The sequence below is a fragment of the Clinocottus analis genome, unplaced genomic scaffold, assembly GCF_023055335.1.
Source record: "Clinocottus analis isolate CAN_PGR_092001 unplaced genomic scaffold, fCliAna1.0.p SCAF_16, whole genome shotgun sequence".
Classification (NCBI taxonomy): domain Eukaryota; kingdom Metazoa; phylum Chordata; class Actinopteri; order Perciformes; family Cottidae; genus Clinocottus; species Clinocottus analis.
The window spans coordinates 3,091,307-3,231,086 of record NW_027175887.1 but is presented as its reverse complement, the minus strand read 5'-3'; the positions used below and the strand labels follow the sequence as shown (position 1 = coordinate 3,231,086).

Sequence of the window (139,780 nt, the reverse complement as noted above, 5' to 3'; positions counted from 1 at the left end):
AGTGTAACGACAGCTTGCTGCTGGTGAACAATGCAAAGAGAAAAGAAGTCGACGCCAAAATATAAAGTCGGACTCAGCCACCACAAGTGAATTCACTTATCACAAGGATCCATTGGAACAAGTGGATTTAGCTGCTTAATGGTTTTAAGTGCTGGTGGGAGGAGGCCTTGTCTTTCTGCAGTACTGGAAACACTCTCTCTGGCCGTCCATTTCTATTAGTCTGAATCTTGATCATGGCTCATGTGCACAATGAGGCTCTCATTGATGTATGGTTCATGCACGAGGGTGATCCATCACTAATTCACTCTAATAAAGATATACCAGCATGCTCGCTGTTCGAGCCAGCACCATGATATCACAGGGGGGGTGCAACAACAAAAAAATAATCTTTGCAACATGAGCTCCCCCCAAAAGCCACAGCATCGTTCCCACACTGCGTTTATGTCATCTTTAATGTGTCTTCACAAGCATGTGTTTTGCGGGTGTGCGCAGCAGTGGAGCTGTGCTCCATTGAATGTACAGTATATACTTTTTGCTCCACATGTGAGTGAGGCGGCTGTGATTAGAGGGTGGCACTGCAGAGTCCCCCCCCCCAGGGGCCGGTGCGCCCTGTTATTTCCCCCATCGTCCGCCCGTGGCCTCCTGATAGGGAGGGTGGGTCTGTGACCTCCCTCCCACGCACGACCGCGGGAGAGGGAGGCGCCCGTTTTCACACAGCCCCTCTTAAGTGTCCGCAAGGGGAGTGTCTCAGTTTGCAGGGACCCCCCCCCCCCCCCACACACCCACACCCTGAGGCCTCCGCAGCCCACAGCCAAACTCCACATTTGCCAGAGAGCAGAGTGTATCGAGGCTGAATCCTCCGCTCTCTCCTGCTTATCATCAAAAGTGACGAACCAGTGACACAGAGGCAGGGTCGAAGCGAACTTTTAGGGCTTTTTAGGGCTTTTAGGGCTTTTCCTTTAACTTTCCTGCGGCTGACAAATTAAAGACTGAAAGAGAAGCCAAGTGGTCACACAAGCAACATGTCTTTTGGAGCTTTCCTTGGCATCCCTTTTTCCTCTTACTATTCCTCTTGCCCTCTTTTCTTCTCTTTTTTTGGCTGTTTTTTCCCCGCCGTCTCTCCTTCTCTGTTTCCCAGCATTAAACAAACAGCCCCGGGCGTGTAGCTGGCTTGGGAAGCACTGTGAAGTGAAGGGAAAATAACAATTCAATTGGGATGCGCACAGTGGCCTGTGTTGATGCTAAAATGTTGAGGTTTGGATTCATTAAGCTTTAAAAGTGAGTTAAAACAACAATACTGGACACACAATGACTGACAACCAGCGCTGTGGTCCTGTTGTCTGTACTTGGCGGTCTGATGCTCCCGGCAGAACAAAAGGTTCAGTTTCTGAGTCTTTTGCTCGGCGGGGAACTAGAAACCATGGAGTCAGGACTGGCAGTGGACCAGAAAGGGTTTAGGCAGAACAAAACAACGCACATGGCAGAGCTGACAATGCTGATCAGGACATTTCTGCCTGTGCTTTACATGATGATTTAGGACAGAATTCAAGATACAGCATATCTACTGCATTTGCCTGTCAGTGTTCATGATTCACATGTGTTGTGTATCAGATAGTTTTCATATCAATCAAAGAACAAATCCCATGCGCTGTCTGACGACAGACACCACAACAAAAAAAGATTAGTATCATATGGGTGATAAAACTATTTGGGATTCAAAACAGGCTCAGCGAAGCAGTGTTTCTCTCCATGGGAGCCAAGCTGCACTTTAAACCTCAGACCAGGGTCGCAGGGTTTCTATTTAGTTCAGATTCAGATTCCTGCAGCCACAGGACATTTCCATAGCAAATGTAGGAAGAGTTTTACCTTCAGGCATGAGAGAAAAGGCATCACCACAGAATACACTATAAGTCTGAGCCTGCATATACAGCCAGATGGATGTCACAGTTAAAGAATATTCGGGCTTAGTAAATATGTTTGGCCATTTAAGGACCATTAAAGCTGCCCTAATTCACATTTTAAATTAGCAATAGATGAAAAGCAAACATAGCTAACAAACACAGCTACCGAACATAGCTAGCGAACATAGCTAGCAAACATAGCTAACAAACACAGCTACCGAACATAGCTAGTGAACATAGCTAGTGAACATAGCTAACAAACATAGCTAGCGGACATAGCTAGCAAACATAGCTAGCGGACATAGCTAGCGAACATAGCTAACAAACATAGCTAGCGGACATAGCTAGTGAACATAGCTAGCGAACATAGCTAACAAACATAGCTAGCGGACATAGCTAGCGGACATAGCTAACAAACATAGCTAGCGGACATTAGCTAGCAAACATAGCTAGCAAGCATAGCTAGCAAGCATAGCTACCGAACATAGCTAGCGAACATAGCTAGCAAACATAGCTAGCAAACATAGCTAGCGAACATAGCTAACAAACATAGCTAGTGGATATAGCCAGCAAACATAGCTAGCGAACATAGCTAACAACTAAGCACTATATGTGCACTATGTAGTGCAAATATAGCGCTTAGTTGGTCAAGTTAAAGAGTTGGTTGAGGCCAAAACAAAGCTAAAAGAAGAGTGAATATTGGACTTTCATTTATTCGAGTGCACTGGAAGAGTAAAGTAAACGGCAGCTCCTTTTCCAGTTTATTAATAACACATGCAGAGTGTTATTTCTTTAAAAAGAAACAGTCGACTACTCTTGAAATGAATGACAGCACCAGTCATGAGTCCATGTGGTTTGTTTCATTGCATAGTTTAGTCGAGAAGAGGGTTTGTGATGCTTTCCACTTACTTCTAAAAAGAAATGTAAATACGGATTTATGGAAACAATTTGCCACTTTACCCCACTTGAAAAAAACAAAACAAGTCGGCTCTGGTTACATCAAACTTTCATTCAAACGTACAGACTAACATTCCTGCCACGGCGGTTCCCAGACTCCCGCTGCTCGACGGACCAGTAAAACATCATAGACACTAAAATACTCTCCAGAAACTCCACTAAAAGCCCTTTTTTGAAACAGTCCTCCCACTTGGCTGTCCGGATAGGGACACTAAACACGCCGGGTTAGTGAGGATGACACACAGCATAATTCTTTATGTCAGATTTGGAAGAGATAGTCTGTATCGAGCTCGCATTTGAACATTTGTGGGACAGCTCATGTAGACACATAGACTGTGCTAGTTCATATGGCCTGTTGTTCAGTTTCTCACACACACACACACACACACACACACACACACAGCAGTTGCCCATGCGATCAAATAGAAAGAAACAAAAGAAACAAAAAAACAGAAAGACTTATAGAGAACGCGCCGGGCGTCAGGCTTGCCACCTCCGAACTAACCACAGAGACAAAATGCCACGCTGTTCGCCTTCTGACTCTGAGAAGTGTGGTTGAAAGTCAATATGTGACAGAAGCTGAAACAGTAATCTGGGTCAGACCCACACTCACTCACACCCTCTGCAAGCTTGCTCAAGATACAAAGAAGCTTCCAGCCATTTCTTTCTTCTTCCTTTCTAATGTTGTCGTCATCGTTTTATCGTTTAAAGGAAGAAACGTGAGGCCAATTAACGGAGACGGGAATCCAAACACAGAAAGAGGCGCTGTGTTACATCACGGCAGATGTTATAGGACTTGTGACACAAGACAGAGGTAGTGATAGTAAGGAGACAGAGGGCACCCGTCACCCGTCCCTGAGGAGAAACATGGCTTGTTTGCCGTTGCCTGAGTTATCTTATCAGGAATCATGAGCTCTGGTTAGCATCTCCAGCAAGAAAAGCAGAAAGCAGGTTTACAGCTTGTCGGCGCGACCCTGAAGCCCTGGTGCTCACACCTGCCAGCTCCAATGTCATCTCAATATCTAGATATTTAGTCCCCTAGAGTTAGAGACCTCTGTAGCCAGGGGATAAAGGTACATCTTCCTGTGTGCCATTTATTAAACACATTGTGGTTGTTGTGCAGCGGGGATTGTTGTATATCCCATAAAAAATGTCAAATTGAGTCTCAAAATTGAAACAGAACACCTTTAATTCATCTCGGCATACGACTTCCTTCATTTGCGTGCGTATTGTATTTCCAAAGCCTCTCAGGATTGAGGAAAACCAGTTCTCGTAATCTACATAGAGGGCGTGTAATCTTTGGCAGCCATCATTATATGAAATCCACCCACGGTGTTTTTGGTGTTTTCTCACGAAATCAGCGGTTTAATCTGTGGTAGAAATGCCAGCTGTTTGACAACAAATAAGCCCGTCACTTTCCAGCTAAAGTTGCCTGTGTGACACCGCTGTCAGCTGACGCGACACCACACACACACACGCACACAAACACACACACATTCACACATACACAGCTCACCACAGGCCTCAGCGGAGTTTGCGAGGCACCATGTCAACCGGTACGGCAGAAACAAAAGCATAGCCCCCCTTCCCTCTCTCACACACACACACACACGCACACACACGCACACACACACATACAAACTGTGTGGGGCTGCAGGCTCCTCAGCCGAAGCAATAAAAGCTTGGTAGTAAAGTAACATGTGCTGCGTTGGGGGGAAACGTTTCCTAGCATGTGCACGGGGTAATCAAGAGGTTAATTTCTAGATATAATAATAAAAGATTGGTGAGTGATGGTGCTACTTTTCTTTTGGCGTGCACATGCATGAGTGGTCAATAAGAGCAGCGATGAGAGAGTCCTCAGGGCTCAGACCCAGAGGTGAATAAGGACACTTTTTAGTTTCTCATCATAAAGAGCAGCCAGAAAGACCGGCGGGGCAATAAGAAGACGGACAGAAAGGCCGAGTGAAAGTAAACAGTGAGTTAAAGACAGAAAGGAGGCTGTTGTTCCATCTCCACGGCGCTGGAGAGTGTTTTCCTGCAGACCTGGCCGTGTGCCTGTCCAAACACCCCCGTCTGTGGCGTTCACTGACCCCTCAGCCCTTCCGTTAACCTCACCGACGTCACACGCGGCTCACAGCTGCATCCCAACGCTGAGAGGAAGAAAGAAAAAAAAAAGACAGGGAGATAAAAAAGACACTCGCGAGGATCTTGAGGTCCACTCGTTACGAGGCTGAGAAATGAGTTTCGCCTTCAGAGGGCGAAACCCCGTCGGCCCCACGGCCCTTTAGCTTCTTAGAGGGAGGCGAGGAACACGAGGGCTGGATCGAGTTCATATCTACAGCAGCTTTCCTCTGGGACAATGTGAGGATATGAAGGCTTGATGACAAGCTGTGATAAGGGACTGTGTGTGTGTGTGTGTGTGTGTGTGTGTGTGTGTGTGTGTGTGTGTGTGTGTGTGTGTGTGTGTGTGTGTGGTAATAGAACCAAGAGCAGATCTTTTCTTCACTCACGTTTTCAGCGTCTCCATCCTTTCTGTTTCATTTCTTCTGCTAATCAGAACATCTATTCAATGTTCAGCCGAGTGATTAGAGATGAAGATGTTCACCTGTGTCAATGAACAAAACTGTTTTTTCCTTTATTTATTGAAAAAAAATGTTGCCATCAGCCCACTGGACGCATGACGTTTGTTGAAAACTCAAGTAAACAGTGAAACCAAGAACAATGTGTCTTAAAACGCCTGAATCTAATACACACAGATACAAGTATATTTGAACTATGTTGCTCGTGTGTGTCGGGATTCCACCGATCGCGGCGGCGGGCACAGTGAACCCAGACTTCAAGGCGATCCGTCCAAATGTCGTTGAGGTATTTCAGTCGTTTCACTGCGATGTGTAAAGCTGGAGTCTGGTTGTCTAGGTTCAGCCTGTATGGCTGTCGGGAGTCGAGCCGGCGAGCGGCGTGACAGAAATAGTGAAGGACTCCCAGCTGAAAGGTGAAGGAACAAAACGTTTCTGGCACTTAAAATATCGTCTTCCCTCCGGGGCGGTGACGAGGGTCAAGCTGTTTTAAAAGAGTTTCAAAGGGGGACTCGTTGGAGCTGGACCAAGACCAGGACCAATCAAAAGCCCTTCAGGCGTAACTGTTCGTGAGCTGCTGGACCACAGTGAGCGCTCACTGGCTTTGTGGCTCCTTCATGAATGACAGAATAATTCAGACGTATTGGACATCCCGCTCTGCCACAACCTCAAACAGATAACCCCAAGCATGGCGAGGGGGCCGTGGTTTACGGTAACTACCTGCCCTGTTTCCTGTTCGAATCAAAGGAAACCAAAGGTGGTCGGCGGGGGCCATGTGCTTCCTGAACTGCCTTTAAATGACGAGCAAACACACATCCTCCTGCTGGCATTGTATCTGCTCCCGGGGCCCGCATCAAGGCCTCGGACTGTCCCCCAAACAATGGGCTCAGGAATCCCTCTCCCCGCTCGACAAGACAGCGGGCCGTAATGCAGATAGCCGTATCTCTGCGTCTAGACACACAAGGCCCGTCGGTGTGCTATCACTCGGGGAGACAATGCAGCGTTAATTGCTATTCGAGTGACTCTGGGGCAAAAGAACAGCCGGCGAGCAGGGACGGGAATTTTAACATTGTTTAAGTGGGATTAGAACTGTGATTGCTGGTGTTTGCTCACCACTGTGTCGGAGACCTCCAAAAGCAGTTATCTTTGTGGAAGGTGAAACATTAACGTCTTCTAATGAGAGAGAGAGAGAACAGAAAGTAACAAACTAATCTGGTTTGTGTCATGAGGGGGATTTTTTGGGGGGGATGGGGATCAAATGTATCAGCGCTAAAAAATCTAGCAGGTCAAGAGACACCCACGCCATTCCAGCTCCCTCACAGGCAGAACGAAAGCAGTAAATAATGACTTCCTGTGAAAATAACAGCGCTATACCGCTTCCTTCCATTTTCCTTTTGCATCTTTCATCTTGATTTTGGGAGAATCCCAAGTGGACGAGGTTTCGACAGAATTCCCAAACCGCGCCGCGTTTTGGGGTCGTAATTAGCTGAAGGAGAAGTTAGAGGAGGAGGAGGAAGAGGAGGAGGAGGAGGAGGAGGAGGTGTGGTGGGTGGGGGAGGTCAACGCGGGGCCCTTTGTGAGGAGCGGCTATTTCTGGGTGGTGTTGTGCAGGGCGGGGGGGGGGGGGGGGGGTAATTCTACGGTTCGCTGCGTTACTGTAATCTTTCTCAGATTGAGAACCCCGCGAGGTTAACCAGCCTTCACCGTCTGCTGCCGCCGACACAAACCAGTCCGCAGAGCGGCGAAGAGAAAGTCTGACCTTTAGGTATACGTTTACATCACACAGTTAAATCAGTGCCTTCCTATAATAAGCAGTAACGTGCGGGGGGAAGAAAGAGAACTGAAATGATGGTGGCGGTCGACAGACAAATTGAGCGTGGAGCGAACCAGCGGGAGGGTCCATGTGTGCAGGAATAGACCGAGCAGGACTCCGCCTTTGCTCTCACGGCCACGTAGTAAGTCTTTTACGCGTAAACAATCAGGTATCCTTTAATCCCCCGCATGCTATATATAGTTAGCATTGTTTTTGTTGTCTCGATGCGGGCGGCCCTTCAAAACAGCGCGACGACGGAGAACAGTGAAGTCATGGGAGGAAAAAAAACTACAGACACGCCCACCTCAGAGCGAAGGGATGCTATTAACGGGTCTGTTCCTTCAGGAGAAAGGCACGCAGGGCCGGGAAAACTCCAACACCGGATTCCTTCCACACAAAGAAAACAGTGAGGATGGTGACAAGAGGGTTTTTTTTTTTTTAGCTTTTTCATTTCTCCAGTACGTATGCATCGTTAGGAAATGCAGGGAAAGTTGGCAGAGAGGGAGACGTTGTGCAAAAGAAAAGGGAAAGGTCGAGCACTGTGCACTGCTGGTTGCTTGGTAAGTTTATGGAATGTGTTGTTACGCGATGAGGGAAAAATGAAAAGGTTGACATGTCTCCCATTTTCTGAGCCTGGCTGGACTGCAGGGTGACGACCTGCAGCGGTGCCTTCAGGGACAAAGGCATGTTGTGTTAGAGAAGACCGAAGACGGAGTGTTCCTGCCCACAATGACTGAGACGTTTTGGGATCTTTACATTTCACAGATTAGAGATGAATTAAAGATGTAAAAAGCTCACAAATCAACGCATTATATCTTGTTCTGGAGTAACTGTTTCAGGCCAATAAATAGTCTGGTACCTAAACCCCATGATGCATTCAGGGGTCCAAAAGACCCGTAAAGTTGCTGAATAACAAATAAAGCCTCTCTTGGTTTCCTCACGCTTTCTCAATGTAAATTGAAAGGATCAAAATATTTTGCAAAAGGTTTGTGACTTAAAGAAAGAAATGGTTCCCAAGTATCACAGCTGTTCCTTTTGGAAGGATTGCGTATGAGCAACGTTGAATTATTTTAAAAAGCACGCTTTCAGAGTTGCTGGAAGGTGGATTTTGTTACCTTTGGACAGATTTGGCCATTTGTTTTTGTGCTAAGCTAAATTAGCCGGCTTCTAGCTCAATATTTACTGCACAGAAGTTAAAGTGGTAACTCTTCTTATCAAACTTTCTCAACAGAAAGGGAATGAAAACGTTTCAAACATTTAACATATAATACTGTTTTGTGGTTGACTTTCTAATATTTGAGTCCTTCATTGTTCCTTCATTTCTTGCTTCATTTCCTGTTTCTTTATAACTTGTGACCTATTCTCCGTCTAAACAGTGTCTTGTTTATGATCTTCTACTTTTCAGTTCTGCTGTTTTCTTTGTTTCTTCTCTCATTTTGTTGTAATCTAACTAAAGAGCTAAGCTGAAGAATCTCTGATCAACTCCCTCTCTCTCTCTCTGTGTGTGTTTCATCTGTCATGCACATTCATAACATGACATTATATAAATATACATTATGTTCTTATTTGGGTAAGTTAATTGCAACTTAAAAGCCACTCATGTAGATTTCTCGAGGAACAACGTTGAGGATCGAATCCTTGTTTTCAAGAGTAAAAACATTCATTGTCTGCAGGAAATGGTTCTCGTGGGAAAAATCTCCAGCATGATGGGCAGAGAGGAAATCCATCAAATTGGTAAAATAACAGGAAACTTTGACTTGATAAAGCTGAGTGTTTGCGACCCCCTATATACAATGTGTACATGTTGCTTACATTCTGGAGGTACAACCTGCTGATACTGGCTTATCTGACACGCCATACGAAGGTGGTTGTTTTTTACTTTGAAACAAGTTCTCTCGGCTCATACTTTCCCCACATCTCTTAAATCATATGACATCATTAGTACTTCCCCACTTATTAACCTCAGAATGTAAGCTGCGTGTCTTTCTCCGGTGTCCTCAGCTTAAGGGCATTCACACGTTTTCACGAGTGCAGGGCGAGAACACGGGTGCCGGCTAAAGTGTGATGTGAATGTGTTTTGTGGTGTGCAAACACCTGCTCCACCCAGAAACACTCAGAAGGGCTCAAGTCGAAGTCTTATCATTATTGAGCCATGTGGCCTCATCAAACGTGCAGACAGCACTAATCAGCATGGTTTCTTCCATGCAGTAAATCTGCATGTGTGTTATTTTAAAGGGCATTTGAGGAACACAATCTACCGCAATGTCATCGACTTGCTTCCTTTTTGTTTCAAGGCCTGCTATTAGCTTTAAAGTCTGTGAAGCTAACGCACGCAACGAAGCCCGACACAGGACTCTGTTCATCTGTGTCTACGCGTGAGTGATTCTGCTGACTCGTGGCTTTCAAACCCGCTCGTTTTTTCTCCGTGGCCCAGCGTGCGTCGCGTATAGGTTGTGCTACACATGCACCGGGACCTCTACTTAAAAGTCCAGGAGCCCTCCACTGAGTAATCTGCAGCTGAGGAGGAAACCGGATGACGAAGATCTGCTGCCGGCCGGCCGCGGCACAGCAGCAGCTGCACGGAGCAAATATCTCACCCTGCATCCAAATCCTCTCCCTTTCTTTCCCCTTTTTTTACTAGCACAAAGACTAGTCGAAAGGCTGAAAAAAACAAAAATCCTCTCTTTGTTTTGCGTCAGAGGCCTGGTCGGCATTGCTCTCTGCCTTTTTTCCCAGGTGTGTCTGCCAGTAGACATTTCAGCCCCATGTTTGTCACTGAGCTTTTGTCTGTGCTCACCGCGCCGGCAGTGACACCCGTTTGTGACTCAGTAGCAATTAATACTAGTCTGTCTGGGACAACAAAGTAGCAGCATGCAATTGTGTGTGTGTGTGTGTGTGTGTGTGTGTGTGTGTGTGTGTGTGTGTGTGTGTGGGTGTGTGTGTGTTTGAGTCAGACGCTTTGGTTTTCTTACTTTTTCTCCCCCCCTTCCGCTTCACTTGTGCAGCCGACCAATCGCTGCACAAGTGAGGGAGAAGATGATGAAGAGAGGAATGTGTTAACAATTAGTCTTAGACCGTAGGGACGTGTGAACACATTTTGTGTTTTGTATTTCCCAGGTAAAGTTTAAAGTTACATGTGCAAAATGGATGTGTAACACCGGAAAGACTCCCTTTTTTTTGGCAAAGTCTTTCCATTTACAGAAATACATACCGAAGGGTAAAGAAGTGTGAAACCAAAAAGAACAGAACAGGGCATACCCTCCGACTCTGGCCGCTGCAGTTTCCTGAGGAAATGCCCGTCACAGCGAGCAAATGTCCCAAAATGTTTGGCTCACTGCTTCCCTGCTTCCCTCACGGCGACCCCGAGCAGAGCAGCTGATGACTTTCTGCAGCCGCAGAGGAAGTGTGAGTCCGTCTCCAGCCGAGGCATTTAACTGCTCCTACTGGTGGAGCAAAACTGCATCCTTTCTAAAACTATGTCACATATTAATGTCACTTTATCTTCAGTGGTAGAAAAAAAAGGACACAAACAAGAGGTGCCTGGAATATAAGCGAAAGGTATCTCACCGTCAGATTCTCAATCCCATTTAAATTTGTTGCACTTTGCCGTTAAATATTTTATTAAGATGATCTGAAAAATAATAAATGAGACCGAGTTCATCATAATCATTTACAGACATGATCAGTAAACGGTGGAGGCTTGGCGAGGCCGAACACGTTTTAATCCCAGCGGACGAAACAAAGCGTGTTTTAACACCATACACTGAGTTAGAAGAAGACGTAGTCAACATGACATCACCTCTGGATTTGGAGACTTTTTGAAGCCTTAAGTTCGGCCTTTTGCCATCTTGTTTTTTTTTGCAACAGGAAGTGACACAAACGAGTGCAACCGAATGCTGAAAATTACATTTTTTAGGTAAAAAAAAATCACAATGAACCATCAAAATCTGAAAACACTTTCTTTTTTTATACTGCTTGTTTTTTAAAGCCTTAATTGGTTTGGCTGCATATCTGTGATCTGCTAACTACCCATGAGCCAGATCGCTGCTTGAGATCTTCGAGCAAGACCCTTCTAACGGTTACAAAATACCGACTTGTCAACAAAGTTGATCGGGCTTTTGTTGTCCGAGCCTCTAATCTGTGAACTCCCTGCCTGAGGAGCTTAGGGACCTCAAGCCCAGTATCTCCCTTTAGGACTCTTTATCTTGTGGCTTGTCCTTCACTGTTGTAACTTTTTTAATTAGCTTTACATGCTTATCTTTTTTTTAAATTATTTATTGTAAAGCCCTCTGTAACTTTGTTTTTGAAGGGTTCTCTCTAAATTAAGTTAATATCCACGAGAAAAGCAGTGACGCGCCCCTTAAACACCTATCAAACCCTCCACAACACACCTACAGTATCAGCGACAGATCGAATGACTCAGCGAGCGGCTCGTTTCCTACCACAGATACCGACTAAGATGACAGTAAGTGCTTCAACTATAAGACAGTGCTGGACGGAGAGGAAGCGCTCACGTAGCCTCAGGAGCATCACTGACCTGCGAGGACGTCAGAGACCAGACGTCCTCGCCTGGACAGAGCGGGTCGATTCCTCCAGGAGAAGCTACATGTGCCGCCCAGACGCTCGCTGTTTGCCAACCACAATACTTAAATCCTAACAACACACACATGGCAGCGGGGGCTCTGGCTGACTGAGCCGGCTGGAGGCCGGATCATCTCATTAAAGCCGCGGGTATCCTAAAAGATCCCAAAACAGATCCAACCCCCCATCCTTCCCGCTCCGCTCAATCATCTCCCTCATGGGCTTTCCAACCAAACCTTGTATTTAAACACAAAATAAATAAATAAGTACCCCAACTCCATCTGATCTTCGAACCTCATTCAACGACGATGAAGTGGAGCATCTGCTTCTCACTGGTGAGAGAGCGGCGTGTAAACACGTGACTCCCGGCGAGGACAGCGGCGGAGGGCCCGGGGAGATAATTGGATTGAATTGATACAAGACGAGGACACCGGAGCCGTTTCCAGCGGATCAGACTATAGAGGACGGGGAATCTCAAAGGATAATCATGATGATAACAGCAACCATGTGTTCAAATAAATGACCTTCTCCAGCATTCGCTTCAGACACGACTCATCATAACAAACAATGGGACAGGATGAGATGTTTCCCAAGAGTATCACCAAAAATATAAATCAAAAGAAAGTATCTGACTGCTTGGAGCTGCGACTCTTCTCTGTCAAAGTGTCCCGCGATGAGGTGGGTTTCGGTGAGTTTCGGTGAGTTTCGGCGAGGTGTGTGTAGCTGCAAGCGTTCTTATGTGAGTCTACAGTTACTCGGCCCTCAGGGGCCCCAACGCAGGGCTGGAAATAATATACTCCTTGTACCGTGGTTAGGATTTTACAGTGGAATACCTCACATAACTTCCCAGCCAACAGCAACACAGCCTGTGCTCTGGACAGCGGGGTGCTGGGGTCCCCCTGGCCGCCATGTGCCGGTGGGGGGCCCCCACCCACGCCCCCTGCGTCATAATTATACGGCCAGAGTCACACAACATGCGGCCGTTCACAGCAACTGGGGTCCCGCAGCTGTTACCTACCTGCTGCTGGAAACGATACATCATCTGATGGCGACAGGCCAACAGTCTTCATGCCCTGACTACATTCTTCAATTTAAAAAAAGACTTTATGAAACTACTTGTGACCTCTCGGTGCTGACCTTTGAAAGAGCCCGAGAGTCCAGCATGGAGGCTCCGATCTCGCTACCTGAGAGTTAGCGGGCTCGTTCGGCCAGACAGCGTTTGACCTCTGCAATACATCTTTATTAAATTAAATGATTTGGAGTCCTAAGGAAAAAATGCTAGTAGGAAGTAAACAGCCCAACACACAGAATCTAACACGAGAGAGGCTAACCTGAGAGAAGCTAACCCGAGAGAGGCTAACCTGAGAGAAGCTAACCCGAGAGAGGCTAACCTGAGAGTGGCTAACCTGAGAGAGGCTAACCTGAGAGAGGCTAACTTGAGAGTGGCTAACCTGAGAGTGGCTAACCTGAGAGAGGCTTACTTGAGAGAGGCTAACCTGAGAGAGGCTAACCCGAGAGACGCTAACCTGAGAGAGGCTAACCTGAGAGAGGCTAACCCGAGAGAGGCTAACTAGAGAGAGGCTAACCCAAGAGAGGCTAACCCAAGAGACGCTAACTTGAGAGTGGCTAGCCCGAGAGAGGCTAACCCGAGAGACGCTAACCCGAGAGAGGATACTTGAGAGAGGCTAACCTGAGAGACTCTAACCTCAGAGAGGCTAGCCTGAGAGACGCTAACTTGAGAGAGGCTAACCTGAGAGAGGCTAACTTGAGAGAGTTAGCTCGTCCACAGCAGTTCATCAACTAATCCTGCAAGCTAAAGTGTGCTGCAGCATCAGTCCTAAACCCAGAAATGAGTCAGCACAGCATTCGGTTCCCTCATCTCGAAGTCAATGTGTTTTTTTTTTATGGGTCTTTGGTTAGATGCCTGAAATAAGAGTCTGTGATTGACACAAGCTTCGAATATTTTTGTTTTGTTTTGTTTTACGACAAGAAATACGTCAGTAAATACCTGTTTTGTGCATTTTGAGGGTTTTACACGCTTAAAAAAGGCGTTAGCTAACAAGTGGCTAAACAAGACAACAAAACAACCGGCCCCCCTTCACATTAACGTGCTGTCGATTAACAAACACAAAAAGTGTCATGAACATTTGTTTGCCACAGATCTTATTTCCCGTAAAGATCCCAAATCCAGCTGGCTGGTTGTGGAGGGAGCCAGCCCGATGCTAAATTCATGGTTGGACCACAAAAACACTTTGTCACTCTGTCAAAAAGTTTCAAAACGCAGATTAATTTTGTTGTGACACTTTCTAGTGTTACGTGAGGATATAAAGATTTTCTGTTCTGTTGTTTTTTTTGTCAACAAAGCGCATGAAAAATTAGGACAATAATTAGTTTTAATAGTTCCCAAGTCTATTGCTCTCAGCGTTAAGCCCACTTGTTCCTGCTCTTGTAATACGGTTCACGAATTGTTTAATTAAAAAAAAATAGACTCAGTAATTTCCGATAACATCAGGGTGCTGTCGTTTTTTTGCTGTTACACCTAACTCCCACACGCCAGTGTGAGACGGATTTGCAGCCTGCTAACGAGTTCAATAGGTGTGTTTGGCTACGCTTATACAGTATGTGTGATCCTATGAGCATTCACACTTTATGATGATGTGTGTGTAGGTGTGTGTGTGTGTGAGTGTGTATACATGCCAGGCTAAGCTGGGTTTAATAGGTTCCAGAGTTTGGCCGTGTGTGTCAGCCAATAAAAACACAAGAAACCTACTAAATGTGAAGCAATTCACTTCCTGTAATGGGTTTATCAGCGCTATGGGTGCCAAAGGGCTGTGTGCCCAAAGCAGGTTATTGTGTTGCCTTCGTACACATTTCTTAGCCCAGCCACAAGAAATGACATAAAGAAAAGGGAGAGTCGGTACAACAAAACACTCAGAGTTAAAAGCGATCCAAAACCCTGCAACCGCAGAGAAAGAGGCCCAAGTGCAACCCAGTAATTATAAAGCCATCCTTATCTTCTCCTTATTCCAGTGATTGGACCGACTGAAAACACTTCAGATGCTTCAAAGTGAAGCATCGAAGCCCAGAGACATTTGAAATCCATCCAAGCCTCCACCACCACCACCACCACCACCACCACCCTTACTCCCACCCCGAGCCCCTTCTCTTTCTCTTCTTTTTTCTTTTATGACGGACAGACATGAAACCAGAGCGCGACTAACAATACTTTTGGTTTCAGCTAAGTACAGGATGAGTGAAACACAGCCAGCCGGGCCTCTGTGATGGTCCGGGTGAGCCAAACAGCCACACGGGCTCACACCACACTCTCAGAGCGCGCTCGTAATGAAGGGTTTCTGCTCGGCTCTCTTTTGGAACCGCTGCGAAAACAATGTACAGATTATATTTACTTCGCAAAATGAGCCTCAAATATAAGCGGAGAGACATGAACAACGTCAGACTCAATGGTGTCTGTATGAATCAATACCAGTGCTGTTTTTTTTATCACGTCACATTACAAAACGTCTTCTTAGGAGGTCTTTCCAACTTTCGGGAAAGTCATAATAACAATTTTCCACATGTGCTTCATTCCACCAAAGTATTATCAAGTAGCGATACAAGTGTTCATCTGTCTGCACTGTAATAGAAAATGTGTGTCCAGATGGTTTATTATATTCCCATCATATATAATAAATCACTTCCACGACAGCATTAGGCAAACGGCACTAAGTAAACAGTCATACTGCACCAAGAATAACCTATTAAAGAGGTCAAATGCAGTGCGCATCATCTGTTTATTTATAAGCTAGCGCTCAGAGTAATCCCGAAAATACACCATAAATAGACACGGGAAATGATTTCACCATGGTATCGGGAGAATACAGCGTAATTCAATCTCGAAAATAAATAAACGAATTAATAAATCATGTAAAATCATCTCATGCAGAGAAGCTCTGGTGGTGTGAGCCAGGAACAGCCTCGCTATCGCTACACCTGTCAAGCTGTGTGTTTACACACTGAGATTGACAGATTTAGCTCTTAAAATACTAAGTCATTTTTCAAACGGTGGGTCTTTGATTTCAGACAAACGCAGACTTCTTTTCTTTCTCAGTGGCGACGTTGAATTAACTCTTAAACGACAACTGTCACCGTCTGGTTTGATCAACTGTAGCTGAGCTAACACTGGCTCCCTGAGCTGGTTTAAACAAGAATGATGAAAATGTGTTTTTTGTTCTCTCTCACACACACACACACACACACTGTGGTTTCTTAACACACTTAAACCTCACAGTTTCTGCTTCAATGTCCCAAAAGAAAAGGCTTGGAGTTTGACGATGAACGCATGTTTTTGGCAGATGTAACGCTATCTTGTGTTTTGTTGCCGAGGGTTGCTGGAGTGTCAACTTACACACATTTAAAAATGTGCACAGTAGATGCTAAACCGCGAGCTAGCAGACGGTAACGTCCACGTCTGAAACATGAAATCAATGCTGAAGTGCCTTGAAGTTGCATTCTTTTAAATAGCCAGCAGGGGGCGACTCCTCTGGCTGTAAATAGAAGTCTGGTTGTATAGAAGTCTATGAGACATTGAGTCCACTTTTCTCTTGATTTATTCCCTCAGTAAACATGTTATACATGAGATTATGGTCTCAATCTCTGTTTCAAGTCTTCTTCAATGCAGCATGCTGTTCATTTTGTAAATTATGGTCATTCAGAGTCAAACTGACCATAAATCAGAGTATGCTTCAAGGCGGGGCTACTTTGTGATTGACAGGTCGCTAACACAGCGTTGTCTGATGAAGGTATGTCCGTGTTTTCGGCTCTCAATTTTAATCCGTTCATACTGTGTTTCCAGTTTATCAAAGGTAGCTTCTTCTTCGTCTTCGCATTTCTGTAGCTCCTCCCTCTCATGTCACTTAACAGATGACGGACAAAATGTGTAACTCAAGCGTGTAAACCTCTGGGTGACGTCAAGGTGACTACGCAGTCTTCTTATATACAGTCAATGGACTGGAGTCATGAAAAGGACTTTTGAAAAGAACGTTTTTTTAAATATGAATTGTTTTTATCTGGACAGACCTAACGTGCCCATGTACGGTTGCTAAGCTATGATAAGCTATGTTTTTGTGAGCACTCAATTCTTTCTAAGGCTTTATTTTATCTACACATGCAACATCTTGTGTGGAGTAGTTTTGATGCTACAACAGACTGAACAAGGCCTAACCTGTAGCATGGGTTCAAAGAGAGAAAACATCATTTTAAAGGGACACACGGCGAAAAGATTGCAATTCTCCGAGAGTGTGCCTGACTGTCGTCTCCCAAATATGGCCGTGATATTCACCTTATCAGCCGTCTTGCATTTTGCTGCATTTGTCGGAGAAAAGACTTCCTGATAGGAAGTCGGCCTCTCGAGTTCGGCCTGTAAAATTTACAGCCTTATTTTTATTGGAGGTGAAATGCTTATGCAGTCGTCCAGTGAATAGGAATGTGTGTGAGGCGGCTGGCCCGTGTGTGTGCAGCTACTGCACTGAGACAATGGAGTCTTGTAACGGGGTATTTTTAACCACCACGCTAAGTGCCCTAAAATCACTTTTTACCTCATTCTCTATGGCAGTGACGCAGACTCCATTTATAATCCTTCTGTCTGCCTGATATCTGTGACATTTGCTGAATACATATTAGATTGTCTATTGTATGACTAATCTGCCCCTACCTGTTTGCTGCCCGGCTTCCTTTATATGCTAACACCCTGGTGAAAGTCATTCATTACTGCATCCGTGGGAAATAAACCACACGAGGAGCGTCATACCTCCCATGTTTGATCTTTACTAACTTGTATCCTGAGGGCACCTGAAACCCAAACAACGACTAAAGATCAGTCCCAGAAAGAGATGTGGAGCCCCCCCCCGCCCTCTCCTGAACATCGTCATCACACAAAAGGATTCAGTAAATGACGTCACTGGATGACCACGCTCCTTCTGTGTGGAGGTGGAGCGAGCTCTTCCGAGAATCTGGCCCCCCGACGGAGAGCGAGGGGCTGGTGGGTTGTTGGCGTGTCCGCTAGTGAAGCAGTTTGAATAAATCTCACAGAGGCCGGTTGCTAATTCTCATGACTCACCCCCACCGCGCGGCCCGTCACACATCCCGCCCACACTCCCCTTCCTCTCTCCCCTCTCTTCTTCTTCCCCCTCCTTTTTGTGGGAAAGTTTTTTCTTCTTCTTCCATTCTATCCTCCAAGATGAACTCATCCCAAACCGCTGCTATGAACAAAACAAGCTTTCATAAAAACTGCCCAATTCACATCTCGCCTCCCCCTCAACAAAATACATACGTATGAAAGCGCGGGCTATAGTCTGTCCCTGACCACCGCATGCAGCCAATGAATTGTAAATGAGCGTCTCTGTGGATGATGTTGTCACTGTGGAAACCACTCAAATGTCAACCTTTGAGGACCGAGCAGACGCTTCCAGATTGGCCGTCATACATGTTTGACGCTCCCCAGTCTGGTTCTGTACCCGGCATAGGATGGTGATGACGTGACCCTTTCATGGAAGTCAAGGCATGAAAATCACCACAACTGCAGTTTTAACTCCCACAGAGGTATTAGGAAATAATGCCTCTTTATCAAGGGTGACCCGGTGCCTTTTCGGGGTTTATCAGTGAATGTAGGACGAGGAGAGGGTGAAGGGTGGAGGGTTAAATGTTAGAAATGTGGGAATGTGGAGACAGAGTGAACAAAACGTCTGAGAAGCAGAGCCCAATCACGAAGAGAGACAAAGCCTCCATGGTTAGAGGACTGTAAATGGAACGTAATTGTCATCACTGATCTGCTAAAACATTGCTTTAGTTTTATTATATATATATATATGCAAACTTTAAAACGAATAGTGTGACGTTTGGATAAATAAATACTCTATTTGTTTTCTTGCAGAGGTGAGGAGCTGGATACCACACACACATCACTGTACACTAAATACGCTGCTACAGCGCGGAGAGGATGAGCTGAACTTAGTTTAGCATAAAGACCGGAAACAGCTAGCTTAGCTTAGTTTAGCATAAAGACCGGAAACAGGAGGAAACAGCTAGCTTAGCTTAGTTTAGTATAAAGTCCGGAAACAGCTAGCTTAGCTTAGTTTAGCATAAAGACCGGAAACAGGAGGAAACAGCTAGCTTAGCTTAGTTTAGCATAAAGACCGGAAACAGGAGGAAACAGCTAGCTTAGCTCTGATTAAAGGAAAACAAAATATGTCAACTATCATCTGCTGCTGGCTGGAGCTTGGTGCAGATATAATAGGGGTATCAATTTACTCCTTAAAATGTTCCTTTAGCGCACAGATGGTATTGATCTTCTCACATTTCCCACGTTGTTGAGCTAGAAAAAGCTCCCGAGGGCCTTACAAAGAATCACCAAGAACAAAAAACAAATACAAAAACGAGTGAATGGTTTCTCACTAAATGTGACTAAAGCAATTAAAATCACATGTGAGAACCACTGGCTTTTGGTCTAATTAGATAGAGCCTGAGCCATCTTCCTTTAATAACAATTACAAACTTTCCTTTCTTTGCAGGCCAATAAAGCTCAGCGGTCAACCTCAAACGCAGCTCAGCAAAATGATCGGGATTCAATTTCAGTGACGCCATCGTGGAATTGTCATAAACAGCTGTAAGCTGTAAGAGACAAAGTTACAAAAAAGCAAAGTGAGGAAACGACACGGAGTCCAACGCGAGGGCTCGCCAGCTCGAGAGTGAGAACTGGTGAGAGGATTGCAAAGGAAATGAGGATGTTTGTCTTTGCATATAGACACAACTGACCTCCACTCATGCTCAGGCTTAAGTCTAATCAAAATGGCCCCGAATAGCATCTTCCTGTGTTTATTTGGGGCAGAAAGAAAATCCCCACTTACGAGCTAATATTAACTAGGTAACAACAACAGGATTTTTTCCACCTCCGGACTCTTATGAAAAATACACTTAGAGGTAGATTAAAATATATATATATATTTGTTTAAAAGGGGAATAAATGAGTGCATTTTACTGTGAAAAGGCTTTCTACAAAAGGCCGCCTGGCTTCGACACAAACAAAAAACTTCAAATGTGTTTTCCTTGTAAAAACACAACCCCTGGATCAGAGCTAAACACAACAGACCCACTACACACAGTATGTGAAAGTCACTTTTTAGCCAAAGAAAAAGAAAAAAGATTTGCATGCGTTTGCATGGGAGAGAAAACACAACAACATGAGAAGCAGCCGCTCGCTCCGGTATGAACTCCTACGGTTTGCGGGCGCAATCGGATCTGAACTGGAAAACTCTGACTGAGAGGCTCTGCGGCGCTGGAAAAGAGCGGGACAGCAAACACAACAGGCCGAGCAGCTGGAGACCGGAGACCACGGCGTGGGAGGGTTGGGCACAGTAAGCACGGGTGGAGGAGGCCCCGATGGAGGGAATGCATGGAAGCAAAGGGGAAAAGAAACATGTCCAACATTAACGTGTGTTCTTCCCATTTCCCCTCATTAGGAGCTCCGAGTGAGCTCGCTGCCCGGCACAGCTGCACATGAAACAGCGTGGCGGAAAAGCGACAAAAGGCCAACTATTCCTGGGACGTCCCATAAAAGTCCAGCAGCAACAGCACTGGACACTCTATTAGAGCCCCTGTGTTTTTTAAACACATGGGACTCTGGTGTAGCACATTTTTCTGATCACATCAGATGTCTCTCTGTCTCTTTAACACACAAACAGAAATCCTGACCTGAATGCAACCTTCGCAGACATCAAACATTTGCTCAGTGAGGAATGACCACACCTTTACGCGACTGCTAATTTCTGCTCAACACCTCGTCCTCAATGTTCCTCCTTCAGGACTTTCCTGGCACATGAACAGGTCAGAGTCTCCTGAGCAGCCGGCGAATGAAAAGCCGAGTGAAAGCAAACCACGGCGCAGACTATATTCAAAAGTCTGAAAGGCATTACCAAGTGATTGAGGTGAGTGAATTAGCGAGGCGTGAAGTCCTTGCATTGTCCTGGTGGAATAACGTTAAGCAGAGAGGCTGTGTGTTCTTGAAGCTGTAAACGAGAGGTGAGAATCTCATTTTGAGGTGTGATTTTGCATAACAACTCAGAGCCGTGTGTGTTTTCTGTGTGAATTGAACCCAAAAGGGCTCTTGTGACGTTTGTTTGTGTCCTCTCCCCCCGCAGCATAGGAAGCAGGGATACACATGACTCACCGGTCCTGTCCCAAGAGGGGAGAACAGTCCGTCACCCCGGGGAGCACATTTACTGACACAGCTCATCAGTCACTGACGGCGAGGGGCCGGACGCTGCAGCAGCGGCGCTGAGTCTAACGCGGGGCTATCATGACAAAAGCAGGAGTGACTGGACTTCCTTTCTGCTTGAGCATGAACGTCACAGGGAGGAGAGAAAAAGCCAGTGCAGGACAGAGCATACTGAATACAGGAACGCTCTCCTCCTCCCACCGGGCAGTGGGACGGCTGGATGGGTCCCAAGCGCTCACCCCGAATGTGGCTTGTGGCCCGAGGGGCAGGAGGAGCCCCTCCCCTCTTCCCCGCTGTGAGCAGACAGAAAAGACAGAGCAGAGAGTCCTGCTGTCTTGTCTTTGTGTGCTAACTAACCAGAGGGGGAGCCTGTCGCGGTGTCACTGCAGGCGAGGGGGGGGGGGGGTAACTGTCCGAGGCCGAGATAGAGGAGCAGTTATCACTCCTGGGTGGGATTTTATTAGGGTGGGGGAGGCGGGACAAGACGAGTCTGGGAGCAGCGGCACTTGTCCATGTCGGCACCTAAAAAGGGGCGACAGCCTCAGACCGGCAGGTGTGGTGGAGGGAAGCTAAAATAAGAACAATTCAGTTCAAGAAAACACAACTGGTTCAGAAAGACCACCAGGGAAGAGCAAGAGCGCAATAAAACCACGCGGCCACATCTAGTAAAATGCCCCGTTAATTACTACCTGCAGCGGAAATGAGTAAGTTGTTAATTATGTGTGTGTGTGTGTGTGATTTTGGCCGCACGTCACAGCTCCGCCCCTGTGTGTCAATTCCTACCAGTGACCTCATCTGTGTTTTTTCTCAAGGATATCCCTCTCCTCTCTAGGCACAATGAGGCAGCTTCCTGTTTAGAGACAGGCAGTCCGGCCCTCGCTCTCCCCGCCTGACATCATTTCCTCCTCGATTCTGATGGCATGCCATCAGCCAAATGTGTATTTGTATTAGTTGTTGTTGTTGTTGTTGCTGCTGCTGCTGATTACCTGGAAACTTGTACACATTGCTTTCCCTTTAGGTGGAAGCTTGGGTCGCAAAGGCCGTGATCTGAAGCCGGCCGGTGAAGAAACCGAGGCTCTGGAGATAAGAGCTCGGCTGTGATGTGATCTCTCCTCCAGCTGTGTTTGTAATGATGGAGCCAGCGAGGAGATAGAACGGTGTTCAACACTTTACCTTTTGTTGAGCGCTCCTCACACCGCCAATCACGAGAGAAGGAAGTCAGATCATGACACTAAAGAGCTTTGAGTAGTGAAAGCTAGTTTAAAAGCCCACACACACACACACACACACACACACACACACACTCTCTCGATGGTGTCACTGTGCTCTATTTCAATGTGTGTGTGAGCATGACATTGTTTACAGCACTACTATAGAAACTAATCGTGCTGTATGAAACTGATGAGCTTCTCTTCAGTGACGAGGAGACATCTTGAGTCCAGCTGTGTGTCACTTTTTCTTTTTTTTTTTGGGAAAAATATTTGATTCTTGATTTGACCACGAGGGAGGAGGAGTTCCTTTGAGTTTTTGCACACAAATTATTCTTCCAAAGCAGTATGTTTATCTCTCAAAACGTGTCCGGAGTGGGGAAAAGATCTATACATGTTGTTTTATAAACAAAATATAAATAAATGTGAGCTGAAAGATAATAACAGATGACGCCTCTCTGAGTTGGTTCTGCTCTGAAATCTGGTTTCTGGCCCGCAAAGCGGATCCAGCTGCACCTGCCTCGCCTCCACGGACAAATGAACCTGTGGTTTTTAGTTTAGCGTTTAATTCTGGGTGTGATGTTTCTCATACATGGGCTGTGTGTGTGTGTGTGTGTGTGTGTGTGTGTGTGTGTGTGTGTGAGAGAGAGAGAGAAAGAGAGAGAGAGAGAGAGAGAGATATTCCCACGTTATCTGACAAACCTGAAGAGCAACATGTAGTTACACTGCACGAGCATATTCATTAAACACACACTAGCACAAAGACAAGAGGAACGAGACTCCTTGAACAGCACCTGAGGGCAAACTGCATGATAAAGGAGTAAAAATTACACTTTTTTTTGTCCTCCATCAACACAAACACACAATCTATCATCGACCTCTAATTCCTCCTGAGGGCAAATCAGTTTAAAAAATAATAATAAAGCAACCTCAAGGGGTCAGGAGGAGGAGGGAGGAACGAGGGCAACAACATCGTGGACCAACCCACTGCGTGTTGAGTCCTGCCTGCTCCGCTCCTCTCTTCGCACTCACATGTCGCTGTGGCGGAGCGATCCTCTTCTTCCTCCTCCTCCTCCTCCTCCTCTGGTCCGCCTGTGGGATCACTGCTGCTGCTGAGGAGTTCACTGGATATTGGCACGTTCGTTTTCAGGTGCGTGGGAAAGTTTCTTAAAAGTTACGTTTTCATCCATGTTGGTTCGTTGTGATGCGTAAAGGGTCGTTGGACGCGTCCGCGCCGCGCGGGGATGTGACTGTGCGGACTTTTCTGTGCGCGATGGTCATTTGTAGCTCGTGTAAAATGTTGTATAACTATACAAAGCATAGTGTAGAAGTACTTCAAGTTTGTATAGTTTGTACTGGATAGTATACATATATAGAAAGACAAATTGTGTTTAATTGTATGCAAACCAATCAAAACGGGACTAATGTGTAAAGAAATTATTCAGCAGTAAACTAAATCTAATTGTCTAATTGCAAGTAAAATGTGCAGATTTGGAGACTAAAGTGCGTATTTACGCATTTGGGCACAGAGTTGCGAATTTGTCTCTATTTGTTTGTACCACACTTTTATTACTGGGTTTATATTTATAAATCTGTCGCTAAGGCTTAATTAAAATGAGTAAATCAAACTTTGCGTTGAACTTTGAAAGTGTTTCCTTATTTTACTCCCGTGTCGCCCTGAAGCCATCACTGCTCTTATCACTGGTTCCGGGCTCACGCAGCATGTATTGTGCATGTTGGAGATGGTTTTGCACATGAAGCCATTACTCCACTTCCTCTCGGTGATTATAGTGTTTATTTGTTTGTCATCAGGACTAACGCTCTCCTCCTCTTGTGTCTCGTGCAGGCTGCTCTCAGCGCCCCCTAGCGCGCAGCCCGGGCATTGACAAGAAAGAGAAGAAGGAAAAAAGAAGGAAAAAAGAAGAAAAAAAGAAGGGATTTTTGGAGGAAATTTCTGAAACCACAGGAAATCCTACATTTTCCTCTCGCGTGCAACAGCTTCTGACTTTTTAAAGCGTTTCAAATAACCAAAGGAAGAATGGCCGACCAGAGGACGTCAAGGCACCTTGGATCTAATCTTAAAATATAGACATATATTTTTAGACAAAAAGAAGAAATATAAAGCTTTTACCTCTGGAACTACCCCCCCCCCCACCCACCCTTCCCACCACCACAACAAAATGACCACCGAGTCTTTCCATGCGGCCTACGCCGTTGTGGCCCCGTCCGCCGTCCCCATGACGCCCTCCACATGGACGCTGCTGCGCATGTTCCGCGCGTACCAGAGCAACGCCGTCATCCTGGAGCACTACAACTTCACAGGCAAGCTGCAGGAGAACAAGTACAAGGAGGGCCTCAAACCCGAGGCCATCGCCTTCCTGCTGGTCTGCCTGCTCATCGTGGCCGAAAACGCCGTGGTGCTGCTGGCCATCTGGAAGAACAAGAAGTTCCACCTGCCCATGTACTACCTGCTGGGCAACCTGACGCTCTCCGACCTGCTGGCCGGCTTCACCTACATGGTGAACATCATCACGTCCGGCGCCAACACCATGAGCATGACCCCGGTGCTGTGGTTCCTGCGGGAGGGCGGCGTCTTCATCATGCTGGCCGCCTCCGTCATCAGCCTGCTGGCCATCGCCATCGAGCGCCACGTCACCATGGTGAGGATGAAGCCGTACCAGGGGGACAAGCAGGGCCGGATGTTCGCCCTGATCGGGGCCAGCTGGGTGCTGTCCGTGATCCTGGGCGTGCTGCCCGTGCTGGGCTGGAACTGCATGGGGCGCCTGGACCAGTGCTCCACGGTGCTGCCGCTCTACGCCAAGAGCTACATCCTCTTCTGCATCAGCGTCTTCAGCGCCATCCTCATGTCCATCGTGGTGCTGTACGTGCGCATCTTCCGCATCGTCAAGTGCAACACCCAGCGGCTGGCCTCGGTGCCGCAGCGCAAGGGCTTGTACCGCAAGTCCCAGAAGTACATGGCCCTGCTGAAGACGGTCACCATCGTGCTGGGGGTCTTCATCGCGTGCTGGCTGCCGCTCTTCATCCTCCTGCTGCTGGACTTCTGCTGCCCGGCCAAAAGCTGCGGGGTGCTCTTCAAGGCGGACTACTTCCTGGGCATCGCCATGTTCAACTCGCTGCTCAACCCCATCATCTACACGCTGACGAGCAAGGACATGAGGAGGGCCATCCTCCGGCTGCTCTGCCGGCGCTGCCTCCTGACCAAGGACGGCCAGGTGAAGAAGATCGGGATGCCCTTCCTGGAGTGCAGCACCAGCAAGGCCGACGCCGCCTCTCACCGGCTGGAGGGGCTGGAGACCACGGTGTCCTCCGGCAACTGCACGCCCTCGACCATCAAAGCCATCTACCCCCGGATGTCCAAAACATGACGCAGCCGACCGCTCCAGAGGACGCAGTCGGACTAACACCCTCCTCCGGGGTTGCACTCTGCCAGCGTTTTGGTATTAGGCTGCAGAAGCTCCATGTGATTGAGGTCCAAGTTTTTGGGAGAAAGACTAACTTTTTAAGTTTATCTATAATCACGAGAAGGCGCCTTAATAGCAGGTGGCAATTTGTTGTGGAAAAACTAGCATTACTTTTATCTTTTAACACAACAAGGTCAATATTATTGATCAGAGGCTCTTCTTTTTGGAAAAAACATTTCATGTGTGAGTGTGTCTGTGTGTGTGTGTGTGTGTGTGCAGAGGTTTCACATAAATACGAGTAAATTACGCCGCACATCTGACAGACTGCGGGGCCAAAGCCACGGCGGGAGGAAGTCGACCCGTATCTCCTCTTCCTGCGTCAGCAACGTGTAATGATACGTTGCTGCAAGCGACGCCCCAAAATTGGCTGCCAAACCCATGTAATGGCTGCCATGTGAGTTTTGGTCGCCCCCCACCCCCTTCCCTCCCATCGGGCCCCAGATCAGAGGCTTGGCGGCCCCGCTGTAGCGACACACGATGAAGGACTAGAAGGCCATGAAGCCCTCTCGGTTGCACAGACTAGAATATCAGCGATCCGCCATGACGTGCGGACAGAACTATGGTTTTTCTTTCTTGACGGTGAAAACGTTCACCATGAAACGATGATGAGTGCGTTTTTCTTCGCGATGAGCTCATCTTGTGCCACACAGCAGCTAGCGGTCGACGTCCCGACGACAGAGCAGCGTGGGCTGCAAAGTGCTGCCCGGGGAACTTCACTGTGGTCACGAGGCGTTAAAAGTGACTTTGCAAACTAATATTGTACATTTAGTGTAAAGAGAGGAAGAAATGTGTATTTACTGATTTGTTTTGTATACTTTGTAAATATATATATATATATGGCCTTCTCTGAGCTTATCAGAGCTGCATTTTGTGTAAAAAGCTCACTTAAGTTATGTCACCCTTTTTAATACGTGCACTGAATAAAAAGTATGTGAATGAAGTTTATATTGAGCCGTGTGTGTGTGTGTTCTTCACCGCTTCACGGGTTCATGTGTGAGGACGTCAGCTCACTCGCGCCCTTCCCGTTTCTCACTGCGGAAATAAACTTGAGAGTGTGTGTGTGTGTGTGTGTGTGTGTGTGTGTATATATATATATATATATATATATATATATATATATATATATATACACACACGTATGCTACAATCACTGTTATGGTTATCAATACAAACGATCAACTACATGAAAAACATAAATATCAGACATTTAATTAGATTAACTTCATCTAGTCCACAGTCAGACCAAAGAATAAAGGTTTTCTGTGTGATATCATCTCATGTAAGTTTAATACCGACACCATATGAACTATTAAGAGATCGGTTTCATTTTCTAAAAAATTTTTTATTTTTTATTTAGTACTCTTTTGCTCCAAAAAAGCACATTTAAGTTTATTAAAGTGAGTGCACAATGTGAGCAGAAGGGCCCTGCAGTAAACCATAATCTTGTGTGGATTAAAAAGTGAAAGGTTTGTTGACACAGTCTTAACTTTACCTTCCTACTTCACAGCTGAGTTGATGTTTGGTGCTAAAGGCACACAAGCCACTACTGAGTAAGGTCTCAAGACTGAAACTAGTAAAATGAAAGCTGCGTGCTGCTTTAGGATGTGGAATATTAACATGAAAAAAATGAGTCTCGACTCAGCAGAACCCCTCCCTGCATGCCAACCACGTGTTAACCACTTGTTAAGATGTGCGACGTGTGCGGCTGAGGTTGAGATGATGCTGCAGGAGCAGCTTGTCGGCGCCCCGTTTACCGTAAGGAAACCACACGTCGGTGCGTGGGTCCTCCGAGTTACGGGCCTCCTTTTCAAAGAAGGAGGCGGTTTCAGTTCTCGGTGCAGACTGCGTCGCGCGGTGTTTCACCTAAGTGGGCGCTCTCGGTGGTGCCTGGGAAAAAGTTGAGATATCAGCATCTGCTCTCACGGTGTATTAATCATGCCACTTTATTTTGACAACGCACAACTTGAGATCACCAGAGAATAAAACCAGTCGAGGCCCAGTGGTCTGAACTATATTAAACTGGTCTGACTATTCCACAGCATCAGTTTTTATTAGCATGATTATTTTGCTCAGTTTTCTTCTTGTAACCAAATTATGCACCTAAAACTCCTTTAACATTTTTTAAAAACTGCATTAAAAAAAAGGATTTTGTCTCTACAAAACCATGTCGGCGCTTACAAAAGACAACAATGTAGTTCAGCAGCGACATCTAGTGGCCGACACCCATCTCTGCCTCGTCCAACGCTACAAAAACACCCTGACGAGTCCACACCACAAAAAAAAAAACACATTTAGAGAATAACTACTAAAGATATATTTAATTAAATCAGTATATGTGTTGAATGATAGAAAACAAAGAAATTTACAGACAAACAAAATGACAACATAACATGACGAAAAAGGGCCAATCCTCGCGCTACCACTCGGTGCTGACGAAGCCCCACAGCTGGTCGCTTACGTCGCTCCGAGATCGCGTGGAGGTGTCGGTGTTGATGGGGGTCGCCAGGTCGGCACCGTAGTGCACTGCAAGAGAGGAAAACAGACTGATGCCCTGGAGACATCCTAGAGATACGGCCCAAAGAAAACGACGACAGAGACAAAAACCTACCTCCTTTCAAGATGTTGGGCGGCGTGTCATATTCCCACTTGATCTTGGTTATGAGGTGGTACAACTGAGCCACAAATCTGTTGAGGGAAAAGTCAAAGTCAGAAAATACATCAAACTACTCGCTACTCCCAAATCTAACTGCTGTCACACAAAAGCAACGCAGGAAAGTGAAAAGATGCAGGTCCAGTTTTTCCCATTTTAGGGATCTATTCATAGGAATGAGATATAAAAGTCTGAATTATGTTTCATTAGAGTACAATCACCTGAAACTAAGAATGTATGTGTTTTCGTTAGCTTAGAATTAACACTTTCACAGAGTCGTCCATGTTTCTACAGCACCCTGAGCGGACAAACACGAGCTCGAGCTCGAGAGAGACTTTCATTACTCAATATCTGAGACTCACATTGCTGAAGGGATGACCTCGGTGGTGTCTTCCTCCACCTCGGTCTGAAGAGTCTCAAGCTCGTGCTCGGTGTTTCTCAGACTCTCCAACTCTCTGTGCAGAAATCTGGACGAGGATTAAGGAAGATAACAAAGAGAGAGAAGAAATAAAAAATGGCAAATAAAGCAAGACGGGATTCATTGTGACACTGAAGAGATTTGGACTCCTCTCGTTGCACTTTCCATGGCAAACACAGACATATTCAAAAGATACTGTAATTCAGAGTCAGCCATCTGGCTCTTGGCCGTGGCCTGCCTCAGCTGCTCCCCCAGGCTCTCCAGCTCCCTCTCCTGTTGCTTCTTCTCCTCCTCCATGTCCAGCAGCGTCTGGCCCGCCCTCTCCTCAATCTCAGCCACATCTGGGGGACGGAGGACAGAGATGGAGCGATAACAGAGGAGTAGAAGATAAGAAGGAACATCAGAGGGACTGGGTCCAAGTCTGACTTTTATTTATTTATTTATTTGGAAAGTTAAATAGACATCTTCAGAAATGCTCAATTGTTGCTGACATTATACCATCCAGGATAACACAGTCTCACATATACCATCAGTAACATATACTGGATGATTATTTTTCATTTGTCAATAACAATACATAAAGTACAGCACCTTGACAGCTGAAACTCAGTTCTCAAATGACTTGCCATTTAAAATCTGTGTCACAATCTTTTTAGTTTCTATGCGATGGTCAAAAAGAGCCTGATGTTCATCCTTCACCAGCCTCAGTTTCTCCAGCTGGCTGCTGTTGATGTAGCCCACCAACACTTTGCCCGTCTCCTCCAAGTACTGGAATTTATCCCCTTGAGCCATGACGACGACACCGGCAGCTAGAGAGCACACGAGGGATTCAACTTCATATTATTATAAACAAGCAAACCACATAAACATTAAAGTCCCTAGCTGTGGAGGAAATACTAGATAACATGTAACAGTCCACTCAAGCAGTAGGTACATTGTATAGATACTACTTTAATACTTAATGTCTGGTCGTTCGAACCGATTAAAAGCCAGTAATATTGTTGTATATTAACACCAAGTAAAACTTTTATTTTTTTAATCTTTAGCTGAAGAAAATGTACATATTTATACACACATACATCCAACTGCCGGCTGTCACGCTGCATGAAGCTCTCGCTGTGTTTGTTGACAGCTGTAGCTTAGCTAGCTAGCTAGCTAGCTAGCTAGTTCCACCTAAACAGCCAAACGTTAGCTCCGCAGCTAACTAGCTTAACTGTGATAAAATGCTGCGGACACACAACACAAGTTACACACAATGTAGTCAACTCCATAACTCACTGGAAGGCCCGGTGTTTGAGGAAAATATATTACCTCAGCCCGATAGAAACGTATCTTTCAGCTCTGTGGAGATTCAAATTCAGAGCCTGAGCGCGCCTCTTCTTCTTCTTCTTCTTCTTCGGTCAATGGCGGACGCTCGTAGCGCCGCCTGCTGCACAGGAAGGAGAAGACGCGCTGGAGCGGTTCTTGTAGCGACACAGGCGAGGTCACAGTTTTGCCACTTGTCCACTTTAAGTGGTAAAGCCACATTTCCACATTGTAAAGCAATATGAATAACGTATTTTGTAGCAGTAGGAGGCTAACATCACCAGTGCGAATATTTTTGTATTTTCATGGAAATAATCCGTAAAGGGGCATCACCTCTTGGCCTCAAACATGTCTTTTCTTGGAAGTGTAGCACCAATACTTTTTTGTAAAGCAGCTGGATTAAGATAAGAAAAACAATCGTTGTCGGGAAGCACTCAAATCTGTAATTGTAACCCTAACCCTCATGGATGGATCTTTGCATAGAAATTAATCAAATAGAGGCTCTAGCTACTTCTAGGCAATACATTTTATTCATGTAGTGTTCTAGTTTATTGCTTTCATACACCTGGTTCTATACATGTCACAGTTTACTCTTTAGCAGCGCCAGGCCGCAGCACAAGGGAACAGCTGTGAAAGGAGAAGACGGCTAAGGTGGATTTAATTTAGAAACACTTAATAGAATAAATTGTCATCTTAAGAGGCGAAACGACGCAAACTTTAACAGCGTGTTTATTACAATTTGTGAAATCTAAACACGAAAGCATCATACAAAATATATTATGGGCTTGATAGTCAACTTATTGTTTTGTAGCAACATAACAAGTTGAAAGTATAAACAACTCCAGATGCGATTGAACAAAAATTGGAACTACTTCAACAATATTATTTTCACATTTTTATAATGAGTTTAATTCTTGGGACCATATAAATCTACAGGTGGTACCATCGACAGTTAACTCTGGGATGACGGCTCACGCCTTGTTTTTCTGCTTCTCTTCCCTGTTTTTCTGTTTCTCCTCCTTCTCCCGCTCTTTTCGTTTCTGTCTGCCGAGCTGTCTGAAGAACAGTCTCTTGGGGTTCAGCCCGTAGGCCTTCAGTCTCTGTCTGCTGAACTCCTGGCCCCCGATCTTCACCCCCATGGTTCCTGACCCGAGGCGTCCTCCGGTGGGATTGGGCTTCTTCTTGGGCCATTTTGGCCTCTCAGTCCTGTTTTTCGCCACATTAGCTTTGTCTGCTGCCTGCACAGCGGTAACCACTGTCTGGGCCTCTTCCTCCAGTTCCACCTTTCTCTTGGGTATGAGGATGTCCTCCTCCTCTCCGAGGGCAAGTGTCTCTCCTGGAGAGTCCACGGTGGCGTCTTCGTCCTCTGCTGCTCCGTCCTGTTTCTCGTCGACCTTCAGATGATCACCTCGCTTCTGCCCCACCTTGGTTTTAGCCTCCATCTGCTCTTTAGCTTCCCTGTAGATTTAATTCAAACATAAAAATATTACATTTTGCTCCATTAAATAATCCATCGTGAGGGGTGCAGCGGATTGTGTTCTACTCACTCATACACAGAGCTCAAGATCTCTCTCTTCCTCTTCTCATTCTGAGCCTTGATTTGATAGTTCTTCAAATCACACATCTCCTCCTTGTCAGACCTGAGGAAAAATAAGGAAAAAATAAATAAAGTGTTGGAAAATGACCTGAGATAAATTCACAGAAGGTCCACTTTAACGTGAGCGAGTACCTGAACATGCAGGTCTTCTTCAGAGAGCACCACGTGTTCAGCTCTTTGTCGTTGGCGGTTAAAATCTGATGGAAGAACCACAGCACTTAATTAGTTCAAAACAACTCGTGCATTTCTGAAACACTTTTGTAAAACCACCATCAACATCTTAAGAGTTGGTCTGTGTCACAGGTTTCACGTCGCCGCTATGAGGTCTGCTCAGAGAGAAGATTAAGTCGAGGTCATTCCCTGGTCAGAGCGCTCCCCGAAGGGAAAGCAATACCAGATCAGTCACTCAAGGCTCATCACTGCAGCGTTGCCAACCAACATCCTGTCAGCTTACCTTACATCCATTGACCGTTCCCAAGAGCCCGCCCCCAGAAAAGCAATTGTCCAATCATAGCGGCTGAAACTAGGCACAGAAGGCCGGTAGAAGATCGGATTTCTCCACATTTGGAATTGGTGCATGAAGCTCTAAATAGTCCTGTATGCTAATAGAGCATACGCTAACGGAGCATACGCTAACGGAGCATACGCTAACGTCAGCAGCTCCTTCATGCTCGTCAGTGGGGAAGTTTACACTCTGGCAAATATTACCCAAAGGTAGAAATATTTGACAAACACATGCTCATCCTCTCGCAACATTCAAACTAGAACACGTACCGTTTGAGAACATGTCTATAAGCAGCTATTACAGGATGATGTTACAATGAAGCAAAAGTGTCTCTTACACAAATAATGCTACAACTAATTAGCAACCAGCACCTCTTTAAATCAGCTCATAGAATGAAACTGCAAAATGTGGCCAAGTGGAAATGAGAAGCTGCCTTTGTCCACAACCGTCTGTTTTGATCTGCCAGCGTCATCATTGTACCAGGAATGTGGTGCTGTGTGTGTGTGTGTCCTAAAAGCTTCACAGGCACAGCAACAGTAACAAAGGGAGGCGGGACTGAGCGAACGGTCAATCACTGGGAGTTTGAAGTGCGGGTGCGCTCACCTCGTCGGTGCTCAGGCCGAAGTCGTTGGCCAGGACCTGCCTGTAGCGGAACCGGCACGGGAGGTCGTCTATGATGTCCTCGTAGTCCAGCTTGTAGTACTCGTCCAAGTACTGCTCGAAGCTCTTCTCCTCTGAAACACAAAGCGCCTGCAGTTACAAACTGTGTGGTGGAGGACCAGGAGGGTGCGTTTCAGTAGCAGGAGGATCAGAGACACCTACGTGGGTCAAACACGGGCTTGCTTTTGGTGACGACTTCAGCGAAGTTAGACTTTTTTCTCTTTTTGCCCAATTGTGGCAAATCCTCTTTCTTCATCTTCTTCCTCTCCTTTTGCTTCTTCTTCTTCTTCGTCTTGGAGGCAGTCTGCTGGTTGGGGTCGTAGTCTGCATCCATCTGTTTCAACAGGATGACTTTTGGTTAAACAGTGTTTTACCAGAACAAAAAAAATAAAACGTCCGACAGCATCTCAGGATGAACGGATGCCGTCAGTAAAAGTGAGCGTGCTCACAATGAAGTTGTCGTCTTCACAGTGCGGCCCAGAGTCGCCATACTCTTCTTCGTCCTCATTGTGGTGCTCCTCTCGGTCCTCTCCCGTCCATGTGTCCCAGTTCCAGGGCTCTGATGGCCACACACACAAGTTACATCCTCCATGATGCATTAATGCAATGAACCCAACGTTGTTGCAACTATTCAAATCCCCTGACTCGACTACAGGACTCCTTTCAGAGCTCAAGAAGACACTTTGAATCTGAGAATGTTGACGTGTTAACACTACTGCAGGTTTTAACACCGGTGCATTAGCCAACATAAATACACAGACTTACCCTCAAGCTCGTCGTCATCAAACTGAGGCTTCTCTTCCTCTTCTCCACCGTAGTATTCATTACCGAAGAATTTCTGCAAACAAACACAAATAAATACAAATGTCGCAGATTAGTTTAAAATAGACTAGAAAAAGGACACACCGAGTGTGTTTTCTTGGTAAAAGATGGCAGTGTTAGTCATCTTTGGCTTGACCTCTAAATTCAGCGGAAGCTGAACTCACCGAGTCCAACTAGCCAAACACAGCACGCCCGGGTGAGTGTGCTCGTCCTGTGAAAGCAGAGCGTTGCATTAACTGCAACTGTGAGACCGCTGGTCTGGTGACAAGTGCAGCCACAACTGTGTTTCTCAACCGAGTGGAGAGACAAACCAGAGGGCTTCTTATTGGGAGAGCAGCACACACACACACACACACCTTCACACCCCTTACCGGGAGGCTCATTAGTTACTAATTAGTTTAACACAACACACCTGTGTGAGCTGGCGGCCCTCATTCAGACATTAATTGTCCAAAAACGTTCTTTTTTTACACCGAGAATAGCTGCAGCAGGATGGCACTCAATAGTGTTGGTTTAACGCAAACCAGTTGAGTCTCTGAAGGTTTAAATGAAGTGAAAATTTAAGCTCACTCTATCATTGAAGCATCTGCTGTTTTGTAACTACGTCTCTCTTTTAGTGTCACCAGAGTAACACCTTGTAGGATGAAGACTGACTAACGTGTGGCAGATAACACTCAGCTAACATTGAGGAAGATTCCCGTCGACGAGACTTGAATCCAACAAAGAGCAGCGGTTACATGCGAACGTTTGCAGAGAACGTGACAGCGGAAAAATAAACATACAAATAAAATCCATTCTTATGCTTTCACTCTTCTGTTTGAAGTTTAGAAAAGGCTAAAACAAAAGACACCACCCTGAAAACTCTTTAAGTACCGGTGGTATAGAAATACAAAACTGATGCGATTGCTGAGCAACGAGTGAACAATCACAGTTAGGGGTTTAGCTATTGGTCAACTGAGCGAGTTGCACAAAAACCAAGAAAAACTGACTGTCCTACAAACAACTGTGTCCATGTGTGTGTGTCTGTGTGTTTAGACACCCACCTGCATTAGCTGGTCGTGTTGCTGTGGATTAAAATCTCCCTCTAGGTCGGTCTGACTGAAGGCGAGCTGCTCGTTGCCCGTCAGCTCCTGGAGCCGCTTCAGCTTCTCCACGATCTCGTTTCGCTTCAAGTTCTTCAGCTGCTTCAGCTGCTCCCGCTTCTGCTCTTTCTCCTGAAATAGTACAGAGGTTGGTTTGTATTAGCTAATTAATAAGAGAGAGAGCGAGAAGGTTTGCACCAGAGGGATCAAAAGTTGTTTTTAACACGATTCACACCTTATCCTTCCTCTCTTTCACTTCATCCCTTTTGCGTTTCCTGCTGTCGTCTTTGGAGCGCACCGATGTGGCGATGCTGCGGGGGTAGGTCCGGATCTTCTGAGCGTCGGGCTCTTCGTAGCGGAAGTTGTAGCTTCTCTCAAAGTCCTCCTGCCGCGCCAAGAAAGTCTCCCCTTCCTCCTCGGAGTCCTCCACGTCATCCTGCAGCACCTCCTCGTACGTCGGGATCCTTAACATACCGGAACTTTGCGCATTAGGCTTCCTCCACTTCAAACTGAAGGATCAAAGCTGACATCCACGCAGACGGCCACATACCGTTCATCGTCGTCCTTGCGGTCCTCGTCCATGTAGCCCTTGTTGAGGACGTAGTCTCTCAGGAAGCGCTCCCTCTCGTCCAACTCTGGGTCGTTCCAGTAGTCCCTTAAGTATTTCTGTCCCAACACAAACCAGTCTTATTACTAAGAAAGACTTTGGTTTTATCCAAATTTAGCCGTTTTGCATTTTCTTTGCTATATTTCACACATAAACTCACCATGTCCTTTATCTCCTCCGGACCCTCAAGGTCAGTCTGGCCTTTCAGCCAGTCCACATAGTCGGACTCCTCTTTATCCTACAGACGGATACAGAGAAAGTTTTTATCCTGATTTGTGACGTTTTCATCTCAATTTCACGATGGAGGGAGCAACAGCTTCTGACCTTCTCCTCTTGTGTTTTGATCCTCCTGGTGAGAAACCCGGATCGTTCAGCTCCCTCGCTGGCCTCTTGCTCCTCGTCATCGCTGTCCTGGATGAACTTACGGAAGCTGAGGAGAGGATTTAGTGTCTGTTAATAGTCTGTTACAGAGTCACACCGCCAGACACCTTCAGATTGATGGAGTCGTACCCGTCTTTCAGCTCCCGCTGCTCTTGAATGTAACTCGGAGAGGCAGCTCTCTGTGATAGAAAAACAATGGTGATTAATAAAACACGTCACTAAGTATCTCCACATTCACAAAAGAACTGAACTGTACAGTGGCGGGGATCTACCTCTTCTCTCCTGGCGACATCCTCATCGTCGTCGCTGTCGTCCTCATCTTCAAATTTGCTGTGAAATAAGAACAGATATCAGAGATTGCTACAGTATGAGACTAAAAGATGAAATGCATTGGAAAATAGCAATAGCCGGCTTTATGTGATAAAGTAATGTGTGACACACGCAAAACATTACATATTTCATATCTAACAATAAGACTGTTGCAATATGTTGAACGTAAACACTGACAAGACAAATGAAAGTGGATTACAGAATGAAAATGTACTTAATACAAAAAAAGATGTTTTAAATTGACCTCAATGGGACCAAATCTTCCACCCTACTGACAGGCAGGGATTAATTTACTTTTACCCAGATTATTAGTTGTGACCAACACAAAACATCCCGGTTTCCAAACTACGTTTTCCAAAGTCAGTTTTAAAAAAGAAACTTTTCAATAAGCTCTTTGTTGTGCAGAAAGCAGTCAATGGTCAGCAGCTCTCACCCCTCCTTTTCCAGTATGACTTTACGCTCATAGTCCTTGAGATACATGGGCTTCACCGCTTTCTTTGAGGTTGAAGGCTTCTCATCACTTGTAGACGCAGCTGAAAGATTCAGATGTCTTATTACAATATCGTTTTCCCCACAGACCGTGAAGGCAACACCAAACGAGAGCAGCACCTCACACACTCACCTTCCGAGTAAAACTTTGCATCCGTCTGGTAGATCTTGGGGTCTTTCTTCTTCAGCAGAGACAATGTCCTGTAGAAGTCCTTCTCGACTTCAGGGTCCAGTTCCTTTGAGGACAAAAAACACAAGTCAGCCGGTCAACAGGTCCAACACGCTGCGAGCCGCCGCCATCTGTTGCTGGAGAGAGAAGAAGCAGCTCCGCTCACCACTTCACTGTCCTCGGAGCTGGACTCAGACGACTCGCTCTCGTCTCCGTATCGATCCTTCACTGTGGGAAACACACAAAAACACACACACACACACACACACATATATTAGCTACGTGACCCACTCACAAGACGGTATCGTAGAAAACAACTCTTAGCTAGCTGACGCCACACTTTCCCCACGCTGGGTGGTTAGCTACGCGGTTAGCCGCCGCTAGCTAGCAGCGACGCACTTACGTCTCTGTAACTCTTCTTTCTCACGATATCGATCATATTTGTGCGCGAACCTGGAGTTGACGTTCAACTCCGAATGGCCCGACATGTTTTTACTGAAGGAGTTAGCTCTATGCTACAGCTATAAGAACTACACGCTAGTAACGGGAAGTCATTCCAACCGCTGCACGCGCGTGTGGGACGTTGAGTCACGTGGTTTCCGGTGCACAGGCCGCAGTGACATGCCGTGTCCTGCAGGGGGCGCGCTGGTACTGATGTCCACGAGTCACTGGTCGAGCGTGTTTTTAACACTTTTAAGATAGTATTTTGAAAGCTGGAAAACGGAAGGAGTTCTCCAAAATATGTTTTTTGATTTTCTTATTTCATTGTGGAAATAACTTTATTTCTAACATGCATTATCATTATTCTGCTTTTTAAAAAAATACTTTTTATATTTGATTAAATATTGATATTAGAAACTGTAAAAAAAAAAAAAAAAAAAGCTATTTAAAATGTAACGTGAGACCAATCAATTCCCCTAAATGAAAGATTAGTATCTATAGTTATAATAGAAATCGGCATTGATAAAGTGATCTCCGAAAATACCTCTGCACCCTGCCCTCAACTACATGACTCATTCTCCAGTTTTCTTTCTTTTTTTTACCCTAAAATGTTTTGTTTGCTGTTTGTCTTTCTATTTATTTTGTTCCGTCTGTCTATGTAAAGCGTCTTTGGGTATTTAGAAAAGGGCTATATAAGATTGACGTATAATTATTATACACACTAACAAATTTTTTTTTACAAATACTTGCAAATTTGACAATTTAATGAAGTCAACAAAGAAATGTGACTCTTCGTTCAATTGGCAGTCAACATGCCGTATATAGGACCTCTGCTTGTCAAAGGGTAGAGAATATTACCGATTGATGAAGTGAGTCTGATTGTGTAACGTTTCTTCACCAGTTTACTGGAGAGGCTGTTGACACAGAGAAGTCCAGGATGAGCACGATCCAGAACAAACCTGACTCGACTGACGTGACTCAGATATGTGTTTTGTGTCGACATCAAAGTAGACCAAGGACATCACGAACGCCCCCTGAGACCGAATGCAGCTCGTACGTAATCACATTGGCAGACAAACATACTTTTGACCTGATTCGGGGACTGAATGTTGGCCATCCGCAGTCGACTCTGGTGTGTGGCATATGATGAAATGACAGTAAGGTACAAAAACATGTGTCGATACCACGTCCTTTGTGACGTCTCTGAACGCACGCCCAACACCGAAAACATATTATGGTCACTCCAAAAAGACAGCAACTGTAACCCATTTGTCGCCGACTATTATCAAAAAGTTGCAGATAAAGTAATTTAGTAACCGAAAAAGTTTTTTTTTTTAAGTTTTCAGTTACATTGCAGTTTGGCCCGAGAGATAAACACTCCAAACGTCACCTTTCACCTAATGTAGCAAATACAACCTATGCTCTGTAAAGGAGAACGAGATGGTGCTGATTTGTTCTCATCTTATTTTTATCTAAACCTTTTGTGTGTGACTGTTGTGTAACAGGGTGCAGTGCATCAAAGCTCAAGGATCAGTGTTAGGCCCCCTAATATTTAGCAGGTAAGTTGATGATCTTCCACAACAGTGTCACACATGGAAAATGTATGCAGATGACGCTGTTGCACACACACGTGCAGAAACGGATAAGCTAGCAGCTGTGAAGCCGGATGTTATTTCACGGTGACTTAGTTTGAGTATTGGACAAAAAAGACAAAATGTAAGATTTTTTCCCGTCAAGCACATTACCAGTCCTGTAGGTTTCATTGCATAATCATGGAGCCAAACATGAATTTGTGTATTAAATTTAAAATTTTAAAAAGAATGGCGAAACCATTAAAAGGCACGCTTGAGAAGAATTTGGGTAATTCAGATAAAAGACAATAAATCGATCAATCATTTTTGAAGGATTCTGTCAAATTTCCGCTGAAAATAAAAGCATACATTACATCCCAAACATGAAGACACTTGATAAAACTAGAGGATTTCATGGAGGGATATGATCAACTTCTTATCAGAGAGTAAAATCTAAGAATTTCTCCAAGAACAGTTGCGATCGATGAGGACCACAGCTGCAGTGACACCCTGTTACAACACCATGCAGCCTGAGCAAAGGTCCCTGAGGGTCCAGCTGATTGGTTTTGTTTGTCAGGTGAGCGGTAACGTCGTATCCTCACACGCTGGGAACTCACATGTCTTCAACATCAGGTGAAAGGCGTCGCTCTCTGAAATGAATAACACGTCATGAGAAGAAAACGCTCCATGATGTCAGCAGCACTTTTTATTCCATTTCATCTGTGAAAGGGAATGACCCAGCCAGAGTATGACCTTCGTGTTCATATTAATGATTGATGTCATTCAGATAAAACATTTCTTTGAAAATCAGATACTTTGTGCAGTCTGTGCCAACAGGAACAATCTGTCCCGCAGAAGTCTGGATAACTGCTTTGACACCGTGTTTCAAATCAGGGACGAATCAGGAAAGACTCCCGCTGAATGATGGTGCCGTGGACATAGCTGGATTAAAAATAATCTCCCCTCAGAGAGTGATCCGAGCGTCAGCGTGAACTGCTTGTTTTCTTATCTGCTTCTTTACCCACATGTCCACAGATGCATCTTGTACTTGACTTTTCAGCTCAGCCCTTCCTCTTCAGCCTTGAACCTTGCATGTGACATGCAGGTGGGCTCGACCACAGACCTGCAGCCACAAAGCCGTTTGTTATCCCTCTGCTCAGATAGCGGCTCTGGCTTACTTTGTGACTGCAAACTATGGATTTCAATGAGAAATAAAACATTGCTTTTTAAAGCTATACGGCCACAAGATGGTATGTGAACACATTATAAACTGTCCACAGACAAAATATACTACACTGTTGGCTTAGAAGAAGCACATATTTCTCAAATAATTTCCAGATATGTTGAAATTTCTCTGCGTAAAAAACTCTTGCAGTGTTGTAACTTTTCCTTGCTGTGGTCTCACTGTGTTCAAGGATTTCTAGGAAACTGCGGTTTCGGCTTTCACTGTGACAGCCTGACTTTCTAGGAAGGAGGTCTCCTTTTCTGTAGAACTACACAAACACATGTGCTCCCCCCTTAAAAAAAGAGTGGGTAAGAGGGGAAAAAAACACACAAACCCTCATTTCATATTTTCTGCCATGTCTACATACCAAAGTTGTTGAATAAACAGTGGAATATGCTGCCAAACACTATTCAAAATCTTTCATCTGCCACATACCGTAAGCAGCGTTTCAGCATGCACAAGCAGAGGAGGAGGGGGGGGGGGGCACTCTGTATGCTGTTATATTGTATAACGCAGTACTTCCCAACAAAGGTACTTGAACCCCAGAGGGTACTGCTGCAGGGGCCAGAGTGTGTGGAAAGCTGAGCCACGTCAACCAACAAAACATTTCCAATTTATTAAAAACAAATATATAGATACATCCACGTGTTGAGATAAACAACAATGTTAGCTAAAAGTAGTTGAATAGTCACAGTTGTGAGCTAAAAGTAAAATACTTTGGGGCCGTTATGGAATACACAGAATGTAAATACCCTGATACTGTCCGTACTGTCTACATCAATATATTATCCATCACACTGCACCTTAACGGCTTCTTTTGCACTCTGGACAGATGCAAACTGCATTTTGTTGTCACACAACTTGTTCTATGTGCAATGACAATAAAGTTCAATCTGAATCTGTTAGCTAGAAGTAATCAATAAAGTGTTGGAACATCCTGCTTGTTGACCGAAGCAACTGAAACAAACAGTTTCTCTTGGTGCGACTGCATGTTGCTGTTGAGGAGAAGAGGAAGCGTCGGGGGAAACTTCACAAGAAGAGTTTAGTAACTCACTCAACTGCTGTGACTGTTAACACATGACGCATTTTAAGTTTTATAAAAAGTGAGCCCAGACAGTAGTGATTCTAAAATAAATAGAAGCATTTATTTATATACAGAAAATGTTTAAAGTTTACAACATTGACATTACCAAAAAAAAACAACTGCAAAGGACAAATATTTACACTTATAAACATTATATTTACACATTTAATCTGCACTGCGAGTTGTTGATGGCAAAATTACATTATTTATATAGCAATAACATCTTTGCTAGGTGTAACCTCACCTGGATGTAACACTCACAAATCCCTCCACTGTAAACAGATGGTGAGTTCATATCAACAGAGTTCAATAGCACCAACATGTGAACATAATGTCATTAAAAAGGCACACATTTGTCAGCGATACAATAAAAGGGGCTCATAAAGCCGGCGCGAACTGTGTTTTTTAAACCGTGATCGGGCACGCGGCTTTCTTTTGTCAGGAATGCTGCAGGCGAGTTCAAGTGGCCCCGAGGGAGGATGTACACGCACACGCACACGCACACGCACACGCACCGCGGCACAGGGCGCTCGACATGGCCCCACTGTTTACACGTGGTTGCATGAAAGTCTTTCGGTCTTCGAGGAATGCACTGGTCTCCCACTCACCGGAGGAGCATAGGGGTGGAAATTGTTAAAAAAAAAATGCCCCCCCCCCCCCCCCCCTTTCCCCAGTGCTCATGATCACAAATCAAGAGAATGGAGCTGAAAAAAAGTGTTGGAATGAACTCCGCTATTGTTGTTTTGGGACCACGTGGCGGGATGTGAAATCTGAAGGCCATCACAGAGCGCAGTATATACATCGAGTCACTGACACAGTGGGCATTCTTTGTGGTTAACAAAAGCAACATTGTATTTAGGTCACTTGGGGTGATGTTTTTGCTCCGCTACAAAGGCAAAGACTGGTGTTCAAGTCAAAGTTATTGAGACTTTTAGAGGTCACACTGGTTAGACGGAGATTTCCCATTATTATTAGCCTATATTACCTTCTGTATGCCCAACTTTGGACTTCTTCCAGGCAGACATTTCAATGAAAAGATTGATTCCACACTCAGATTATGTTAGCATAGAGACTGGAAAGGGAGGGAAACGGCTAGCCTGGCTCTGTGCACAGCTAACAAATTCATCTACTGAAGGTTAATCACCGACTGGCTCAAGCGTCAGAATTTAAGTTTTAAAACTTTTCGGACAATACACTCATTTGCTTTCTTGTCGAGAGTTAGAGAAGATCGACACTACCCCCCATATCGGTTTGTTAAATCTGTTTATGAAGCCGACAGCTAGTTAGCCTAGCTTAGCACAAAAACAAGGGTAGCCAGGCTCTGTCCAAAAGTAATACAATCTGCCAACAAGCCTCGCTAAAGCTCCTTAACAAGTTACATCTCATTAATTTATTCTGTACAAAAAAAACACCTATTCAAAAAAAAAAAAAACTGTAAAAACTACACACTCACATGGCTAACCGTTTCCCGATGCTGAGCTCATTTAAGCTCACTGTCTGCTTGTGGCAGCTCTATATTGACCATACAGACATGAGTGGCCAACAAAGCCAACAAGCTTTGACAATGTTCGATCAAAAAAAAAAAACACAACATATTTACAAGACACATTAGAGGGAATAATAAGTTGCATTAAATGAGCTCAGTTAAACAGATGTTTGAAACACACAACATTATATGGCAGTGACGCAGCTGTACCGTCAGTCACACTTGGGATAACGGGTACTAAATAAAATGCGATTGAAGAATCCATCATCTGCTGATTTGGTATGATTTGGTGAGGAACGGCTATTAGAAAAAAAAAGTGCAACCTGAAAATAGTGTTTCACTCCGTTGTCTTTCCACTGCTGAGCGCCGTCTGTGAGGACATAGTGGTCCCGATCCTGGCTTTGACTTCCATAACTTTGTGAGGTACAAAAAAAATACAAAAAGGGCATCCAAGGTAGCTTATCGTTGAGGCTTTTCCTTTCACGCCGATATTTTTCAGTTTTCTGTGAAGACTGGATTGTCTGCCTCTTCATCCAAGCTCACAACTTGCCTCTGAAAGGACAACAAATAACAGAGGAGGTCAGACGTTAACACAATGCTGTAGCCTGTGTGTGCTGATTACAACAACATGAGCTAAATGCAAACAGTCTGAACTGTAGAGTGCGAGTCTGGACTCACTTTTGGGTAGGAGTAACCGTCAGGGCTCTGGCTCCTCCAAATGTGCACTTGGTCCTCGGTGGTTTTCTGATAGACGGGGTTTTCAAAGTGAATTGTGTTGATGTTCTTCCGCCTGTAGTTCCTCCACAGCAGCACGCTACCAACAGCCACCAGGCAAAGGATCACTACAGGAGGCCGACGGAGGGAGCGAGGTGAGACACACAATCATCCACGACGTTCGTACGCAACTGTGAGGCAGCAGCTGCCCAAAGCAACTCACCCAGAGGTAACGCAATATACAGCACCATCAGGTTGGAGGAGGCGGTGTTGGGTATGACTGCAGCAAACTCATGTCTGAAATCTGAGGGGAAGTAAAGACCAGAAGAGGAGTTAATGATACACGGAGCTCGCACTGTACACATTGTATGACGACAATGCACTCAAACAAAACTAAATCTATAAAAATGTAAAAACAAGTTTACACAATTTCACCTAAATTATTTAAAATATGTTAAAAATAAAACACAGCATTATGGTACTTGCCTGGAGAGGTGACTGGAGCCCCTGTTGTGGTCTGGGGTGTTTCGGGGTTCGCCGGCTGGGGGGACGGGGTCCTTGGTTCAGGTGTGGTGGTCCTTCCAGGAGGCTTGGTGCTGCGTGGCTCCGGTCTGGCCGCAGTGCTGGTGACTACGACGGGCTCTGTGGTGGTGCGGACCTGGGGCTTAGGAGTGGTGCGGACCTGGGGCTTAGGAGTGGTGCGGACCTGGGGCTTAGGAGTGGTGCTGGATGGCGCTCGTGGCTGAGGAGGGGGTACGGTATCTGGCACTTGAGGCTGCACGGGAGCTGCAGGTGTTGGCACAGCTGGCGAACAAAAACAGAGGCGTGAAAGTCAGAAGCAGGAGCGCTTGAACGCATACAATTTTTTAATTTAGATGGAGAGAAATATGGACTTTTCCTCTCAATATTTGTCGTTACATACCAGGCACACATGCCCTCATATCCCTGGCTAGCATCATGCCATCTGGACAGACACAGGTGTATTTAGGGGCATGTCGGCCCACTTGAGGGGCTGCTAGGCACAAGAACTCACAGCCGGATAACTGGCACCAATCCCGCCCTGCAATGGAAAAGATGACATTTGACTTTAATTGAAGCGCTTTACATGTTATGAAGCGCTTAAAGCGATAGTTAGACATTTGGAGATCAAGCCATTCAAACCATTCAACTATTCCTTTAAAGTCACTGACTTGATATCTGATATTTATTTCTACAGTCTTTTGTGACCATTATGGATTTGAAAACGCATACATCTTCACACTTGAACCCAATTGCGAATATCCAGTAATGATCTTTTACATGAACACATGTCTCAACAGCGTGTGGCAGCGGTGTCTCTCACCAGCGGGTTGTTTGAGGTTATGGTAGAGAATGATGTCATCTGGGGACGATAGGTGCTCTGCCACGAGTGTGATGTCATCACCCGTCAGCCGGTTTGCACTGAAGATGGCATTGTTACTGACGTCTGTCCAGAACACTCGCTCCTAGAAGAAACACAAAAATTCAAAAAAAGCTTGAGCATTTCAAGAGACGATGAGGACGGCGTGGCAGTGGTGAGGAACACTCGGCTCCGGGTGTGTGTCTGTGTGTGACCCTACCTCAAACACAGTGACGCTCAGCGGGTGAGACAGCTTGTGTTCGTCGATGATGAGGGTGCGTCGACCACCGCCCTGCGTGTCGATACTGGAGAGGGTGTGCAGCTTAGAGTCCACCCAGTAGAGCCGCTGGTTCAACAGGTCTGGAGGAGGAAGCAGGCAGGGAGAGAGGAGAGGGGGGGATCAACCGGTCAGACCACTGGCGTCCATGTGAAAAGGTAAAAACAACAACTTGCAACCAAAAAAAGTTTACCAAGTGTAATTCCATTAGGCCACTCAATGTTGTCAGTGACCAGAGCGGTGCGGTCTCCTCCGTTAAGACCCGCCTTCTCAATCCTAGCGGCATCCCCCCAGTCAGTCCAGTACATAAAACTGGGAGGACATAGAAATGTTGCAAATTAAACCAAGACACAGACCATGAACACATACATTTAGTCTGTACACCGGGTCAAGGTAGGAATTCGGCATGACTGTGCTTTTTCTCTGTGCTATTGGAGACTTACTTGTTGTAGGGGTCGAGCACAATCGCGCGAGGTTTAGATAAGTCTCGGTGGAAGAGAGTCTTGCGGCGGTCGATGTCGGCAGCCACCACGGAGATGGTGCTGCGAATGCTGTCGGTCCAGTACAGGTTTCCGTGGATCCAGTCGAAAGCGATGCCCTCGGGAGCCTCAATGTCGCTGCCGATCACCACGCGGTGATGAGCGGGGTCTTCGGCCGAGTCCTCCGACGCTCTGGAACGACAGCGAAGAGCTGGTGTCAAGCCGGGGGGGCGAGGACAAAGAAAAGCTCATTTCACTCTGGTGTCTTTCTCGCTCACCTGTAGATCTTCTTCTGGGAGAGGTCCGACCAGTAGAGCTCCTTGGCGGCCATGTTCATGTCGAGAGCCACAACGTTCTTCAGGCGGGGGATTACTCTGGTGTACTCACTTTTGTCCAAAGTCATCTTTCTGACCTCATGGCGGTTGGTGAAGTAAAGGTAGGCTATTGTACCTGTAAAATCACAGTGGGCAGGTGATCTATTCAGTAAGAATTACATGGGAATGTTTATTTAAATGTCTTAAACGACTATCAGCTGATAGCCAGCTAAATTGATGGTCTTCATGTACGTAAGGCTATTCACCATCTTGGAACATCTAAATGTTAGCAATTCATTGGTGTTTGCACTGGTGAGAAAACACTGAGGTCATATTCACCAATGGCCTTGCAGGCTTTGGTTGCTGGGTCGACTTGGTAACCCTCCTCGCACTGGCATTTGTAACTGCCGACCTGGTTGATGCAGATCTGGCTGCAGGTGTCCGGCTCGGCGCACTCGTCGATATCTGGATTCCAAGAAGAGGAGTGAGGGTAACATGATTATGAACCAACACATGCATGATAGTGTGACAGAACAGACTGAGGTTTCCCTTCTTATCTGGCAGCACAGACTGAGACATGGAAAAGGTTGCTTAAGAGAAACCGGATTGCAACATCCTTTTGTTAATCGAACCGAAGAGTCTCAAATGAGAGAGAGAAAGAACATAAACCATACGACAGGAGGACTATTTCCTATTAGTTTGGCAGGGCATTACCTTCACAGCGCTTTTGCTCAAAAAGGTGATACCCAGAGGGACACAGGCACTCATAGCCGATCTTCAGGTCATTGCAAATATGAGAGCAGCCACCATTTTTGTACAGACACTCGTTGGAGTCTGCAGGGGAGAAACAAGAGAAATAATCATTCTTTTCGGAGGCTGCAGACACCCCAATTAAATACATAAAAGTAGTCATTAACCAGACAGTTATGGAGGAGAGAGGCTTCTGTACTCACCACATTGCCGAAGAGGCTCATCCGACCAATCCCTGCAATCTCGCTGACTGTCACACACCTTCTCCATGCTTATGCATTCCCCACTGCGGCACTTGAACCTGCTCGGGCCCTCGCAGTGACTCGCTGTGGAACAAAAGATGCAGTTACACAGACGAGAGGTTTTGCATTCTGGCAGCCCGGATCAGAAGGGATGCGATCGGTACCGTTGACGCAGCCCGACTCGTCGCTCATGTCCCGGCAGTCGTACTGATGGTTGCACTGGTGGCTGCCGTGGATGCAAGTGCCGTCGCCGCATTCAAACTCATCGGGGCGGCAGGTGGAACGTACTGGGGAGCAAAAAGGTTGACATGTGAGCACGAGAGGCGACGACTCGGGGGGGGGGAAACAAAACAAGCGCAGCGGGCGAATCCACAAGGCTTACCGCAGTTGGCTTCGTCTGACTGATCGAGGCAGTCGGCCCCTCCGTCGCACTTCCAGCTGCTGTGGATGCACTCCCCGCTGCCGCAGCGAAACTCCAGAGATGAGCACTGATGGGCGGGAGCAGAGTTGGGCGCCTTCGTGCCGCAGTTCTGGGGCCACTCGTCCGAGCCGTCGAAGCAGTCGCTGTCGCCGTCGCAGGCCCACAGGCGGGGTACGCATACGCCGTTGTTGCACCGGAAGGCCGCGGCGCTGCAGGTGGCGGGCGGGCAGGAGGCCTCGTCGCTCCCGTCGTCGCAGTCCGCCTCGTCGTCGCACACGAAGGCGGACGACACGCACTGGCCGTTCCCGCAGCGGAACTCTGTGTCCGTGCACCGCTTCGGCACTGAGAGGGAAGACGCATGACAAGACGTGAGAAAATCCAGAGCAGGGAAGGAAGGGAGGAAGGAAGGGAGGAAGGAAGGGGATGTAAAAGGATGTGAGGGGAGCTGTGGCTTCTAGAGCGCAATAGAAGATAAATCACATGTAATTAAGGAAGCCGAACGACAGCCCGTGGTTAACTCGGCTTACCACAGCGCTCTTCATCAGCTCCATTCTCACAGTCAGCTTTTCCGTCACAGTGCCAGTTGCTCGGTATGCAGTTGTTCAGGCGATCCGCGCAGCTGAACTCTGTCGGCCGACACGTTTTGGCCACTGGAAGTGACAGACGCGGAAAAGGTTAACTGAGGATTACGCAATCGCCCCAATGAGGGACTGACGGGTACGTAAAGCATCACGCCGTACTCACTGCAGGTAGCGGGAAGCTCATCGGTGCCGTCTCCGCAGTCGTCTGTGCCGTCACACACCCATCTGACCGTGATGCATTTGCCGTTACCACACTGGAACTGCGTGGGCGCACATGTTGCCCACGCGTCTACAACAGACAGATGTAAACACACAGTTCAGCTAAAAGTGCATTTTACTTATCATCCATCAGGGGCCCGGACAGGAAAACTCCAAAGAGTCGACAGCTGTGCTAACAGCTCTGAAAATGTCCTTCTGCACCACTGTACTTAGCTAATTGCTAACGCTAGTTTGACAGCACGCACACAATGAAACGAGAACACGCTCTTAGTTCAGCTGAGGCCGATGGTACGGTCATTAGTTTAAGTTTTTGGCTCATTTCCAGTTGGCGAACTATGATTTGCGATACTCTTGTGAGATAGTCTCGGGTAGGTTTTGACCGTGAATGATTAGGGTAGCATAGGTCGTCCGGCACCGAGTCTCGTCTAGGGAGACCATCTCCAGACGATCAGGTATTTGGTCGTGAACCAAAGTATCGGGCACATTTAGCTTCGAGCCGCCGATGTTGTTACAATTCATTTTGATTTAGTGTGACTGTCAAATTCAATGGCAATGTTTTGAAATTTCTTGCCGCTGGAGGAAAAGTCAAAAGATCACCACAAAGGTCATCGCGAATACCTGAACTGAATTTCAAGGCAACCCATCCAAACGTTTTTCAGTGTGGGCCAAAGGGTCAAGGGCGCGGCTCTAAACATTTCAAAGAGGATACAACCTCAGCTCAGGCATCACAGGCACGCTGAAGAGGGTTGACAGTCGGCCTCATGAGTGATGCCGCTACTTGGGTTGCATTACAGTATACGAGAGAGGCCACGTCTTCACCAACGCCGAAGACGGTGATAAACCTGCTGCCAGAGGACAAGAGCGCTGGGAGGTCTATACTCTGGCATGACACACACACACACACAACCAAACACACGGTGCCTGTTGGTACTTGTTGAATGGTTAAACTGCAAGTCAAACCAGGACACTTTCTGTTTGTAAGCATGCATCCCTCAGCCTTTATCAGGACGCTGCTGATATGGCAAGTCCATGACACAACAGAGATCTCATCTTCTAGGCTGCTGGGAGGAGAACACCTCCTTTGGGGTGAGTTTCAACACTGAGGACACAGGGGCCCTCCCAACCCCCCATCTTTTATGGATTAGAATGAAGCCACTGAACCAGAAGGAGCAATTAGACTGTACATCGGAGAGACAGCACTTCACAGAAAAGGCTCTCGGGTCCATTCCAGCCCTCGGGCCCCCGGGGAGGGGAGGGGGCCTCAAACTCCCGTATGGCCAACTGTGTGGACCAGAAGCAGCCGCCATCATACAGTCAGAGGAATATCTGCCTCTTTGTTTGAATTCAAATTAAATATTTATGTGGAAGTATATACATTTTCATATGTTAGTGCCCTGTCAGACAAATCATAAATCATGAATGGCTGCCAGCATAGTAAATCATAACAGCTTCCTGGTGAAGTCAAACATCTGGTGCCTTGGGTCCTACATGCTTTATTTAAACAAGGAGAGGTTTTATTCTTCTCCTGCAGCTTGAGGGAATAGTTGTAGTATTACTTTTATGACCCCAAATGACCGCGGACAGTCGTAATATAGTGGTTGTGAAGTAAATCCACTACTGGCTGTTAAGCCATTCATGTCTTTATGGCTCCATGTAAACAGGCTTGCCATAAAGATAAATCATACGCCCCATGTAGACAAACCTGGTCACGTCACAGGAAGATCCTTGTGTGTAGAGTAGAAAACACTTGGGTTTAACTCTGAGCTCCTTTCCCCTGAACGGTGGAGCTTTTTACTTCATAGATCAGCTCCCATATCCCCAAAATGACACGTAACCCAAACCCAAGTTCAGGGTGGTTGTTTACTTAAAGTGCTCAGTGGAGATCTGTCCCAGAGAGACAACCTGGACCAAATGGCAGCGTTATTGATTGTGGACTTTATTTCCTCAAATAAAGTCCCTCTGTCAAAAAAAAAAAAAAGAATAAATAAGTACGGGAGGCCAGCCATTTCCCAACATGGGGACAGGACACGTTTCAGCACATGACTGGTGTGTTAATGCGCTGGGGTTAAAAACCAACCAGTTCAAACATGCTTCACCATTTTCCCAGAAAACACACACACACACGCACACACACGCGCACACACAGTGAACTGGTCTGACAGTGACTTCATGTCAGTGTGTGTGTTTGTGTTTGTGCGCAACCAAAAGTGGAGGAATGCTGGCTGAAGACAATGTTTGCATTTGAGGGCTTCTTATTCAAATTAACTCTGTGGCGTTTGAGGTGAAACACACGGAGGTGAGAGAGCCTCCTGCAGACACGCTGGACGTTGCATCATGTGGGAAGAATAATGCTGGTTTTAAAAAGGGAAACAAGTTCCCTGTTCCCATGATGCATTTGTTTTACAGTGATTACAATGCAAGTGGCGCCAATTCCCACATTGTGAATGAACAGCTTTCAAAACCGGCTTTTCAGAAACCCCGCTTGACATCTTCACACACACACACGCGCGCGCACACACACACACACACACACACACACACACACACACACACACACACACACACACACACACACACACACACACACACACACACACACACACACTTAGTATTCACACTGCTCGGACCTCATTGGCTGCGGACCCTGCTGCGAATTGAGCGCCACTGAATAAAAAAAGCACGAAAAAAATGTATTTTTTTTAAGTATCTCCATTCAAAAGCCGGAGTGAACCAAAAAAAAAGTCATTGTAACACATTGAAATAAGAGCCACGATGACTTATGGATAGATGATTTTAAATGATGGGAAACTATAGACAGCGGTAGTGAAACATTCATGTGAGAGAGATTTGACCTACATTCTGTGACTAATTGCGCCCCCCATCACCTTACATCCGGTGCTGTCACACGAGTGGCCAATTCAAACACACGCGGACTAAATAGCTTCTCCAGAACTTTATTTTAACCTTTATACATTTATAAAACATAAAGGAGGAGCGCAGATTACAAACATTGATATACGTGCATATACATACATTTTTTTTTAACATGCGTTTCAAGCGAATGCCAAGTCCCCCATCAAAAAATAATCCAGTTACAAATGCTCGTGTGTAAAACGTGAACTTACTTGTCTCCACAAGCGAGCGGAGGAGAAGCGCCAACAGCAGCGCGTGCCACGGCCGCCCCATGTTCTTCAGGCTCTCTGGAAGGCGCGTGCACGCTGGACGCCGCTGTCTGCTGGGGCTGATTGACACTCTGTCACCGGTGCGGCTGCTGTGGGGACGCCGGAGGAGCGGGAGGCTCTCGTAGTCTGCCTGTAATCTGTAATCTGTAATCTGTAATCTGAGACGCTCCCGCTGGAGGGTCAGCGTGAGGGATGCTCGGCTGCACTGTTCTGTTTGACAACAACTCCTTCAGACCCATTTCAATGTGGTCCAGCGGGGGGCGGGGCCGAGCGAGGGCCCCGGGAGCGGGGTGTTGGGGGGGGGGGGGGCGGGGAGGGGGGGCGGGGTCGGAGTGGTGTGATTTCTGAGGCAAACAGCCCCAACAATTGGGGGGCGGAGCCTGGGGAGATTTACTATAGCGAGCTTAACCCTTTCAGGGAGGCGCGCGCACATGGATGGAGACGTTACGTAAGTTTCATTCCCCGAAAGCGAGCTGGACCCCACCGCCATACGTACACGGGGGCGTGGCCAGCGATCCAGGAGACCTCAGGGGTCAATAAAGGTCAAGATCAGGGAAGGGAAGGTGAAGGGAAGGGGGGTAATCTGTGATTTTGAGAACAAAGTCAAACTATTATGAGAAGAAAATGAGAGTAAAGTCGAACATGGACTATAAATATAATAATATATAATAATATATCAGCTGTTAAATGGGGGATCTATAGATGAGTTACATTACTAAAGGGGGAGGTACTCTATCAGGAGCAATGACTGTTCAGCAATGAATGATTGTGTGAGTAAAGGAAGAGAAAAGAAATTATAGTCCTAATGATTACAAATAAATAATAAGAACAATTATGTGTGTTTTGTGAGTTAATTCCCATACCATAAGAGATTTGTTTCTCATAATATGATGACTCGTTTCTTAAAACACAATCACTTTTTTCTCCCAAACAAACATTTGACATTTTATCCCTGAAAAATATTCAGTTTTTCTAGAAATATAGTTAAAAAAAACAACAAGTAAATAAGATGTTCCCAATCCACCGGTTTGAAGTCCAAACGTTGTCCCCAGATGTGTCCTGGGACATGAGACTGGCAGCCTGTTCAATATCTAAATAATAGCAAACAAGCGGTGAACACAAAGCGGTGGCACGGTTCATACAGGGCTGCTGCGGGGAAAGGAAATAATTGACTTATTCGTATCTTTATTATTTTAATCTATTCAGAAATAAAAAGTGTTTGTGAAACTTTCCCATACAATACTAACAACAACCCATAAAGTCATTAGTGCCGCTTTTATCTCCATATCAATACTTCCGGAATTCAGGTTGGTGACCAAATATATATATATATATATATATATATATATATATATATATATATATATATATATATATATATATATATATATATATTTCTATGTATTAAAAAACATGTTATTTAAGGTTCAAAGTCTCAAACTCTGCCCGGGTCCATAAGATAGTTTATGATGAAATTTACATCAGCGGAGGAGATAAAGTACAAACAGCCTTGACCCGAGAACAGCGAGCGTCATATAGTTCAGGAATACGCCTCTAGTCATATATTTTGTAATAGGGAACAGAGAAATAATATCTTTTGGAGAAAACAACGGAAGAGGCGCTGGACAGTCAACACTGGTTTGAAACAACATCGACAAGAAAATGAAGCACTTTCGGGGGAAAACCGCGTCGCTCACAGTGTGTTGACCCTGTCACTGTCACAGGAAGGGTCACACATTCAGATCGACACGGACAGTTTTTATCGACCAAGTCTGGTTTATCATGCAGTGCTGTCTCAATGTGCACAGGAACTACTCAGGTTTCAAAGACACGTGCATGTATATGTGTTGCATCTTCTTCCACCTTGAGAGCTAAAGATTTACAGAGACTAACAATGAGCTACGAGGACCAGGGAGTCAAGACGCAGCAGCCAGACGGACGAAACAGAGACTAAAGTGATACGCAGATCCACATCAAGTACCAGAGATGCCTATAATGTTCTTAAAAGTGTGTTTGGAAGTATCCCGAGCTAAAATATTCCTTCTGCAGAAACCATTTATTGCCATGTATGTTTTCACATAGAAGGAATCAGTACTGACTGGTGTGAGCGGCATTTCAGCTTCAAAGGTGCTCCAAGGAAAAGCTGCGGCGTCATGAGAGATTAAGACAAAAAAAAAAGTTCGGCAACACCAACATGATTATATATTTGTCCTTCTGCTCCTCGGAGGGGTGTTTAAATGAGCCCATCTGACAGAGGTAAAGGGGACATGTCTCTTTGTTTTATGGCACAGGATCACGACAATGTATTGTATTCTGGTGTTTTCTGTGTAAAATGTCAACCTGCTGCAAGTTAAATGTCCATGTACTTGGTTATTTCCAGTGCATGCTACTTTATTCTTCAATGGAGGGAAACACTGTAACTTTAAACTGTTACCCCCCTCTAGCTCACTGTGCTGCACACTGGTCTGCAATTTAATAAGAAGTGACAAGGAATTTTTAGGCCTCTGCTAAAACTGTGTCCAACTTCCCAGACTAGATGTCAGTTGTTTGTTGTCCCAACACACACACACACATGCACACACACTCTCCTCTCTTTTAATCCCAGATTAAAAGAAGATCGAGGTAGAAACTGCCGATGCATCCCTTGATAGAGAAACAAGAGTGCGTGTGAGGTAAAGTTTCTCTCTCCCTCTTCTCTCACCCTCCTCACCTCGGCGTCTGTAAACAGTTTCTGGTTTTTCCAGTGTGCGGCTCTTCTCACTTCCACCGCTCCTCCTGACAAAATAAACAGTATGTTGGCTGCAACTGATTTTCTGTCTTTCCCTAAAGGCCAAATCAGGTTCTTCCAGCTGCAAGTTGAGCATGTTTTTTGGCTTCTGGTCCGGGAATAGCCGGGGTGGGAGGTAGAAACGAAACTCTCACTCGACGGACGCCACCTCCTTCTCCCCTCTCCGGTGGCGTCTGTCGAGTGAGAGTTTCGTTTCTACGGTAGAATCAAATCACAAAAAACTGAGTTTGGGGAGATGAAATTTGATATTTCAGACACAACTTTCTATGTGTTCAGCGCTCAATCATCCCCTGGAAATGCCACCTGCCAGCCGGGGGACACATTCCTGGTTGGCCCTGCCGTCTCTGTGGCCCGTGGGCGGGGAGGGAGCGGCCCGAGAGCTCTTTTCATCACCTTGTCCCTGGAAACGAAGATAAGACTGACACCGTGACGAAAGGGCATGGAACCATAAAAGGCCATAAGGGAAAGTTGTTCAAAAGCCTTCTGTCTTTGTTACCTTGAGTCATTTTTAAGAGCGACAAGTCAGGTTTATTTCAGATTCAGCAAAGATATCCTGCAACACGAAGTCTTTTAGGTGAGTAATACGAACCGATCTACAGAGAGGATATTATGATTCAATGAGTCTTGGCTTAATGACAGCCACAACTGTCTAAACACACATCCACATAGAAAAATGAGTCTGTTTAGGTCATGCTGGGACAACTGTTCCTCTAAAACCCAGCCAAGGCGGGGGAAGTCCCCCGCACAGCACAATCACAGCAGATATAAACCCTGGTGTTTGTTCAGGTGCTGAAGCAGACCTGCAGTCAGGACGGTGTTGGGACACTAAGTCGCCCCTGAGGATGCAGTTCTGCTGTACTTCTGCAATTGTCATGCAGAATATGTGTAAATATTTTTGGACTTGTGCTGTCCACCAAACTGGATATACAAATCAGTTGTTTGGAACCTCACTGGATCCACCAAAAAAGTAGAAACATCGTGAAAGAGATAAACGGTTGAAACAAATAGCTAGCTAGAATAAGCTAATGGCTAAACAGTTTGAATAATTAATTTTCAGTTATTTGGATCGCCCAATATCACAAATGCGCCTCAGAGGGTTTACAACCTGTACAGCATGCATCCTGTCCCTAGACTCGCACTGGAAAGGGAATCCCGACGACTAAAAAACCCTTTAACAAAATGCACAAAAAGTTTTATTCGGAGTAGTTATAATAGCAGAATAATTATAGAAAAATGATTCCTAGCAGCAGAAATAGATAGAACATTTATTTTAACAGTTAAAAGTCAGCCAAAAGAAGCTAATGGCTAAATGGTTGATACAGATAGCGTTAGCTAAAAGTAATGTTTAAGTCGCCACACTGGTTAGCTAAACGTGACAATATTGCATAAATGGTTGAAATAGTTCACTAAACTCGCATTAAAAGTTAACCCTGTTCAAATAGAGATGGATTAATGAAACATGTATCCCTCGACGAGTATGGAGGAAAACGTGACCAAACCAAAACTTATGACGACTCAGGTTTATGACGAGATTAACAAGAACCACTTTTATATAAAGTTACTCTTTTTAACCGTCTTTGGGAAATAGATGCACTTATTTAGTCTGTAATATGTCATCGTCACAGTGAAAGTATAAAACCTAGTTAAAGTTTTTATAAATAAATAATCATTGCAAAGGAACACATTTGGAGCACAGTGAGGATGTCGGGTTATTGACTTTAATGGAGCTGTGAGGGTGCATGTATAGTGTATATAGAGAAAGACAAGGTTGGTATTCATTAAAGCCCAAACTAAAATAAAATAAAACACCAGTAATAAACAGGACTTTACTGAAAACTATATACCAGAAACGTGAGTGAGAACATGCTGGTAAACCAGCCTCAGGGAGCAGGTGCATGTTCCCAGCAGGACATCTAGTGGACAGTGTGGTGAGCGCAGAGCATGGAACGGGGTCCGGGTGCATTTTCTTTGTTTTTTTAAACCAACAAAAGCAGAAAGCAGTTTATTTATGAGATGCCTTTATTGTACTTTTTGGAATCCAGTGACACCGACACGAGAAAATGGTCCTATCCCTTCCTCCCCCTTTACATACACAACCTGAGAGGGAGGGGCTGCAGGGTGGGATGCACCGTGATCCCGCTTGTAGTCTTAAATTAAACACAGAGATAATAGCGAAGACACACCCAGGTGCTTTTCCACAGACACGCACGACATGCATTCAAAAAGGGACTTCAGGGAACGCCGTGACTCCTGGTTCACATGTACGCTTTGTCTTAAAGGAAAAGACGACAAAATGAAAACCACTTAAAAAAACAAAAACAGTTAGCTGTCTTTATGGCCCACGATCAGTCTATAATTCAGGCTCTGTCAATTTTCCACTTACAGGAGAAAACAAAAAAGGCAAAGAGACACTACTATTCATACAGGGAAAATGGTTTAAATATGGAAGTGAATGGTTCATAGCTTTCATATTTTAGTCTTTTTTGTATTTTAATTGGTTTTTCAATTAATGGTATACTTTAATGAGAATACAATCGTCTCACTAAAAATCAGCTCATCTAGTAAAACTAAGCCTCTTCCACCGACTCCCTGCTGTATCTAAGTAAAATATATAAAGTCCAGTCAAGGGGCTCAGTGGGCCGTTGGTCCAATCGGGAGTGGTTCACTTCAGTCCTCCTCGCTGCCGCTGGCCGAACGCTCCTGAAACCAAGAAGGGACGTTTGTTATCTGGCAGAAGTACAGAAGTACACGGGAGCAAATGTTAAACTCGCATGTTCTGCTCAATAAAGTGTGAGAACATGTTTTAAAAAAAAAACTACTTCCCAAAGGCCAAATTAATGACTCAAAATAGCTTCTTTAGTCTGACAAAATAAGAAAGAGCAGCAGAAATTCCTGCCATTGAGGCTGTATGCGATACAAAATAGCTGTACTCAACACTGAGTACCAACTTACACAGAAGACTATATTTACAGCATTCAATGCAAAAGGGAGCATCTTTACACTATTATGCATCATCATTGTTACATTCACAGTGATGCCTCTCAGTGAGATGATGTTCTTGTGCTCGAGCGTCTCGCCTCACCTCTTCCTGTTCCTCCTCGCTGTCATCGTCGCTCACCACCGGTTTAGCCCGGGCCCCCCGGCCCCTCCGTCGCTGTCCTTTCCCGCCTCGATCCCCCTTTTCTTTCCGGCTCAGCTTGATCTTCACCTTCACTGAACGAGCTGCCGGGACGGAGAAGAGATCACAAACACGGTCAACCTTCAATGTGCCTCGGCCGCTAACGCGCTAACACGCTAACGCCGCAGGGTGGAACGCTTCCGTTTCCCGATGCTCACATTCAGACTCAGAGCCTTCGTCTAGGTCATCCTCCTCTTCTTCACTTTCCTCTCCTTCGCTCTCGTCCTCCTTCTCGATCTTCTGCCTCACGCTGGTGAAGACGGACTGCAGCACAATGGAGTCCTCGTATATCTGAAAGGTTTCAAGAAGAGAGATCATCAAGTACTTATCTTGACGTTTCTGCAGATGTTTAAATTACTCAAACCTGTGCAAAGCGCGGCTGAACTCACCAGAGAGCCCTCCAGGTTGAACGTCTGGGCATTTTGACACAGCAGCATCACGTCCTTCTCCAGGTCGTTCAGGCTGCGGTACTTGTGGCTCCTGATCCTCTCCTGCAGGCGGGAGGGCACAGAGGAAGGCGGCGGTCAGTCAGACCACACGGCGCAGAGGAACAACCGTAAACATCTTAAAGGGGTAGTCCGGATGTTTTGTCGGAGGTACAACTTTTGTTTTTGTGAAAAAAAGAGTCTGGTGGGTTTGAAGAGAGCGCAGACTGTTCCCGGTGAGGATGGGCTGCCTGACGGCGAGGTAAAGATTATAAAATAGCGACAGAAAGGCGTTTCTTTGGCTCGCCGCCCGTCTGTTCCTCTGCCCGTCATCTAGTGCAGGACGATGGAGAAGTACCTCACCCGACCCCACTTTGAAAACATCTGAACTAATTAGCCCTTTAACGTTCCAGAGCAGGTGGACCTTCATCCTCACCTTGATCTTCCTGAAGTCCACTGGCTTGCGGATGAGCTCGTAGTACTCGGGCAGCTCCTTGCGAGACGGCAGCTGGATGAAGACTTCGCTCAGCTGTCGCCCGTTACTACTGAGACACGGCAGCAGGTTTCGTGGTGAGCATCACAACTAATGCTGAATATAAAACTACCATTTAATAAATAAAAAGTAAGCTTCTTTTCTTCAGATTACATACATATATATATTAATTCTGACATTTCTTGGAGTAGCGTCACAGAGCTGATCTCTCCCACATTAGCTCGCATGCCTGAAGAGACACGCTGCTGTCCTCACCCGTCCTTATATTTGATGACGGCGTCGACGATCTTCTTCATCTTCTTCGTGAGGGACATGGGGTTGGGGGAGAGCTTCTCGGCAGGCGGGCGGCCGCGCTTCTTGGCCTTCTTCACGTCGTCGTCCTTGTCGCGGCCGCGGCCGCTGCTGGAGCTGGGTGTGGCCGGGCCGTCGTGGTCGCGGTCCCTCTTACGCTTCCTGGTCGTCTTTTTGTGGCGCACTTCCTCTTCGATGTCCTCGAGATTTCCCTCCTCTATGGCCTGCGGGGACGAGGAATCACAAGCAGCAAAAAAATTTAAAAAACGGGGTCAAAACTTCATAAACATTAATTCACTTTTGCCTTCGAAGGTGCAAAGTCGCCACAGTTCCTCAGAAGTCGAAGGCGAGGACGTCTCACCTTGAGCCACTGTTTCTCAGTCAGCGAGTCGCTGTAGTCCACCTCTTTACGCTGGCGAGATCCTCTGCCGAACATCTTCTCCTCCTCTTCTTCGCAAGTTAGCCTCTCGACTTCGGCGTCGTCTTTCAAAATCCAGCTGGGCATGTCGTTCTCCTCCATCAGACGGGGTTTCCTCTTCGGGTTGCGGGCCTCCTCGCGGCGTCTGTCTAGATCCATGCGCTGGAATTAAAACAAAACAAAATGCAGTAAAGAGGATTAGTGGACTTAGATTATTAAATCAAAACAGTATTTAAAAATGGACGAGGTGGTGAAATGTACCATGAACAGTTCAAACTCCTCTTCACTTCTGGCTATCATCTGATTGACAGTTTCATCATCGGGCACTTCGTCTTCCTCCTGCCGATAAAAAAAGACTCGTCAACAACGGCAGACTTCTGTGGCACCTCAGAGCCACTGATGACTCACTGAGAAAAGGAAATAATGCATACTACTTTTTAACATGTAAATAACAGGATATTTAACAGTTATCGTCAGTACTACATTTAAATATTCAAATTAAAAAGGGAAAAGAGCAGAAATACATAGACCGTATTGCTGCAAGTTCACAAATCCTGAGAAAAAAAGGAGGGACATAAAAAAAAAAAAACAGGAGGAAATGGGCGTAGCGCGCCACACGGGCAGGTGTGGCCGGAGTTGCAACAGGATCAGTCTTCCACCCACCCACTGGCTTCTGGACCGGCTTCCTTCTTGAGCCCCCACCTCGTCCTGCTCCTCGTGCTCCAGGATGGCCTGCAGGAAGGCGCGGCGCTCGCAGCCGGACGACTTCTGATCGAACATGCCGGCCTGGATGACCTTCTGATCCACGTTCAGCTTGTACTTGGCCGCCGCCAGGATCTTCTCCTCCACGCTGTTGACGGTGCAGAGGCGGAGCACGCGCACCTCGTTCTGCTGACCGATGCGGTGGGCTCGGTCCTGGGCTTGCAGGTCCTGTGTGCGCAGGTTGATTAGTTCAGGTGGAATTATAAAATACATCAAGAACCAGCGAACAAACAGGAAAACATATCAAAACCGTCGTTACTTTCACACACAGTATTAAATCAGAACGTATCAGACAAACGGCTTCCACTGTAGTGTTGTTGATTAAGTATAAATAAGATATATTGAATATACTAGATGTATTGTGGGCGTGTCCTACGGGGATGCAGTTCTGAGAAACGTGTTTCTGTATCAAGACTCGACGGCGCAAAGAAGTGAAGCGCCAAAACGAGCTCATGCGTGTCGAGTTATGCGAGGAATTACGGCACTAGCGTGCAAGGAATGACCTTCTGGTGAACCTGAAGGTCACATCCAAGTCAGTTAATAATTAATGAATAAAAAAAACACTTAACTAAATCAAACTAAATTCATAAATAGAAAAGAATCCAAAAAGAAGATTTGAAGTTTCAAGTGAGAGAAAGTAGTCAAAGAAAAATACGACAATATATTTAAATATCATGGCTTTGGCAAAAAAAAAAACAAGATAAATTTGCATCCGCGTACCTGATGTGGGTTCCAGTCGCTGTCGTAGATGATGACGGTGTCAGCAGACTGCAGGTTGAGGCCCAGGCCTCCGGCTCTGGTGCTGAGCAGGAACACAAAGTAGTCCGAGGCCGGGTCATTGAACGTCTTCAGCAGCATGCCGCGGTCCTCTGCCTTGGTGGTTCCTGTGGGATTGTAAAGACGGGCGCAGGAAGTGAGTCTCAATCGATAATTAATATGATCAGGTGACAGCGCGAGGCCTTTTGACCCGGAGGGAGGAGGGGGAGGAGTCTCACCGTCCAGACGCAGGTGCTTGAAGCCGCGGAAGGCAAAGTAGTCCTCCATGATGGTCATGAGCGTGGTCATTTGACAGAAGAGCAGCACTTTGTGGTCGGTGGCCCTCAGCTTGGGCAGGATGCGGTCCAGTAGCTCAAACTTCCCGGAGGAGCGGTACAGTTCAGCGCTGGACGGGCAGGCAGAGGGAGACATATGAGCAGGGCGAACGCAACCAGTGTGTAACAGGGAATCACTCGCGCAGTACAAATGCACACGGGTCCACGCTCTACGTACCCGCTCACGACTCCACCGGTGTGGCCGAGATGCTCGGAGAAAGACTCCTGTAACAAGGAAACAAACACAAAGCGGTCACTTTCATTGCGTCCGTTTTCTACTCCTCCAGTGCGGCGAGCTGGAGCTTCTGTCCCGTACCTCGATGTGCTGGAACATGTAGGGGTGGTTGCAGATCTTTCTCAGTTGCATGATCGTGTTCATCAGGGTCTTCGTGCCACCTTTACCCTGGAAATCGTAGAAAGGGGAAGAAGAAAAAACTTTTTAGTTTCCATTCTGTAAATTTCTACAAAATGGAGGTTTTTAACCGATAAAAAAAAAAAAAAGGAGGAGCTTCTTAAAAAAAAAAGAAAAAGACTTCTTCTTACCTTTTTGTCTTTTTCTGAGCCGTCTGTGAGCAGCACTCCCTTAGCCTGCATGTGCCTGTACAAAACCCTCTGCAGGGCTGACATGTCGCATTTAATCACGTACTCCACCTGTAGAGCAACGACAAAGCGGAACAATAAATAAATAAAATATGCACAAAAATATGCACAAAAAACACACAGATTGAGCTCAAATTGAGCCAACTCGCTGACCTTCTCTGGTAGCTGAGCCTCGACTTCTTTCTTGAGTCGGCGCAGCAGGAACGGCCTGAGCACCTTGTGTAAACGGCGAATGATCAGAATGGTCTCTTCTTCATTCAGGTCAACCTGGAGGTGGGACAAATACACAATATTAAACATAATACTAATCTAACCGTAGCGCTTTGTGATGTGGCGGTCCATATGAACACACGGCCTCCGTGAAACATGAATAGACCCTGACCGAGCCGCGACTCACCTTCTCGCCGGTCATGGCGAAGGGGGCGTTGAACCACTGCTCGAACGTGGTGCAGCTCTTGAAGATGGTGGGCAGCAGGAAGTTGAGCAGGGCCCAGAGCTCGGGCAGCTTGTTCTGCAGCGGAGTGCCGGTGAGCAGCACGCGGCGCGGGGCCAAGTAGTGAGTGTTCAGCACCTGGGTCAGCTTACAGTGGTGGTTCTTCATGCGATGGCCCTCGTCCACGATCATGTACTTCCAGCGGAGCTTTTGGGACGAAATAAAAGGAGTTGAGAGAGAGAATTGTTTTTCTGCTCGAGCGCGACTTGAAGCGGAAGCCGAAGGGGTTGCCTTACCTTTGCTAGCACCTGCTTGTCTTTGATAATGTACTCGTACGTTGTGAGCAGCACGTTGAACTTGCCGCTGCGCAGGATGGGAACGAATGCGCGACGAGCAGCTGGAGACCCCTGAAAGTTAACAGAATTGCGTTGAAGTTGTGTTCGACGACACAACCGCATAATTGACCACAGCTTTTACACTCTTTTTGTCTGGGAACCAACCTTGTAGGAGATTTTCACGACAGACGGGGCCCACTTATCAAACTCGTAGACCCAGTTTGATAGAGTTCTGAAAACAAAAAGAAACAGGAAATGTTGAACCCGAGAACACCTTTTCTGTAAAAGATCTTCTTGGGTGGTCACAGATTAAAGAGGAGGAGGCTGCGTCAGGGCTTACGAGAGAGGTACAATGATGAGGAAGGGCCCGTTGAGGCGCTTGTGCTCCATGAGGTAAGTGATGAGGGCGATGGTCTGGATCGTTTTGCCCAGACCCATCTCATCTGCCAGGATGCCGTTCAAGTTGTTGTTGTAAAGCGACACCAGCCACTCCAAACCTTTGACCTGCGCAGGAGCGGGGGACAACGTTAGCTTTCGGCTCATTGGACGGGAGGGTCGCTCCCCTCGTTGCGGCTGTGTTTGGGCTGCGTACCTGGTATTGCTTGAGCTGCCCGTTGACCAGCAGCGAGGACTGCTTTTCCACCGTCTCGGTGACGGCGTGTGCCACAGCGTAGTAGGACTGCAGGCCTCGGTTGAAACTCGCACTGCCGTACTCGTCATCGACATCCTGCTTGGCGTTTCTGGTGGAAGAAGGACACGGTACAGTGAGATTTGCGATTTTATAAGGAACCTAGAGTTATTACAGACTTAAAAAAGACTTAATAACACCCAAATCTCAGTGATTGCATCTTACTCGATGATGTGCATGACATCCACTTCCTCAGGGTTGGTCATCAACTTCTTCTTCTTCTCCTCTGCTGCTGCAGCCGCGTCGGCGGCTGCAGCTGCTGCTGCGGCTGCTGCCGCCGCTAGAGTTGCAGAGGAATGAGGTTGCTCCTCTTCTTCATCCTGACCAAAGAAAAAAAGCGGGGAGGAGAGAGATTAGAAAACTGTTTGCAAGTAAATCCCAAAAGTGTCAATTTTGCTGTGATGCGGAGATCCACGAGCCACGCACCTCCTCTTCGTCCTCCTCCTCCTCTGAACCGCTTTCTTCGCTGTCGGAGCGCGGTGCTATTTCATACCTGCGAGAGGAACAAAGTGTTTTTTTTACCGGGTTAAAAACAATTAGGGTTTGACGTCTTCTGCGTTCTGCAAAAATGTGGCGCTGCTGCCGATCCGCGTCGCGCTCGGTTGATACGAGTCGCAACTTTCACTATCTGATCTGGAGCCTCCGGATCAGGATTCAACAGACGGTGAACAGATACTGACCCTGGGTTCGTTTCCAGCCAGGTCTCCAGCTGGCCAGCCTTCGGTGCTTCCATCCCGGTCAGGACCTTCCCACTGTCCACGTGGATGACCTTCACCGGCAGGTCGCTCATTTGACTGGTCTCATCCAGAGGCTGCGAGGAGACAAGAAATACGATGCTGGAGTAAATAACAAGATAAGTCATTGAGATTATAAAGGAAATCTTATTCAAGTAGACGAGTTCCTCACCTCTCCATCAGGTCCCAGGCTGAGAGTGCCACCCTCCTGAGGCGCTGGCTTCTTTGAAGAAAAGACGATTAAACAACCGTGAAATGAAATGAAATGGAAATGCATTTGACGCACGGCTGGCCGTTCTAAGCGCTTACCTTCTTTTTCTTCTTCTTCTTCTTGTCTTTGAGAGCTTGCACAGCTTTGTGGGCGCGGACCAGGTCAGTGAGGTTGGCCACGTACTCGTCCGTCTGCTGCAGCAGGTAGGCCAGACGCTTGTCTTTCTTCTGGTCGATAAGTTTACGGTAGCCTTCTTCATCTTCGGCCTGAGAGAGGGTTCACAGCGAGAGTGCTCATGAACGGGCCCATAACGTACGTACACGCTAACCAAACAACTACGTCTATTGTATTCCTGAAAGTGTCCGAGGCTGAAAACAAACAGATTTGAGTCTCACCATCAGCCTCCGCATCCTCTCCTTTTCAATGCGCTCGTTCTCCTTCTTCTGCTCGCGCTCGGTGTTGGCATGGTAGGTGGCGACGGCTTTGGTGGCCTTCTGGAGCTTCGCGGTGATGGAGCGGTGGTACTCCTTGAAATCCTTGGCGTGCTGCAGGATGCTGTTGAGGTATTCCTGTCGACAGAAGGGACACAAAAAAAACCCACAGCTGTTATAATATTCTACAAATAATGTGAATTTATTGTCTTTAAACTTCCTTTTTTTAAATTTTTTTGCTTTGTTGGAAAATAATAAACGTTTTTGTCCTGCCGGCTTGAGCAAACCGGTTTCCTTTTTTTGGGAAAGCTAACGTAAGTCACAACTAAGGAAAAAACATGGACGCTTAGTTGGATAAACCCCTCTAGCCTTCAAATGGCTCCGCCCACAGAGGTCAGGCGTACCTGGTGTTTCTGGCGACGTTTCCTTTCCTGTTCAATCTTCTGTTGCTTCTCAAGCTTCTCGGTGATGCGAGCTTCGCGCAGCGACTGCCGCTTGCTGCGCTTGTAGGCCTTGGCGTTGAGGGCAGTTTCCAGAGCGGTGTCGCGGCGCATGCAGACCACCACCTCCTGACGCAGCTGTGGACGCACAAACGGTGGAAATATTGAACGCGGCACCTCCTCCACGTGGGAAAAAACAAGGACTGAGCGGATTATAGGACGGTTAAATAAGCAAAGTTAAAATATGTGCGACAGTTTGTATGTACTTGAAACATTTCTTGGCTACCTGTCTCTGGAAGTTAAGCAACCTCAGGGCCTTGAGCTCGATGGTGGCTTTCGTGCGCAGGTCACCGGCGAGAGAGCCAGGCAGGTTCTCCAGCTCCTGGATACGGTGAGCAATACGAGCCTGTAGCCTGAAGAAAACACAGAACATTGTCACATTTCAATAAAGAGTCATGAGAATTATCTGGCCTTGCAACGTATTTTGGGGGTTTAGGATTGTAGGGGTTGTTTGATAATTGTAAATACCAGGTTAAAAACATGGAAACAAGGGAACAGGACCGTGTGCTTTATAATGTTTCAGAATATATATACATATATAGCCTGCCTACTACTGCTGCGTTGTGTCCTTACCTGTACTCTCGCTCCTGGAGGATCTCCACCGGGTCCAGCCCACGGGGCTTTTGGATGGGAGTTATGCGGTTCTGCTTCTGGTGAAGCATCATGGGAGGTGGCTGGGCGGGCTGTCCTGGGGACTGTGTCTGAGGGGGCATCACGGGGGAGGCGGCGGGGGGAACGGAGGGGGGAGCGGGTGAGGGTCTGCCGGTGGGCTGCGGTGGAATCAGCTTCTGTGGAGGGTTGGAGGGGGCAGCGGCATTCACCATTGGCCCTGGAGGAGAGAGGGGGAGTCGGGAGAGGTCAGTGCTGCTGCGTGTGCGCGTACACCCGCAACGGGATGACTGAGTTAAGCCGCAAGACCAGGTTTACCTTCAGGCCATGATTTAGGGGGTCCGTTGGTAGGCGGGCCTTGCATACCCGGGGGGATTCCTGCAGGTCCAGGAGGCACCATGTTAGGACCCACCATGCCTAAAACAAGAAGAACAATTGTATTTCTTGGGGAATTGGTAAATATTCAGCAAGCTAATAAATATATTTCCAGCCACAAGGTGTCTCTGCTGAGCCGTCTTATATTCTGCTTTCTTTGTTCAAAGCTTGGATATAGTTTTGTCAAGAGGAACATTACAAGAACACAATAAAGCGACTTCCTGTGGGCGCCAACTTAACTCACCGTGTGGTCGGTTGTAGTTGGCCTGACCGGGTCCTGGAACAGCTCCAGGCCCAACACCAGGCCCCGTGGACAGCGGCATGTTGGGCATCGGTTGTTGCTGCATCCCCGGCATGGGCCTCTTCCCCTGCACGGCCATCTGCAGGTGGTCCGGTAAGGGCTGACTGCGTGCCAGCATCTTGTAGGCCATGATCTGAGCCCTGAGTTGGTGCAACTGGTTCTGGTTGAAGGGCGCGGGCCCGCCAGCGCCGCCGGGTCCACCTCCGACGACGCTGGGTCCGCCTGGGCCCTGAGGGACCCCGCGGTTAGGCTGACCCATTCCCTGGTTCGGGTCTCCGCTGTTCTCCATCGGGCCAGCCCCGGGGCCGGGGGGGCCTCCGGGCATCATGGGGCCAGAGGGAGGGCCGTTGGCGGGGACGGGGCTGGGCGCGTGCTCCGAGCCTCCCAATGGAGAGGGATATCCTGGAAAACACAGAACAGATGCATGATGGGTAAGCCAAGTTATTTACTTCTGCATTACACATTGACTTACATGTGGACTTCTACTTGATGAGCAAGGATTTCTGAGTAGAAGACAAGAGCCTACTGGATATACACAACCGCCCCAAAATGCAATGCAGGTCCTCAGACCGTCCAATGACGGACTGCGAGGAAGACGATTTGAACAATTAACTGGTTGAATAATTAGGAATGAGGGTAAGACACGGGCGCTCACATATAAAATGCACTATAGAAAACACAGATACACGTAATAATCTTAAATTTGACTTAATACCGGAAAATATGACATTGAAGGAAAGAGGTATTGTTGATCAATTTCCACTCAACGGTGGCTCGGACCGGTAACGGCGTGATCGCTGGGTCACATGATCAACGGTCATGTGACGCAGAGAAGACGTACCACCTGGGTGTACTTCAGTGTGAACGGTCTGCTGCTAATGGAAAACTTCTTCATGAATTTATTAGGCAGTATGCATCACATACGGATCGAGTATGTAGCACTCAGTTGGTTCGTGTGCAACTCCCAACACCAGTCCGTTATGAAATCGGGTTTGGAATCGTCAACGCATTTCAACAACTCAGCCAGATTTGACCATAACAATTAAAATACTAAGTAACACGCCGTTTTATTCTCTTTCAAGACTGACCAGGAAATGACAACTGAGCAGAGCACATGCATACAGAGAACCATCTCTTTAGTAATATAGAGTTATAGAGTAATATAGACTAATATAAGTTCACACAAGTGCTCCTGTGCGTCTTCATACTCGCTATCCTCTTCTGCTTACTGACTGTGTGGTTTTTGTAGACGCAGCCGCCTTTGTTGTTGTCTGAAAGGGGAAGCCCCTCAGCCCCGCCCCTCCCGCCCCGTCAGCCTGCCGACTGCTGCTGCTGTCTGCTCATGCTGCCAAATGAGCAACAGCAGCAGCACAAGAAGAGAAACCGGCTGGATGGGTTCAAACACACAAACACAGACACACACACACAAACTGTCTGTGTTCTCCGCTCTGACTGCAGAGCTTTTCGGGGACAAAAAAAAAAGTGTACATCCTCCAGTTTTATTTTTCTCCAGCCGCTGCGTGTTGACAGCTCAGTTAATTTAAGGTACTCAAACTAGCAACAAGATATTCGCAGGAGAATGCATTTCCTTGTGTTTTGTCTCGCTGCGACTATCGACTCAGGCGCCGCTGAACGCAACGGAGTGCAATGTTACCTTGGGAGTGTTGGTCCATTGGGCTCGGAGGGGGTCCCATCCCACTGTGCCCGCCTGGTCTCATGCCCATGCCCTTCATCTGAGCGTAGCGGGGGTCATCGGGCATCCCCTTCTCATGCATGGCTTCCATGGGCTGAAGAGTATAAAGATACATGAAATGTATTTTGATGAGAGATTGGAACATTCACTTTGAATGCTATAGTGTAGTAAATAGCGAGTTCTTACTAATATTTATTATAAACCACTACGGATTTAACTGTGTATTTCTAAGCAAAGAGAGAACAAATAATTCAATTGCTTTTTACTTTGTGCATCTGGTGCATGTTGTCCTGAGGATATCCTGATGGTCCCTGTGGAGGGTGCGGGTGTCCAGATCCAGGAGGTCCTGGACTGGGCCCCATCATGCTGTGGGCTGAGCCGGGAGAGGGACCGGGGCTCGGGCCCATCATGCTTCCCGGAGATGGCCCTGGGCCTGGGGAGGGTCCCGGGCGAGGTGTCCCTCCCATCGGGGGGTCAGGGGTGGACATCTCTCAGGGGAACCTGGGAATGTGTGTCAGCAGAAAGTACCCCTGTGAGGAGAGAAGACGACAGGAATTAGGGCGGTGTCCAGACGCGCACAATATCTATTTTTCAAACACCATAGAAGTCGTTGAAGCCCAAATTATGTAGTAAACTGAGCTACACCATCAACTTTTGATCAGATAATAATCCTCTGATGCGAGCTCATGTATCCTTTGAGATACATACAGTTTGAGACCATTTCCATTTTTTATGAAGCACAAACTCACGCAACACGAGGAGCTCAAATAAAAAACTCAAACATGACGTCTCTTATTTAAACTTACAAATACACTGTAAATCGTAATCACACTTTAAAGTATAGTTTAGTTTCAATGGTACTGGACAGTAAGCAGTGTACTCTGGGGAAACACTGTGCATGTTAAATTATTATTATTATTTGGGGGGGGGGGGGTGATGCTGATGTGTTGTTCAAGATGCATTGTTTGGTGTATACCACACACACACACACACAACATGCAGATCTGCTGTTGTGTGAACTAAACCTCTAAAACATAAAATAAAAACACAACTAATCACAGGGGAAATGTTTCTATAAACATTGTGAGGAGGCACTGTCCTTTCAAATAAGTCAAAACTTGAACCTTTTGAGTATTCACCATGTAACAGATGGTGAGTTGCTGAATGGGAGATGATCACTCGCACCACTGATAACTGACTTGGGAGCAACAAGTCGGGGGACTCGAGACTTGTATCCACACACACACACACACACACACACACACACACACACACACACACACACACACACACACAAACTAGGAGCTTCATACACACACAGGTGATGGCCAAGAGGTCACTTTATGGTCCAACAACAATAATAATATAAATACGCGGCTCTGTTCACACAACCACACGCTGACACCAGACAGGCGGCAACTGGAAGTCACCGAGCGAGCAGTTTTTCAAAGTAAAAACTTTGCCGCGTTGCGGTCGTTACAATGTTTACGTTTACAGAAAACGCACCGTTTTAATTAATAACGTTAAAAAATTATGCTAATGTGAGCACGGCCAGCTTTGCCCGAGTTAGCCAGGCCTAGCTGGGTTTAAACAGTTCACGTTACACCGTTCGCACACAATACACCATTCGTCCTAACCTCTCGTTTCACGCCAGGCAACACAACTTCCCCGGTGTTCACCGCGGAGCGGCTCCGCCGGGGAACCGACGCTAACGTGTCGGCGTACGCGACAAAGACCAGCAGCCCTTTTACCGAGCTAGCCCGCCAGCTAGCTCGGTAAAAGCCCGTATTGATACAACAACATAAGCTGCTGGCGGCGACTAGCATGCTAGCGAGCTAGTCGGGTTAGCCTAGCCGGCCACGCTCGCGCAGGCCAATTAGGCATACACAAAAAATACGTGTTGTTTTTCCGAGAGGTTTCTCGAGATGCGGCGCCGGTGCGAAAGGTGAGCGCATCCTTCGTCTCCGGGGCTGATTGATCCAACGCGCCACCCGTACCCTTGGCACGGCGCTCCGCTCTAAGCACAAATCCCCAAAAACCTTTTTCATTCATTGCACACTGCCGCGCCACGGCAAGCGGTGCTGTAATGTCGGTCTCGGCTTTCTCTCAACCCCCATCCGCAAAACGCCGTCTAAAAGCGGTCGTATCGTCTCCATAGCGCCGCGAAACACGCACCGGACTCTCGCCAACCGTTAACCGAATTGCAGTTGACTTACACTGACGGTGAACGCTGGTGGTTAAAATCCTCGCCGGTCGCAGCGTCTCTTGGTTTTTTCCTTCCTAGCCAGAAACAAAGACCGACCTACCCAGTTGGTTTTTTTCCTCCTCCCCCCCCACCCTCCTCTCGGTAGATTGTATCGCAGAGAGAGAGACCGGCCTGTGCGACTCCGCAGCGCCCCCATCCACCGTCTCGCTCACTTCCCGCATGCCCAGTGAGGGATGCGTTAACAGGCAGCAGAGGAGGATGGGGGATGGGTGCTGTGGACGAGCCGGCAGGAATGCTCATATTACTCCGCTTTTCTGTCCTTGTGAACACGCCAGTACACAAGAAACCACACTATTAGGCCATGCCGTATTCACATGGAAATCGTTTTGGGTATCTTATTTGTCAGCCTGCATTCGTGTGATGTTATGATTTTTTTTTTTTAAAACGCAGCAATTATTAAATACCAAGCAGGGCTGTGACTCTTTTTCATTATTGATTCATCTGACGAGCACTTCGTTTGATGTGAAACATGTGAGTGTAGAATGAGCATAATGCTCACCCATAAAAAGGTGAACTTCAAAATGCTTGTTTTGTCCAGAGCAGTTGAATAGAGTATTAGAAAACTGTGGTCAATTAATTTATGTCAATCAGATACTGACTAAGCAATTAACTAATTGTTTGAATCCGATATAAGACAGATAAATCAAGCTGCCACTAAATAGTAGTTCAGTATGCTGTCATACTTACATTTACCCACACTAAGTAGCTGTTTATTTACCCAAATGGGTTAAATGCTTTGAAAAAAAACATGATTATTGTAATAAGCACAGCATACACATCACATATCCATGAGCGTTTTAATCACACATGTGCAAAATATTACAAAGGTCCTTTTCAGCCCTGTTTTTTTTTGTATTTGTATTTACACATTATCAATGTATATATGATCAAATTTACTGCGTGTGCTGGATGGAGGCCCATCCACACGTGACGGGTCAGCTTCATAAGGCGAGATCAGGGCTGTGTTGATGTCTTTAGTCTGCACAGACTCACACCGAGGAGCTTTTTCCAGTGGGATGGTAGAAAGGAAAAACCCCAAAAGACACAGACTGACAGGTCTCATGGTGACCTTGTTTGACCTTTTTGGCTTACACTTTCAGGCACTCATTTGTGGCTGCATTCAAGGCAAGTGGAGGATGCAACTTCCTTTATTATGAGATATTTAATGCTTCATCTTTAGATTTTCCTTTCCTTCCAAAGACATCATGATTCTCAACAAAAAGGAGTAAGAAGCCAGTGAAGGACAGAGAGGGACTATATAGCCAATCAAGCCATGCAAAGACCACACAATAAGTAACACTCTGCACCACTATGCCCAGGCTTAAAAAGGATGCCACTCTTTATAATACGCCAAGGACACATACTCGTTAGTGACGACATGCTTTAGTAAAAAGGTCCTGATGCTGCGTATGTGCAGAACCACACTTTCCTTTACCTGGTGTCAGATTCAGGACAGAGTTTGTGGACGAGTTCCTCAACGGTCCTTAACGTATTGGCGTGGGACAACTGAAGCAGGTTGTCGCCTAACTTCTCTTGTAAACCTCTTTTACCCCTCTAACGACAACCTAGCTATTCCTGCTGGCCCCTCCACCCAAAAAGGCAACAGAGGCCAACATTTTGTTGGTTGGCATTATTGGTTTTCCTGTGGAACAGTCATTACGGACCGTAAGGAGCCGGTCATGGCCTTGGAGCAGAACCACATGAGCTTTGATTGCGTCCCAACAGCCAGGATGTGCTGCTGCATCACTTTCTTTCCTCCTGGAGAGGCTGAGCAGAGAGGCGGCTCGGTCGACGGCCTCCATCGGCTGAATAGTTAAACACATTTTTCCCGCCAGCGTAAAGAAAATACAAATGAGTTTTTTTCTTTTTTGAAAAATGGTTTATTCAGATAAAAGACAGCAGAATAAAGAAACAAAGAATCAGAATAATAGCGAGCGAGTATTTTCAGTACGTTTTGTTCTTTTCCTGCTAGAGTGCATTCACAACATCCTCCTTCTTCTCCGGTGAAGTCGTTCTGTGTTTCTCCTGCGCGTGTCACATGTTAACAGAAATCCAATTTTCTAATTCATTCAAAGGCGGCACATCCTGTCACATGACATGAAACAGTGAGAGGCTGTGTATCACAGCAACAGTTTGTGCCTTAGAGAAATGTGCCATTATTAACTTGAATTATATTATTTAGAATTCATTTAGGCAAATAAAATAACATGACCTCCTGGAGGACACAAATAAGGCAAATTAGAAAAAAAGTTATTCTTCAAAGTCCTTCAATTGAATATGAATTTAAATGTTCTTCTGTTAAAACAATAAATACAAACATAGATGAGCAAAATACAGCAATAAAAAACAAAGCAGTAGTGTCATTACTTATACTTGGCCACTTCATTTCCCCTCGAGGGTTTTGCTAGTGGGAGTATTGAGGACTCGCGTTCTCACGCTCAGTAGTTGCCACATTATATACGTTTGATTATTGAGCATCACTTTACGGCCCTCGGGCAGATTTTATTTGATCTTTTTCTGTTCATAGCAGAACAAACTCGTCCATGCTGTTGCGAGTGTGGACTCTTTTCAGTTGACTCTTCCTCTGGATATAGGCGATATTGTTAGAGGGCGTGTTGGCTCCCTCCTCCTCCTCCTGACTTTTTCCTTCTGCAAATATAAACATGGGGTACGTCTCTGCAGATACGCAGAGCGCCTAAAAGAGACCAAAATGACACATTTATTTTGTTGTTTTTGTAAAGTGGCATCAGTTTGCAACCAAATAAATTCAGACACAAATCTTTTGAAACAATCCAAAAGACAAATGTTGAATGACTGATCCAAATCATAATCACATACCTCATGGACTGCTGCGCACAGTGATTCAAACTCCTTCTGGTCTTTAGCATAGAATCCTATGGTACAACTGGGGTCCATGCGAGAGAAAGCCATTTTCTTGGGATATTTACAGTGAAAGGACTGCAAGAGGAGTGAAGGAGAGCCGAAGGGAAAGAATACTATTTAGAAAAAGGTCTCATCAATTTACCATTTATACGAGAGTGAAGTCTGTTTCAGTTATCCACAACATGTACTTTGTAGAGTCAAAGGGACACAAGAAAGCATCGAGGAGTAGTTCAAGTAGTTTGGAAAAAGTTCATAAAATATGAGTTTAAAAAAAATACACATGGAGTCAGCTCTTACATCTGAACAGCAGGTGTTGCAATTGAGAGCGAGTGGAAACAAGTTAGTGAGTGAGCAGAGAAGTCGCTAAAAGTAACGGCTAAATTATTGAAACGTGACTTCTGCCACAAAGTGAAAATGCAAAGTTGAACAATCAAAACACTAACAGTTCAACTGCATGAACAGAAACAATTCTAATAATAGGTTACTTCTATAGGTAAGAGTGAACAGCTGTCAGAAGAGGAAACAAAACTAGAAACCAAAGAGGAAGAAGAAGTGAAATGATTCTCTCTCTTACCTCCAAGGGAAAGCTCTCCTTTGTTACATCCACCGTGGGCTGACAGTAGTGAGGGTCCAAGTACAGCACATGCTCGTCTTTGGCACAGCAGGCCCGGGGGAGGAAAAGACAAAGTGAAAAGGACTGACGTCCAACAGCCGAGCGCCATCATTATGACGTACGTGTTACTGCACATACCCTGGAAGCCGACGAAGAACAGAGAGTGCTTCGGCTTGCCCCCGATGATTCCCACGCAGCATTGCAACGTCAAGAGTTTCTGTGGGGTCAGAACGAGGGACATATTGTTGTTCTTTGTACTTGCAAGGCAGACTTTACGCGGCATTTTAACATCCCCACACCACCATAAACTACTCAGACTGCAGACTACACATTGGAGGGACTGCAATGAATCGCACGTGCGTACTTTGACACAAGCGATGTAGGAGGGGTTGAGGTCTTGTCCTCCAAGTCGCACAGGAACCAGGATGATGACAGACTTCCAGGGCTGAGGGAGAGGACACTCGCACAACTTCTTCACGTCCTCCAAGTAGACTGAACGCATGGGAAGGACGAGACGGAGACAGACATGTCCACATGGATGGATCATTCTTTAAACTTTTAAGAGATTGCTCACAACAAATTTCAAATTAAAACTAATGACGACATTTCCCGCTGCTGCTGCTGCTGCTTTTATTTTGAAGGGAAAACTGCCCGTTTTTTAGCACAGCTGCATTCGCTATGGCTTTTAGAGAAGAGAGCAAATCCTCTGATGAAGGAAATTACTCACCGGTGCAGTCTTGTGCAACATACACGACTAGATTGGAGAGGTCTGTGAAGGCTGCCACAGCTTTCCTGGAAAAAATGAAATAAATGTACTGTTGGACGTTACATCTTAATAGAAGTTGGTCAGGGTAATCGGGCCGTAATGCAGCTCTCACCGGAGGATGTGTGCCGCGATGGAAGGGCCGTACCAGTCGCCGGCCTTCTTCCCCGTGCTTTGACCCAGCTCCACCAGCTGGTGTATCCCAAAGGGGGCTGTGGGATGGTCCGCAAACCACGACACCACCTTCCTGTGTGTAACCTCCATGGGTCTGTCCAGGAGGGAACCCAAGCTCAGTTTCCGAACCCTCGGCCCCTTCTTGGAGTCCAGGCCACGCTCGGCACCGGCTGAGGGGCTACTCACCAGCAGGTCCATGTCATCTTTGACCGCATGGGGGCTCACAGACCAAGTCCAACCTGTAAAGACAGACAGTTGAGTATTGGTTAATGTCACTAAGATAAGACAACAGATAGCTACTGTTTATGAGAAAATGTTTTGCTAGCTAGCGCACCCCACTTCCCTCTGCCTCACATGCTAATTCTTGACAATTTTATTTTCTTGTTTATATATTTGAGGCCAAACTCAAAATAAAAGCATTGTTCTGGTTGTTTTAACGATGCCACATAAAAACAACCACATGTGTAACTTCGGTCTCGTGAAGAGTCACAGCTAGCTTTAGCTAAAGCTAATTTACCCAACTGCTTCCTTGTATTTGAAAAAATAAATAAATGCTCAATTGCAAGATCTTAGTATTAGGTTTGTACATTAAAAAGACATCTCGTCACAAAAGGAGAGAAAAGTAACACTCGATAAACTCGTCCGGCTATGAGCTAACTCGCCTAGCGGCGATGCCCCTTCGATTGTCCAATCACAGAGTACAGATATCCGAAGTTTTTTGACAATATTGAACAACATTCTGCGTTTTAACTTGATGGTGGGCGTCACCGCAGTGCGCTTGTGTGCGCCGTCACCTGGCGGCATCAGGTGCAGGAGCAGGCCTCGGGCCAGCAGCATCTGCCCCGTGCGTAGCACGCAGCCCCAGCCGCTGTCGGTGGTCAGAGAGCAGCCGGCCAGATGAGGGAAGCCCCGTCTGTACGTCAACCACAGGAGAGACGCAAAGGAGCGGCGGAAACACTCCTTCTCATCTGAAACAGCGGCGGAGCTTGAATTAAAATCCCCACTTTTCAAGAATCAACACAAAGAAGAGTGTTTTCAAAGGCCTCACCGTGATCCCTGAGCTCGTAGGATTGGCCAAACATGATCACAGCAGAGCTCTTGCTGAATTTGGATTTCTGCTTCAAAGACCAGCCTGAAACGTTACCGCAGCAAAAAGAGAAACCAGTTAAATCTCACAAAGCAAGGAGGGAAGCAGAGATCTGACAACAGGAAACAGAAGCGGAGTCAGAGCGGGTAACTACAGACCATATTTGACACTGTTCCACGCCGAGATCAACTTGGTTTTGAACTGTCCTCTGTCCTCTGCCTCCGGGGTTCCCCTGCTCACCTCCAGGTCCGGACTCGGCACCGAAGCCGAGGAGAGGAAGAGCCAGTCGTCCATCAGGTCATCCGTAGGAGACTGGCCCTCACAGCTAGCCGAGGCGCCGTCGGGATTCATAGCGACCGAAGACAGCAGAGATTGTGCGCGAAGGATTGCTTCTCATCGCCATAGCAGCCTACGAAGACATGCAAAAACAAGACCTCCGGATGAGACGATGCAGCCATGAACAGCCAATTCTATGATTTAGCCTTGAAACAGAGAGGATACGCCCCTGGAACCGATTGTGGACATTGTTTACCACGGCTAGGACAATAATTCTCCAGGACAGTATGTAAAGATGCAGAGCATGTGACAGCATCCTGTGACTCAAGTATTCCAACTCAGACATCTAAAAACACGACAAGGGACTCCGACTAAATACAGATTAGCATTATTTTCTTGAAGTTATTCATTTTTAGATAGGAGTGAGAACCACTGCTTTCATCTTTTTAAAATGTATTGAGCTTTATAAGCATGTAAAAAAATATGAATTACACACACATAAATATAAATATATATATATATATATATAAATATATATATATATATAAATATATATATATATATATATATAAATATAAATATATATATATATATATATATATATATATATATATATATATATGAATTACATAAAAGTATAAAATAGAAATACTCAAGCAAAGTAAAAGTACATCATAATTGTGCTGTACTTTCCACCAGAGTGTAACACATACAATGTTGTTATATCTGGTTAAAATCCACCATGTTATCTCACAAACTAAAAGGCACGTGCATGTTACGTTCATACAGTTTACTGCACACGAGTAGAACACAACTCACTGGCCCTGTGTTAATCATCTCACCTTGTTAAGTTACTTATCTTGTAACTTTATAACCGCTGGTTAGACAATCAATTACAAAATGGTGGGCAATTGTTCTTTTGACAGGTAAGTCCACAAAATAAATGAACTCATTGACAAAACATGCCACACTAATTCATTTACGTGTAATAAAAAACACCGTGGCTGACTTCATACAAGTGACGTCGTGCTAAAAACATAAACGGTGACGTTAGCTGCATTTTAACAAGCGTCATGGGCAAAGCTGTCATCCACCTGCAAATTATTAATTTCTCATTTCAAATCCCTCCAGGATAAAAAAACAACAGAAACTTTGAGGCATCCGACAACTTTAGAGTCCGTCCACTCGCAGAATAACTAATTTATATCCCGACATTCACCTCTTACCTTCATTCGGGCATTGTCGGTTCTTCTTCTTTAATTAAACAAGTCATTTAATTCATTATTTATTTAATTATCCTGTTTTCGTTTCGTTGGTGGTAAAAAAAAAAAGGTCTCCGCTCGCTCTTCGAGGAGCAGGCTAATGCATTTACACTCACTTCCTGTTTATACCGGGCATCCGCGAGCAGCGCTGTGATTGGTCAACAGAGGACCAATCACAGCGAGCCCTCCATCATCCTCTGTGTGATCGTTGTATATTGTTCATATTTTTAAAAGAATATAACACTCAGACAGAACGAGGGGTTTCTCTGCTTTTATTACATTTCTTCACTAGAGGCTTTTTTTTGCATTGGATTTTCACAACGGTGGCTAAATATGTAGCAATGTTATGGACAACGACGGTCAGAGACAGTTGTTGGTGTAAAAAATAAGAAAAATGAATCAAACACTGGGATAAAGATGGACTTGATAGGAATATGAGTGTCAAGGGTAGCCACACAGATGTTGGTAGATTCCTCAGTCTGAATGTAAAATGTATAAATATCTAATGTCAGTAGTAATGCAGAAATCCACTAAACGGTGACGTGTAGAAAAGAAAACAAAGAAAAAAAGGGTTGAATAGATTAAAAAAAACTTTTATAAATAGAACAAATAGAAAAATAGTCAAATAAATATACAGGACCAGTAAATAATAATACAAAAGAAATATTCAACACAAAATAAAGTGCAATTTTCTCACATCACGCCACAAAAACACCAAACATTGGGTTGATGTCCGATGACCACGACACATCTTGATGGATACAAACCAAAGACTTGCTAAGCGACGTTCTTGATCTCAACGTGATCTTTTATCAAAGGAATGATGCATCCGGATAGTTACGTATGAAATGGGAAGACCCTCCCCCCCACTCTCTCTCTCCTCCCTAGGCCAACGTTGGACGCCCATCTTCCTTTGCACCTCGGTGTAGTTGCGACGTCGTCCACAAGGTGGCGGTCTAACCCTGGTCTCTCAAAGCTGTCAGGGTCTGCAACACGCAAGAACAAAACACGACCTCGCCACTAAGACGCCTCTCAACACACCAACTCCTGTTCTTCTGTGTGTCGTCTACCACTGTATCACTGACAAGGGTGCTCCGTTTCATCAAACTGGGCACTGTTGGATTGCATAATATTATACATGTAAGTGTAAACAACAACAACAACAACAACAAACATCCACATCATCCCTAAACAAAAAGACTGGCACTTTCCCTCACACGTAACGTCAAACACACAATATTCACGGTACATCTGCATAAATAGAAACGCGTGAGTGAAGGAGCATCTACTCTCCCGTGACCTCTCTGCCTCCTCACCGGACACACTAGTGTGTTCACTTAACAGCCTAGGAATAGACAATTGCACATTTTTCACTACGATCGATGGAGACGTTTAAAACAACAACAACAACCAACAAAAGAAGGGTTTGCTTGGCTTACTGCATCCCTTTCCTTTGTTTTCTGTCCTCGTCTGAAGCACAATGTAAACTTGGCAATTAGGTGGGGCCGGGGGCGGGAGGGGAGGGCTCCAACAATAAATAAATAAATAAATACAATTAAAAAGAAAGTGGCATTATCAGCACATTGCATAGTGTCACTGTGCAAGCTCATCTCAGCATCAGCCTCTTTCCATTCCACTTAAATTCAGCCCTTAAACAGATGTGAAGCTCGCCGTGCTTTGATGTCTCTTGGTCCGGTTCCCGCCGCGTGTTTTGCCGTTCTCTTTCCTACGCGACGCACAAACTCCACTTTAGTCACTAAAGTACAGCATGTGTTGCTCTTTTTTTTTTTTAAAGGATGGCACTGGCGCTGATCCGAACCCACTGAGTAATGCCTTTTGTGACAGAAAAAAAACGCTTGTTCACACAGTCACCAGCTGGCCCGCTGAAAAGTTGTTCACAGTGTTCACCACCTTGAGGTCGTCTTTATATATATTTTTTCATCTCCTTTTTAAATATTCTGTCATTTTTCCATGTACATGCATAAGGACATATGCGCACCCCCTTTATATACACAACATTGAACACACAGTACATACACGGGCCTACGTTACGATACCATGTGCGTCGGCCATTTTGCCGACATGGCCGACGCATCTTTGTTCACATCTCGTGTGTTCTACATGTCGCTCGTCGTCTATTTGGTGTTCCTTCTTCCTGCTAATTCGGGATATGTCAGCGGGCCGCTACAGTAGAAAGGCATTGCGTGGGAGAGTCCGACTCTTTCCTGGAGCCCTCTGATCACGAGTGATGCTTGGAGCCGCGGGCGTTTCCTTTATCAGACACCATTGTCCCGCTGCCGGCCGCGGCCTGAGCGCCGCTGCGGCGGCCTCCCCCAGTCGAGGTCTCTGCTTTCCCTGCCGCGCCGCCGCGCTTCTCGTCGCCCGGCTTGGAGCCGTCCCGCGCCCTGGCGCCCTCTTGCGACCCCGCCTTCATGGGCCCGAGCACCGTTTTGGCCACGCTCGTGAGCTGGGTCACGAAGCTGGCTTTGTCCCCCGGCAACACGGGGCGGGGCCGGCCCGTGCAGGGCGGCGCCGGCGGCGGTGCGCTCGAGCAGGGCGACGCCGGGTTCTCCTCCAGGACCTCCAGGTGCGGCCGCTCCTCCTTTACTACGCGGCAACCGTTCGACACCTTCTCGGTTTTGGATCTGGCGAGGGTTTGAACCTGGGTGGGGATCGGCGGTGCGGGTCCCTTGACCTTGGTCGTCTCGGCCGCTTTATCGCCGCCCTTCTCCCCCGTCTCTGCGCCTTTACGCGGCTTGGACTGCTCTGCAGACGATACCTTCTGCGCGGTGCCTTTGTCGGCGCCCGCGGCGCCTCTCACTTTCTCCTCAGTCTTCTCCTGAGCTTTGGTCGCAGCCCCGTCTGTCTGAACACTCGGCTGCTTGTCTGGCGGTTGCGGGCCCTTCGGTGTGCCGGGAGTCGTGGTCTTCTCGCCGAGTTTATTCTTGGATGCCGTTGCTTCACAGCTTGAAGTCCCTGCCTTTGGAGCTCTGTCCCCTGGGCTCAGCTTTGCCTCGGTATGGGAGAAAACCATCGCTGGACTGGACTTTACCGCGGCCGCCCCCGCAGCCGCCCCCGTAGCCGCCACCGTGTTGTTCTTCAAAACCTCAGATATGGCTTTGCTAGCATCAACAACGCCGGTCTTGGACTCGGCTTTGGTCGCCGTGATCTCGGCGGAGGTCTGCGTAGCTTTCTCTCTCGGTGCGACCAGGGTGTCGCGGCTGAGCGGCGACTCCTGCCTCCCCAGCCTCCTCGCGGGCTTCAGGCAGCCGATCTCCCCTCCCATCGGAGGGGAGGGGGAAGAGGAGGAGGACGGGGACGGGGGAGCGGGCCCGTTCTCCCCCTCCATCTCCAGCAGGCTCTGCAGGCTGTGCTCGCAGTGGAAGGACTCCCTCCTGTAGTCCCCGTGCGTCACCTCCAGGCTGTGCTTGCGGAGCGACACCCCGCCGGTCAAAGGGGAAGGCGACGAGGAGGAGGAGGAAGAGGACGACATCGGGGCCCCGAGCTTCTCCGCCGACTGCACCCGCTGCAGCAAGGGGGACCGGGGAGGCTCCGCACTTTTGGGGCGGGGTCGGGCAACGGGGGGCGAGGAGTGCAGCTTGGCGGGGAACGTCTGCGTGGTGTTGGAGCTCCCCACCGTGTGGCCAGAGAGGGGGGGAGGAGAGGAGGTGGTCGGGGAGGGCGTGTGAGCCAGGGGGGAGAGGGGGATGTTGCCGGCAGATTTGCAGCGGGCGGAGCGGTACTGCCGGTGGAGTTTGGGAGACAGGCCGTGCAGGGAGCTGGGCCTCATGTGGTGGGAGGCCGCTGGGGAGTTGGGGGTACTGGATGCTGGGGAGCTGCTCTGGGAGGAGGTGCCTGGGGAGAGGAGAGGAAATAAAACTCTTTGATCACAACGTGGTCAACGTGGCATTTCCTTTCTGTCAAGAATTAAAACGTTTCCAGTCAAATGTGATTTTAAATCTTCACCGTTTCTTTCTTCTGAAAATAAAGACACTAGATCAGAGTGAAATCAACGATATGAGCGGGATGAGAGAGTGACATAAGATTCCTTAAATTTCTTGTTTTTGCTGACCTCTGGAGGTTTTAACTTTTCAAATAGTTGTAGTGATGTCACGGTGTGTCAGTACACTGTGACGTCACTGTTAGGTGTGGTGAGAGGAGGAACAAAGCACGCTGCTGGACTTTAACGTCCATTTACTTGACAACAAACAGCATGTGGTCACACACTTTTATAGAAAAACATCTACCATACAACAATATATATGACGCATGCACGCATCACTTCAACACTAACCCATGTAAGGGGATTCGGTGAGGGTGGAGCGGTAACTCTGGGTGGGCGAGCGGGCGGAGAGGCTGTGGGTGGGGGAGCCCGGGAGACTGTCTCCAGATGAAAGGGAGCGGTTTAAAGAGGAGAGGCTCCGGCTGGTGTGGAGCAGGTTGGACTGCTTGGTGATTTTCCTGAAGAGGGAGCTTCTCTTCTTCCTGAAAAGAGAAAAGAAAGAACGCGGTGAGGAGAATAAAGTCACGTGGAGCACAAAAGACAATGAAATGCATCTAGACTGCAGTCACGCACTCTGGTCCCTCCTTGGCTCCGGTCCTCTTGCTGCGTCGCGCCATCTTGGATTTATAGCTGGACTTGCGGGCAGGACCCACTTTTATAGACGTGTTCTCAAATGGAGTAGTTGTCACTGTCACTTTGCTTCCACTCTGTAGATTATACACACATATATATCTTGAAGTTATGAATCACATTATTTTAAAACCACCCATCATTCAAGCCATCCCATTCAAAATGAAAATGTTGCGATGGATATACAAGTTAGTTGGGTAGGTAGTCCTCACCTTCAGGATGAGCTCCACCACCTCTGTATGCACCAGACCGTGGACCGACTCCCCGTTTACGTGAGTGATGAGGTCACCGGCGCTGAGACCAGCTTCCTGGGCGGGACCCCCGTCCTCCACATGCTGCGATCAGAGCAAAAAGATATCCATTACATTTCATATGGCGTTCCCCAGGGGTTTGTACTGGGCCCGCTCATTTTGTCATTGTCAGGATCAGACACATTATCTAAAGATTCATCGCTATGCAGACGACACACAACACTCTACATATTGCTGGTCCTTCAACCCAATAGCTGAAAATGACTAAGAGGCTGCCGTAAAAATATGACTTGTTCATTTGTGACGCAACTATTTGAAATTAAGATTGAAATGACTCTGAGGCAAAAGCCCTAGGCAGCATCTCATAAAACTTTCAGTTAGCATGATGCCATTGTTTGCCAAAGTGAGATGATTTGCTCCGCTCCCTCACCCAGACCATGTGGTGCAGGCTGTAAACATCGCTGTCTCCCATGTAGACTCGGATGGCTCGGAGAGTGAAGCCGTACTTCTTCCCCGAGCGGTGGATGGTGATGGGAGAGTGCAGGACGTTGACCACGGGGGAGTAGTCCCTGCTGGGAGAAGAGTCCCGGGAGGACGGGTTGGACGAGAGGGAGCGAGGGGACATGGGGCTCGCCAGCGGGGAGGCAACATGTTGCTCCACTGAGGAGAGAGGGATGGAGCTCAGCTTTAAACACGTTTGTTTTTGTGCTAAATGTGTTCAATGTCACAGAACCAGTTTGCGTTTACCTGCAGGAATGATGACGGACAGAGCCGTGGCGGAGGCGGATTTGATTACTTTGGTCCCGGGTCGCGCGTTACGCTTCTCCCCTTCCGCTGAGAGCTGCTGGTGGCGGACCCTCCGCAGCACCAGGTCGGTGGCGGCCCCGCGGGGCCCCTGAGGGTCCGGGAGCCCGAGAGGCGACGGAGCATCGGCCGGTCTCAAAATCCTCTCTGTGACACACAGCGGTGACATGAAGCGCTCGTTACAAAGTTGCGGTCAAACGCAGGTCAGCGGGTCACAAAGGGACATGGCGCTCCCTCACCGTTGGTCTTACCTCCAGCTGTGTGCCCGTTGCTTTCCTTCAGCGTCCTCAGGTCGCCCTGCGAGGGGATGGCCCCTTCCAGGGACATCCCTCTGATCGGCACTGGAGGCTGCCGGCTGGGGACCGGCAGCTCGGAGTCGACCTCCAGAGGGGAGGCCAGGCGGTGCGTGTCCATGAGGGCGGAGAAGCGCCTTCGGGCCCCGGACGGTGGGCTGTAGTCGCTCTCGGTGAAGGAGGATTCGGAGCAGGATAAGCGTTTCCTGGGGAAAGCAAGGCAGTCATGCTTTGGTATGAAGTCAAACATGTGTTTCATTGTGTTGTTGGGTTATCCATCCATTAAAACAGTTCCACACACCAGCTTATATGACCTTGATATGAATACCAGACCCTAACACTGCACATCTTTAGAAAGATTATGACCTAAAGCGTCAACATCTGCAACAATAATCACAATCCATTGTCATGTTAGGAGGCATATTCAGTCAAAAAAACATGTGTTTTTCTGTAACAAAATGTAGAAATGACCTCCTTTCACCTGCTCCTTGCTCGCACCATGACTAGCTACGTATCAACATTACACGCTACTTCCACATGCGCTGTCTAACGCACTTTCAGAAAAGTCTGAGGACCAATGAGATTGTAGGATCTGGGAAAGCCCAAGTAAAAAAAAAAAGAAGGTCTGTTCTTGTTGCGCAATGTGGAGAACCTAATACTGGTCAGAAAAAGATCTAGTCTGATTTATTAGACTCCTGCAGGTCGTACGGTTACAGGGATGAGTCTGGATGTGACTGGAATCGTTCTACGGGTTTCTATGAAGGTTTCAGTGAAACGCTATAATCGCTTAGTCATGTTAAGGAGCTTACGGAAATATTAAAACTTAACGATGTTTTTTTAAAAGGAGTTAGGGTACAATTTAAATGAATGAGTGAGAAAAAGGGGCGTTGTGTTTATTAGGTTAAGTAAAACAGGTGCAGTCATGTGATTCGTCACTATTCCTCACATCTCAGGCGATCCAGCCCTCCAGCTCTTGTCCCTGAGGGTGAGGCTGCCCAGGCTCTCCCTCTTGGCCAGGCGGTCCTCCCTGGGGACCTTGTGCTCCCGCAGGGTCACGCCAGGCGGTTTGTGCTCCAGCTGGGACAGATGCTCCATACTGCTGTACACCTGCAGGCCCACACAACACACAGACGGTCAACCATTGGTTTGGTCCGTGGTCGGGCTTCGAACACGTTCTCTCTGTAGATAAAAACGAGAGAAGGAGGCGGCCTCGGACCTTGCTGAAGCGAGGCGAGCAGGACGAGAAGCAGTGTATCTCCACGGGCTCATCGTCGTTGGTGTCGTCCTCGTCGTACGACTGCACGTGATGGTAGCGCTCGGATCGGGCTGGTGACGAGAGGCAAAGATTAACACCGTGGTCACCGGGGTATTGAGGCAAAGAAGGGGATGATTCAGAGCAGCCAGAGCTGTTCAGACGGATGCGATGTTCCTGAGCTCAAAATGGACCGTGTGCTCCATCACAAGAAGCAGACTTACTGTCAAAATAACTGGTGTCTTCCTCAGACTCCAGGTGAGGAATGAACTCTGCCTTCTGCCTCAGCAGGCTGTTCCAGTTCACCTCCGTGAAGAACGAGTGCTGCCTCACTTCAAAAGCGCCACCTGGAGGGCAGGAGAAGGGCGGGAGGAGGAGACAAAGACAGACAGACGGGTAAGAGCTGCGGCCTGAAGCGAGCAGAGGCACTTTGACCAGACAGAAGTGGACTTATTTGGGTAAACTGAACCGATAAGCCTACAGGCAGGACGACAGTTACTGTTGTAGGTCACTGACTCCTCATCAAGGGTTGATGTAACGTTACTCCAGGGGGCACTTAGAGAGACTATAAAGCAGCTCAGCTAATTTAATAGATTGGAATTATGATTTAATTAAGAAAAGAAGAAAAAAGCCACATCAGACTGAGCCATGTTGGTTTGAAAAAGCTGACTTTTCAGAATGAAACGGATCATTTTGAATAAAAATGGCTTACAATTATTCAATCGCTTTGGTGATCTAACCAAATACATGTTTTCTATGAGATAAATGGTTGAAAATAGTTATCTAAAAAATACTAAATAAATGGTTGGAAGAGTTATCTTAAAATGCCAATTAAATGCTTGAAAAGGTGACTGAATAAATAGTTGAAAAGGTCATCTTAAAATACGGAATAGCTGATCTCGCTGACTCACCTGTGCCCAGTCGAACCAGTGGGTTGGTCTGCAGGAGGGAGGAGATCAGGTGCTGGGAGTCGAGAGGGAGAGCCTCGTCCCCTTCTGGCCACACTATGTCGTCTGCAGAGAGGGAGGAGGACATGAGGAAACACGTCTCTAGTACCTGTGAGCCACACCTGTACCTGTGACACCTCACCTGTACATGTGACCCTCACTTGTAATGACCTGTGACCCTCACCAGTAATGTGACCCTCACCTGTAATGACCTTTGAGCTCTCACCTGTAATGACCTGTGACCCTCACCTGTAATGACCTGTAACCCCTCACCTGTAATGACCTGTGACCCTCACCTGTAATGTGACCCCTTACTTGTACCTGTGACCCTCACCTATACCTGTGACCCTCACCTGTACCTGTGACCCTCACCTGTAATGACCTGTAACCCCTCACCTGTAATGACCTGTGACCCTCACCTGTAATGACCTGTGACCCTCACCTGTAATGACCTGTGACCCTCACCTGTAATGACCTGTGACCCTCACCTGTAATGACCTGTGACCCTCACCTGTAATGACCTGCCCGAACAGCTCCTCCGGCGTGTCTCCAAAGAAAGGTACGCATCCCACCAGGAACTCATACAGGATGATGCCCATCGCCCACCAGTCCACCGGCTTCCCGTAACCCTGGCGCAGAATAACCTCCGGGGCGATGTACTCTGGAGTTCCACACACCTGAAGGAGAAATGGATTTCAAGCGTATTCGACAGGTTTGGACATTTCTGCAACTAATTAGCACCAACATTGATTGTAACATCTAAATTAAGTTCACATCCTTTCACTTTGATGGTTGATCTAGAAACATAATTTAACCCAGATTAGACTAAACCAGCTTGTCATGTGATTTATTTTCCAACCTCTTTTCAAACTACCTGTGCATAATGTGGTTGCACATGTTCATGCAGCGTACTTCCCCCCTGGCTAAGCGGAGCACTCCGGAGACGCCAAGACGAGATAAAAGCCCCGGCGATGTTTTGTTTTTTTTGCTTCGCGGATTTCCAGCTGGCCGTGATGCGGACACACGAGCAACCATGAGGCTTAGTTTCACAAGCGTGAGCGCCGAAGATAAACGCTCCAGACAAAACGAAACAAACGTTCACCTAAAAGAGAAGTTAATTCTAATAGCGGAGGAAAACGGGCTTATTGTTCTGCCGGGTGTCTTCGTCACGCTTTGGGATGTGCCTGGCACACAATGACGGGGGAATATCTTTGCATAGAGAGGAAGACATCAAGGGATGTTTCCTACTTTGAAATTTACTTGGGAGAGTCTGCGCTGCCGTGCAGCCAAGGGAGACACAACTCCCACCTACGCTGCATGTGTGTGTGATTATTTTAAAAACACTCTTGCAGGTGTTATTCCGAATGGATTCGAGTCACTTGCATGCTCTCACCTGTTTGTCCAGGAACTCCCGAGTGTCCTTCTCTATGTGTCCCTCGTACAAGTTGGTGGTCAGGCTCATCAGACCCATCTTGGAAAGGCCGAAGTCCGTGAGCTTGATGTGGCCCATCGAGGTAATGAGGAGGCTGAGAAACACACCACAGCAAAGTGAACACGATGCGAGCTTTCTCGACACTCTTTTGAAAACAGTGTTCCTCGTGAGTGCATCGTCACGATCTCTGAGCGCGCCTCACTTGTCGGGCTTGAGGTCGCGGTGCACGATGCCGTAGTTGTGCAAGTACTCCAGCGCCAGGACGGTCTCCGCGAAGTACATGCGTGCCATTTCCACGGGCAGGGCCCCGATGTTCTTCAGCAGCGTGGCGCAGTCTCCGCCTGCAGGCAGAAATCATGACTCCATCAGAACAGTATGTGCGACATGCTAATTGTTAAAGATGCTACTGGTGTAGCAGTACAGTCTGCAAACAGCCGTCATGTGTGTTCTATATCAGTGATGAACCAAGTACCCTCTAACCAGCACAAAGCTTTTTTGGATGAAAAAAAGATGCAATACACAGCACTGTGCCATCAATGTCTGGTTCAATATAGAATATATACAATTCTGTTCATGAACTTACACTTATATTTTATTAAATATGTATCAAATAACTATTTTTAAACATATTTAAAATCAATCTCTTGTACCCTCTGGAGTGCCTTCACGTACACCCATTTGAGAACCACTGTTCTCATCTGAAGGATATGATGCAATACGTATGTAAAATATACAAATATATATGAAGCCATTTACTTTCCCTGTTGCATTGTGGGAGAACAGCGTCCATCGACAGCACACCCAAGAAAAACAAGCGTATGTAGTACTGCCGTTTAGTTTCTTTTCTCTTTTATGACTTGGTTGATGTGGACAGAACCGCATTATTGTTTACACACACACACACACACACACACACACACACACACACACGGATCTCTTCTTACCCTCTACGTACTCCATGACCATGCAGAGGTGCCGGCGGGTTTCGAAGGAGCAGAACATGGAGACGACGAAGGGATTCTCTGCGAAGGTGAGGATGTCTCTCTCCACGAAGGCCTGCTGGATCTGGTTCCTCAGGATCAGGTTTTGCTTGTTGATCTTCTTCATGGCAAACCGCTGGCGGGTCTCCAGATGTCGCACCAGGTACACGGCGCTAGTGCACACACACACACACACACACACACACACAATATATTCTTAGGTTGTGGCACTGCATGGCCTATAAACTGACACATAAGACGTACAGCTGTGATGAACACCATTAACGCTCTCCTCGACTCACCCGTACGCTCCGTTGCTGATCAGCTTGATGGTCTGGAAGTCTGCTTCTTCTGGTGCTTTCATGGCTCTGATCTTACTCTGTGGATCAGAGATCACAATGACCAGACATTAAACACGATCCAGAGTGAAATGGAACAAAACCAACACGACATAAATCATTTATATTGCCTCACCGTGAAGGAAGTCACGTCGTCTTTTGGCACTGTAACTTTAGTGATGTCACATTTAAATAATCTAATCTCATCTAATCTTTTTGCCCACTTAGCTTGAATTTGGCAGTTGGAGGCGCGCCTAATGTTAGAGGGAAGGGGGGAATCTGTTTTTTATGCTTCAGTATAAATTAGCTAAATTGGATATATATATATATATATATATATATATATATATATATATATATATATATATATATATATATATATATATATATATATATGCTATGCCAAGTCATTATGCAGCAGACATTTTCTGTGAAAAGCCACTTCATACCGTCACTCTGCAAACATAAACTAGAATTAGCGCCTGGCACATGAAGTGACAGTTTTATGTCCACGTCTCACCAAAAATGTCTTCACTTCCTTATTTCATCCTATTAGACCGTCGTGTGAAATTGTCAGAATTAGCAATGTAGCATTTCCAACGAGAGGATGGAGAGACAGCGTTGGAGAAATGACCGCACTCAGGATCAATCTCAGGATCTCACCTCCGTCGAGTCATCCGTTTCGGGTGTCAGCGGCCCCTCGCTGTCGTAACTATCGAGGTTGACCATCTCTGACGGGAAACACATTGCGGTTTAAGTCGGCTGCCGGCTCATTTATTTTCTGATAAGCTGACAGCTGTGCGTTTCGGCCTCCCCCTCCCTCACCTTCAATCGGGTCTCTGGTCAGTCCCAGCTGGCTGATGATGTAACGAGGAATGTCCGTCTTCATCAAGTGACCCTCCTTGGCGTGGTCCTCTGCCGCCTCCAGCAGATGGTAGAACTCCTCGGGGTTAAACTCCTGGAAACCAGAGCAGTACAACGTGACCGTGATGTCATCGGGGGGAACAGTTTTTCACTTCTATTAAATTGCTTTCCAGATAAAGTGGTTCAAATGTAAATCTGAAAACGTTTTCCACATCCAAGCAGAGCCTCCACGGCTGCTCTCAGCAGTAGTTTGGTGATTCACTGCCTCTGGAGCAGCTCCAAGACTTGTTTCTGGAAGACACCGTCGCTGCAGTCTGTTCAGAGACTTGGGATTCCCATTCAAAGCTACACTTTACAAGCTGTATGCTCTGTTTAATCATACACCGTTCACTCCAACCAGCACAAATCATGAGGCCAGAGCAGACTAGCAGCAAACGGTAGAAATACAGAAACAAGGTACAATTACGTGCGTGATTAGAAATAAAAGGACTTTTTTGCTCATTGTGTGTTTGCTATTATTCTCACTAATAACCTCTCCCAGTCAATTTGACTAATGCGTCCCATTCACCCGCCTTTACATGATCCAGGTTGCTATTGTGCGCCTCTTTTTGCTCAAATTGAATTGTTGTTGGTGTGGTAATAAACAAACAACCAGGTCAGTCTGAACCTCAAGACCCAACCCCTGGTTGACATTGGCCAAACATTGAGCTTTACATGTTGGATTGCAGAGGAGCGTTTCATCCGCTGTACCGCTCCTGAAACCCCAGGCTGCTGATCCAAAAGCCCGGACGCCGGCGGTGTCGAAGACACGCCGGCGGTGTCGAAGACACGCAGCGGTTCACGCAGACTGTAATCCGACTGCAGCGAAATGCAAGAAACGAGGGTGGAATTACATCGACGCATCAATTCTCCATGTCTCTCTTTCCCGCTGTCGCGCGTAATCAAATACTATGAGGACAAAAACTGTGGCGTGACTCATCGAGTGGGACATAAGACACACACACACACACACACACACACACACACCAGAAAAACAACCACAAACACACACAGAGATGTCCAACTTTGAGGGACAGGTCGGTCACGGGCTGACTGAGACGGGAAGGCGGGTCCAGCAGCAGGGGGTGTGAGACTGGTATTAGTCGTACTTTAGCGGGGCAAATTCTAATCTAAATGCAAATGCATTTCACCATCCAGACAGACTGGACCGGCTCTTTTATTTAGATTTTCTGCCCCCGCTGTGTGGTGCATCACAGTGCTAAAATGCTTTTAATGGGCTCAGAAACGAGTGCCTGTGGCCATGTTTATCTAAAGGAAATCGATTTGCCATAAGTCACAAGAGGGACGTGAACCGCTGAAGAGGGGATCAGGGTTGTGGACACGGCGGCGGGGATGGGATGTCATCTTACCAGGCACTCCAGAAGCCTGGCCGGCCGGGAGATGACGATGAGAAGCTTCTTGGCCAGCTCCGTGACGAAGGCCACCTCGATGCTCTCCGACCGCTCGAAGGCCTGACAGAGAGACAGACAGAGAGATTTACATACGGACACGATCCTCATGGACGGACACAACACTAACGTACAGACACAACACTAACGTACAGACACAACACTAACGTACAGACACAACACTGATGTACAGACACAACACTAACGTACAGACACAACACTGATGTACAGACACAACACTAACGTACAGACACAACACTGATGTACAGACACGACACTGATGTACAGACACGACACTGATGTACAGACACGACACAAAGAGACAGGCAGAGTGAGAAACGCTTCAAGAAGCTGTGACACATGACAATATCTGATCATTAAAAAACCAAAAAAAGCCAATACTATTGAACTGAAACCAGGCAGCCTGAGTTATCGCAGCGATCAAATCAAGCTGCCGAAATGAGGTTGGTGATGAAATTGCCTGATACCTGTTATCTGCTCCGAGCACGATTAGCTTGCATTTACCGCAGTCATTTCAATCTCGTCTCGTCTCAAAGGCATTTACGGGTTTGAATGAAATTAGAAGACTTGAGCAGAGTCTATCCATCCGTAACCTTCACGGCATCGAGGAGAGGTGGATTTGTGTCTGGGTCTGTTTTGCTTTAACTCACCCAGGGGGGTCTTTTAAAGCTTTTCAATGCAAGTGAAATATGATATACCAGTTTTTGTACCGGTTCTAAAATGCTATGTTATTATCTTTTGTTGCCCTGCCGTGAGACATATTTCTAACAGAGGAAACCAATTATCTCAAAGATTAAAATTGTTGACAATTTCTTTATGTGAAGCTTAATTAACACATTTCAGCTTTATGCTCTTTTCGGCCCCGTTACTACCCAGCTCTCCTGTTGGGAACTATCTGGCTCTTTAACTTTAGCTAAATGCTCCGCTACGTAGCATTTACCTAGCTAGCTGGTTGCTAACTTTGTTCGTCTTCAGCTTGGCGCTGTGCAGGTAGAGTACCGCAGGTTTTCAAAAGATATTGTCAGGACGAGCCGGGGAGACCAAACTGAAACGGTAACGATGTGAGCTGTGAAACCAAAACAATGAGCTAAAAGATGCTAAAACGCTACATAGAGCTGAGGAGAACTGAAGACTTGGGTAATAATTATCTGTGGGCCCATCTCTATAAGCAACAACTATCATGTTTCCCATTGTTTAAATACAGATGTTACAGATATACACATATTTTTCTCTCAAAAAATGCAATTATTTAGCTTTTTCCAACAAGTATTTGAGGTTTGATACCCAGCTCTGATGCAAATGAACTCATTCGTGATAACTTGGTTTGTTGCTCTTACGCGAGCTCGTCGGCATTGTGTCTTTTCTACAACTCACGTCCTGCAGAAGCTTCTCCAGGTTCTCCTGCAGCTCAAAGAAGTAGACGGAGGTGATGAGGCCCTCGCGGGACTTGGCCAGGCAGTCTCTGGACAGCTCGGCTATCTGGTGGTGAATGAAGCTGAGGACTCCGTCGGCCAGCGGAAGAACGTTTTCAGGAGAGAAAGCCTGGATGAACTCGGCCAGCCTCCCCTCCATCTGTGCCGTGGCCTGGTGGATCACGGTGGGGAGCAGCAGAGAAGAGAGACGGTGAGAATGGGGAGCGGACAGAGGGATTACTTAAGGGGACCCAGAGCTATGTGAAAACTATTTACTTTGTTCCTCAGACATTGTGGCGCTGCTGCTTCAACTTTAATTCAATGCATTGTACTTTTTCTTCCCCCCCTATTTGACTTACGTGCAGACAAGCACAAAGCTTTTACCTCGAATGAACTCTGAACATTACTGCCAAATTTCCTCAGGCTGGATTGTTATCTCTGTGGAAGCTGTCAGCTCATTTCCTTTCGCTACCGGCCTCAGCCCGCCAAAAGAGTGAACGGAAGAAGAATGAGGAAGAAGAGAAAGTCTATTTTGTTGAACTGCGGCAGCATTTCTAAGTGCAGAGGCTAAACTTAATATTCTCTCTTTGACGGGGTAAACATATCGCGACTTGGCAGTGCCACATAATCTTGTTTGCTATGGTTTAGCAACCCCCATGGCTCCTTTTATATTGATTTTAGTTTGTGTTTACTGTGCATTTGTTGTACACAAATCTCTGAACATGCTCAATCATAAATTATACCCGCTTTTTAATTCTCTAAAATATGAGTTCTGAGTAAATAGGATTAGAGCGTTATTGTGGCCTGAACGACTTAATGCTCTGTCGGCTTAAGGATTTGCTCACTGTTTTGTATATTTTTTTTATGGAATATGATGTTTATCACAAAGCAACTTTGTGCGTGTGTGTGTGTGTGTGTGTGTGTGTGTGTGTGTGTGTGTACACGTCTCACTTTTGGAAAGCGCTCTTTGTACACATGGTTCATCATGACTATCTCATTATCGTAGCAGGAGGAGGAGCGTCCTGGGCTGTAACATAGAAAAACATGAAATATAGTTAAAAACATTTTGCTTTAAAACTCCTGTTATAATATGTTTGATTAACACTTCAGATGCTGCAATAAAAAGACAAAGTTAGTAGTTCATGTATATCGAGACAACTTCAACATTAAAGTGAAACTGTAAGTCAAAATAACTCATTTACCCTCTTAAAAAAAGAATGAAGAAATAAATTTAAATGCTCTCTTGCTCAGTTCAGGCTGCTTCTGCTCCAGCCTTCCTGGTTACACGGTAACGGTAGCTGTTTGAAGCTAATGTCAGCTAACGTCAGCTAACGTCAGCTAACGTCAGCTAAGCTAGCTTTGAAATTACTGAGTCAGTTTAATGACTTTCTTCTCTCGGCGATGTCACGTAGGCTCGCTTTAAATCAGGCAAATTTACTGTTTAAATATTATTGAAAGTGAGCCCATGTCACCACTCGCTGAACTGATAATGCCAATACTAAAGCTCAGAGCAACAGAAGTACAATAAAAAGCAGCAAAATGGCCGTTATTTTGCAACATCTATTATTTATAGTTAGCTGACATGAGCCAACTAAAGCTACTAGTTTTAATGATATATTCAACATTTAATTTGGAAAAGGAATATGTTATTTTTTCTCTAAAACAGTCTCACTTTAACAACCAGCTAGTCTTGATACGATAGTTAAGTTTGCTAACATTGGCTAACATTAGCGACCATAAATTACTGTTCATACTACACCAAGGGTTTTTTTTCTAATGTCGTTCCCGAGTTTCTATTATGGATGACCTTGTCTTGATAAACACACAGAGCACTAACTCTCTCTATTCATTGGTTTGTTTCACACGCTGATCAAATCAGACATGTTAGCTTTAAACCGGCAACATTTAGGAGGTTATATAAAACGCAGGAACGAGATCAAGCAGGGGCGACCCCTGTAAATCTGCTTTTAGAGAGTCCTTTTTAAAAAGAGGATAGTGCTTTTGGGCAGCGGAAGCCGCTGTTTTAATCTCATGGGTGGTGGTGCTGACCTGAGACTGCGGGAGCGCGGGCGCATGTGGGGGGAGCAGTGGCCCCCATCATCATCCGTGATGCTCTCGCTGCTGCCAAAGTGCTTGGATAAGAAGTGGAGCTCATCCATGGTGGGCTGGAAGGGCAGCTGGTGCAGCCGCTCCTGAGAGGAGCTGGAGGACTGGAGCGAGGCAAGAGGAAGAGGAGGGCAGGCAGGATCAAAAGGGTGACGGAGGAAGAGGAAGCAGACAAGGGCGGGTAGAGGATTAGGTGTGCCAGAGAAGGGAAACAGGAAAATTAGAGAAGGTGCAGATGGACGAACGGTCCCCGTTATTAATCTGCCTACTAATAGATTTGGACACATTGTGGACACCTCGGATGACAAATTAAGGTTTTAAATGTTAATGAAGGCGTCCAATGAGCCTCGGGTCATCTATCTGTCTCACAGACAGAGCTTCGTCTCGCCCCATAATGTGTCGTCACCGGAGCAATGAGACCTGGACCTTCTCCCTCTACTTTGCTAACAGAAAGACTGATGACCGATCGATCAGAGCTGACGGACCAATTGAAAACGGTTGAAAGAATGGATCGAACGGTGAAGACCTCATTTTCCTTTGTGTTTTTCATGCGTGTCGTACCACTGTGTCCATTTCTGGAGCCGACTGGCTTCGTAGGAGGGGAGTTTATGGAGAGTTATGTTCCAGGCTCGCTGACTCATTTAGTCAAGTCAAGTCTTCATTCAATAAAAAATATCCTTCTAATTATAGGATCTGGCTGGAGCGGACTGTGATCCATCTCATGCCAGTTTTCCCCTCTCATACCACCGGCCTGGCACGCATCACCAAAGCTATTTATGTCTTAGTTAACAATTAAAACTGTTTCACTACTTATAGCTTTCTAGTTTGCACTCTCAACCGTCTTAGGTCGATACAGCTGATTGCAAATGTGATAAAGATCAGCATAATATTTATATTTTCTTTCAAACAAATAAATATTTCTATCCCCGTTTTTATGAGGTGTAAACGCACTATGATGCACAATTCTTACAACTTCTATGTCGTAAGAAGAAAACACGTACGACTCCCAGACCGGACAACGTCGTGGTAGCACCCTGTCAATCACAAGGTAGCCCCGCCCTGAAGCTTTATAGTCTATTTAACTCTAAATGGACCATAATTTACTAAATGAACATCATGCTGTATTGAAAAAGACTTGAAACTAGAGATTGAGACCATAAACTCATGTTTACAAAGTTTACTGAGGGAATAAATCAAGGGAGAAGTACAGTCCTTTTCTATAGACTTCCACACCAATTACATTTTACAATCTGAGGAGTCGCCCCCTGCTGGACATTAGAAAGACCGTAAGTTTAAGGCATCGGCTTATCAGACCCGGAGGTACATCCCTGGTTGGGAATCAGCTATGTATGTGACGGGACGGGGTGGAGTTATTTACCGTTGAGCTGGGAGTGTTGGTTCCATATCCAGAGGAAGGCAATGACGCTAAAGACCATCGTCGTCCGTCTCTGCAGGGAACACAGATGTGACATCGGTTAAAAACCTGCTGCATACACTTTGTCAAAACAAATATATACATATTAGCTCGGCTGTCTAAAAACGTTATTGTTGGTCAATACAACTGACTGTGGACATAACCCTGACCACTTTTCTTTTGTCATCTCAAATTCAGCTGCACTGAAGAAATAAATGTTATTCATTAGACCATTGACTTATATCGCATGTGGTTCTTCTCAGGGGTCTTTCTCAGTGAGAAGACCCATTCATTTGTGTTTCTGTGTGCCTCGGTTGCACAGTGAAAGATTGATAAATGAGGACGGAGGATTTACACTCCCAACACTGTCTGACTGAGCACAGAGTAAGTAGCGGTCTAATTGAGCCTCTTCACGTACGTCTCTGCCTTTACAGCTGCAGTCCCTTCGGCTTTTCTTAAAGATGCTGCGATGGATTTTGTAAAAAAGCCACAAGAGCGTTAGCGAGGTCGCCCCACAGGAGACATTGTGACAGTTCAACCCAAAGGTGTCGGATGGGGTTGAGGTCAGGGCTCTGTGTAGGACAGTCAACTTCCTCCACACTTCCCAAACTGTTGCCACAAAGCAGGAGGAACACTGCTGTCCAAATGTATTAAATAGTTATCGTGAAAACACATTCATACAAACAGACCCGCGACCACCCGACCACACGCACCAACAAGGCGTCACCCAGAGCGGCGTGAAATAAACACTGTGAGTGTGATGTCTTTGGCCCCCGTCGCCCGTCTCGCTCTCTGTCCCTGCCGCAACCATTTCGTCACAAAACCAGGTGGCAGTAAAATAAAATAAAAAACCGTTCATGTGTGTGGAATCAACGCATGCAGCGACCTTCTGGAGGAGGCGAAGGAGAAGTGTGCCGGGTTGCTGGGAGAGAAGTTTCGCGGGCTGTCCAGAGGGCTGCTTCCTGGAGGGGGAAGGACACAAGACAAGCACACATGATGAGACGCAAATGTGGTGAAAAGAGAGATGTCACGAAGAGTCAAGTTGTTCTGTGGCCAAACGACCACAGGAGAACAAAGCCCAGTTTAATGAAAGCACCTCACCACGCTGTCCTCCTGTTCCTCTGATTCTGTGGTTCAATACGACCGCGCGGCTAACATGCGTGAAATTGATTTGGATCTTTTTCCTAAATCATAAAAGCTTATTTTTGATTTAGTTTTTAGCCTGATGAATATTATATGGCTTTTTTTCATAGATTTAATACACGAAGCCGGCTAATTTTTGTGAGCAGCCAGATTAAGGACGAGGCATGATCTACTCCAGCGTTTTGTCTATCGGATTTAGAGATCAGGGCGAGTGCGGCACCTGACGTGGGAGTCGGGTGCCGGTCGTCTCTAAAACCAGATGAAGTCAAAGTGACTTCTTATGGATGGACGAAGATGTCGATCTAATTAAAGCAATAGTTTAACATCTTGGGACATCGCTCTCTTGCCGACAGTCGGAAGAAAAGCTTGAAACCGCTCTCGTGTCCGTACGCTAAATGTGAAACTGCAGCCAGCAGCCGCTTAGCTTAGCTTAGCACAAAGACTGGAAACCGGATGGAAAGGTTAGCGCACAGAAACGGAGGGAAAAAATAAAAAATAAATAATAGAAGATATAACATTTTAATAGGTGAGCTTTAGAGGTGTTGGTAGGCAGATTTTGTATATTGTATGTATTATTTTTTTTACGGAATAGGATTATAATTATTGAACCAATTTCAGCTGAACAAACCAGTGAAGTGAAGCAGAAGAAAATCCATCAAATTGCCAGAAAATAAACAGTTAAATCCTTAAACTGTTTGTTTAATTTAAGGGTTAGAAAATCCGTCTTTCTTTAAATAAACACTTTGTAGTCTAAGTGATTTAAAAAAAAATGTTTGGCCCGTCTCTCATCAAGCGACAAGGTTAAGACAAGATCAAGACAAGGTCAAGACAAGGTCACAGCGCCTCTACGTACCGAGGTGCCCGGGGAGAGGAAGAGGGGAGTGTGGGCGAGGCAGCGTGGGAGAGGTGGTGGTCAGGATCAGACTCTTCCTGTTGCTAGTACGGCAACTGTTGAGAGAAGAGAGAAAGAGAAAGAGAGAAAGAAAGAGAGAGAGAGATAAATGTAAACACGGGAGGACACTGCAGTCACACCGCCGGAGTCACCGCGGCGGTGCTGTGTTTGCGTGCTGTATCATGTGCGTGTCGGCGTGTCGCACGGCGGGCGATAAGGAGGATTCAATTTCCTCAGTCATCAATCCCGCCTTCGCTCGGCCCAGATAAGAGCAGAGGGGAGAGAGAGAGAGAGAGAGAGAGAGAGAGAGAGAGAGAGAGAGAGAGAGAGAGAGAGAGAGAGAGAAATGAGAGGGAGGACAAGTTAAGACACAGTAATGGTGACGAGCGAGGGGGAAAAGACAGGATGGATGAAAAAATAGTCGAAAAAAAACCTCTTAATGACCTCAGTTAATTATGTTTTGGGCACTAAATAGCATCACACCAACGCTGAGTCACCTCGGATCGGCCTCACACGTCCATACTGACCAGAGCATCCACCACGCAGGAAGCTGAGGGAGCCTTGTTGTGTTCTTGATCCCCTTTAATTCCCTCAGAACGCAGCGGTGCAATTTAATGCGAAGGCTTTTAAAGTGTGTGTGTGCGGCATAATGAGCTGGGAACAAAGAGAAGAGAGCAAACAAATCTCTCTCTCTCTCTCTCTCTCTCTCTCTCTCTCTCTCTCTCTCTCTCTCTCTCTCTCTCTCTCTCTCTCTGGGTCGACGCAGAGAGCTGGAGACACTGTGAGGCAGAGGATGCACGGTTTCATACAAATATCTTTATTCCCATCGGGACGTGAATAATTTAATTAGCGACTGATCCTGCAAGGCCTTCATAAGACACAGAAAACTATAACTACCATGTAATAAAGGCTATATCACCCCCCCTCCCTCACACGCTCCTCTTTAAAGAGGCCAACAACAACAATAAAGCTCTTGACACGAATCTGAAAAGCTCTCTTGGCCACTTTGTGTGTATTTTAACACTCACTTTGCTGCTGAGTGATGCTGGATCACAAAGTCATTTAAAAAAAAAAAGAAGAAGAAAAAGCTGACATCTGATTGGTTGTTGGGCTCTAATCAACAACCAGCGAGCCCGCCTTTTATTGGGTCGCTCCCGTCTGCTCATACCACACTGATCAAATCCCAATAAGTTCACCAAACAGAGCCAGCGCCATCGGTTTTCATTATTCCAACCGCACACGGGATGACGCGCTCAATCCGATCTTTAACTGGCCTTATTGATATTGATCACGTCCGCCAATACATTGGCTTTAGCGGGCAGGTCTGATGAACCGCTGTGGGGCCATTTCACACGTTTTCCAAACTGGATCGAAGGACCCCGACGTCGTTCTTTAACCGTAAGCCTTTTTTTTCTGTCTGGAGCTGCACTAACGTCGGCACAACCCGAACGCTCCAGCAGCTGGTGACGCCCCGCCACCCCGTGGGCACGTGGCTCAGTGTGGGGAGGTGTTTTTTCCCCAACACCACCTCGCCGGCTTTCATTCTTTCCAGAAGGACGAAGAGAAAGAGGGGAGCTTGAGTCGAACCGAGCAGCGGGACTATTCTTGGTTAATGGATTCTCAGCGCCGCAGGAAATCAATGGGGGCTGGCTGTAAACACGGAAACACACACACACACACACACACAGCGCTGGCCTTGACACCCCGTAACGCGAGGTATGAACATGTAGCCGCGAACCTGCCGCGTATTCAGAGCGACGCCCAGAGCCTGGTTCTCGCTCGATGGCCAATCGAGATCAGGAGAGGGGAGGGAGGGAGAGAGGGAGGGGCGGAGGTGTGGAGGTTGAAAAGAGGCGGTGTGCCAAAGAGATGGGGGTGTCAGCGGGGGGGAAAGCGAGACAAGGGAAAGGGCTGAGTGCAAAAAAACAAAGATTAGAGATGCAGGTTGAAAGTCGCTCTCAGCGGTGCTCATCACCCACACAGGCGCAAGGTAAACATGACCCAGTTTTTTCCACACACACACACACACTCACACACACACACACACACACACACACACACACATATGTATATTCCCGCTGCACAAACACCATGGAGGGCGTACACAGGAGCACATGGGGGAATATTGTTGTTCACCGGGAGGTAGATGGCACAGGGGGAAAGGGGAGGGGTGGCCCTGACGGTGCCACGCAGACAAACAGGAGCCTTCATCCCCCTCTCTGCACCCTCACACCCCTCCCTCCCTCCTCACGGTGTCGGGGGATGGGGTGAGGGGGGCACCATTACTTTTATATTGATCAAACTGAGCCGGCCACTCGTATGAAATGTAGCCGCGGTGCGGCAACGTCAAACAAAACGTAGTACTGAAGCGCAGAGGAGGAGGATGATAAGTGAGCACTTCAAAGAGAAGAAAAGAACGAGGCGGAGGCGGAGAGGGAGGAAAGAGACGCTTGATGAGGAGGTCGGGGAGGACGGGTGTGTTTACCTCCGCAGCACGAGAGGGTGAACGAATGGAAGCGATGGAAATAATGGCGAGCATTTGTCACGGGTGTGTTGGCAGAGGAGACGAAAGGGACGCAGAAATACAAACAGGCGTCACGTGCTCGGTGGCTCGAGACGTCTCTGTGGGGAAGTTAGAGAAGGCCGGAGCACTTGAGGCCCAAAGGGGGGACAGAAACCTCGAGTTGGGGCCTGCAGATCCCTGGAGAGGCCGGGAGGCTCGGTCACATGACGGGCTTGAACACTGCTGCAGAAGTTCACAGTTGTCAGTTTCTGGCGACACTATCGGGTCCAACATCCGGGGAAGAAACGAGTGAGGACGGCGGAGTGACGTTTAATAGACAAAATAGACACATTTCCCTAAAGTGACAATCAGGAAAATTGTGAAAAAGATCAGGTCAGGAATATGATTAATTAACCGTTTAACTATAACTCACAATAAGTATTTAGAAAAATAAAAAAAGCTGAGCGGCTTGCTGCTTAAAGGAGAAAAACACTGGTCCTCCTTAAAGGTCAGCACATCGTAAGTGATTTTATATATATAAATATGTTATGGATTTTGTGTATATATATAGGGCTCAAAACTAAGGGGTGGCCCTGCCAGCAACCGGACAATTTTGAGTCATGATTCTACGCAGTTCTTTGTCAGTTTATGAATCAAAATGTGACATGAAAGTCTCTCCTTTCCCAATTGGTTGCCAATTTCTTAATTCTGCCGAGCCCTGATATCGATACGTGAGAGGAGTGAAGCTTTAGCGATGCAGTAACATGAACTGTACATAATTTGCCGCATGTCTCTCATACAGACCGTATGTATTGATTTCTATCAGCCCCGTCCGAGCCTCTTTAAGTGAGTGCGTCCACCACTACTGTCCAGCAGGTCAGTGAGGACACAAGAGGTGGTCATGGTGAGGAGCCCGGGGCCCAACACTGTGCTCCCTCCGCTCCATCACGTCGCCACTCGACTGCACCGAGCGTTGCGTTTAAATGTCAAAACCCATCGCCCGGCCTGAAAACACAATATGACCAGGAGGAGAGAAGTCCAACATTTCGCCTCGTTCCTGTCCGTGTTCCTCAGCTCTTTGGGGGTCCAAAACAACTCCGAAAGCACTTCAGTCTGGATGAAAAGCCCCCTTTTCTTTCTGTCTCCGTTGGGGGGATTACACAGCAGCTGACAGCAGCGATATCTATCAAGCGCTGTTAAACTTAGTGCTGCCGAGAAGCCCGTGTCCTTAAAAGTGTTTTCCTGTAAGAGCGGCCCTGAGAGGGGGACGGCGGAGGAGATCAAACAGAATAAGAGTCTCATCTTCTCTCTAAGAGGAGAGGAAAAGACAGAGCACTTCACTGTAGCACATATACTGCCCGAAGCTGCCGTGTATGGGCCCCTCGGGCTCCATCCAGGGAAACGCTGCAGCTCTGAGAAGGAGAGGCTCGGCGGTGGACTCAGGTGTCCTGGCCTCCCGCTGACCCCCTTTGGTTTTCGCCCATAATTGGTTAAGTGAAGAGTAACGGCTTAGAGCGTCGAGACGATGCGCCGCATGCGTGCGAGAGCGACTCTGTCGACAGTGCACCTGAGCCGCAGCACCCGAGGGACGCACACGCGCACACACACGCACACACACACACACACACACACATTTAAAGCGTAAATCCTGTAAAAGGAGTGTTACAGTAAATATGCTTGATAGGGTTAAAAAGCAACAACCAAAAAAAGTCAGACGCCTTGATGATCCACGCAATAGACAGCGTTGCTGGTCCTGTAATTTATTGTATAATTAGGCTACTTTTAAAAGTTTTGCCATGGACTGGGTTGACCTATTTTGCGAGCATATTACATAATTATTAATATCTATTGATAACATTAAATAGTGTATTCGTACGAACACACAGCGTGCACAATGCTAAACAAAACAGGCCAACAGTGAACACACAGATAACGCATGTGTTTCCTGTGAGTATGAGATTCAAGTGAAGAGGAAAAACATTGCGTTTCAGTCAAGATAAAGTCTCGCAATAACTACAGTATGAAGAATAAAAACAGTGTTTGCTTGACGTCCAGACGGGGAAGAGCGGGGAGTGAAAAGGGAGGAGAGAGAGACACGTTCATGGAGCTGTATTGAATTTTGTATACTGTATCTAATGACACTGGGCTATTGTAGGACCTATAGGCAAAATAAACGTTTAGGTAAATCTGCTTTTAATACTGCTGCACAAAGCATTCCTGGTTTATTCTCTCTCTCTCTCTCTCTCTCTCTCTCTCTCTCTCTCTCTCTCTCTCTCTCTCTCTCTCTCTCTCTCTCTCTCTATACATACATATATATATATATATATATATATATATATATATATATATATATATATATATATATATATATATATATATATATAAATAAATGTATGTATCATGGTGAAATAATAGCCTTTGCATTGTATTGGGAAGTTAAAGTGGTAACTATTAGGCTAGTTAGCTGGACAAGCTAATATCTGTAGCCTAGCGCAGCCGAACACACTGTTTCATGACTTCCTTACATCTTTTGTTCTTGTGTTTCTGGTTTTGGGGAAAGCCCAAAAACCAAAAGGAGACGCGGCCCTCTAAACTCTGAGAATAATGAACATCTCACTGCATGCATGAGCCGCGTGCTGCGGCGGCTTCAGCGCGGTGGAGATGTGCTAACAGCTGAACAGAAGGCCGCAGAATGTTTCCCATTCAATCGACGGTTGTCCTCGGGAATATAAACGCGGAAAGGAAAAAAAAGGAAGAAAGCAGGATGAAAATGAAACCAGAAAGATACAGTGAAAGAGAGAAACCGAACAAAGAAAGAGAAAGCGAACGAGTGAGAGCGAGGCCGTCGAAGCGAGAGTGCGTGTCCTCGTGCTCACGTAACCTTGGTGAGCTGGTCCCTAATGGACGAGCAGACACAGATATCACCCCGGGGCCCTGCGCTGCATCTCAGCCTCTCCTCCTTTCACCTCTCGCACACGCTCCCTCTTTCCCTCCACCTCCGTCACTTTCATTATCTTAATCGCTCGTTTTCTTCTCTCTCTGTTTTCCCCCCGACAGCGACGAGAGAGAGGGAACCGCGTCTTGAACTTTGTGCAGATAACACAGCAGTCATTTTGTGCATTTAGAGAGGACTAAAGATTCCTCTTGGGGTGTTTTGTTGGAGCAGCGCTGCCGGAGCGAGGCGGGCGACAAATAGGGGGAGGCTTCCTGCGTTGTTTCCTGCATTGTTTCCATCCTCCCTGCCTGGGTGTCTGGGCTCAGGTGGGTCGTAGTGAGAGTCCCTGGTGTAACAGAAGCCGGCTTAATCCCTGATCAGTGGGGGGATGAAGTCAAGCTGAGAGACTCAGTGTGACATCCATTACCGCCGAAGGTGAAGACCCGCCCCCCCTCCGACTGCTCTTGAATGTCAGGGCAAATGTTCAGGCTGTTGATGTATCAATAAAAATCGCAGAGGAAAAAACTGTCCTCCAATTATTTATTATTTCCCTTCAGGAAAATCCTCTCTCTTGTGATTCACGGTAGAAATCTAAATGGCTACTATAGCTCGGACATATTTGAGGTCTTGCACAAGACACGTACAGGTTGGGTAAAAGCGACATCATCCAACGACAGCAGCCTATCGGACAGCAGCCTATCGGACCGCAGCGAAGCCCGCCTGCAACTCGCTGCTCTGTCTGACTCACATTTGGCTCGTGTAGTCATTGATGGGCCGCGTCTGAAGGTGAATGAGTCCACGAGCAGGTCTGCTGCAAATGTCAGAATGATGACTCATCACCTTTTCAATAACGTGCATCAACAAACCCATAAGAAGGGCCATGTGGAGGCTCATTTTTAAACTGGAGATATTCACTGATCATTGTTATCACCTGGGTGTTAAAACCGAACGCGGGAATAATAGTTTTGGGGAATCTGACTGGGGAGCAGGATCGAATGCCAGGAGATGAGGGTCGTCCTGCTGCAACCTGAAATACCAGAGTATCTGAAATGAAGGGGAATCTCTAGAAGCCTCGAATTATACATCAAGACTGAGAGTGTACAACCATGCAGGTATAGTGTTTACCTTCATCGCGTCTTGGCTGAATAGCATCGACACAGAAAGCGCATAGAAGCTGAAAGGTTGTTGAGATATCTCAGTCCGGACCACAAGAGCTGGAGACATTAACTTACCTTCAAGGTTCAAGTGCTTTAACCTTAAATTGATTCACAATTCGTAGTCGATTGACGCAATCGGTTCCTTTATGTGTGCTATGCTGACCAATAAAGCTCTCCTTATGTCCCAGGATGCATTGCACGCCCACTGACCCTCTCCTCTTGCGTCTCCTGCGGCTGAAAGTCGGACACAGCTAAAACACTCAAACGCGTCCCCTGCACTCTTATTTTTGCCGTGCCCTTTATATTAGGAAACGTGGCTCGTTTGCAATAAAAGCATTTTTTTTTCCTCGCCTCCAACCACGCCGTTGTCGTCTTGATTGGCGCCGCTGGCCGCAGGTAGAGAGCGGCAGATTTTACCGCCGCGAACTCAGCATTCTGGATCAATATCGCACGCGCTGAGGGGTTTATACGATTCAATCGACTGCGTTTACCGACATCCGCGTAAAAGCTGGCGACTGCTGCCCTTGAAATAGGATGTCGCACATCACGTGGCTTCAAAAGACTCTGCCGTCTACTCATCGCAGCCTTTGCTGGAACTTCATACGTGAAACAGTTACCGTAACAGCCGTCTAAGCATTACACTGAAAAAACACTCCTCTCCACATTCAGCACGCTCAGCAGAACAGAGCCGACATCTGAAACCACGTTGGGCACACACGGACCTCCGTCGTCCCACTGTCAATACGAGCCACTTCGTAATGTACACTGACACTCGACTGACAGAGAGAGAGGACTGAGGGAAAGAGCAGGATAGAGGAAGGGGGGGATGCATGAACAGGAAGCCGGCGCTACCACACCTCACACCCCGGAGGAGCCACAGCATCACTACTCTTGTACCTTTTAGTGCGACGAAACATGCTGCTCGCCGGGTATCGAGGTGGGAACTCGCAGGAAAGCGACAAAAGCGAGCCGAGCGATGGAAGGAGAGCGGTCAGAAAGCAGCGGGTCTCTGGGAAGATTTCATCACGTTGCAACGCAATACTGCAGCTCCCGCAAGCTTGAGAGGTGCGCTGATGTCTGGGCAAGTGTGGATGAGAGGAGAAGAGAGGAGAGGAGAGGAGAGGAGAGGGAGGGAGGGAGAGAGAGGAAGGGAGGGATAGAGGGTGATAGGGTGGGTCTGTCCTTTCGAGAGGAACAAAAGGCGGTCGTTTTGGTACAGAGTGTAATTTTGTGACTTGTTCGCGGCGGTTTTCTTTGCTCTCGATGTCTGTGCGCTGAAAGGCGACGTGACGTGGAGTTAAAAGCTTTCCAGCCGCAGCCTACGGACACCGAGAGAATGCGGCAGGAGAGACAGAGAGAGAGAGAGATAAAGAGAGAGAGAGAGAGAGAGAGAGAGAGAGAGAGAGAGAGAGAGAGAGAGAGAGAGAGAGAGAGAGAGAGAGAGAGAGAGCGAAGACATGACTTAGGGACAAAGTCATGTGGACTGTTGCATAACTGCAAAACCGATGTCGAATGGAGTCAAACATTTAAAAAGCCTAACTGATGACGATGTATGGCACACACACACTCACTCACACACACACACACACACACACACACACACACAAACACACGCTGCCAATTCCACTGGGCTCATCTATAATGGATGTTGGGCTCATAGTGACCTACGGAGCGAGATAGAGACGGACCGAGTCCAAACGGAAGATTTCTCAAGAGAGAGAGAGAGAGAGAGAGAGAGAGAGAGAGAGAGAGAGAGAGAGAGAGAGAGAGAGAGAGAGAGAGGCATGATGGGAGAAATGGAAAGTATTGTTGGAGAGTGAAAGATGGAAAGTGAGATGAGGAGGAGGGGTGATTACCCAGGATGACAGGGGTATTGGGCTGTGACCACAAAGACATTATGATAAAAGCAACCGTAAGAGAAGCGCTAACATGCTATTGGTCTCATTAATACCCTCTTCATAATAATCTATAGGCCATACGCGATGAAACGACGCTTATTCACTTTCTTGTCGAGCTTTAGATGAAGCGATCGATAACACTCTCATGACTGCTCACTAAATAGGAAGCTGCTGCCAGCAGACGGTTAGCTTAGCTTAGCATAAAGACTGGGAACGGGGAAACAGAGAGCCTGGCTCTGTCCAAAGGAAATTCACTGATGAACATATTATAAATATGAAAACAACTTGTATTCATTGATTTCCTTATTGATTACATTGATCTTGTTTCTAAAAGTTGTTACAAGAAACTTTTTCGGCCAAAATGCTCTATTTTACATTTTGTTTTTGTTCACCAGCATGCGGTAACTTGGTCTGGCTGCAGTGTGTGTGCACTAGTTTTCTAGAGTTCTTGCTCTCTGAGTCGCCGCCATGTGGCGCCTCAGAGAGCTGAGGTCGCTGTGATGAGAGCCGTAAGACTCAATGACGTACGTTGTACACAACAAGCCCAATGAGGCTTTAGGATGCTGAAGGGATGCACAGTCACTGTTCTCCGTGGGTTCATAACTACATGTCAATTCATCTTTTGTCGATGTAAACATTTTGATTAGAGAAGCTTCAAGTAAAACTACCAAAGGTTTTAACAGAAAATTGTACTTGAAGTATCAAAAGTATTACAGTGGTACAGTGGTACGTTTCCATATTCTGGATTATTGGATTATCGTCACTGATTTGAAAAGGTGGCGGATGAAGATGAAGGTACTGTTAACTATTTATACTGTTCTTAATCGATAAAAATAGATAAATAATTTGTTTTTCTTTCAAATCTCAATCTGCAAAGTAACTAGAAACTAAAGTTTAAATAAATAAAGTACAATATTTTCCTGTGAAGTGAAAGTTCAGTCGCAGCCTTTTAAATTCTTAAAGTCTCACTGCATTGTGCTTTTTGTTTTGTTGTTGTTATTTATTACTGTTTTGCAGCTGTGTGTCTGGTTCTGTACTTTATTTTCTATACTTCCGTTCCCCGTGTGTCGACTAAAGCCGATTGCCAATATACTGATAAACTAACATTGTGTGAGAGGCAGATAGAAAGGGGAGCCGGGGAGGGATTTGGAAAACAGGGTTATGTGGAGCAGCCAAAAGGCAGAGGGGCGGAAACGAGAGCGGAATAGAAACAGATTAATAACCCGAGCTATAAGAAGAGAAGCGGGGAGATAAAGACGAGTAACGGAGCGACCGGGAAGAGGCAGAATGGCTTTCAGCGCCGTGGACGGCCTCCAGAGCCGCCGGCTGGCTTTAATCAGACTCCGACAGGCTGCCAGCATCCCTCCAGCCGACCCTCCTCTTATTCACACAAGCACGACACGATCCACACCACGAGCGCCGCTGAAGCATCCTCAGAGCTGTTCAAAGCACAACATGTAAATCATGCACAGCAGCTTCACTTGGTGGGATTGCCTCTCTCTCTCTCTCTCTCTCTCTCTCTCTCTCTCTCTCTCTCTCTCTCTCTCTCTCTTTCTCTCTCTCTCGCTCTCTCTCTGTCCTCTCTCCTCCTCCAGAGAGGAGGGAAAGGACAGGGGGGAGGGGTGAATGAGGCTAACACTCACCTGCTGTTCTTGCGAGGCAGGGGCAAATCCTTCTGGAAGAAAGACAAAGAAGAAGAAAAAAAAGAGAGATCAGGTATAGAAAAAGAAATTCATCTTTACACTTCCACTTTCTTGCAAACAATAAATTAAAAAATACCATTTGCGCCACATGTAAATGTACTTTTGAGAGCATTTTCCTTTTTAATTTGAATGTTTTTATTTGAAGAGGAAGGTTGGGATTTGACAAAGAAATGACACAAGCCTTCCCCCCTCTTCTTCCATGAATTAGATTACATGTATGCATGGAGTGCAGTTAGTGGCCGTGTGGGCTCCAGGTCGCTCTAAGAAGCTGGGCTGAGCAGCGGTGGGGGGCGGGGCTTAGCGGAGGGTCAGAACCGGGGCGTTTGGAGACCTGGAGTGAAGAAGTTGCCCAGCTGGTAATCCAGACTAACGAGGAAATAAATGAGACTACTTAATAAAAATGCAAAGTGTACGTCCACGATGTACAATATGTTTCTAAACCATTGCAGCCAGAGCCCCGCCCTCTCTCTTCTATCCCGGATCCAGATGGACAGAGTACATTGAGCAGCGGCAGCCGACACTCACTGCACCGAAATGAAAACAGAGTTTGAGCGGAGCCAGATCTCATGCCGGCACAGCCTGGCTCTTTACAAAACCTTACACGCTGAGAAGGAGGGAGGGAGGGAAAGAGGGATGGAGGGAGGAGGCAGAGGCCGTAAACAAGGGTGGAGTAGAGAGAGAAAAAGAAAGAGAGAGATGAATCATGCCCACAGCCTTCCCCTTGAGCTTAAGTATTCTTGCCTCCAGCTGCTTGAGTGTCTGTGTGTGCATGTGCGTGTGGACGTGCATGTGTGTGTGCATGTGTGTGTGTGTGTGTGCATGTGTGTCCGAGAAACAGTAAATGCTGTTTTGAGTAGACAACAGCAGATGCAATTAATGCATTAGCCGCCTCTCACCTTCTCCTGTCACACGCAGGCTAACGTCGTTAAGGTGCCGTTAGCATCGCATCGACCACTTTCTAACCACAGTCAATGTAATTATAAGGTTAACCTTCAGATAAAGATGTGTGTGTGTGTGTGTGTGTGTGTGTGTGTGTGTGTGTGTGTGAGCTAGCATGTGTGTGTGTGTGCGTGGAAGCATGTATGTGTGTAAATGGACCTGCTGCTCGTCTCCACTGAAGCACAGAATATGTATTAAAGTGTGGCTGCCTGAAAGCTCTGTGTTACAAGGACAAACCTCCAACAAAGCAGTGCTTTTTTAATGTTGTCAGTCACCACGGATGACTCTCAGAAAGCTGAGTAGTGAGGCACCACAATATAGCAAACGCAAGAAGAATAGAAAAACAATAATCTTCATAAGCCGGTCACAAGCTACACTTCTATTCCACGGCTTGTCTCCGGGGTTTAGGTTGTTAATGGAGACAAATCCCTCCTTACAAGGACAACTGAATATTCAACCCATTGATCCCTCCTCACTTTGTCCTTCATTGATCCGGCTAATTGACCCTGAGCCGTCAGAGCCGAGGGGGAAGATGACTTATAAGAGCTCGAGGTCTAAGGGAGGGCTTCTGAGCGGCTGATGAGGAGGTTAACCGTTCAAACAAGCCCTCGCCGAGCGTCACGCAGCAGCCGCAGCCCGGTGGGAACACAACACAGGTCATGTCACGTTTTCATGTACAGAAAATAAATAATGAAAGTCTAAATGTTTTTTTAAAAACCCGGTCTCCACTGCCAGGATCAAATAGGCCGCCATCGTTACACTTTATCTCTAGCGCCACCATGAGGTAGACATTTGTGGTTTTGAGTGAAATGTCTTCACAGCTACTGGAAATGTTGCCACTATATTAGGTACAGTAACATTCATGTCTGCTCGAATGATAACGATCAGCAGTGCTAAAACAGAAAAAGACAAAGTGTCCTCAGTGGCATCTATGTGCCAACAGCATGTGTCAAGAGTATGTGCATTTAGTATATCTTCCAGAAGTGTTGAAGTTGAGTGTTTTGCATAAATAGTCAATTAAGTACAAGAAGAAGATCTAAAAGCATTAAACCAGCTAATCTTGGGCGTCTCGTGAAGCTCCTTCCAAATGGTTAGATTCACTTGAAAATGACAATTTGTGGTTAATTCTATATCTGAATGTGCTCAAGGACAATTGTTAAATTAAAATGTTAATGTTTAAATGTCACCACACACCACCAGGTTAGAGGCAAGCGTGTTTTGCCGGCGTTAGCTAGCTAGCTGTTAGCTTGCCAACTTTCTCCTCGTGAAATGGATCGTGGAGACAAACCTTGTGCCGGTAAAAGCCCCCGATGTGCGTGTGGAGTAAATATGACCCTGCATGCATTAAATGTGGATTCATAATGTCGGGCAGGGAGGGAGGGAGAAGCAGAGTATTTATGTTGGTCATTACAGCCGACAGTGGCGTTATTTACGGCCCAGCTTATTTTTTTCTCATTTCTGTGTGGGAGGTGGTCCGTGGAAAGGTTTGAAGAATTGACAAGTGAACCTAAAGTTACAAAACCCCAGCCTGGAGCTCATTGGTGGAGCAGAGCCGACTGCTATACATCCGCGTCCAGGCGTGTGAACATCTGCTCACTGTCTGTCTCATGTCCCTCTGCGGGACTATTTAATGTCCAGGCATGTCAAGACAATAAAAAAAAAGGAGCCAGTCGGCACATTAGAGCCGTCCACTGGTGCCTGAAAAAATAAACAAGTCCGATGAATATGATGCGTCTGTCTTCCCCTGGACTCGAGCTTACATCCCTGTGCTGCGGCAGGTCGCTTAATCAATCAATCCTCAGGTGACACGGCCTTTATTAACCCAGCAGAAATCCCATTAAAGCAGTCCTCTGTCACCATCACTTTGTTATAACTCTCAGTAATCAGTGTCACACACTCCCTCCCTGAATGTACCCTGATAATCTCCAATTCCACTTTAATTTGGCAAAAGGTGAGGAAGAGAGAGCTCATTTCCCCAGTCCAATCTCGACGCTGTCAGCGGAGACCGCCGGCCCACCGCTCCGCTTCTCGTCATGCAGTAGTGACTCACACAGTCTCGGAGTGAAGAATAAGCAGACAACATGTCATCAAGCAACTATCATCCGCGCTCCACATTCAGCTCCTGAAGCCCGGAAATTCTCTGCGGCTCAATTAATTCTCCTGTGGTGTAATTAGTGTGTCAGGATTCAAGGCTTATTGCTTATTGCTCATTGCACGGTACGTAAAAAGATTGTCGCCGCCGCCGCGTTTAGAGCTCTCCCCGATGTCCCATTGATGAAGTCTGGCGGTTGGTGAAGGGTGACTGACAACAGATGGGAGGCTCCGTCACACACATGACATGCCCACCGATCACACATGAGAAAGACAAACAGCTCCGCGCTGTATTTGCTCCTGTTTCTGACAGGAAGCTCTTTCTTTAAATATATTTTCATCCAGGTTTTGCCTCTTCATCTCGGGGAGACCACGTTAGGAGTACTCTGTGTTCACAGACGCAGATTGGGCTTTTTTTTGGGTGACAAACCTGCAGACGGCCTCGTTCTGTCAAAGCAGGTTCTCTTTGACAACAAATAACCTCGTTAATGGGTCGAGTGCAGCACATACAGTGTGTTTGTGTGCGTATTGTTATGCGTGTGTGTGTTTATGGTTGCCTCGTGTTGAGTCACTCCAGATTAATCATTTGTTAATACACTCAACCTTTAGGCCAGAATGTGCAGAAATGAGAAGGACGCTGAAATCTGTCATTTTCATGAATCTTATCTGCATTTCTCGACTTGGCCAGTAGACGGTAACCAGTTAGTTCACCTTTCAAATGTATTACAATTCATTTGGGATGCTATTTTTACTATTAAGGTGAAGTCAGCTAACTAGCGAGTCAATCCTCCATCCCTCCAGGGGCTAAACGATGCAGTAAAACATAACGGAGACTTAAAGTGAAAGCCGTCTCCTGCTAAGTATTGTCCTGCAATATGAGGAACCTACATAAAGGCCCTTGGCTGTTGTGTCCTTCCAGCCATCTATCTCGCACTGAAGGAACAAAAAAGGGGGGAAAAGGCCTCGGTCACAATATGAAAGGCATTAGCTGAGCTGCATGCCCATAAAGCAAACTGCAGCCCTGTCGGGATGGGCCGGCCAGTCCAATCATTTTGTGGGTTGGGCACGCCGCAGAAGAAAAATGGAGGGGCGGCGGCCCAGAGACCGACAATGGAGATCAATCAAGGACTGTCCCGCTGCCAGGAGACGGTGACAGGGCCAGCCATCATCTCCAGCATCTGACAGAGTCTGACTCAGTGGTTTGGGTTTGACAGATGGAAGAAGAGAAAGGGGCTGATGAGTGTCACGCATAAGTTGATGGCCTGCTGCTTATGTTTGTGCCACCGTTTATCTTATTTTCTATTTGTTATGCAAACGTCAGGCCCGTAATAACAATGACTGATGAGGAAACGTCGAAGCCTAACTGACATTGAAATTACTTTTTTTTTTGCTGAAAATCGAAATGTTTTTTGTTTTGACTTGTGTACAGAGTATATGAACAAAACGGTACTTTATTATTCATGGCAGCTACAGGGTGTGAACATTTAGTCTGGTCTTTATATATCAGTACTGTAATTTGTGTGGTCCAAACTCTTAGTGGGACGAGGTAGCGGGACGACATTGTGAGGAGCTGACTCGGCCCATCTTGAATTTAACAATTTTTTATATCACTCTGTTGCTCCATGTTTTAATTCGAATAACGAGTAACATGTAGAGAAAGACAGCTAATGCTAGCAAGACCTGCCCCTTTGTATAATGTGCAAAAAGCAGCGTCGCATGATCATTTGTTCTAATGCTAGCAAAACTGGGCTAACTAGCTTCCACTGTCCTGGTGGAAGCTAAGCACAACAGGATCCTCCCACATGTTTAAGGGACAGACAGTTTAAATTGCTAACAGTTGTTAGCTTACACTGGGCTTGTTGTAAAAGCATTAACTTTTGTCAATAGCTTATCCAGTAGCCTGAAGGCTATCGAAACAAATCTGCCAAGCACTCACCAATACTCGTTTTAAATAACAATGCAATAGCTGCATAATGTTTCATCATCTTCTTGGATAAAAAAGTGTGTATCTTTTCATATAGACGACAAGACAAATTACATTATTGTCTTTTCTAAATATGTGCTTTGTGTGAATATGTGGGAGCCGAATGAATGACACAACGTGCAGCAGCCACAAAGATGCTCATTTCACGTTAGTCAAGTTAAAGCAATGCATCATGGTTGTGACCCCTGACCCCCAACTGTAAGGGAGCAGTGGGGCGTCACCATATGGTGCTCAGAGAATGATTGTGTGTGTTTGTGTCAGAGAGAGAGAGAGAGAGGAGGATTGGGATGATGAGGCCCAGGGGACTGACAACAAGGCCTTTGAGTGGGACGCACAGGGCCAATCACACGTCAACACACAAACAACACACACACACACCAAATCATTCAGCCCGGCCGGCCTATATCTATAAAATGCCAGGGACGTACAGCAAGTCTGACTCTTCGATGATTAATTCCCTCGCATCTCCTGTCATACATCACGGCGGCAGAGTAGTGAGCTGCACACCTCACTACTAATCCTCCCTTGATTCCTTCACACACACAATCTCTCTCTCCCTCTTTCTGCACATCTCTTCACAGTAATGGGGGGGGTGTCAATTTGACATCCGAGCAGCTCAGAGCTGCAACTGAGAGCCCTCTGTGACAATTCTCCCCTTTTTTTCCCAGCAACATTACCACCAATTTTCAAGAAAAAATATGCACACACACTTGCGGGCCGGACCGCTCTATCCGCCCGGCCCTGCAGGCTGCTCATCCCCGCTCAGTTCACTCGACTGAATCACACAAAGATGGAGGTTTGGGGGGTGGGTATGACCCGTGGTGAGGCAGGCTGCTTCATAATGGATGAGCGCAGTTGTTTGCACGCGTCATATCTGTATGCATGAGTGACGACTCATTACCAGCATTTGGAGAAGGAGACTGCGCGTCAGCTCGGCCTGATAGGAAATGATCCTAAAGAGAGCTTTGTGGTGATGTCAGCAGGACACATGTCCTGTATTTATTTATTTTAAAAACTAAAACTATGGGGCCACTTCGTTGCGAGACGCTCACCAGCTGAGATGCACTGTGTGACCCCCATTAGAGGAGACGGAGCGAGAACACCATGGTATTCTCTTACTGCCACACTGCAATTGTTGTTTTTATTATCACTCAAGTACATTACTATAATAAAATGCTGAACATGTATGTGCTTCAGCTTCTACACTAGATGTCCCAGTGTAGCATTATAGCAAAGTGAATATGTGTTGGGTTTGGACTGTTTGGCTCAACAAAGAAAAAAGCTTTTTGATGACATCACCAAGGGCTCTGGCACCCTGGTCACTTATAACTATTTCCTGATGTTTTCCTGACCAAATAACCAACCGAACAGTGAAGAAAATCAATGAATTTATTGTGAAAATAACTGCAATTTGATAAGGAAGTACTGTCATGGCATATACTGAGGCCTGCTGGTGTTTTGATATGTCGTACTTGGAGTTATCTTGAAATTGTTAGCCATATACCAGTAACTTTCCATGTGAAATGTATAAATCAGCCAGTGGACTCTTTGCGTGTTTGGCATGGTGTCTCGTGGTGTGTGTGTGTGTGTGTGTGTGTGTGTGTGTGTGTGTGTGTGTGTGTGTGTGTGTGTGTGTGTGTGTGTGTGTGTGTGGCCCCCGGCTGGAGACAATAGGAACATTATTGTGCTCGTGGAGTAAGAGACGCATCACAGGAAGACGATGCCCAGCCTCAACCAAACTCACCTGCAGCCTGCGGCGCCGGATTATCCCCGAGTCATCCATGGCGGAACGAGGAGCGGCGCGTGGGGGTTCCCCTCCCTAACCCCCACCCAGCCTCACGAGAAGATGTGTCCTAACCCGGCAGTGCTGCGGCATCCACCGGGTCACACCCGAACCGCACAGCAGCAGCAGCGTCCTGGCGCACTCACGAGACCAAAGAGGCGCAAACACACACACACGCGGTGTCACGTCGAAGAAGCCCGGGATAACACACTTGTGTCAAGCGGTCCCATTCCGTCTGGTTCCCCCAAAAGCCGCTGCTCTGCGCCCCGCTCCTGACCCGTGTCCTGCGTCTCGTGGGCTTCCGGTCATGCCGCCGTCTCTGCGGTCTCTCCCTGTCGGAGCATCCTTGACATCTCGCACAGAGGGCGCTTTGATGCCGCCCGGCACGGACCGGAGCGACCGGGGGGGGGAGGCCCGAGCGAGAGAACCGATGCACGCCGGACGAGCCAAGTTCTTCCGTTGCTCCGCGAGACTGTCCCGAAAGGGGGGGGAGAAAAAAATGCGAACCCCCTTTCCCGCGCGCGCGTTCGCCCCACAAACGGACAGCAAGAAACAAGCGAAACAACAACAAAATACGAGAGGGCGATGGTTTCACACACAACTGTGTGTGTGTGTGTGTGTGTCTATGTGTGTGGCGCCGTGCAGTTGTTGCTTCGTCCTCGAGCCCGACTGGCGCGTTGCCGCTGACTCGCCTTGTCTGCGCTCGTGAGCGTCACCGGGGAGCGCGAGGACAGCACGTCCCTGCCTCGCGCCGCGGACACACGCACGCCGGTTCGAACCCTGCGTCCGTTGCTCGACCACCTTCACGTCCGCTGCAACTGGCGACTGGACGGGGCGACAGCAGCAACGCGATATTTGTAACCCCCTCCCCTCATCTCTTCCTGGGATTCCCTCTCGCCCCTCCTTCTCCTCTTCCTCCTCCTCCTCCTCCTCCTGCCTCCTCTCACAGCGGAGTGTCCCTCTCCGCGGGAACAGCTCACACTTCAAATGATTTTGCCGCTTTTATACCCTGAACGCTGCGCGGGTAGTTCAAGCTCCCATTTAGGACAACCGTTTTTTCAGGCGACACCTTGGATGTTGTGAATGTTTCTACGGAGGCCGGCTGGAGACACGTTCAGCACCCCGGACAGCGACACCGGGTCCACAGTGCGCGCGAGGCGCCCCGCGTTGCAGTAAACCGCCATGATTTGTGCTCGTTTACTCACCTTTCCGGGTCTTCCTGAGGGGCTGGGCGTGGGCTAATGCTAACCCTGCAGCTGAGGCTCCTCTAAAGTGTAATGCAGATGTTGAACGTGTCAGCAAAAGGAAACATGATGACAGAAACACAGCTCATAGCTAGCAAATGGAGGCTCGGCCCTGTTGGGGCTCGTCCACATTGTAGGTTAATCCAGGAACCTTCTCCTAAAAGCCTATAAATTACATTATTTAGGAAGCTAACTATTCGCATGAATTCAGTAAATAGGCAAGTCATGCTACAGCCAGCAAGTTAGTTTAGCATAAAATCTCAAACTGGGAAACATCTAGCCTGTCTCTATCTTGAAGTAACACAATGGGCCGAGCAATTCTTCAGATCAAAATGAATATGGGACACATTCGTTTGATACATACAGCAAACATTGTAAAAAAAAAAAAAACTGTCTAAAAGCAGTCGTTTCCTGGTCAAAGTTTGTTCCGATTTCCCACACCAGAACTACAATGTGTGGAGCATCATTTTCTTTAGCGCTGACACAGCACAGATAGATGTGGCTATGCAAACTGAAGGTTCAGGTAAACGCGAGAGGGAAACAGATCAACAGGGAAACAAACAAAACAAAAACCTGAGGCCAGAGAAAAAAAACATAAACCAAGAAGAATGCCACACTGGGCAACACAATGTTTCCGCCCACGACATTGCTTCGGTGATTGACGGCGCGGTTGGCCCTTTGGCAAAGTCATTGCATAACGTCTTCCTGGGGATTAGGACTTTCACAGTTTTTATGTAACATATGGTCCGAGGCTGCCCACACAGCCACGACCTAGACGGTGCCAGGCACAGCAAGAGATCTGCAACAGAGTGTTGAAACCCGGCCCACGCTGACCAACGCTGAAAGGAAATGGGCAGGAAGAAGGCAGGAAGGCTGCGGGATGCTGTTGGTTCGCGTTCAAATTAGTGACAAACAGGTTTTGCTTGGTCAGGAAAGGGCTCGACTGATAAACAAAGTGTCCCTTTGGGCTTCATTCTGTTCTAACCTTTACCTCAACAGATGAGCCAACTGCAAATGACTGTAATGTTAGCGGCGGCCGGTCTGCCAGCCTGCCTCTTTGGCCCAGACTTAAATGTCTCAACAACTGTTGGACGGATCGCAAACGTTGACATTCATGATCCCACTGACCTTGGTGATGCTGACTTGTCCTCTAGCGCCATCAACCGCAGCTGCACCAGCAGAGGACAGGAATCAAGGGACACGGATCAAGGTGAAGCAAATTTGCCCATCATTTTTATTCTTTCGGGATAAAAGATGGAACAAACAATTCATATAAAGTGATTGATTGTGACTGACGAAACAAACGACTAGATATCACAAGTGTCCAAACAGTGACATCAGAAACAAAAACCTTTCCCTCGGCGTGGCAGAATGTGTTCAGGGACGCACAAATCTAGTCAGAAAAAAAAGCCCCAGTAAGCAGGCTGTTATTTGTTAGATTAAATGGATCTGGCCGGCAGTCGGAGAGCCAGATCGTCTCAGTGCTGATGGCAGGACTTTGTTCTGGAGCTGAGTAAACCCTGACGAACAGACAGACCGCCTCCCACTCACGCACACAGAGGCCGCGGCGGCGTCCGTCGCTCGCCTCTCAGCTGTCAAAGTCTCGGAGCGTCGCTTTGTGCCGCAGTGGAGCCGGTGGACTCGTGGCAGGCAGGGCCGGCTATTGATTCCCGCTCCGCCATGCACCGGCTGCAGCTCGCTGCACAAAGCCCAGCACAGGTGGGAAAGCTGGCCGGGGGAGCCACACTTCATTGAATTCGCATAATGTGGTCATTATGGAGCGGCTGCTGAACACAGGCGCGATGCTGCTTTCACATCCTCTTACATAACCTTTTTTTTTTTTAAATCCCTTTGAGTTTGGAGAGTAACAGCTGCTCAGTTTTTGTTTGGAACAAACTCAAGGGCAAACCATCCTAACTGCCCCCGCAGTTAAAATAACATATCTACATAGACTACCCAGAAAGCATCGTGCCATGTCAATGGCAAAAATACCAAAGACAATAAGAAATTATTCATTTAATGGAATAATTGAAGAGTTTTATTAGTTTTTATCACCTCGAATAATCATATACTTTTGTTATAACTCCTGACTATTGCACCCAAAGAAAAATATATAGCAAATGGTAAAAGTAATGTGAGTTCCTCTTTGAACCAATATGACCGTCCCATTGCCTCAGGAGTTATTTGAAACCAAAAGCATCGCAACACAAGAGAGAATAATTGATTTACATTCACCAAGTGGTCAGAGACACAACTCTGAACACCAGCTATTGTCGCTCTGTTTGTGCTATACTTACTTACTAATTGCTGCCCGCAAGTTACTGTAAATTCTACATTAATCTTGTTACAGTGCGGTTGTGTAAAGGTTTCCAAAACACGTTAATCATATCAACTCAAACAGTAACCTAAAACCACGCTGAGCAGCATTGTTTTACTGCTGGTTGCCAGTTTCAAGTATGTTCCACCTCTGACAATGACCCAAAGTGTGCTCTGTTGCATCTGTAACCACACCCAACTGTGATGTCACAGGGTCCTGGAGAGCGTGATGAACAACACTGGAGGAAGGAGAGAAGTTAAACCAGCAGGGGGTCGACCGAGACGAGCTGCTCAGGTGAATTTACTCTTTCAAATGTGTCGAAGGCGTTTGGAACGGCGATGTGTCCACTGCACGGACGAAACGTCACATCTTTAAAGATGAGGATTGGTGCTCAGACACACTTTGACATCCATTTCCCATTCATATCCCATTACGCAACAGAAACACCCACACACTCACATCGCTGTCCGACTTTCCAGAAGTCTCTGCCGGCTGTCATCACAAACGCTTAACTGTCTCAGAGACATTTTTAGGGATTGTCTCGTCTATGAGACGAAGGTTTTACCTCAGAAATGATCATCGTTTCATTTTTCTTATGTTGGGGCTTCTGATTACAGGATGCTCTTCATCCCATGACTTTGCTTGATTAAATAGCACATGTGGTGTTGGTGTAAGTTACACACACACACACACACACACACACACACACACACACACACACACACACACACACACACACACACACGTAGTGAGAATAGGAGCAGATGGGAGCGCTGAAAAACAACTGTACAGCTGCTGATCCTCAGTGTACCGGGTCAGCACAAAACCTCAAAACTAACTGCAGTATGTGTTGTATGTGTTATGAGTACATACAGTATAAGGAAATACACAAAACAGGCTAGTTAACATCTTATTATCGCGGCAGTCTATAATCCTAAAAGAGATGTGGATGTGTGAGCTTCAATGTGCAGAAAATAATGTGGCTGCAGAGTCCGGCTGGAGGCTGTTTTCACATTCACCCGCTGAAGGACGGAGCTTCTCAGCTTTCATCTGAGTTTAACAAGTGTACGCAAAACTATAGAAAACAGTTGAGGCTTTGAGGTCCTGTGATGTGGAAAATCTGAAACTGAGAGTATTTTTTTGTGGAGAAAACAAATCGGACACAAAATGTAAAGTACAGATTCATCAGTTCAATAAATGTTCACCTCTTCGCCCTCAAACATCTCCAGACCCGATGCTATCGACGTAGAAATGAAAAGCACCGTTCCGTCAACCCTCTGAGACAACGTTACTGTCTTTAAGAGGCTGTAACCTGAGCTGGCCTGGGTTTCTAAGTAGCGTAATGATTTTGGTGTGATATAAAACGAGAGGATCTTTGGTTCTATACTCATTCGTCTCACGAGAACAACCGGACATGTGAGCTGCAGCTCAGATCAATCTGAAGGTTCCCACCTTTCAGATGATGTCTTCCACATCTGAGTGGAGAATGCTGACATGCTGCCTCCCCTGAATATCCCCCCTGTCCCTTTCTGAAAATGATTTCATGAAATGGGTCAATGCATGTCTCTGAGGGTGAACACAGACTTTGAATAGCACGTCAAGGTTAATGTGCACTCTTATAACCAGGTGAGATCCTTTAGGCACGGAGTCCAACATCAATGTGTTTTTCCTCTTTCAAGCCTCCGTTGGCTCGTTGGGGCTCGATGGTCACAGACTACAAATCCCGTACACTGGAGTGTGAAGGAGAAAAATATCCAAAGGCTCCTTAAAGCTTCTGTTCCTTTTGTTTTACGGCTTCAACAACACCAACTGAGTCATCCACGCCATGCCAGCACAAACAGAGCTGTTTTCCAAATGTGAGTTTGTGTGTGTGTGTGTGTGTGTGCACAAAGTAAACACAAAGACACACGTATGATGCCTGTGTTGAGAGAGATCTCTAGAGGATCACCATTACCAGAAAACAGACACAGCACGAGCAAGAAACAACTTAAAACAATGAGTGTGTGTGTGTTTGTAGTGTGTGTGTGTGTGTGTGTGTGTGTGTGTGTGTGTGTAGTGTGTGCAGAGATGAACAAAAATACATCAAAATACCCCTCAAATAAATGTATTAAAATACAAAATACTGCTGCCAGAAAATGTAACAAAATACAATACTGTACATGTATTTTGTATTTAAAATATAGTAAATATTTTTTTCTTGATTTTACGTTTTCTTACAATTTGGTTTAGCAGAGGTTCAAGTTTGGGCAACAAAATGTACACAAAGCTCTGGTGGACCGCACAAAAAGTAAGAACAGTCATATAATCACATAGCAAAGCTATTAAACAACAACAATTTGATTGAATATGTATATTTCTTTATTAATGGGACCTAAAACTTAAAAACTGGGGGCAGAATTCTTCATCAGGAGGTCTTCCTCACTCTCCAAGTCCTCGTACTCCCGTGAATCGATACCAGAGCCTCTGATGTGAAATAGCACAAAAAACCCTGCACAGACTGGCCTTACAAGAGCATGTAGGTCCATTGTACAAATTTATAACACAATTGAAATATAAATAATAACATAAACCATAAATATGACTCGAGAGGACTCGAAGGTGACTCAACAGAGCTCCTCAAGTTATGAAATGTATGAATTTATTCTACGCCTTTTTGTTTTTCCTCTCCTCTGCACAGTCTGGATTTCTGTTGCAGTCGCTGTCTTCTAATATTAATCCATGCATGTGGAGCGCTCTGATTTCTCCTTTCGCCTCCAATGAATCCCCACTACGCCTCCTTGTGGTGAAAGAAGGCAGTGCAGCAGAGACATCGCATGACCCTGCACAGTGTGACCCTGTTTGTGTGCGTCTGCAAACGGACGATTCATTTAAATTATGTGTTAATGATTTTATCTGAAATATGGCAATGAATCATGGTCTGACGGGAAAACAAGTCTGTCTCTTAACGGTCTGAGACAATAATGTGGAATTAAACAAATTCAATAAACTGAAAAACTGAATTACAGATAAGTGGAAGGAATATTTTCCCCTGGTTGATTTAACTCATGCTCGATGGACTTCGTGGGAAAAGCTCCTCGAGTAAGTCGTGACTCTCAGAGGGTGTTGGTGCATTTGTTTGGTCCATTCTCCCACTCATCCAAAAGTACACGTTTCTCCCTGCGTGACATCAATTAGAGTAGCACTGGACTTAATCTGCAGCCACTTACTCTGTAAAACACTCAGCAGTCAGATTTAAAACACACACACACACACACACACCTCTCGGTGCAGATTAAAGTCAAGGTGTCGGACGCTGTGGCAAGTAGCAAAAAGCCGACGTTAAAAGATGCATTTTTGTTGTTTTGTTCTCATCTATTTATCCGCCTTTCTTTCAAAATACAGTTTACATGTAGAACAGCAACAGGATCAAAAATGTTTTCCTCCGTGATGACACAGCTCGCCGATAAGAAGGCGAGACAGCAGCAGCGGGTCGTTGTGGTTAATCCCGGTGATCACCAATGTCTGCTTCTGAATGGAGAGGCTGCGCTCCCATGCTGCCAGCTTTAAGGCTCCGGCCCAGCAGGACACCCCTAAACCCTCCTCAGCACCGCATCACACACGGCTGCTCCCGATACATAAGAGGATTGCTCCCTTCCCTCTGGCCAAAACACACAAATGAACATAGTGCCCATCAACAGACACGCACAACCACAAACATGTGGACATAAGGTCAGCACATCCAGGCAGGTGAAGACGAAATAACATTTGAAAAGTGCAACGGGGGATAGGCCCTGGTCTGTTAGGCACACTTTTTATTCACTTGAAAATAATTAATGACAAAAAAGTATGAGCATTTATTCACATGTGAAGGAAATACTGACTTTATGAATCCAAGACGCCTGACCTGATATCGGGTTTTAACTGACAGTCGTGGCACTAATGGTTTACCTGCGTGTGTTGCAGAGTATCGAACATAATTATTAAGTTAGACATGCAGTCATTAATCTGGTAACCACACTGAGTCCATTTCTTAACTGGAATGAAAGACGTGATACAAAAAGTTGAGTATTTCGATCATATTTAGGACAAAAACCACTGATAATGTGAATAATATAACCAGGCAAACACATGTGAGATTAAATAAAACAGGGCCAAGAATTGAACCCTGTGGAACCCCGTGTACGGATAGTCTGAAGCTCCAATAGTCCCACACAGCTCCACCACAGGAACATGGGGGAAAGCCTTGTGTACATCTAATCTCCTATATTAAAAAAATGGTAAAAACATTGAAAAAGGGCTTTACTTGTGCTGTGATTCAGACACAATCCAAACTAGAACGTGCCATGGAGGCCATTGGAAATGAGATAATTACTACACTGATGGTAAACAATTTCTTCCAGGATGTTGTTACAGTTTAGATATGTTATATTTCATAAATGAATAGTCTGCGCAGTCTGATATGTGTTTTTAGAGTCGGTCTTCTTGGTTTAGGGAAATGTGATGAACACTGACGCCGAGCGAGATTGAGCCGTTTCCTTTGAGTGTTATCAGTTGAGCCGGAGAGAAGAAAGGAGGAGAAGAAACGACAGGAACTGTGTTCTTATTATTCATTATTAAAGCAGCAAGGAGAAAGAACGGCAGACAAAGAGAGAGCAGGAAGCGAAGCAGATGTTAACAGAGTAACCAGCTATTACAGAGCGAGTCGATGAAGTGATTTAAGTCAAAGCAGATTTCTTTATTTGTTTTATTTGTTTTTTGTGTTTGATGTGAATAGTAGTTGGTTGTAGCCTCAAAGCAGCATGTAGGAAAAGGCCCTGCCAGGGTTTCTAGCCCCTTAAATCATTCATGAAAAGACCTAAACACACACACACACACACACACACACACACACGCAGCTAACCCTATTTTGATGACGCAAAGACTCACAACAACACCAAAAAAGTAGCACACGGCTGCCGCTTCGTGCCCAGGCTGAACGCAGCCGTCACTGGTTTGTGACTTTTAAAACCAACCGAGCAAACAACCATGCGTTATTCCATGTGAACGTGAACGTTTGGATTATTTATAATTCCAAAAACAAATGTGACGTGGGGCGACTTCATGCTGCAGACAAACCTGAGAAACTGGAGTGTTGCAGAGGGAGAGAGAGCGACAGAGAGGGAAGTTTGTCTGAGTTATGGGACACATACAGCTGTTTTGCCGGGACGCTCCTCTGCCATCCATCTCCAGCCGCCTGAGCCCGGTCTGTAATACAAACATGAATCTGTCTGAGCGCCTGTCGTGAAATACGTCTTCCCAAAGGTGCACCCGAACAGCTCAAGCTTTAAGCTGCCTCTCTTGTACGCCGCGCCTCCTTAATGTCAAAATGCAGTCTGCTCATGACTCACAGACTCTCTCTCTTTATGTGTAGTGTTTCATTTTTCTTGCCAGTGATTTCCTTCTTATATGTGAGCAGAGGAAATGAGAAACGATAAACAACCGGCTGCATCCCAGAGAGTAATAATCTGGATATGAGAGAGAAGACAGGGGACGTCAACAATGTAGAGAAGCAGCTGCTTTTGAAGTCGGGTTTCTTCTCCCCACAAACTGAATTTCATATACATATTTTCCACATATATGAACCAACGGGCGTTTCAATTTGAAGCCTCTACTAATGCTTTATCTGTTCCCTAAAGGAAGGAAGATGTTCATTTGTCATGAAGTACTCGATTTGCAGGGTTTTCTGCACGAGTGTGAACAAATTATATATATTTTATTTAACAAGAACAATATAAAATCTAATAAATAAAACATTTTACATAGAACACTCATTCTTTTTTTGATATAATATATGAAATAATGAATGCTCTTCTGCTGTTGTAATCTACAAACCATTGGTGGCTTCTATTTCCTGTTCCTTCAATCTGGACACAAACTTTACAGGAAGTGATCCACTGTACGTGTCACCCTCAATTTATCTGATGAGTGAAAGTAATATCGTTGAACACGTCTTAAAATGTCTCAAATAAATAATAACAGATGCAAACAAAAAGAATAAATAAATATACAGTAAAATAACATTCATAATCTGATAGTCTATTGCACTAGATTCAGATGTTTGGTAGCTCCTCATCGGGTAGCGATCTTTCTAAATTTAATCAAATTAAATGCATTGAAAGGGAGCGTACATGGGAAGCAGAATTACAATCTTTACTATTATAAACTCAACTAATTGGTTCAGCGAGTTTTTAAAAGAATAACCTGAAGTCATAATTCTTTGGGGGGATTTGTATTCATACATACACTAAACAAAAACAAAGATAATTACCTTCTATAAACAGAAGCTCACGCTACTTTCTGGGGCCCTGAGACTCATCAACAGAGTCCTACATGTGGCTCCGTCAGGGTTGAGGTAATCAAGACATTACCACAACATGTGTCACAACTTAGAAAGTGCAACAGGGTTCATTCTGTAGCTTCAGCATCCTGTCAGGTGGGTGGACGGATTACGTGGCGATAGGTTCTTAAAGGATCGACTGCATTCAGGGTTTTATGCTCTGATTGGTGCTGACCTTGGTCCTGAAATAGGAAGAAGGTCGGCCTGAATGACTTCTGCTCGTTCTATTATTGAGCACTGTCTGGACAGTTCGCCCTGCTGGCAGGAGTCCTCGTTAACTCCGTCAATCTCCCGCACGTGTTGTTGACGCAGTCTGGCACCCAGTTGAGGATTTGACGTGTGGGAACGAGGCCGAGTAGATAAAGGACGCATGCGAGGAGAAGTCGACCAGGAACGCCGAACATTACCCCCGAGAGACAGACGGGAGCGTCGAGGCTCCCAGGAGTTGAAGGCGCGGGTCCGTCCGAGCGGCGTCCATGGAGCCCGCCGCTCAGACGGTGGAGGCAGCGGACGCTCGCTTGCAGAGGCGAGGATGGAGGTTTGCGGCGAGACGGGGATCCTCATCACAGTTTGTGGGGAGCACCATCATGGTCCTGTCCACGTACGCTGTTGCTACCCTGGCTATGAACTTTGGGAAAATCATCCAGGAACGAAGATTGAGACCGAACGGCAACTAGCAGGGTTCTGAGCGGCCTCATCAAAGATTCAAAGAGCCCAAATGAGCAACTCAAGCAGGTCGACTCAACTCAACTCAACTTCAGGCTGTGATGCATGTGAAGAAAGTCAGATCTAATTATTATTTTTACCAAGAGGTCAATATAATCTGGTTGTGTCTGGCATGAAATTGAAGACCTGAACATATATGTTGAATAATGAATGGGCATAAATACTTGCAGTGGTGCCTCGTCACCACAGGGTGGAGAACTGGGACTTCCTCACTACTTTTTATGGATTTGCAACAACAAGCTACAGGATCACTGGAGATTGGATGTGTCCTCTAGCTCAACAAGATGTGCAATGACAATGTGAAACACAATCCAATGCATTAAACAGCATGAAAAATTAAAGATGAGGGATTGATATGTGATACATGAATATTTGTGTCTTGGTCATAAATATTTTTTTATCTTGACAAATGCCCGTGTGACTGATTTTAGATGTCTACAGTCTAAATGTAATGACATATTACTTGAATGTCTGTCAGCTGATTATAAAGAAAAATGACATTTGGAGCCACTGTTTTTGAATAAATGGTGAAATATATTCTCATGTGCAGATGTCTGATTTGGAATTATTTGCTTTTTTATATACACACCCGGACCAAAAAGGTTACCGTAGTACATTTTAAGATACGTAATAAAGGTTTAAAGAAGAAGAGTAGTCCAGTCCAGGTAGACATTGTACACTAGCTAACTCCATGATTTCTGTCATAGAAAAACATGAATCTGAGTCAATTTGTTCCATCTGCAAACCTCAGACTATTGGTGACATTTGAAACAATTCTTCTTAGCAAAAACCTTAATTAGCAACACAAACAATTTGATATTTTACCAGTGACATTTCAATCAACTGAAAGGTTAATGAATTTGACCTTCCCTTGAGGGATGCTTCTACAGCTGGTTCCTACATAGTAGCCCAACAAAAAGTATGGGCTGCGAAAAAATGCAGGATCATTTTCAAAATGGCCAGATAACATTGAGCTTAAAGGGTTCCCCATGTTTCCATGAAGGCCTATAATACAACTGTTGATTTGTTACCTTTAGCTAACAGTTAACTCTTTACTTTTAGCAAACCAATTTAAATGAGCATCTCATACTTTTAGCTAACTAACTATGTATCTGTTACTTTTAGCAAACTATTTCAACTATGTATCTGTTACATTTAAAAAATCAACTGTTAATTACTTTTAGCTAACGGTTAACTCTTTTTTCAACTGCATATGCACTATTATATGCATTACTTTTAGTTAACTAGTTGCATATCTGTTACTTTAAGCTAAGTAACTGTGTATCCATTACGTTTAGCTAACTAGCTGCATATCTGTTACTTTTAGCTGACTAATGTGTATCCATTACTTTTAGCTAACTAACTGTGGATATGTTACTTTTAGCTAACCTAACTAACTGTGTATCTGTTACTTTTAGCTAACTAATATCCATTACTTTCAGCTAACTGTGTATCTGTTACTTTTAGCTAACTAATATCCATTACTTTCAGCTAACTGTGTATCTGTTACTTTTAGCTAACTAATATCCATTACTTTCAGCTAACTGTGTATCTGTTACTTTTAGCTAACTAATATCCATTACTTTCAGCTAACTAACTGTGTATCCGTTAGTTTTAGCTAAATAACTGTGTATCTGTTAGTTTTAGCTAACTAATATCCGTTACTTTTAGCTAACTAACTGTGTATATACACAGTTATCGGATATTAGTTAGCTAAAAGTAACAGATATATGTTACTTTTAGCTAACTAATATCCGTTACTTTTAGCTAACTGACTGTGTAGCCGTTACTTTTAGCTAACTAACTGTGTATCTCTTACTTTTAGCTAACTAATATCTATTACTTTTAGCTAACTGTGTTTCTGTTACTTTTAGCTAAGTAACTGTGTATCCGTTACTTTTAGCTAACTAACTGTGTATCTGTTACTTTTAGCTAACTAATATCCATTACTTTTAGCTAACTAACTGTGTATCTGTTCCTTTTAGCTAACTGTGTATCCATTACTATTAGCTAACTAACTGTGTATCTGTTAGTTTTAGCTAACTGTGTATCCGTTAGTTTTAGCTAACTAACTGTGTATCCGTTAGTTTTAGCTAACTGTGTATCTGTTACTTTTAGCTAACTAACTGTGTATCCGTTAGTTTTAGCTAACTAACTGTGTATCTGTTACTTTTAGCTAACTAACTGTGTATCCGTTAGTTTTAGCTAACTAACTGTGTATCCATTACTTTTAGCTAACTAACTGTGTATCCGTTAGTTTTAGCTAGCTAACTTTGTATCTGTTACTTTTAGCTAACTAATATTCATTACTTTTAGCTAACTAACTGTGTATCCATTACTTTGAGCTAACTTTTAATGCATGCTCAGTTTTCAAGCACTTTAATAAAGATCAGTATCACAGCAATTAGAGACAAAATAACTTTAATTTAATTAAAAGGTTAGCTGAATAACAAGTTGACCAACCGTTTACAGTAAACTTTTCTTTGGACAGATTCTAAACTCATCACCTTTTTTTTTTACCAAACTTTGTGCCGATAGTTTAAACGTCTGCCAAAAATAGGTCACTGGAACAACACATTCTCAAAAACAAAAAAAATGGAGTAAATGAATGTCTATCAGTTAGTGAGGCGACAAGGATGGGTGACACTGTTTGCCAACTGAGAGCCAGCCTAAGGCCCAAGCACAGGCAGTGACCCAACCCTGTTAAATGAGAACGACAACAAGGGTACACAGAGAGTGGCGATGGGCTGCTTTGTCCTCTCTCTCTCTCTCTCTCTGTTCCCTGAATAGCTCTCACACAAAGGATATCGTTATTCCTCCTCTAATTACCAGATGGAGAGCTGTTTTTTTTGCCTCTCGCTCCTCTTCGTTCACCCCTAGAAAATGAAGTGCTCTGCGGCGACAACCCTCAGCAGTTATGAAACGTCTGGTGGACAACATGGCCGGTGAGCGCTTTCATGTCGTCCTTGAAGGATTCAGAATTGAATTCCAGTTTGAATGTCCGCTGAGACCATTTCATCTGCACTCAATCTGGGTGTTTACGTGATGGCCAGTCTGTCATGCTTCCTTCCTGTCCCTGCATGGTTTTGTTGCCAAAACCAATCATGTCGAAGGCATGCCACCAATTTCCGAGCCTTGGCTTTATGTGGACGTATCTAGGCCACAAGACACTCTCCATCTGCCGTTCTGTGGCCAAAAGCCTTGGGAGGTCACTCGGGGAGGGAGGGAGGGAGGTAGAGAGAGAGGTAGAGGGAGAGAGATGCGCCCGGCCAGGGATTAGGCTGCACCAGGTCCAACGGGAGGTGAGATTAAAAGCCAGGAGCTGTAATACGCATGGTGGAAAAACACACTGGCTGGCCAAACTCATGTTTCCACACAGCACCCTTCAGACCACGTAGCCTACTTCAGCACCATTGAACAAAGGTTTTCCACCAAATGTTCATAATCACCAGCGTGCTTTTAGGGATTACACCTTTTGGTATATAGCATTGCCGGCAAGGTCACCAGGTGGCAAAAACAACAAAAAAAACAACAAAAAAACAACATGTGTATCCAGAAAAGGAGGCTGACCTAAACTCTGGCTTTATGAGAACAGGAAGGGTTTTGCAATGCGCAGCAGCTTTGCCGTGCGCTCGCGGTGTTTTGTTCTCCAGAGATGTGTGTTCCACGTCCTCAGCACATCACGCAGTATTAAATCTCAGCAATACCCTCCTGTAACCCTGTCATCTGGCAAAAGCCCTGACCTCACTGGGTGGAAATGTGGATACAGAAAGACGGGGTGGGGGTGGGACAGGTGTGACTCAGCACCAACAAAGAATGATCCTCTCAGCATCAAGGGCAACACAGCCCTTGATGCTGTAGAGTAGGGCATACGGTCTGTTTTATTATTTTAATTTTGTTATTTCCATCTGCAACATTGCTAACTCTGACCGAAAGAAGGCTGTCAACAAGAAGGATTTGGTAAACATCTCATTGGGAGATTAAGAAGGAGGGAGTCTTTTCTCTGTGTGTGCAAGCAAGAGAGGGAGGGAGGGGAGAGAGAGAGGGAGAGAGAAAGAGAGAGAGAGATAGGACTTCCCAGCATTGGGCAGAGGGAGGGGGTGAGCCTGGTGGAGGGGCTGAAATGTCCTTCATATAAACCGGTGACAAAGTGGAGAGCAGCGGCCCCCAGGAAGCAGAGATCACAGCCAGCACAGAGAGAGAGAGAGAGAGAGAGAGAGAGAGAGAGAGAGAGAGAGAGAGAGAGAGAGAGAGAGAGAGAGAGGGAGGAGGAGGAGACCTGAGCACCACGTACAGGCGCTGGATCCTCAGCAACACACCGGAGAGTCGCGGGGGAAACACTGACCGGCAGAGACGCTCAGAAGCAGGAGGAACTGACCCGGACGGAGCATCCTTCACCCCGACAAGGTAACACCAGAAACACGAGAGCGACCGGAGCTGCGTTGTGTGTGTGAGGCATAGACAGTAAAAACCAGACGGAATCGATATCACAGCATTGCGTGCGTTAAATTAGGAATATGCTACAGCAGATAAAACAACAACAAAATATATGTATCATGAAGTGGAGGTCAGTGTAAACTCACTAATGAGCACCAGCAGACTCCAGAGGAAGAACTGGATTTGTTTTTCTCCCCAACTGCGTGATTTAAAGTTGCAGCTTTCGTAAAGATGTTGCTGACATGTTGATTATAAAGGCGGCTGTCTGAGCGTTGTACTTTTCATATATTCTGCACAGAGAGGCAGATGTACATTATTGGTGGCGAATTGCGTTTTCTTTTCTTTTATCTTGAAGATCAAGTTATCTGCTTCACATTTAACACAAAACCAATCATTTGTATCGATAGAATATTGTAGAAAAACTGTGACAAACAAACTATTCATATAAAAATGTATATCTAATTGTGTTATTTTTTAACAAGTGTGTAGGCTATAATAATATATAGAGTTAAAACTGGACGTGAGAGTAAACTAATGCGCCAAAGTTTCTCACATTTTCTGCCGTTTTCTTATTTCCTTCTGCATATCTTAAAATCAGAGCCATGCGGCCACGTCCAACAGATTTGTCTCCTTCGTGTTGTGTGGGCTGCACACCGACCAGCCGCTTCTCAGATTAAACAACTACGCATGTCGTCCATCTCAGCGCGGTGCCTCGTCTCACCTAATTAGGCTCAACCTGTCTGCGAGGTCACCACATGCGGAGCCCACACGGCGCTTAACGGCGCACGCGGGGTGTCTAAGTCACACACACACACACACACACACACACACACACACACACACACACACACACACACACACACACACACACACACACACACACACACACACATATGCCACTGAGGCTGGAAGTATAGCCGCGTGAGAACAGCTGTGATTAGGGACGTATGCTCCCCGTGTTTCAGAATAACTCCTTCTGTCTGTATGTTTATGTGCATTATATGTGTTGTTGTCTTTGATTGTTTGAGATCCAGGTGTGTTGCCTTTTGTCTGCCGCTGTCCAAAGTGCTGAACTCTCCCCCCCTCTTTCCTCCCCCCACAGACCTGTTTGTGGCTGTAGAGATGGGTGTCACCTCTCGCCCTCTGCTATTGGTTTGCGCTTATTTGGCGGCCGCGCTGATTGGCTGCGCCCGCTCGGAGGGCGTGTGCCTCCAGGACGGGAAGCACAAGGCCGCGCCCGGCGCGGAGCCGCTCCTGAGCGAGTGCGGGCTGTACGCCGACAGTGAGTGGCGTGTTCGTGTTCAACACCGTCGTGTTTAAGTGGTGTAAAGACCACGCTGTGATGGAAAGAAATGTGTGGAGGTGACATGTTTTTTTTCCCCCCTGTCTGTCCCCTCGCTGCTCACAGATAGCTGCTGCACAGAAGCAGACATCCAGGATATCTCCCACGTGCCCTCTGACGTCAATAAGAACGAGCCATGGGACAAGTGTGGGCCCCTGAGCTCTGAGTAAGCATCCCCCACTAATCAAGTCCATGTATGCTGAAAAAAGACAATGTTGATATTGTAAGAGTGATGGACTTCTTGTCCGTTCGTCGCGCAACCACGAATGTGAAAAGAATCGGAGTCATGTCCGTTTTTCTTACGATGATTCGATCGCGTTAAATTTATGGAGGTCATGTTTGTGTATCGTACGATAAGTTGGTCACGTAATTACCATGACGGGGCTAATCTGGAGTTCACCTCAGTTCTGTGGATAAATAGATCTTCTTTCAGCTCGTTGTGTTCGTTTATGGTGGGCTGCGTTACTCTTTTGGAGTCTTTTTGTTGTTGTTTTTTGACAAAAAAGGTTTTAAAAATAAGCTGAGCTTTGTATAGCCTGAGCCAAACATGACAGACGACGTTAGCAACTAAAGTAATCAGTAAACACTGTGGGGCATTGAGCTGTGAAGGGGATGATATTTGGTGGTTGGTGGTTGGTGGAGACCCAAAACGGAGCTAAAAGGAGAGAAAACAGACGAGTAACATCTGTTTGGTGGCCGGGAAAAACAACAGCAAATGAATGCTAATCTTGCTGTTTGCTTGATGTGCAACAGGCAATGTTTATGTTTTAAATATCCAGTTACAGTAATATACAGTAACAATACCGATATCCAAGTTTAAGTGCCATGTTGGCCCTACCTGCTCCTCTCTCTCCTCTCAGGTGCGAAGGCTTCCTGAAGCGCGTGTCCTGTTTTTACCGCTGCTCCCCCGATGCCGCGCGCTGGCCTCACCCCCACCGCCGCTCCTACATCCAGGCCGTGCCGCTCTGCCACAGCTTCTGCCGTGATTGGTGAGTTTGCCAAAAACCTCTAAATTGAGATCAGCCTCTCCCTCTCCCTCTCCCTCTCCCTCTCTCCCTCCCTCTCCCTCTCCCCCCTTCACCTTTAAGTCTCTTAAAAGCGAGATGACTATCCGGCTTAGCGTTCCGAGTGTCCAATGAGCAGCATTCGTGTGTAGTCTGTGGATTCCTGAGCTTTCTGCTACAAAACATGAGGAAATATTCAAATGAGAGAATTAAAGTTGAATCCACCCACTTTTCCTCCAGGTTTGACGCCTGCAGGATGGACATGACGTGCGCTCGTAACTGGGCCAAAGACCCCCGGGGACACAACTGCACTGGAACATGTGTTCAGTACCAGCAGGTAGGCTGCGATCTGGCACATCTGTGACTGTCTGCTTGCATAAGGGGCCTTGTGTTGTTGGTTTTCTGTAGAAATCAGACATTTTCAGTGGGCTTAGCCCCACTAGCAGCACAACATTATGGGCGGTAACGTCCGCCACGCTAGCATGTTAAACAAAGATCAAGGCCTTGCTCATACTGCAATATACTGATGCTTCATATGAGCGCAGTGCGCTCACGCTTTAGCTGAGGAAAGCACAGGAGGTGTCAGAGGTTTGAAATCCCGCTGACGGGCCGCGTGGCGGCGTGTCATTGGAGCCGTGCGCTGCAGGTAGGAGGTCAGACGCTGACTGTGGCGTCGTGGTCGGGCGAGCGCGCGGCGAGCGGAGGGTTAACCGCGCAGGGGCCGGCGCTGTGGGCTGAAGCGTGAAAAGGTTCGGTCCTGCTTCAGCGGGCAGCTGGGAGGTTTAAAAAGAGGCCGAGTGACCGAGGGGCCGGCGTGACTAACCGTCACACACCACATGCCATGGCACTGCACTCTATGCATCTCGCCATTCATCCATCCATTTATGCATCTATAGCCATTAATCCATTCAATCATCCATCCATGCATCTAGCTGTTCATCCATTCAAGCATCCGTCCATTCATGCATCCATCCATGCATCTAGCTTTTCATCCATCCATTCAGTCATCCGTCCATCCGTCCATTCATGCATCTATCTATTCATCCATCCATCCATCCATTCATAAATTCATCCATGCATCTAGGCATTCATCCATCCATCCATTTAATCATCCATCCATTCATGCATATACCCATCTATCCATCCATCCATCCATCATTAATTCATCCATCCATCAAGTCAATCATTCAATCATCCGTCCATTCATGCATCTATCCATGCATCTATGGATCTATCCATCCATTCATGGCATTTCATCCATTCATCCACTCATCCATCCACCTATGCATCCATGAATTTATTCATCCTTTCAGCCATTTTGTATTTCATCTTCAGTATTTGTACCCAGTTACGTTCATTTACTAATTAGTTAACAAAGTTAGCAAAGATCAACTAAAGTCTTGATCCACCATCCATTCATCCATTTATTCATCCATCCATTTGTCGTCTTTCGTTCCTACTTTATCTCTCTCTCTCTCTCTCTCTCTCTCTCTCTTTCTCTCCGCCACAAATGAGCACAAAGCCCCAGACAGCAGACCTATTAGTCAGGCTCAGTGGGTGATTACTGGAAATGACCGATGTGTAGTGTGAGAGAGGGAATGTATCCTCAAAGGGTGTTGGGCCTTTTTTTTTTGCATTTATGTCCGCCCCAATGAATTTAGGTAGCTCTCAAAACGAAGTGTTTGAAACAGTTCTTGAATACAAAGAAAACCGCATTCAGCACATTCAACAGCTCGCTCCTCTTGGAGAGGCTGCACACAAGCACCGCCTCTTGCAACATTTCCTTTTTTGGAGGAGAAGGCCACAGCAGTAAAGCTTCATTTTGTCTTCTCTTGTTTTCTGTGGACAAAACTGCGAACACGCACACACAATCTCTGTGACGAAAAACCTCCCGCAACTCTGAATTTAGAGATTTTGAAGCTTTACATTGAAATGCGTAATCCACACATTCACCGTGAGCGGAGAAAATCCACATGAAACATTCTTCAAAATCCTCGACGGATTCATAGTTCCTGGAAAATTCACCTGATAGGAACAAAATGCTTGGCGCCTGTGTGTGTGTGTGTGTGTGTGTGTGTGTTGCAGAATAAATATGCTCTTATACAGCGAGGATTTGGAAATGCTTACTGCAGTAGGTGTCAATTTGCATAGAAACAAGCTAATGCATTTTAAGGCACACATGGGCACACACACACACACACACACACACACACACACATACATTCACTGCATGCAAAACATTCCTTCTGGCACTCGGTGTCTCACTCCGTCTTTGTACTCATTGGTAACATTATTTGCCGGCCAAGGTCTGGTTTCTCTCGGCATGAGACTCTTCCCTCTGCTCCGGGTGTTGTGGGAATGAGGTTACATCTGCAAAGAGCGGGGCCATGTCCGGTTGTGTGCCAGGCGCTGGCACCGAAACACATCTCGAGCGGCATCTGTGGATCAGATACAATGAATGGCTGGTTCCAGGAGGAGGGCATTCATCTAGTGAGCGCTGTCACGTTTGTGATGTAACGTTATGTAAGGAAGTCCGCTCAGGGCAGCTGTTATTTAATTACGCTGATTAGGTTGTTGCGTGAGGTATTGTACGTTACATTGTTACGTTGGTCTTCTTAATTGGAGACAAAATACAATAAAACGTAGACATCAAACAGAAACACAGACAAGTTATATAAGAAACTTGTAAGTGAATTTAAAATGGACTGAAAAAACACAAACAAAATATTCAGTTTGGTCTTTAATTCACAGCTTAAAGGTTGTAATTACACTTAAATCACCTTGACCGACTGCATCTTGTTCATCTGGTGAATATTGTCCAAGCTTCCGTATTTTAATTTGAAGATTTTATATTCGTGGGTTTCGTACATTCATTGCTGTCGTCATTTGTTCTCAAATCATTTCCATTCGGCTGCTGTTACAGAACCAAACCGACCTTTTTTTTTCTCAATCTGACCTTGACCTTTGGCCAAAAGCATCATTGCGAAAGAGGATTGCTATGAGAGAAATGTATCTTCAGTCAGCGTCGCGGATTGAACTCCTCTCTTTTCCTCTTTTCCTCTTGCTTTCCTCTCCACACCAGGTGTTACGTGGTATAGTTTCGGGACAGAGAAGAACATAATTGAATAAGATAGAGGCGGCGAGGACAGGATAGAGCCCCGGGAAACTCCTGTATCTCACTTATTCGATCACACCATGTCGTCTAGAGCCACTTGTGCCTGTACTGAATTAGCTTTGGCAGCAAACCACGTCTGCCTGGGGAAGGACAGAAAATGGTGTGTGTGTCTGTGTGTGTGTGTGTGTGTGTGTGTGCAGCCCTGTGTGTATAATGAGGTCGCTGCGATAAGACCTCAGCGTCAGGCAGAGAGAGAGAGAGAGAGTGTGTATGTGGTGGAGAGAAACAGCCGCCATCCTCTTTGTCCTTCGACCACGGTAAATATATTACAGCTTTTTCTTCTCTGAGCCCCCCGTGTGACTTAGTCTTAATCCCTCAACCGACAGCAGGATGAAAGGAAGCAGGCGTTGGGGTGGGGGTGTGCTACGGAGGAGACAGGGAGACAAACAAACAGCGAGGGAAGCAATAAGAAAGAGAATAAGACACAGTGGAAGTGAGGCGGGCCCCAGAGTGAGCCGCGGTGGCGGTGTGTGTCGGTCACGGGAACGTCACTAATTAGTTCCCACAACTATTTTGAAGCGTGCGCCATTTACGTTAAACAGCTTAAATGTTTTTTTTTTGCAGCGTGATGCACAATCCCTTTTTAATCCGCGTGCGTCTCCCCGTATTAGAGCAGGGGTGTAATTTTTCATGCTCCAGAAAAACCATAAAGCCGATGTCAGCAGTAATTGAAGTTTTGCCGCAAAAAGTGTAACTTCATGAAGACCGAGCGCTGTGATGCATTTCCCGTCAGACAGAGAACACAAAAGGTGCCGAAAGTGACCTTTTCCGGTTAGTTCGCATCCGTCCGTCTGCTCGGCACAGTCGTCGTTCCACCGCAAAAGATGAGCTCTTTCAGATGCCAGCGGGAGCTTTTTCAAGGTCATCGTGTCTCGCTCTCAAGGATGCTGGAGACAAGGTGAGGTGGAGAGAGAGAGAGAGAGGGAGAGAGAGAAAGAGAGAAAGAGAGAGAGAGAGAGAGAGGCAGACAAAAGCTGTCTGCGAGAGCAGCTGCCAGGTGCCTGCAGCCGCCTCTAACACCTGGCAGAGGGTGTTTGTTTTCAAGGCCGGCGCTGCCCTGAAAGGCCCAAATCAATTATTCCTTTGATTGCATACAAGCTACGAAAGGCCATATACTTCATGAATGTTGAAAAAGTTGAGAGATTTAATCCAAAATTCAATACTAGTTTGGAAACCAATGTACGGAGCCCTGTTTGACCGGTTATTGTTTATTAGTAAAGCGCTCGAAGGACTCTGAGAATGATCTGTGGTTCATTAGTCTCTCTCCAATTTATGATACTTTATACTTTATACTTCTACTCCAACGCGTTGCAGGGGGATAAATTGTGTTTTTTACTCCACCGTGTCCAGCTACAGGTACCGATTGAATATGTAAGGCATAGTGTACAGAGGGCAGGTCATTTCAGTAATGTGAGAAGTGTCAGTCTCCTGGGATTCACCAAAGAGACATGAACCAACCAGGAAGAGACTCGAAAAAACCACAAGGAGACTCAAAATGACCACATAAAATGACCAAAAAGAGACAAAACGACTACAATGAGATGAAGAGACCACAAGGAGACTTACAACGACTAAGAGAAAACCACAAAGAGACAACAAGTTAAGACAAAGAGACACAAAGTACAGCTGCAAAGGAACCAATGAAGAGACATGCAACAACCACTATAAGGCGGGAAAACAACCACAGAGACACAACAAAGAGACACAAAACAAAGGCAGAGCGACACAAAACTACGACTAAAAGTGGAAGACTGGGATTTGTGTGGCCTGTGAGGTCATCACGATATATCAGATGTATGTATTTGTACATTGTGGTCAGAGAAGGAGGTGGAAATCTCTTTATTTACTATGAATATGTTTGTGTGTGTGTGTGTGTGTGTGTGTGTGTAGATGTACCAGCACGGCAGGGACCTCTGCGAGAGCCTGTGGGGCGACGCCTTCATGACCGTGGAGGACGAGCCGGAGGACGCGGGCGAGGCCGGCGAGGCCGGAGCGGAGGGCGCCGCCGGCCGCCCCTGCGGCTGCCTGACCCTCAGTCCCTCGGACAAGGATGTGATGGCGGCGCTCCGGGCGCAGCAGGACGACCCGGAGGAGCTGGACACCACCAAGGCCGGCCTGCCGCAGTACCGCGCCCCGTGCCACACCAAGCTGCCCCTGCCGGCCAGGAGCGGCCGCAAGGGCAACGGCGTGCTGCGCAAGCGCTCGGTCGTGGTGGACGACGTGGAGGGCAGCGGCAGCGGCTTGTAGAGCGCCGTGCGATAGGTGGCAGCGTACGTAGAGACCAATGTCTAGATCCTAATCTATCTCTTGAAGCGGAGCTGTAGCCTCGCTCCTCTAACTAACCTTACCACACAGACTTAAGCTGGCATTGTCATTATCGTCACATTCTACATGTAATCTCTGGTTTTAAACAACCAAACACTATATCTGGTATAAGATAGACTGACTAGCTTGCAACACTCTCAATGAACACTTGGTTATTTATTTAAACGACCTAAAGAGCCGCGATTTTAGTAGGAAACACCACCAATATGGGCAGCATCCTCATTTCTGCAAGGGCTCTGACTAATTCTACAATGTTTTGACTGAATCCCACAATGGCTGCATACAAGTGAGGATCTTTTTATTTCTAAAGTCCGGTATGTCATCGGCTTCGTGAAGCTCTGTAAAAAAAAAAAAAAGCATCGCTGACATTTTGACACGAGGCTGTCCCCGTGCTGACGGCGTCGGCGTCTCGTGCATGAATCCACCGCGCCGTCAGAGACCGGAGGACTTTTCTCACGCCGTGTAACCCGTCGCCAGTAGACTTCCCCCCCCCCTTACCTCCCGAGCCCCGCTTCTCTTCTCACTCATCTAGGTGACTTTAATCCGTGCGTTAGTCAGTTGTGGAAAGCAGATCTCACTGTTGTGATGCCGTGTCGTGCATGTCTACGTGTCATAAGGTCCATGATAGCCGAGAAGGCCACGCAGAGTAATGATAATAATGAATGTAGCTTCCTTTGCAGAGATCGCCGGCCCTGAACTGGGTCGGATGACGTCGGCGGAGAGGTGTCATACCTGAGCGCAGGTTTAATACTCTGCCCGCCACAGTGAACCCGCAGAGTTCGTATATTTACCATTAAAGGCTGTTCCGGTAGTTTCGAACGCGTTGTATGTCGCCAATGTACCGTGGATGTTTCTTTTATAATTACGGCGTTGTATTTCTTAGAGCGAGGCACTGTTAGGTGGACATGTTTTGTAATAAAAGAAAATCCAAAACAAAAGGGTAAACTGAGCTGTCAGATTTACGGTATAAACTTGCTGAGATGGGTGTTTGCTGTGCTTTACGTTCTCAATAAAGACATTTCTAAAAGCCAACCGGAGTCTGAGTCACACTTCTTTGCCATCAAGCCCTTCATCTTCTTCTTCTTCTTCTTCTTCTACGAGTGATTATATAAAGGTAGACATGATTACAACGTGTATTTCCCTCCAGTATAATCGTGGCTGGTTTAGCTGCAACATCACTTTGACTATTTCAACTGATGATCTACTATTGCTTCCATTTATTCATTGCTTTTATAACAACAATCAACTCTTCATCAATAACCAACTATTTTTAACAGCTTCAGATACTTTGAGTTCATTATTTCATGATAACTACTTTGCACACACTGTCGTCGTCATTGCATTCACTGTTATCCTAATCGGCTGTTTGTTTTCCTATTTGACGCAAATGCATGGTTATATTTCTTTAATCAAATCACGTTGTACTAATAAAGCTTGGAGAAGAACAGATGTCGCCGCTGTGCCCTTAAAAACACAAAAAGCATCAGTAGACGTGGAGAGAGTGGAGTTTTGTAAAAAGAGGGTAGTCTTGGTTAGAAAAGCAGCTGTAACACCAAGACTACACACTATAGATCAGAAACCCGTGAACAACATTGTATACTGATATGCTTCTGGTTTGCAACTCATGAAATGAAATCTTCAGCAGTACAGATGCAGCCAACATTTGCCTGCAGCGGTGGCGTCTCAAAACAACATGGCCTCCACCTCTGTTTACTGGAGCAGAGAGGGTCCACGCACCGTCTTCTCGCCGCTGTCAGCGCCGGTTTTACTGATACAGCTCGACGGGTGTGTTTACCAGCTGTCACTCAGTCTCGCCCTCGCCCGACCATCGCTCTAAGGGAGATATTCAGATGCTCTTGCATTAATAAATAAACAACTTTGAACGCTGTCAAAGTCAGGTTTAATTAGACGGGCCCGCATTTAAAAACAAAAGCCTTTAGGGCATGGACGGATATATGTCCTTCCAGAGACTCAGCTTTGCAGCAATTGAACTGACAGCGAGATACAAGTCCCCTGAATCCAGCAAATAGACCGCCCCCGCAAACCAGGACAAGTGATATATGTGTTTAATATGTTGATAAAATATGTTCAGATGAGCCAACAACATATAGTCTTTGAAAATAATCTCATTAAAAGTGAGTAATGCTGGGATTTGACACACAAATAGTGTTGCTAATGTGTTTCTCAGTGGAACAGTGTGTGCCCTCTGCAGGTGAGATTGCAGTGAACACACACGCTGTGAGTCATGCTGATAATGCCACGCACCGTTTGACAATTTGCTTTAAAAAGGACAGAAAATGAGGCTCAGTCTTTGTGTGCGTGTGTGTGCGTGTGTGTGTGTGTGTGTGTGTGTGTGTGTGTGTGTGTGTGTGTGTGTGTGTGTGTGTGTGTGAGGCTGTTAGAAGCTTTTTCTGTCGCCAACTTCTGCCTTTGACGATGTTAGTTAATAACGCGTCCTCCGAATGAAAGTCATCATCGCAGCCAATGGCAGGGCGGGACACAGGGGGTCACGAGTGAGTGTCTCTCCGCACACACACTCATTAGTTGGAATGCTGCAAGCATTCCAACTATTGTTCTTCAAATCTTTATTAAACTTATTATTTTTATTATTATTCTATTTCTTCCATCCGTATTTTGGACCTCTTAAACTCCTTCATATTTTCAGCTACAGAAAAAAGTTCAATTATTCAAATATTCAGCTACTTAAGGACACGATAGCTATGCCTTTTCATATTTCTTACTTTTCAAATTTCCAAATTATTAAGCTTTTTATGATTTTTTTTATAA

At 46.3% G+C, this 139,780-nt stretch overlaps 8 protein-coding genes and 1 non-coding gene across 19 annotated transcripts; 2 read left to right on the top strand and 7 right to left on the bottom strand.

Annotated features, from left to right (window-relative positions):
- Positions 1 to 23,344: 23,344 nt before the first annotated feature.
- s1pr5a (sphingosine-1-phosphate receptor 5a) lies at positions 23,345 to 26,697 on the top strand. 2 transcript variants are annotated; one of them, XM_068578796.1, is made up of 2 exons: positions 23,345 to 23,454; positions 24,151 to 26,697. In XM_068578796.1, the coding sequence occupies exon 2, from the start codon at positions 24,485 to 24,487 to the stop codon at positions 25,688 to 25,690; it is 1,206 nt and encodes a 401-aa protein (XP_068434897.1). In that variant the 5' UTR covers positions 23,345 to 23,454; positions 24,151 to 24,484; the 3' UTR covers positions 25,691 to 26,697. The 2 variants fall into 2 exon arrangements, with proteins under 2 accessions (XP_068434897.1, XP_068434898.1); XM_068578797.1 differs by having other exon boundaries at positions 24,117 to 26,697.
- Positions 26,698 to 28,089: 1,392 nt separating this feature from the next.
- spc24 (SPC24 component of NDC80 kinetochore complex) lies at positions 28,090 to 30,246 on the bottom strand. Of its 5 annotated transcripts, none has more exons than XM_068579119.1 (6): positions 30,166 to 30,246; positions 29,481 to 29,663; positions 29,051 to 29,195; positions 28,799 to 28,903; positions 28,395 to 28,471; positions 28,090 to 28,309 (listed from the first exon to the last, which is right to left on the bottom strand). In XM_068579119.1, exons 2-6 carry the CDS (start codon positions 29,644 to 29,646, stop codon positions 28,203 to 28,205), a joined length of 600 nt encoding a protein of 199 aa, XP_068435220.1. In that variant the 5' UTR covers positions 29,647 to 29,663; positions 30,166 to 30,246; the 3' UTR covers positions 28,090 to 28,202. The 5 variants fall into 5 exon arrangements, with proteins under 5 accessions (XP_068435220.1, XP_068435221.1, XP_068435222.1 ...); XM_068579120.1 differs by having other exon boundaries at positions 29,481 to 29,665; positions 30,189 to 30,195; XM_068579121.1 differs by having other exon boundaries at positions 30,133 to 30,185.
- A 624-nt stretch (positions 30,247 to 30,870) lies between these two features.
- Positions 30,871 to 37,368, bottom strand: kri1 (KRI1 homolog). The gene is made up of 18 exons (XM_068579545.1): positions 37,205 to 37,368; positions 36,968 to 37,029; positions 36,766 to 36,868; positions 36,577 to 36,676; positions 36,086 to 36,143; positions 35,943 to 35,992; positions 35,757 to 35,862; positions 35,593 to 35,670; positions 35,376 to 35,491; positions 35,061 to 35,289; positions 34,787 to 34,957; positions 33,687 to 33,759; positions 33,371 to 33,480; positions 33,084 to 33,255; positions 32,865 to 32,995; positions 31,889 to 31,953; positions 31,707 to 31,799; positions 30,871 to 31,617 (listed from the first exon to the last, which is right to left on the bottom strand). Exons 1-18 carry the CDS (start codon positions 37,287 to 37,289, stop codon positions 31,131 to 31,133), a joined length of 2,289 nt encoding a protein of 762 aa, XP_068435646.1. The 5' UTR covers positions 37,290 to 37,368; the 3' UTR covers positions 30,871 to 31,130.
- On the bottom strand, positions 32,083 to 32,181 carry LOC137787270 (Z30 small nucleolar RNA). Its single transcript, XR_011077628.1, has one exon. It is a non-coding gene; the product is annotated as a Z30 small nucleolar RNA (small nucleolar RNA).
- Positions 37,369 to 41,825: 4,457 nt separating the features above from the next.
- On the bottom strand, positions 41,826 to 51,229 carry ldlra (low density lipoprotein receptor a). Of its 2 annotated transcripts, XM_068578111.1 has the most exons (19): positions 51,109 to 51,229; positions 47,928 to 48,053; positions 47,711 to 47,833; positions 47,145 to 47,525; positions 46,927 to 47,049; positions 46,724 to 46,846; positions 46,485 to 46,604; positions 46,110 to 46,235; positions 45,735 to 45,906; positions 45,421 to 45,648; positions 45,171 to 45,289; positions 44,921 to 45,060; positions 44,665 to 44,806; positions 44,245 to 44,382; positions 44,092 to 44,126; positions 43,809 to 44,010; positions 43,546 to 43,626; positions 43,287 to 43,450; positions 41,826 to 43,160 (listed from the first exon to the last, which is right to left on the bottom strand). In XM_068578111.1, the coding sequence occupies exons 1-19, from the start codon at positions 51,167 to 51,169 to the stop codon at positions 43,104 to 43,106; spliced, it is 2,661 nt and encodes an 886-aa protein (XP_068434212.1). In that variant the 5' UTR covers positions 51,170 to 51,229; the 3' UTR covers positions 41,826 to 43,103. The 2 variants fall into 2 exon arrangements, with proteins under 2 accessions (XP_068434212.1, XP_068434211.1); XM_068578110.1 differs by having other exon boundaries at positions 43,809 to 44,126.
- A 4,725-nt stretch (positions 51,230 to 55,954) lies between these two features.
- smarca4a (SWI/SNF related, matrix associated, actin dependent regulator of chromatin, subfamily a, member 4a) lies at positions 55,955 to 69,887 on the bottom strand. 4 transcript variants are annotated; one of them, XM_068577905.1, is made up of 34 exons: positions 69,738 to 69,887; positions 67,788 to 68,051; positions 67,483 to 67,615; positions 65,772 to 66,230; positions 65,471 to 65,569; positions 65,117 to 65,372; positions 64,770 to 64,896; positions 64,448 to 64,621; positions 64,008 to 64,181; positions 63,711 to 63,878; positions 63,574 to 63,624; positions 63,348 to 63,478; positions 63,094 to 63,160; positions 62,833 to 62,987; positions 62,572 to 62,719; positions 62,320 to 62,483; positions 62,145 to 62,211; positions 61,941 to 62,051; positions 61,609 to 61,851; positions 61,365 to 61,478; positions 61,155 to 61,262; positions 60,928 to 61,014; positions 60,790 to 60,836; positions 60,516 to 60,682; positions 60,241 to 60,404; positions 59,422 to 59,688; positions 59,020 to 59,097; positions 58,702 to 58,920; positions 58,305 to 58,564; positions 57,993 to 58,101; positions 57,521 to 57,622; positions 57,290 to 57,422; positions 57,036 to 57,175; positions 55,955 to 56,653 (listed from the first exon to the last, which is right to left on the bottom strand). In XM_068577905.1, the coding sequence occupies exons 2-34, from the start codon at positions 68,007 to 68,009 to the stop codon at positions 56,621 to 56,623; spliced, it is 4,977 nt and encodes a 1,658-aa protein (XP_068434006.1). In that variant the 5' UTR covers positions 68,010 to 68,051; positions 69,738 to 69,887; the 3' UTR covers positions 55,955 to 56,620. The 4 variants fall into 4 exon arrangements, with proteins under 4 accessions (XP_068434006.1, XP_068434009.1, XP_068434008.1 ...); XM_068577908.1 differs by having other exon boundaries at positions 59,461 to 59,688; XM_068577907.1 differs by having other exon boundaries at positions 57,993 to 58,098; positions 59,461 to 59,688.
- A 1,789-nt stretch (positions 69,888 to 71,676) lies between these two features.
- LOC137786597 (cysteine protease atg4da-like) lies at positions 71,677 to 76,946 on the bottom strand. The gene is made up of 11 exons (XM_068578581.1): positions 76,810 to 76,946; positions 75,466 to 75,716; positions 75,269 to 75,352; positions 75,015 to 75,188; positions 74,162 to 74,459; positions 74,011 to 74,075; positions 73,648 to 73,775; positions 73,422 to 73,500; positions 73,245 to 73,321; positions 72,626 to 72,745; positions 71,677 to 72,482 (listed from the first exon to the last, which is right to left on the bottom strand). Exons 2-11 carry the CDS (start codon positions 75,656 to 75,658, stop codon positions 72,309 to 72,311), a joined length of 1,392 nt encoding a protein of 463 aa, XP_068434682.1. The 5' UTR covers positions 75,659 to 75,716; positions 76,810 to 76,946; the 3' UTR covers positions 71,677 to 72,308.
- A 154-nt stretch (positions 76,947 to 77,100) lies between these two features.
- mast1b (microtubule associated serine/threonine kinase 1b) lies at positions 77,101 to 115,120 on the bottom strand. Of its 2 annotated transcripts, none has more exons than XM_068579526.1 (27): positions 114,030 to 115,120; positions 107,212 to 107,243; positions 97,037 to 97,131; positions 95,927 to 96,002; positions 95,005 to 95,074; positions 93,570 to 93,730; positions 92,472 to 92,547; positions 91,483 to 91,692; positions 90,049 to 90,150; positions 88,601 to 88,733; positions 88,439 to 88,506; positions 87,740 to 87,816; positions 87,402 to 87,610; positions 86,660 to 86,798; positions 86,419 to 86,551; positions 85,537 to 85,702; positions 84,990 to 85,091; positions 84,303 to 84,425; positions 84,043 to 84,152; positions 83,773 to 83,933; positions 82,785 to 83,032; positions 82,477 to 82,680; positions 82,160 to 82,389; positions 81,691 to 81,813; positions 81,422 to 81,555; positions 81,140 to 81,330; positions 77,101 to 80,700 (listed from the first exon to the last, which is right to left on the bottom strand). In XM_068579526.1, exons 1-27 carry the CDS (start codon positions 114,066 to 114,068, stop codon positions 79,085 to 79,087), a joined length of 5,028 nt encoding a protein of 1,675 aa, XP_068435627.1. In that variant the 5' UTR covers positions 114,069 to 115,120; the 3' UTR covers positions 77,101 to 79,084. The 2 variants fall into 2 exon arrangements, with proteins under 2 accessions (XP_068435627.1, XP_068435628.1); XM_068579527.1 differs by having other exon boundaries at positions 107,212 to 107,240.
- Positions 115,121 to 128,802: 13,682 nt separating this feature from the next.
- Positions 128,803 to 138,025, top strand: rtbdn (retbindin). Its single transcript, XM_068577803.1, has 6 exons — positions 128,803 to 129,117; positions 130,250 to 130,429; positions 130,556 to 130,655; positions 131,350 to 131,478; positions 131,734 to 131,830; positions 136,559 to 138,025. The coding sequence occupies exons 2-6, from the start codon at positions 130,270 to 130,272 to the stop codon at positions 136,913 to 136,915; spliced, it is 843 nt and encodes a 280-aa protein (XP_068433904.1). The 5' UTR covers positions 128,803 to 129,117; positions 130,250 to 130,269; the 3' UTR covers positions 136,916 to 138,025.
- The last annotated feature ends 1,755 nt before the right edge of the window (positions 138,026 to 139,780 follow it).

Excerpts from the sequence above, each read along its gene's own strand:
- s1pr5a (XM_068578796.1), top strand. The coding sequence starts at position 24,485 with ATGACCACCGAGTCTTTCCATGCGGCCTACGCCGTTGTGGCCCCGTCC.
- spc24 (XM_068579116.1), bottom strand. The coding sequence starts at position 29,960 with ATGCAGCGTGACAGCCGGCAGTTGGATGTAT. Across the intron at positions 29,196-29,480 it reads TGTGACACAGATTTTAAATG|ATGTGGCTGAGATTGAGGAG; the intron begins GCAAGTCATTTG and ends TCCGTCCCCCAG. Across the intron at positions 28,310-28,394 it reads GCCCAACATCTTGAAAGGAG|TGCACTACGGTGCCGACCTG; the intron begins GTAGGTTTTTGT and ends CCTCTCTTGCAG.
- kri1 (XM_068579545.1), bottom strand. The coding sequence starts at position 37,289 with ATGTCGGGCCATTCGGAGTTGAACGTCAACTCCAGGTTCGCGCACAAA. Across the intron at positions 33,760-34,786 it reads AACACGACCAGCTAATGCAG|AAATTCTTCGGTAATGAATA; the intron begins GTGGGTGTCTAA and ends GTTTGTTTGCAG. Across the intron at positions 31,618-31,706 it reads ATCTTGAGCTCTGTGTATGA|GGAAGCTAAAGAGCAGATGG; the intron begins GTGAGTAGAACA and ends TTAAATCTACAG.
- ldlra (XM_068578110.1), bottom strand. The coding sequence starts at position 51,169 with ATGGGGCGGCCGTGGCACGCGCTGCTGTTGGCGCTTCTCCTCCGCTCG. Across the intron at positions 47,526-47,710 it reads AGCTGATGAAGAGCGCTGTG|TGCCGAAGCGGTGCACGGAC; the intron begins GTAAGCCGAGTT and ends CTTCCCTCTCAG. Across the intron at positions 43,627-43,808 it reads GGCTCCAGTCACCTCTCCAG|ATTTCAGACATGAGTTTGCT; the intron begins GCAAGTACCATA and ends ACTTCCCCTCAG.
- smarca4a (XM_068577905.1), bottom strand. The coding sequence starts at position 68,009 with ATGTCCACCCCTGACCCCCCGATGGGAGGGACACCTCGCCCGGGACCC. Across the intron at positions 63,879-64,007 it reads AGAGGATGCGGAGGCTGATG|GCCGAAGATGAAGAAGGCTA; the intron begins GTGAGACTCAAA and ends ACCCTCTCTCAG. Across the intron at positions 60,837-60,927 it reads ACATGTTCCAGCACATCGAG|GAGTCTTTCTCCGAGCATCT; the intron begins GTACGGGACAGA and ends TCCTTGTTACAG.
- LOC137786597 (XM_068578581.1), bottom strand. The coding sequence starts at position 75,658 with ATGAATCCCGACGGCGCCTCGGCTAGCTGTGAGGGCCAGTCTCCTACG. Across the intron at positions 73,501-73,647 it reads CCTACATCGCTTGTGTCAAA|AAACTCTTGACGTTGCAATG; the intron begins GTACGCACGTGC and ends CTGACCCCACAG. Across the intron at positions 72,483-72,625 it reads TGTGCGCAGCAGTCCATGAG|GCGCTCTGCGTATCTGCAGA; the intron begins GTATGTGATTAT and ends GGTCTCTTTTAG.
- mast1b (XM_068579526.1), bottom strand. The coding sequence starts at position 114,068 with ATGGATGACTCGGGGATAATCCGGCGCCGCAGGCTGCAG. Across the intron at positions 86,552-86,659 it reads CGCGACCTCAAGCCCGACAA|CCTCCTCATTACCTCGATGG; the intron begins GTGAGGCGCGCT and ends TGTGTTTCTCAG. Across the intron at positions 84,426-84,989 it reads ACTGGTTCGACTGGGCACAG|GTGGCGCTTTTGAAGTGAGG; the intron begins GTGAGTCAGCGA and ends CCTGCCCTCCAG.
- rtbdn (XM_068577803.1), top strand. The coding sequence starts at position 130,270 with ATGGGTGTCACCTCTCGCCCTCTGCTATTGGTTTGCGCTTATTTGGCG. Across the intron at positions 130,656-131,349 it reads TGTGGGCCCCTGAGCTCTGA|GTGCGAAGGCTTCCTGAAGC; the intron begins GTAAGCATCCCC and ends CTCTCCTCTCAG. Across the intron at positions 131,831-136,558 it reads CATGTGTTCAGTACCAGCAG|ATGTACCAGCACGGCAGGGA; the intron begins GTAGGCTGCGAT and ends GTGTGTGTGTAG.